The 132,969-nt window shown below is 33.0% G+C and overlaps 9 protein-coding genes and 2 long non-coding RNA genes across 17 annotated transcripts; 6 read left to right on the forward strand and 5 right to left on the reverse strand.

Annotated features, from left to right (window-relative positions):
- Nucleotides 1–5,355: 5,355 nt before the first annotated feature.
- On the reverse strand, nt 5,356–11,971 carry LOC130641032 (uncharacterized). Its single transcript, XM_057447666.1, has 6 exons — nt 10,017–11,971; nt 9,573–9,799; nt 8,990–9,206; nt 7,385–7,497; nt 6,068–6,159; nt 5,356–5,599 (listed from the first exon to the last, which is right to left on the reverse strand). The coding sequence occupies exons 1-5, from the start codon at nt 10,564–10,566 to the stop codon at nt 6,127–6,129; spliced, it is 1,140 nt and encodes a 379-aa protein (XP_057303649.1). The 5' UTR covers nt 10,567–11,971; the 3' UTR covers nt 5,356–5,599; nt 6,068–6,126.
- A 1,758-nt stretch (nt 11,972–13,729) lies between these two features.
- LOC130641041 (uncharacterized) lies at nt 13,730–18,857 on the forward strand. The gene is made up of 2 exons (XM_057447678.1): nt 13,730–13,994; nt 18,039–18,857. The coding sequence occupies exons 1-2, from the start codon at nt 13,835–13,837 to the stop codon at nt 18,701–18,703; spliced, it is 825 nt and encodes a 274-aa protein (XP_057303661.1). The 5' UTR covers nt 13,730–13,834; the 3' UTR covers nt 18,704–18,857.
- A 2,267-nt stretch (nt 18,858–21,124) lies between these two features.
- LOC130641077 (slit homolog 1 protein-like) lies at nt 21,125–26,643 on the forward strand. Its single transcript, XM_057447730.1, has 4 exons — nt 21,125–21,278; nt 22,023–23,108; nt 24,336–24,437; nt 25,402–26,643. Exons 2-4 carry the CDS (start codon nt 22,026–22,028, stop codon nt 25,420–25,422), a joined length of 1,206 nt encoding a protein of 401 aa, XP_057303713.1. The 5' UTR covers nt 21,125–21,278; nt 22,023–22,025; the 3' UTR covers nt 25,423–26,643.
- Nucleotides 26,644–26,795: 152 nt separating this feature from the next.
- On the reverse strand, nt 26,796–32,955 carry LOC130641048 (insulin-like growth factor-binding protein complex acid labile subunit). 3 transcript variants are annotated; one of them, XM_057447692.1, is made up of 5 exons: nt 32,886–32,955; nt 29,634–32,027; nt 29,098–29,211; nt 28,572–28,640; nt 26,796–28,014 (listed from the first exon to the last, which is right to left on the reverse strand). In XM_057447692.1, exons 2-5 carry the CDS (start codon nt 31,980–31,982, stop codon nt 27,955–27,957), a joined length of 2,592 nt encoding a protein of 863 aa, XP_057303675.1. In that variant the 5' UTR covers nt 31,983–32,027; nt 32,886–32,955; the 3' UTR covers nt 26,796–27,954. The 3 variants fall into 3 exon arrangements, with proteins under 3 accessions (XP_057303675.1, XP_057303680.1, XP_057303689.1); XM_057447697.1 differs by lacking the exon at nt 32,886–32,955 and having other exon boundaries at nt 29,634–32,042; XM_057447706.1 differs by lacking the exon at nt 26,796–28,014 and having other exon boundaries at nt 28,127–28,640.
- Nucleotides 32,956–36,677: 3,722 nt separating this feature from the next.
- Nucleotides 36,678–51,705, forward strand: LOC130641069 (dynein intermediate chain 2, ciliary-like). The gene is made up of 25 exons (XM_057447719.1): nt 36,678–36,756; nt 38,752–38,826; nt 38,941–38,994; nt 39,555–39,683; nt 40,031–40,092; nt 40,495–40,565; nt 41,423–41,481; nt 42,100–42,213; nt 42,306–42,365; nt 42,832–42,873; nt 43,377–43,460; nt 43,790–43,874; nt 44,066–44,183; nt 44,865–44,908; nt 45,051–45,117; nt 45,583–45,668; nt 46,429–46,523; nt 46,817–46,906; nt 47,465–47,674; nt 48,244–48,350; nt 48,564–48,663; nt 49,002–49,056; nt 50,104–50,182; nt 51,031–51,088; nt 51,371–51,705. The coding sequence occupies exons 1-25, from the start codon at nt 36,712–36,714 to the stop codon at nt 51,455–51,457; spliced, it is 2,076 nt and encodes a 691-aa protein (XP_057303702.1). The 5' UTR covers nt 36,678–36,711; the 3' UTR covers nt 51,458–51,705.
- Nucleotides 51,706–54,716: 3,011 nt separating this feature from the next.
- LOC130641085 (methyltransferase-like protein 25B) lies at nt 54,717–68,948 on the forward strand. 2 transcript variants are annotated; one of them, XM_057447742.1, is made up of 13 exons: nt 54,717–54,928; nt 55,017–55,516; nt 60,248–60,369; nt 60,873–61,053; nt 61,285–61,329; nt 61,863–61,978; nt 62,223–62,259; nt 62,386–62,433; nt 62,631–63,288; nt 63,894–64,029; nt 65,413–65,471; nt 68,104–68,232; nt 68,831–68,948. In XM_057447742.1, exons 2-13 carry the CDS (start codon nt 55,385–55,387, stop codon nt 68,911–68,913), a joined length of 1,746 nt encoding a protein of 581 aa, XP_057303725.1. In that variant the 5' UTR covers nt 54,717–54,928; nt 55,017–55,384; the 3' UTR covers nt 68,914–68,948. The 2 variants fall into 2 exon arrangements, with proteins under 2 accessions (XP_057303725.1, XP_057303733.1); XM_057447750.1 differs by lacking the exon at nt 61,285–61,329 and having other exon boundaries at nt 54,717–55,516.
- Nucleotides 57,060–58,502, reverse strand: LOC130641114 (uncharacterized). Its single transcript, XR_008982429.1, has 2 exons — nt 57,461–58,502; nt 57,060–57,235 (listed from the first exon to the last, which is right to left on the reverse strand). It is a non-coding gene; the product is annotated as an uncharacterized LOC130641114 (long non-coding RNA).
- Nucleotides 68,949–69,394: 446 nt separating the features above from the next.
- On the reverse strand, nt 69,395–86,847 carry LOC130641100 (uncharacterized). Of its 2 annotated transcripts, XM_057447763.1 has the most exons (12): nt 86,470–86,847; nt 86,257–86,382; nt 81,430–81,505; nt 81,102–81,164; nt 80,830–80,866; nt 79,855–79,979; nt 79,698–79,784; nt 76,867–76,956; nt 76,035–76,083; nt 74,320–74,355; nt 72,895–72,942; nt 69,395–70,319 (listed from the first exon to the last, which is right to left on the reverse strand). In XM_057447763.1, exons 3-12 carry the CDS (start codon nt 81,460–81,462, stop codon nt 69,916–69,918), a joined length of 972 nt encoding a protein of 323 aa, XP_057303746.1. In that variant the 5' UTR covers nt 81,463–81,505; nt 86,257–86,382; nt 86,470–86,847; the 3' UTR covers nt 69,395–69,915. The 2 variants fall into 2 exon arrangements, with proteins under 2 accessions (XP_057303746.1, XP_057303754.1); XM_057447771.1 differs by lacking the exons at nt 86,257–86,382; nt 86,470–86,847 and having other exon boundaries at nt 81,430–82,317.
- A 5,257-nt stretch (nt 86,848–92,104) lies between these two features.
- Nucleotides 92,105–112,443, forward strand: LOC130641120 (arf-GAP with coiled-coil, ANK repeat and PH domain-containing protein 2-like). Its single transcript, XM_057447789.1, has 30 exons — nt 92,105–92,233; nt 93,503–93,560; nt 94,524–94,582; nt 95,449–95,563; nt 96,035–96,093; nt 96,177–96,239; nt 96,672–96,729; nt 96,984–97,049; nt 97,471–97,515; nt 97,680–97,775; nt 98,233–98,307; nt 98,818–98,867; nt 98,942–99,004; nt 99,568–99,622; nt 99,811–99,908; nt 100,011–100,071; nt 100,836–100,874; nt 100,967–101,013; nt 101,594–101,655; nt 101,783–101,846; nt 102,158–102,227; nt 103,444–103,535; nt 104,225–104,555; nt 105,253–105,313; nt 106,024–106,091; nt 108,498–108,607; nt 109,876–109,936; nt 110,147–110,196; nt 110,932–110,987; nt 112,103–112,443. The coding sequence occupies exons 1-30, from the start codon at nt 92,181–92,183 to the stop codon at nt 112,195–112,197; spliced, it is 2,280 nt and encodes a 759-aa protein (XP_057303772.1). The 5' UTR covers nt 92,105–92,180; the 3' UTR covers nt 112,198–112,443.
- Nucleotides 112,444–127,116: 14,673 nt separating this feature from the next.
- On the reverse strand, nt 127,117–128,540 carry LOC130641157 (uncharacterized). The gene is made up of 2 exons (XR_008982435.1): nt 128,398–128,540; nt 127,117–127,448 (listed from the first exon to the last, which is right to left on the reverse strand). It is a non-coding gene; the product is annotated as an uncharacterized LOC130641157 (long non-coding RNA).
- LOC130641129 (cytochrome P450 4V2-like) lies at nt 128,505–131,697 on the forward strand. Of its 3 annotated transcripts, none has more exons than XM_057447800.1 (2): nt 128,505–128,640; nt 129,752–131,697. In XM_057447800.1, the coding sequence occupies exons 1-2, from the start codon at nt 128,568–128,570 to the stop codon at nt 131,290–131,292; spliced, it is 1,614 nt and encodes a 537-aa protein (XP_057303783.1). In that variant the 5' UTR covers nt 128,505–128,567; the 3' UTR covers nt 131,293–131,697. The 3 variants fall into 3 exon arrangements, with proteins under 3 accessions (XP_057303783.1, XP_057303799.1, XP_057303791.1); XM_057447816.1 differs by lacking the exon at nt 128,505–128,640 and adding an exon at nt 128,662–128,765; XM_057447808.1 differs by lacking the exon at nt 128,505–128,640 and adding an exon at nt 128,986–129,133.
- Nucleotides 131,698–132,969: the final 1,272 nt, after the last annotated feature.

A 132,969-nucleotide genomic window follows, 5' to 3' on the forward strand; every position in this document is an offset into this window, starting at 1 on the left:
GATCGTGTTCATCTTCGTTTTCTGTTACATATTCATGAAGAATTTTAAGAAAACAATCAGGGTAGAAGTTTCACCTTTGCAGAATACATATGAGAATAAGTTAAATTCGTACAGGCGTTGTTTAAAACTTTGTAAAAATTAATAATGTAGATGCACACGTCCATGTTTTCCAAATCCCTTTCCATCCCTCCCCTTTCATTAATCAAATTTTACGCATTCTTTACACATCTATTTTTAAGTTTTTCATATTTATTTTTGATTTTCACTTCACTCAGTCTTATTTTTGCACACCTATACGTAAAAAAGCCCTACGAAAATAATAGCAATGTCCAACATAAAGTAAATCTTGGTGTTGGTATGAAAGAAAAATGAATATTGACACACGAATTTATGATTGCTTTAAAATTGTCGTTCTCTTGAACAAAAACACGTTTTATGTTTCATTTAACTCATCTTGGGGTCGCTGTTATGCCGTTTAACTTATTTTTTAAAAAATTTTGTGCACAGGAGCACAAAAGGGCAGAAAAAAATAAGACAAAAATGAGATTGCAGACATTAGCTGGAACAGTAATCATATTAAACACAGATCACAGACCGAGAGTTCAGTTGGACGGAAATAGTATATATGAAAATACTCACAATAACCATGCATTAACAAAATGTCTTATCAACTTCCAGAAATATGGCTATTGGCACTTTAGAAGAGAATATTTAGAAAAAGTGCAAAATGGTTCCGGAAACAAGATAGCGGAAAACGAACTTTTAGAAAAAAAAGGAAAGTTTTTATCCAATCTATTGCTTTCATCCAGTCCTGTAAAGAAAAGTTAATTTACTTTAATTGCTGTGATAAATGGTTAATTCGATCTTATAATTATCTCCTCAACTAATCAATAGCAAAAAACGATTTCGATCATTGCCCGTAAAATATATTTATATTTAATTCTGTTTTTACTTTGTCTTCTTGCGGTGAATATAACACTTCAATCTTCTATTTCGTTTTTGTTTAAATTTGGATCCACAAACTTTTAGGATTTTTAGTCTCTCCAGTTTCCATTTTTTACGGATGTCTTTCCATCCCTCTCTTTCGATGTTATTCATACTCCTCCTCCTCCCTATCTTTTCTTATTACTGTGTATCCTTTTATTGTGATGTTCTCTTGTTCAAGTGTGTTTTAGATATTTCGATTATATCTTTTATCTTCTATTATTTCCTTTAAACTTCCTACTTTTGACTTTACTCTTTTTGTTTTTAAATCCCATCTCTTTTGTTCATGCTTCTGTCAATCTGAGTTTTTTGTTCCCTAGCTTGTATTCTTCAGTTCTTTTTCATTTCAGTGCTTCCGTAATCTTAAGTGCTTTTTTATAGTTCTCTTCCATCTGTATTTTATATCTTTCTAATCTCTTTTTTCTTTTATCGTAGCTTAATATTTCACTATCTCCTTTAATATTTTCTTCAGTCCTTTTTTATGTTCTTCTTTGCCTCCTTTTATGTCAAGCTCAACATCTTTGTCTTTGTTCTCTATCAGCTCCTTCATCTCATCCTTCTTTTCCCTCAACTTTTTTACATCTGTTTTCCATCTTTTTTTAATATTGTAATCTCGTTTTTCATCTTCATTTTGTTGGTTTTTTATTTGTTATTTTCTCCCCTATTTCTGCGCTCTTTCCTCTGTGTTCTCTGTATACTCCTTTTAAGAAGTAGTATTTGTGTTCTTTATCACTCTCTTCTATTTCTGTCATCCATTTATATATTTTTTCGATTTCTGCTCCACATCATTCATGCAAATGAGACCAACTATGGCATGCGTCACACTCTCACTGCTTTCGAATTTTGTCTAACTTCTTTGTTTCGTTTTTTCTACCTGTCTTCTGCTCTCTCCTTTGTTGTTCTTACGACAGGACTCAGAATGAAGTCTCCTTCTTCTTCCTCTTTTCTCTTCCTACTATTACTTTTTCTTTCCATTGCTGTTTTTTACTTGTGTTCTTTCTTCTTCTCTACTTTCTACTTTTTACTTTTCACTGCTCCACTTTCTTCTCCTTCTAAGTCACTCTCTCCGTTTTTACCTTTTCTTGTTCTTAAAATTCTTCTCCTTTCTTTCTCGTCCTAAACTTAAAACTAAATTCTTCTTTTTTTATATTAGTTACTTGCTTCTCATAGTTTTTCCATTCACCATATATTCCTGATTTCTTCTCTTCCTTTACTGCATAAAAAATTTAATTTTTTTTTATTTTATTACATAGCTACTTCTTTTTTGCATCCTTTTCTTCATAAACTTTTATTTTGCTGCACTAAACGTTAATATTAATACAGGTAGCTAGTAGGGGCAAGCTAATGCAGTTACCAAATGCAGTATACTAATTAATAAATTTCAAGTCTTTTTTACCAATCTTTAAATTTCCTTTAGTTCTTCGCTTCTTGGCAGTATGTTAGTGATGAACGAAGTAGTTCTTCTTCAATATGACTTACACGCCTTATACTCGCCCGTCATGATCAGAGGTCTGATCGGGGTGAAGCATTGTCTGTTGAGAATGAAATACGGATGTGCCATGATAAATATTAACCTATATGTAACTATCGTAGTATTATTACTGTACTAGAAGAAATACAGGACACAATGGAAATTAATAGGATTAAAATGGGGAAAGAAAAGATCAACAAAAGACAACTGGCTATTTAATAATGACAATAATGGACAAAAACAGATCGATTAAAAGTAACACATATTGTTTGCGGATGCAGAAAATGGCTTTGATAAACTTGGACTAGAGGACTGTATCGCAGACCTAACAAAGATGGAATGAGAGAAAGGGAGGTAGCATTAATGTATAAACAAAAAAGCGATGATGAAAGTTATACACCACTTGGAGACGCATGCAAAATAAAAAGTATAAACTTGGTGAAGCAAGAAACAATATTTGGAACACAGCTATGCTGCAGCAGTACCTTAAAGTGAAAGAAGTAGAAGAAAAGTCACCAAAATCAATCATATAACCGAACATGGAATTGGGAACACTAGTTTTTTGTAGATGATATAGAAGCAGTTATGACGAAAAAGACAATAAATGAAGTGGGAAAAACCTTACCTTAGAAGTTAAAATAAATAAAAAATTTACTTGCAACATAGAAAAGACAAAATACATGGTAATAAGAACTGGTAGATAAGAAAAAAAAAGCAGTAATATAGACATACTGACGAAAAAGGGGTAGACAAAACATAAATACCGGAGGAATTGGATTGGACAGGATGAAACGATCGAGGCACAGACAGATGAATTGGAAAAGCAAATTGAAGCAACTATAAATAAAGCTAGCAAGATTAGAAAGGAAGAACTAGTTGGGAAAATGACCACAGAAACCAGACTGCTATTGTATAAAAAAATTTGTAATAGGCTCGACAATATAGAATGTTAGACGGAAATAACAAAAAGGCAAAGAAAGAGGCTGAAAGCAATGAAGGAAAAAATAGTGGAAAAAACTACTAAAACTTCCAATAACAAGACCATACACGGAACTAGTGAATGAAATGGGCTTATTAGCCACGGGGAGAAGAATTACCAATCAAAGATTGATGCTGTATCAAAATATGATTAAGTCTGAAGATAAAGGGCTTGAAAAGCAGATAATAGAAGACCAAAAGAAAAGTGGACAGAGTGGATGATGTAAGGAGAATTAGAATGTAACTTGGCAATGTTAAAGCTATGACGAAATCAGAATGAAAGAAGCATATCAAGGAAAAGATTGAGGAAGAACTACAAAGGACATGGAAGAAACAATTAGACATAGAAGAAGCCTGGTAGAATGGATATTTTTCTCGATTTTCTAATTTTGTAGACAAATATCTTGGCCAATTCTTGTTGTTAAAAGCTTAGAATACACATTAAGCGATGTCTAAATTCGTTTTTCAAATGATTGGTAATCTGTTTTAAGCTAGCTAATACATTCGTAATTTTGCGTACCTTTGGAATACAGCTTCAAAGCTTTGCACTCACTGCAAGCGCTTTTGTTGATACTTGAGCATATACTATGTGAAATGTTCAGAGACTCCGTTAAATTTCATATGTATTGTTTAACGACAGTGTTAATTTACCAGATTTTAGTCAAATAATAATACAAGTAATTTCGTTGTCGAATCATGCTGTATTGATTTCCCCTTTGGCCACTCTTTAAATCTTTTTTACAGAACAACTAACATGACTTTTAATATGAGGACCGCCATATTGGATTGATTTTGACTCAATAAAAAGTACTGGTCGTAGAAATTCTACACTGTCGAACACCATAATACATAAGTTGTGAAAAACAGTCCTCGCAATATACCTCGTCAATAGGCTGCCGATTAAATCTTGTTTGCCTCAGTAGTTTATGGCAGAGGTAGCAACACTCGTAGGCTTTTAAAACACATTGAACAAAACACAGCAAATCAGCAAAATATTATTTTTTTTTACTAAACATTTCAACATATTTTTAGTTTCATCAGGCGAGAGATATTTACAACGTTATTATAAGAAGCTATTTAACTTTATTCATAATGTGTCACTGACTGTAAATAATTGCACAGGAACATTTATAGTTTCTGTTAATGTAAGACATAACGATACAATTAAATGAAAGAAAAGTGTAACACTGAATCAATCCAACGACGCCGTGAGACACCGATTTCAATGATATATCAGATGATGAATGGACCTCCTTATCAGATCTTTTTGCTCAAAAGCTTGTTCACAATATGTTGGAAATCTTAAAAGGAAAAAAATGTTGTTGTTTTTTTATTTTAATAATGCTCTTAGCATCCTCTCGGCTATCAGAGACGCCTCGTTGACTGTTTTTTAACATAGAATAAACCAGCCAGGATAAAAAAACTACGCAACGACACGCGAAGATATTGTTACAAATAGTTCTGGCATGAAAATATTCCCTCATGATAAAGCCTTTGTTTGATTGGCAACAAAAAGACTAGAAAATGAGTCAGTAAGAAAAACTATTTGACAACAGCTACAGAGACAATATCGATTTGTTTTATTTTTTTTTTTGACGATACTCACGACGAAGGTGAATCTAAAATCACACAAATTTGGATGTGTTACAAAACTTATTCATAACATGCCTTAAAGTCTTCCTGGTGATCAAACAGGACGAGATTTTAGATACAATTTGCCTAGATTTTTGCCTTTGATATACAGTAAGTATAAATGTAGTTTACTGAACAATCTCTTCTTTACGGCAGCCGCCATATCACCTAAAAAATTAAAGCACTACTGATTTTTGCACAAAAGCACAGCAGAGAATCCAGTCATACGGAAACTAGCTTTCAAGGAAATAACAGCCACACTGAGCCATTACACAGAAGAAATTAAAAACTTTCTTTGTTGTAGTTAAGGCGTTTTATTATTTACCATACTTTATACATACAAAAAGTTTGAAACATATAAAAAACAGTGAAAAGGTATTAATAACGAAGTGTACCAATCGGAACAGAACTTCTTTGTAACCTACTAACATCCAGTTGGACGTCTACCCGTTGCTTCGGTCTGTATGTATCACTATGGGTGCTTTTAAATTCGCGGATGTTTGAGATTGGTTCACTGATATGCGATTTGATCAACTATAAAATCAAAATATTTGTGTGCATTAAGTTTGAACCGCTTTCGCTAGCTTTTTCTTCACAAAGAAGTATTTTCGCGAGTTTACTTTTTTCCTATTTCTAACGCCTTTTTTTTAGATCACGTAGCAGCCTTTAAATTTCGTTTTATCAATTTTTGACAATTACTCTTATTAGCCAAAAAAACAAATTAGTCAATTATCAAAAGCTATAGAACTCGGTTCATAATTTTTATTTTAAAAGTAAAAACACAACAAAAAGAAGCAATGTTTTGTCTCCTTAACACACGTTTTATTCTTAAAAGACGGTCAGTTTACACGTTATGACTTTAAAACACAGTTAGTCCACACGTTTTATCCTTAAAACACGGTCACTTTACAAGCTATCGTCTTTTCAGCAAGTTTACACTAGCTTGTAAAGACAGACAGTCTACACAACCTGTCTTTGCAAATTACAACAGTCAACACTTACATTTTCTAAGCCGGCAGCACTTGGAACAAGTTTCTTTACACCTTTTTTTGGAAGATATTCTAATCTATATGACGAAGATGCAGGTGCATTATCTAAAAAAAAAGAATAGTTTAAATAAGGTGTGTCAATATAATCATGGTGAACGCACCATCAAGAAATTGATTTTCTGCTTTATACATTCAAAACATTCTTGACTAGTAACAAGATGGTGATTTACAAAGTGGCGAACTCGACCTGTCAAGTCAAGATTAGCCTTAGCTACATGTTTGCTTTCTCCACATCAATAACTTGAAGTGTTATTATGGAACAAAAATTGCGATCGTTGTGAAAAGCAACATGGATAATCACAACTGGTCTAGAGCCCATTCACCCATAAACAAATATATCAATTTTTTACATTAATTAAACAAAAGATTTACAGACAAAAAAAATTTAAATATGTAAGCTTTCAAACTACAAAAATACTATATATACTAACTGAAAATTACACACCATAAAATTTGAGAGGAATACTGCTATGGCTTCTATCTGCACAAACTTTTTTGTATTTACTAACTTTGAAAGGAAAACTTGTGTCCATAGTTGTTTTGTAAGAAGGTTTTAAAGAGTTGCCAAATGATATATCTGAAATAGTGTGAAGATTCGAGCCATCGACAATATGGCAGCGATAGTCACGAGGAGGCTAAAATATCAAATATTTAATTGCATGCTGACCTGAAATATACTAATACCCTATATGCTTTTAAATAAAATTCTTGTCTAGATAACTTAAGATAAAGCAAAATGTTTAGCACAGAGTCAGAAATATGATGAACAGGATCAAACACTTAATTTCTCCCTTACACTCGAGGGTGGAGTAATTGTCTTGAAAAAATGTTTCACTGTTGAAGAAAACTGGTCCTCTTCATTAGGCTGAAAACACTACGCAAAACATACACAAAAACCATTAAAGGGGCGTTTAGACATCTCAGTAATCCATATCGTAAATAAGGCTAAGTATTTGTTTCAAAGTTATATTGCTTAAAGAATTCAAAACAACACAAAACTAGCTGTCCATATTACTGCCTGATTACTAATTTTTTGATTTACTTTCTCACTACTTGTGCAGAGTTCAAAGTTTCAAATCAGCAGACAACGCTTTGCAAACACTGTGTCCAAAGTGGGAATCGAAACAGCCTCTATACCACATACAACTTTATAAATACCAAAAACAAAAAGACTAAAAGCAAATTCTTGAGTAGAAGTGTACTTGTTTGCAAACATTTAGCTCCTTTTGCAGGAAGTGCAATGTTCTAACAAATATAATTGAATACATACTGCGGTATAATCAGTACGGTTAATGCTTGACATAGCTGCAAGCGAATCTGTACATACTTCAGGAACATTACTTTTTGATATAGTCGACTTTCTCATGGTTGAAGCATCACCTCCTTATAAAAAAAATTGAAATATAATGCTCTCGCGCAGTCCACAGTCTCTCTCTCTCTTTCTTTCGCTGTGAGTAGTACCAGGCAAATTCATGTGGATCGTTTTCCTGCCTAGCTAATAACACAAAGGCTTACTACAATAGCGAATTTGAGAAAAACCTTTTAGTTTGTGCACGTATCACTTCAGAAACACTGAAGTCTTAAACAGAATGAAGTACGCACTAAGAGACTTATATCTTATAATTTTGTTACTTACTTTAAATGTGACTTAACCCATCTTTGAAGTAGTCATTAAAATATGAATATACAGTAAAATATTAGTAACAAACGTGAAGATGAAGTGCAATAAAGATAGGGGAGGATAAGGAAAGGATCCGTACTACATTTGGGACTGCCATTTATTTTTAGGCTGTCATTAATTTCTAGTCAGAAAACATTTTTTGGAGAAACTCTAAAGCACATTTCATTTTAAAATCTCCAGATTTGCTTGCTGTTGAAAAAATGCAACTTCTGTTATATCAACTTTGGAATTTAATAACTGGAGTTACATACAGTTATATTAAAAAGGGAAGTTACCCCCAAAATATTTTTTTATAATATCAATAGAACAAAAGTAAATAGCTTCAAAATTTTAGTTTTGTTTTATACTTCAAACAAGAAAAATTTTACCTCCTTTTAAAGTAAAATATAAAAAAGCTGAATCAAGTGCGGTTTATGATATAATGTGTTTGAAAAGTTGTTCCTATAAAGAGAACGTTCAGTCAGAATGAACACAAATTCAAAACTTCTTTCTGCAAACTTCTTCTGATGATTCTTCTAGGTGCTTTTTTTACCTTCTCTGTTTTTTTTTTTAATTTAAAAAAAAATACTTTATAAAGTGAGTTAGTTAATTCTTTATGTGTTGTGCATGTTGAATTTTTCCTCCCTGCAATCTTTTTGCGTTTGACTGACATTTTTAATATATGGCCAAATAATCTTCCCTTATTTTGTTTTCCAATGTATATACCACAGCCTGCTTACAAATATTTCTAGGTATGTATTCTGAAAGTGGGCTTCATAGTACGCTGAGACACAATACACAATACACAAACAAGTTTGTCTTGTTGTGGTAATAATACTAATATTTTTTCTCAAAAGTTCTAACAGAAATAATAAACATGACAGCTGAAGGCTTAATTCAGCCCTTAAGCCTTTCACCTATACACAATCTTTAAAATTTTAGCTAGTTTATAATGAGAAGTTAATTTTTTTGGTGATTTCGTGATATGGACTTGCTGAATTATTATAAAAAGAACATTTTTTGGTTAAATTTCCCTTTAAAACAAAAAAAGCTTTTACATTTCTTAAATACAAAACAAAAACAAAAAAAATCACACTGTATTATTTTTAGACATAGTGAATTGTCAATGAGTTGATCATCAACATAAAAAAGTTTAAGGCTATTCTGTAACAGCAGACATAAGATTTTCTATTACAAACAGGCAGTACAACAAACCATTATGTCTTTTTTTAAAGGTGTAACAATCATCTGTAGTTGTTTGAAAACAATCAAGTCTGTTATCACCAATTTTAAAAGTTGTTCTCTGTAGATTAGATAAGGCTTTGTCTCGATCAAAAATTGCTGCAGAGACTTCAAACTTGTCTTTAAATGCTTCTTGGTGTGTAGACACAAGTGGAAGTTTATCACCGCATGGAAGCATAGTCTGAGGATACTAAAGAGAAAGGAAAATGCAGGTTATGGTTTATTATCTATGTAGTGTGAATCCATTTCCTTTTCTCCTCCACCCCCAATTATTTTCTATCTGACACAAATTTGGTACTTGCAACATCGTGATAAACAATGAAAAAATCAGAAGCAGGTAGGTAGGATTTTCTAATAGTAAACAAAAAGAAACACCATGACAAAAATACATATAAATACAACTTGTATAATAATTCAATGACATATCAAAACAATTTTCACATCTATTTAACACTAAGTAAAAAATATTTAATTTGTTAAAAGAACATCATTAACATCAACATTAATATTCTGTAACAGTATCATTTGTTTAACTTTAAAATATCAAAAAATAAACCTTTGTGCTGTTTGGAACAATAATCTTTTCCTTTCTACTATGCACAGGAAAAAACAGCCGACTCGATGTATTAAACATCTCTTCACACCCATGACTTCTAGGATCCCCTTGGATTGGTTTTGCGTCAGCAAATGTGTTGTTGAAGGTCTCTAGTCTTCTTGACAAAGGTTTGCTTTGAAAGTCCTGACAATAACTGCTTTCAGGCCATTTTTCTTTCCATATATCACCTTTAAACAAGGTTAAACAATTATCCATAACAATATTTATGCTCCATATGTACATGTAATGTCAACTTCTCAATTACTGACTTCAACAGAAATGTACCCCTCCTTATAAAACATCTTATTTAAACTCTTGCAGACAAAGCTAACTGTTCTCAGTAATGCCAGAAAGAAAAATACAAACTCCAAAAAATACTTCTTGAGTTTCTTTTTGTTGGCTTACCATGGCATATATGGCTTTCCATCAAATTAAATAGTTCATCATTCTTTGACAGTGGTTTTGCAGGATAATACACACCATGTGTCGTTCGAAAAGCTTCAATTCGATCATCTCTATCCATTTTAAAATTTGTTTTTGTCAATGAATTTTTAAAGTAATTATCATCTGGCACAACTTTTGGAACAAATTGCTGTCGCGTAACAGAGCATTGATCTAATATCCTGTTATCCTTATGCATGATTTCAGATGGTGGAGGAATTTTAACTGGTTCATGCTTACGTATATCTTGAGTAGTGTAGTCATTTTTAAACGTACTTTTATAAGCTAGGGGGTCTTTCTTTAACCATCGATTCTCATTACCAATATGGAAATGAGAAGACGCTAAAAACTCAATTCCAGTTTTAATTGGTGGAATTTTTACAGATGTCATTATCCTTAACTCTAAAAAAGTATATATACAGTAAACATAGGCAGATATCTCCAAGGATTTTAATTTAAAGGGTGGGGAGGAGGCACATTTAAAAACAGAACCTTGAAACCCTAATGATAACATAAGTATATTTATATATTAAGAAAATATATCTCTTTCCACCTGATTCACGTGTTAAGGCTCGTTTCCATTTTTCCCAATTTTTGCTCAATAGCTTTTCTGTTTGCGTGTGCGCATACAGACAATGTCTCTAATTTTGTCAAAGTGAGCAAGCGTTTATCAAAACACGTCATCTTTTTGTGCTGATGAAAACAGTCAAATAACTTTAATAAGAGGCTTAAGATTTAATACACAAGGTTAAACAATCAACTACGCAAATATATTCTTAAACAAGAAGTTGTGCTCAAAGCAGCAAACATCAAAGCAATTTTGATGTCATATATTTTCTTGTCGGAAAAGGCAGGAAATTCCATGATAAAAACTCGTTTTTAAAATATGAAGAAAAAAAATTAAAGGCCTCATAACACTCAAAATTTAACATAACTAAATTTAATTTAAAAAAGTTATATATTTCTTTCCATGAGTGAGATAAGCCCCATAAAAATATCTTTGTTTAGTGCATGTTTCTTTATGCATTATCTCGTTTAAAATTAAGTTACTGAAAACATAAATAAGATGTTTAATAGCGTCATAATTAATACTACGTTTACACTGATGCTACTTTCCCGCTTTCAACCAAGAATTCCGCTTTGATACAAAAACGCAAATATTAGAGATCAAAGATTACTGACTTATAGAAAATGTTTCGTTGTATCATGAGAAGCTTTTCCTTAAGAAGGAAGAAAAGTGAAAACATGCCTTAAGAAAAGAAAAAAAAAAGTGGACAAGAAAAAAAAAAACTCTGAAAACCTTGTTTGGACAGACGATGAGGTTCAACTATACTTCTTGAAACCGTGCTAGACTCTAAAAACATAAAAATATATACAATGGAATTGATTGGGAGATAATCAAGGAAAAGTATGACATCATGAAGAACAACTTTGTTTACTCTAATCCAGAGGAAGAAAAAAAAGAGGAGTTACCTCATGACAAAAGCGAATTTACAAAGGACAGAATGAGCATAAAAATAAAAGAATCTGTGTGATATACAGCAAAGCCCTCGATGGAGGCAGAAAAGTGACAAAGGGTGGTTGGGACATTTTTCGATATTATATGTCTTCAGCTACTGAGTCAATGGAGTCAGGGGTAGAAACTGTTGTTTCAAATCAAAGCGAGGAATCAATAGTTTGAGAAAGCTTATCTTTAATCAATTATAGATAGATTTGATGGACACAGGATTTTTGACTGATGAAGGAAGCAATGCTGATGAAAGTGAACCAACATCATCAACACCAGCAGTGGGCGTGGTTGCATCATCTCGTGAAAAAATGGAAGCAATGCTTAATGATAGGAGGAACAAAAAAATTACCAAGAAAATTCCACTCCAACAACAACTAACGATCGATATCTCAGGAAGAGCTTAACATAAAAGTTTGTCACATTCTTAATTTCCCTTTCCAATCAGAAGTTAGAACAGAACCGTTTATGAAATTTTCCCACTAAGCTGCTATTCGCCCTGCGTTTACCCAGCATCTACGTTGTTTACTTTTTTTAACCATTGACATGACTCGTTTATTCTCCATCAAAGACAACAATCGTTTATTGGTTTTCATTTGTAGTTGTCTGTTCCTCATAATCAGACTCATTAACATAAATTTCAACAGGGCAGACGCACAAGCAGAAACAAAAATGTAAGAAAAATATTGTAATAATTTTCTAAACGAATTTATATATACTATTCCTAAGTTTTTTTTTACTGATAAATGTTCATTTTTTGCTTATAAACACCATTCATACGTAGTGATTTCTTAAAAATCCAGTTTTCATGTGTTTACACAATGTAAAAATAGTTAAAAATGAGAAACTGAATGCAAACGAAAAAAAAGTTTTCAGATTAGATTGCTTTTGCAAATTTATCTGCTTTCATTAAAATTGTACCTCAAAGCCATTACAATGCATTTAAAATTTAAGACCAGATAACTTGGAAATGAGGTGGTGATGATGTCAGTCATTTTCAAGGTGTGGGTAACACTAGAGGCCACCTTAAATTAGAAGGTGGGGAATGTTAATTCATCAAAGCAGTTTCAACCTGCCGAAAACCTGTAATATAGTTTGGTACTGTTCTCTAGGATTTAGTTTTAAAGAACACTACCGTAGTGTTTCTTAAACATTCTTTGAAGACAGCCATCATATACCATCATATAGTTAGCACTAGCCTAGTTAACTAAGCTTTCGTCTTCGAGTTGATAAAATGAGTTTCTGATTTCCCGGTGGTAAGAAAAATTACGCTGGGTCTCCTGGCTAAGTTGGCACTAGCTTTGTTGTGCTTTACTAAAAGCTAGCTTCGCGCTACTAGCTAAATAGGGCATCAAAAACTTAATTAGCTTACTATTAGAAGAGTTACTTATTCATTAACTTAAATAAATATAAAAAATTAATTGTTTTATGTCGGAAAAGACTGTCTAGAAGGCAACAAGAGGAGAGGAGATAAGCGAAACACAACTTTTCATTATTGAAGATATTATTTCAGTTTGTCTGTTTAGTATTCATATTACTGTGGAAAGTTTATCATTTCTTGAACATGATAGTTTAGTAGACGACGTTTCGACGTTCCTACTAAACTATCATGTTCAAGAAATGATAAACTTTCCACAGTAATGGATGGGAGAAGGATCTCCCGAAACGTCGCCTACTAAACTATCATGTTCAAGAAATGATAAACTTTCCACAGTAACAACTTTTCATAGTTTGCAATTGTTCTGCCATCTTTTCTTACTTCGGCGTTGCCGTGACGACACACGGGGATGTTCCATTCATAGCCGGGCAAAAAACGTATAACAAAGAGCTCATATGCCCCAAGTGAGAAAAAAATACCCAAGGAGAGGCGTCGTGTTTTCAACACGATATAATAATGGTGGCTTCATGGTTTCTTTTCTTGTGATATAACTTAGAAAATATATTAATGTTTCATTCGCGTTACTTCACAATTAAATATAAAACATACTTTTAATAACATAACATCAAATAATAATGTCTTAACTTAGAAATAACGTGGCATAAGAGATCATTGTAAAAAAATATTTTATGTATTTGAAGTAAGTAGCAGATGGAAACCGGGCACTAGAATTTTAACGTGGCTGACTCACTTTATTTCATGAAATAAGAGAACATCAGAGGGCGCCGACTTTCTTTTGCATGTGATTAAATTGTTTTTTCAAAACATAAGCGCTATAGTAGTTGTTGTGTATAATTGAAGAAATAAAAGTTTTAAAAATTAAGTTTAATAAAAAGAATGACTGCTCCTTTAAGTTTAAACGAAGAACAAATGCTGGCCGAGATTGTGAAAATGTATCCCGTCTTGTACGATAAACAAGTAAAAGGATACAAGGAAAAAGATGTTGTTACAAACGTATGGGAAGACGTTGCGAAAGCTTTGAATTTCGTAGAAAATGGTAAACACGTTTCTATGTTTTCTTGTCAGAATGTCTGATATTTTTTAAGGCTAGAGATGGGCTTATTTTGTTGCGGATTTGAGGCTGAATTTCTTCTTGTTCATATTCTTAACGGAGAATTCGCTTTGTAGTTTTTGTTTACCATTTCAATCAGTCAGAATGTCACGTGGTATCACTTTTTTGGTGGAGGGAAAACACAGACGTAGTGAATTTTAAAGTAAAATTAGCAATCAATATAGAAAGAGTTGCGGAGAGGTTGCCAAGGCAAAGGCATTAAGCACGGCAAGGAAAGGGCAAAGGCAGGCAAGGAAACAGGAAGAGGAATCAGGAAGGCAGGGTGGGTAAGGCATGGGAGGCACAGGCAAGGACATAGTAGGCAGGCACCAGAAAAGGCATAGGAAGGGTAGGCAAAGAAAGGCACGGTCAGTGCTGGCAAGGAAATGGAACGGCAAGGCAGGGGTGCATGACTTTAATAGAAAATATCCACCTTACAACTCAAAGATTGTGTATACTCAATATATCTAAGATAAGTATCATATTAGTCCAGGAGTATAGAAAGTATTGAGGTGCAAATATTTCAAATTCAATATCTCAAAAAAAGTCTCAAATTTATCTCAGGTCAATATACAGTGAATCATGTTAGCAGAATTATGTGCCATTACAAGTATTTAAACAATCGGTCATAACGCCATATGATTTTTTGATAAATCTGAGATTATCTTGATTCCAATGACAACAACATTAAAAAGTCAAGATATGGAAATAATCAGAGAAGTCCACGAGAAAGGCAAAAAAAATTTAAAAAACGTCTTTTTTAGTTTCTTGTGCCTACCAGGTATGTCAACACAAAACTTTTTACCATAAAGTGATAGATCTATTACAAAAAACAAAGCACTTTTGGGCTCTATAAATGAAAGTGACAAATCTACAACTCAAAGATTACCTATTATATGAAAGCCTGGTTGTTGTAGGTGCAAGATAATTATGTTTTTCCTAGCCCTGTCCAGGATTCGAACCTGGATTTCTCATTTGCATGAGTGTCATAGCCATTAGACCAGCAGGGCATAAATATATATATATACAAAACTTTACAGGTGAACATTATATACACTTAGGAATTTACAGCACACTGCCTAGTTAATTAACCTTTTGAGAAATGCTGGTTAAGCCACAAGTAACTGTGTTACCTGGCGTAAAACGCTTGGTGGAACAGTTAATACAAATTGAAAACTGTACCACACATTCAGGTGGAGCGCCTTAGTACAGATGTGCAGTATATCGTAAATCGAGTGAAACACACAACATTTAAGGTGTTTCGGGTGTAATTATATTTATCCTATAGCTTGAATAAAAACACAATTTACATATTGTGCCATGTCATAACGAAAACAGTCAGCAAACCTTTTTTATTTTTCACAAAATGTTCCCGGTAAAACTTAAAATATATATATGTACTTTAATCTGTGGTGCGCCATTAGTATAGGTAAAAAAACCCTTTCAAAAAAACTTTAGCACAACTTCTGCTAAATAGAAACACAGGTAATAGCTTGTCGTTAACACTAGGCTGAGTGATTAGTACAGATATACTGTGGCGCACATATACGTTTCGACATAACATCCCTTTCTGAAAAATATCCTAACTTTGGTTCAAATAAACAGACAGTAAACACCCTGTTGTTATCCTACACAGCTAAAACAGTCATTCAGCAATTTTATTTTGCGGAAAAGTTTTTGTAACATTTAAAAATAAAAACACAGTTTAAAACCTGTTATTACACTCCTAAAGCAAAAAGAATCCTGCAATAGTTTATGGGAAAAGTTCTTGTGCAAGATCAAACATTAATCGTGAAATCGGATAGCCGTAATACATTTTTCCAAAAAACTTTACTGCAACTTCGGTTACCCTGCATGACAATAAAAAATTCTTATTTCCAACTGAGCAGAAACTTTAAAATAATAGCAATTAATTAGACTATTGAGAAATTAAATAAGAAATACATGTTTCAATACATGTTGATGATTGCACGAGAACAGCTTGTCAGAATTTAAAAAGCCTCTTAACAGAAAACGTTGATGTTAAAGTTAGAATTTAAAACGCCTGGGTAATAACAAATGCAGATGTTGAAAAATTAAATAATAAAACAGGTATGTTGCACATCCATATAGGTTTAATACCATTTCAAACCAGACATAATCAACATTCAATGTGGCACAGTTTACAAAACGTATAAATCGCGCCAGGTGTTATAGTTACTTGTGACTAAACCAGATTAGCTTAAACTTCTGTTAAATAGAAACACAGGTAACAGCTTGTTGTTAACACAGGGCTGAGTGATTTGTACAGGTAGCTATACTGTTTCGCACATACGTTTCGGCACAATACCCATTTCTAAAAAACTATCCTAACTTCAGTTCAAACAGACAGTTAACAACCTGTTCTTATCCTACGCAGCTAAAACAATTTTATATACTTTGTGGAAAATTTTGTAACATTTAAAAATAAAAATACAGTTTATAACCTGTTTTTACCTTCTCTAAGCAAAAAAACCCCGCAATATTTAATGGAAAAAGTTTCTGTTAAAGATTAAAAATTAAACACGGCACTATGATTGAGTGTATTATCTCAGTCACTGTGTATTATATGTAGAGCTATAGCTAGCTATAGCCAGAAAATCTATTTCTTTGTAGCTAGCTAGTTTTATACTAGCCATTATGATATTGCTTGATCTTTTTATGCTATTAGCTAGCTAGCTGTTCAATTCAAGTAGCTCTAGCTAGCTATTTAAGTTCTATTATTATTCCAGCTCAGTCAGTAGTTTTATGCTAGCTAGCCTTAGGTGTAAGTGAGAATAAGAAAGGGTTCGTTACATGTAAAAAATAGTTAGCCTTTCTTCCTTTTCTTGAACAATACGATATAGCTTTAGATTAACGAAAGTTTGAGTTTTAACAAACAACAAACACTCCTTCGCCGTGCTATAAACAAGTTGTCTCGCTTACTAAAAAATGTACTAGAGAATGACCATATTAAATTGCTGGGTTACTGTGATCCTTTGGACGAAATTTTAATATTTCCATAGTAACCATGATAATTTGGATGTATAGGGACGAAATCCTATATACTCTCCACCGTACTTACTTTTCCTTTATATTTGGCTTATATAATGAGGAAATAGGCTCCGCTACGCTCCGTGCGCTGACGCGCACTCCGCTTCTCTCCGCAAAAAAAACCTACACACACAATGCGTCCACTTTAAAGTTAGAAAATAAAGAGTTTTTGAAAAATTTACTCCATATTTATAAAGAGCTTTTCATTTAAACGGCGTGTTTATCCACAAACCATAATGGATACCCTAAAAATGCGGAACTTTAATTGGTTAAAAAGTATCACGTGTTATTTGCTGACCTGGAGAATTTTTATAAGGGAATAGTATACAATGCGATTAGCCATAACCCGCCAAAAAACAGTTTTATAAGTTCAATCTGGCATAAGTTTGGCTGTTTTTTATTGTTTTTTAGCGTGTTTTTTTTTTCTTTTTTTTTTTTTTAACAAGCCACATAAACACAGATTTTGTGTATGAACCTCACAAAAAATGGAAAACCTGCAGCTAATGTGCGAAAATCTAAGGGTCAGATTTTTAAACTCGGGCCAAGTGTAGAGAAGAAGTGGCGAGAAGGAGTTTTTGAATCATCAAATAGAGAAATTCTTTTTAAAAAATAAGTGACCGATAGGGAGCAGCGTATTTTTCACTTTGTTCATTTTATGCGTTGTGCCCTCGATATAAAGAAAGCAAAAGGGGCCCTGATGACAACAAGGTTGGATAAGTTCCTTATCTCAAAAAACTACGAGCCTGAAATCAACGTCGGATCGTATTTAAGAATGTCTTGGTCAATGTTTACTTTGACTAAGACATCCTTAAAAATGCTTCGTTACGCCCGCAAAGAGATCTGAGGGAATTCGCCTGCCCTATTTGTCGCTTGGCTCACAAAAGTCGGCTACCTATAATCTAGGAGCTATAGTATAGATTTTATCTGTTATTCTTTTAGGTACTAAGGCACAATCACTCTTCATAAATCTGAAAAAAAAGTATCAGAGAAAAAAGCGAGAACTAAAGGAAAGCCAGTCAGGCCCGTCCGAAGCTGTCGCCAGGGCTGAAAAAGCTTTGCGCCCCTACGAATTTTTAAATTGGCTCGACGATTTTTTTCTCACACGGCAAGGTAGAAGAACTATGGATGCTGAAGAAAGTGACGGAGAAAGTTATGCATGCTGGGAGAATTGCAATGCAGCGTATATGCCACGTGAAATACACAAACAGGAACCAGACGATGTTTCATCCAGCGATGATTCTCACAAAATTAGCAAAACCTTTAAAAAAGTTCAAAAGAGAAAAAGAGCAGAAGTATTTCATACAGATGGCAATGAGGTTTTGATAATGAATGACTTTCATAAAAAGCGCGCGAAAAATTTTTTGGAAGAAAACAAGGAAGATTTATTTTGCAGGTCCTTAGCGGCTGATTTAAAAGATCTGCCGCCTTATGAAAGGTGTATTGCAAAGAACGAAATAAGCAATGTCGTTTTCAAATACCAAATGGCATTTATGAGCACACAACACTCGACGCGTAACGCGCGCTTTGAAGTTTCACATTTAAACACTAATCGATCAAGAAGCATGGTCTCATCTCCATTCAATTCCGATTCCGTGAACAATTGATATGTTCAGCCGTTCTTCGTCTTTCGGACAGTTCCATAAACTGTGGTTTACCAGTTCGTATGTTTTTAAAAAGGTATTATTTACAGTAACGCGACATCCTTTTTACCAGTAATTGTCTTTACAGCTAGTCTTCCGAAAGAAGGGTGCTTTAAAACCATATAAAGTTTTGATATTTCACAACTCTTCTGACCGACATAAAAGCGCTAGATTGCAATCACTTCTATTGATCAGATCTCATGCATAACAAGATCCTTGTCCCAGACGATTGCGAAACCCCAGTCCCAGACACTTGCGAGACCCTTGTCCCAAGTCCTGGCGAGAAAAGATGGCGAGAAAAATTTCTGTTACTGATGCACAAGTTTTGCATTCTGTTTGGCTACTACACGCTTAACAGTTTTTTCTCTCAAGGAGTCCGTTGTAAGTTTGAAAATGGCGCCAAAAGAGGTGTGCTAAATGGCACACATTTTTCTAAGAAGTTTAAATTGAAAATTCCTAAAACCTGGTCTCTGTTATTAGCCCTGCCAATTCATATCTAATTTTTGATAGATTTTTAATTTTTTTTTCGAGTTAGCAGTTGAATGAAAGTATCCATAATCACTGCCTCCACTTTCTTAAAAGTGTGTTTTGTATAAAAAAAGACGTGTGTACAACAACGTCCATCTACATATTTTCAGATTGGAACTCTTGATTTTATACAACACTTTTTACAAATTATAGGACAGGATAACAACAAAGTTTAAATTGTTTTGTGGATGACACATTTAATCGTGAATACATTCGAAATGGTATTTTTACAGATGGATTTTTTTACAGATTCCGTAAAAATTAATTATCAATACGGAATTTAAGACAATGAACACATGAAATGTATTGTCCATTTCTACCAGTATGCGACGTTATGCAACCTCTTGTTCAATTTCAGTTGTACTCAAAAACACGTAGAATGTATAAGAAAAGACGCAAAACATTTTACAGAATATGGGTTTTGCATCTTTTATGTTGACTGCGAGTATACTTGGTATATTTTCAACTAAGCGCATAGAGTTATTGTGGGCCATCGTTTTTGTTCCCGGAGAAAATAGACTTTTAATTATTCTAATAGAGGCGATTTTTGTGAAATTTTACATTTTTTTGCCCCGATTAGTTTTGCAAGAACAGACAGTTATTGCTTTTTTAAAAAGATTGGGGTTTTGTAACTTTCACGCATTTTTAAATTAATTGCTGCGTGACTGTATTACATGGACAGGGTAACGACAGGCTATTGTTGCCTGTGCATTTTATTTGAAACAAAACTGCGAAAATATATCTTTTATAAAGGACATTGCGCAGTCAAGAGAGTGCTCTTGTAAGCGCAAAACAGGATTTGCGACATGGTTCACCAATACTAACCGCTCCATCTGGTGTCGTTCACGGTAAATTTTTAGATTTTTACTCGAACTTATTGCGCGAAATAAAAAACGCCTTGCGAATGTGTGGTATGACGGGGTAATGACAGGATGTGGATAATATATTCATTATGAAAGAAATTCCGAAATTTCAAATCGTTATAGATGCTGCAATGAATGTTTGTCACGTCATACACCAGTACTAAAACAATTCGTTGTAGTTCGACGCAGGTTACCTGTAATTAGCGCTTAACACACCGTACGAATTTCCTTATCTCAGCTGGTCTGTTTATATTCTTCAATACGTATTTCAATACTAAAAAACTATGGATATTAAACATTTTATTTCCGAAGAGCACGATACCGTTTAATTAAAATCATGCCTTTTGTTTACGACCTTCATAACGCGAATTTGTAAAATAACGGTGGATGCTATGGATCCAAAATGTAATCCACAAGGTATTCCCTACCATGTTGCCTGTCTAATGCCATGCGCATTCTCGTGGAAGTTTCTGAGAGGTGTTGATTTTTCCACGGACTTACTACTAGTGGAAAGAAAGGTGACGGGGGTTTGCTGTTATTGTAGTTGTGAAGAAACAAACGCAACCAGTTGATTCACACAGAATTGTAGGAGAATTTACACCCTGTACTTTTTTTGTTATATGACATAATTCAGTGTCAGGTTGTTCTCACTATAAAAAACGATAATTTGAGTCTTAGGCTACGACGACATTATTTTCTTATAAAGCTAACTAATATGAACAAAGATATGTTGGTCACTTTATACGTCGAAATAAAAAAATGACGGAACAAATATCTTTCTTGGATATAATAAGCATTTGTTTTCCCTCAACTTTCGGCAAAACCCGAAGCTTGTGTTCTTATCAAATCAAAGTCGTGCAATTAGTTGGTGTGACCATTCGTACATGGTATAATATTCTTTTTTGGTTCGGTCTATTTTGTGATGTAAAAAAAAGGAAACCCGGGCTTGAAATTGTATAGATGCTGGAGTTAATTTAAAACATATAATAGAGAAAATCTTTATATTAAAACAGAACTGACATGTTGCTAATGACTACTTTTACGAATTAAGATAGAAATCTTATGAAACAAAAATCTGGTTATATTTCCTACTTTTGTAAACATAAAACGTTAGCAATAAGACAAGTTTGGATTCTGAGTTATTCTTCGTAAGTTGATTATTTTCTTTTTAAAGGGGTTTTTAGTGCAATTTTTCTCTCTGAAAGTAAAACGAGCCCCATGTCTTGGATAATGGATTTTTATACGTCATACCGCGTTTTTGCAACATAAAAAATAAATAAAATAAATAAGTAAATGTAGCAAAGAAGGGAATGATTATGCATTCTCACGCCCTTAAAACTTAATTTTCTCTATATAAAATTCTGTGCATGTGAGAGAGCCCTCCCTTCTTGTAACACTTTAAGGACAGAACGGTTTTTAAGACCTCTTTTTACAATCAACAAATATTCATTCCAAATTTGAGCTATGATTTAAACCTGAACACAAAATGGTTCACTTTGAGTAATGTTTTGGCGGTTCAACTATGGCACTGTTCTTTCTTGACTTTGCCCGGATATCCCCTAACCTCTTTTCGAACTAGCTCCTAAATTTCCTACACTAGGCTTATTATATTTGGGAAGAATATCGCTAGCCAGAAACTTTCCACGGATCGTGCGATTGTGGAACGTTTACGCTAAAGTTATTTTTTGAAAGTGCAGATAATTCTTGACTCGCAAAAAAAAGTTCCACTAATTTTTTTCTATTCTTTTTTTGTTGTGATCAAAAGGTTTCCCAAAAGACTCGTTTAGCTGCATTTGGATTTCCTTAATAAAAAATGCAAGCATGAGAACATAGAAATCATGGTCTCTCGCGATAGTTCATACCTTAATTTCGAAATGACGTTATGTTTTTAGAAAATGTGGGCGATATTGTTACTCATTGCTTCTCCAGAAGTATTGGCAAATTGCCCACAAAATTGTGTGTGTAATAACACAGAAGTTGTGTGTGAAAACTTGCAGAAACTTCCAGTAAGCCTACCAAAGAACATTAAAAGTTTTACGAGCCGTTCAAATCTTTTTACAACTGTTCCTGCTGGTTACTTTACGAGATCACAATACCCCGATCTACGAAGTATTTCATTCATCCAAGGTAAAATTAAGAAGATCGAAAAAAATGCATTTAAATCCTTGGTAACCAACATCACCATCAAACAAAATAATTTAACATCAATCGATTCTGAAGTATTTAACGCACTTTCTTTGTCGTACCTCGATTTAAGTTTTAACAGTATTTCAAGCATCGCGAAAGATGCATTCGTACGTTCAAGACAACTGAAGGAGTTAAATTTACAAGGTAATCAAATCAAATCAATTGATGCTCCCATATTCGCAAATGGAATCATACATCGCGTTGACTTAACAGACAATTTCCTTCCTTGCTCCTGTGTAGTATCCAGACAATTGCGGACAACATTTCAGAGCGTAAACAGTATCCTTGGAAACTGCAAACAGTATAATAACGAAGAGACATTGTCTCTTGAAGTAATTAGAAAGGAAACTGGACCGTGCCAAAACGGTACATGCTCCAACTTAGATCTATGTGATTGTAAGGATCGCTATATTGGCAGACTTTGCGAGAACGTGAAGCCCATTTGCTACGAAAACGGTCTGTGTGGTAATAATGGCCTATGCATGGAATTAGGACCGAATGATAAAGTATGCAAATGCTTTAATGGTTATTCTGGAAAGTTCTGTACTATAAAACCAACCAACTGTTCTTCAAAACTTTGCAATGACCATGGTGCGTGTGTATGGAACGGGGATGGAAATTTTAGTTGCAGTTGTTTTGAGAACTATTCTGGCGACACGTGTCTTTATAAAAATGTAGTGACAGAAGAGAAGAACGGTGCTGTAACTAGTGTCCTGATTGCTGGCGCTATTTTTTGTGTGATTTTACTTCTGTTGATTGGGATCTTTTTCGTGATGCAAAGGAAATATCAGGTAACAAAAGATTTTTAAAATTTTTTTCCCCGTCAGTTTTTATAAAAAAATTATCTCTTTAATAATAGCCGTATTCCATCTGTCTGTTTGTGCGCGAGAAGAATGTTGTCCTACGGAAACACGAAATATGCGATATACAAAGGACGGGTGGCTTCTCTTTAATAATAGCCGTATTCTTTTTGTTCAAAAGGGTTACCGCGTCCCGTAACGGAAACACGAAACGTAATATATAAAGGACGGGCGACCCCGTGGATTTTTCCATGGGTTATAGACTAGTCTCCTTAATAATAGCCGTATTCAGTCTGTCTGTTTGTGCGTCTGTTTGTCCTTCTGTTACAGAAACACGAAAAACGGTATATAAAAGACAGGCAACCGCGTGGATTTTTTCACGGGTTAACGTCTAATCTACATTTTAATACTCGTATACGTCTGTCTGTCACGCAAAATGGCAGCGAGACACGAAAGGCGGTAAATAAAGGAAAGGTGAACTCGTAAATTTATCTCCAGGCCACCGACTAGTTTCCGTAAAAAGCTAACTGTTATGAGTACAAATGTGTTGGTCAGTTTATATGTAAAAATAAAATGTTTAGTCACAATGGGCAGGTGTAACTAACAGTATCCTAAGACACAATGGCCATTAGTTTAATCAATGAGAAATTAAATTATTACCTTATAGCTACCCCAGCGTGACTTTGGTAGATTTTCTGAGGAGCTTATCTGATCCCATTAAATGTAGTCCCACTAATCTTCCCGTTTTGGCTCTTATATAAACAGACCCTAAGGTTCGTGAAATAAAAGATGTTTGTAACTGTTCAGCGTGAATTCGATATTAGATAAGTTGAATCGTGTGGATTAGGTACTAGTTTTAATTTTTGAGACGTTGAAAAAAGTAAATCTAATTTACAAAAATGACACTCACATTTCAAATTAGTTAAAATTTTTCTCTATTTATTTAACGAAATTAGAATAACTAACGAAAAAGTAACAATGCACCGTAATCACGTGATCATATAACTACCTTTAGCTCTAACTAATCGAAACTAACATATGAGTAAAATATACTGTTGTTATTAAAAATTCTTGTCGAGAAAATGAAAAATTATCAAACAAAAATCTTTAAAACTTTGACTCTTGTAACCATAAGGAAACATTGAGGATTAGATATAATCTTTTTCATTTTACTTTTTATGTTTTAATTTTTCACTTAAATCTTTGTTTTTATAATAGAGAAACAACCCAACCGCATCGAAAGATTTTGTCATGAAGAATAAAGAAGCTGAAGCAACAGAAGAATATAGCACAGCGCGAGATTTGGGTCCATCGTCCAAGGTAGAACAAGAACAGTGATGTTAAATGTGGCTGATAGACAGAAGCTACAAAATCTCTTAACTACAACTTTTTTTATTGTTCACAACACGCTAAGTAAACTTGTAGCAAACTATATGTTTGCCTCTCTGAGAAAGCCTTTTGGTCAATTTAATAAATTGATTTTTACCCCTTTTAATTTTACCCCTTCTTTTAAAACCTTAACCTGTCCTAGCCTAGTCCTGTTAACTTTTCTTTTAAAAGGACGTTCGTTTGATACATAATGCAAATTTTGAATTCCATGCAGATTTAAGGAAAAATTTTAAATAACGAATTCCATGTGAAATCTATGTGAAATACCATAAGACAATATTGTTGATGATTGATCAGATTTTGTATAATCAACGATGAAGATATTGATGATGTTTTGTGAAAAAAATATTCCATTAGAAAAAGAGAAACAAAAAGATCACCAACCGTTTGTTAAAACCCACTTAAATAGGCGCACCCTGAGAAAAACGAAAAATTTAATGGACACCCTGTTTATTTGAAGCAAGTACGGTAATAATACAAAAAAAAATTTCTTATTTTTTTTAAAAAAAATTTTTTGCTCTTAAGATATTAAGCCTCAAAGATTTCCAACTGGCTATTGCATGGAGAGTCAACATAAATTTATTTTTTACGTAGCTTGCAAAGCTAAAAAAAATTAAAACTTTTTGAAGTGTAGACTTTTACTCTTGAAGACATCTTCAAATAAGCAAGGCCCAGAGACGTTACAGCTTGCCGGATTTCAAATACCTAAAAACAAAAGTAGAATTTCAAAGAATCCAAGAAACATTATAAGCAACTATCCTCTAGTGGTTAGTTGTTCTTAGATTTCACTAAATTAGAAAGAAGAAAACAAAATAAAATAAAAGAAACGATTATGGGAAGTCTACAAAGAGATTTTAACACGAAAAAATTTTTAATTTGTTATTTTATTTTATAGATACGCGAATATGTATTATAAACAAGTAAATTCACCAGATGCACAACGAATTCGTTATCCTTTTGAATGCACAATGCTGGATATTGATGAAAATCAAGTCGACACAGTAAAACAAACCTAGTTAAATGTATTTTTTAGGTGAATGATTTTTGACAGTTCTTCTTCCGAATTATCAATTTTCTAACCATTAAGTAGCCAGCTAAATGAGATTTTCACAACGGCACAAGCGTAATACCTCAGAAAAAGGATTGCTGCACTTTGATTGGTGCTCCTGATAATTATTCTTTTGTTTTGATCGTCTGTAATTTAGTAATAAAAAATCTCTCTATATCAGAAGCGCGAACTTGATTGTACCAGTGGACTTTGTTTCAGATAAATATTGTATCTAACTAAAAATAACAATCGAGTTGTTTCTATCCGTTTTGCAGGGATCTTTGCGCGTACCTTATCGGTGAACAATCCGTCGACTAAAAGTGCCTTTTTGGTGGGTGACACAAAATTTTTACCGATGAAATAAATGATTGACAAATATTTTCGGCAGTCGATTATTTCTATCCGACCAATTTTATCCCCAAGGAGGATTTCTTGATAAATTAATATTTTTTGGCCTTAAATACGTTAAAAGAGATGATTCAAAATGAATTATAGAATCTTCTACTGAGAAACCACCCCTAATGACAGCGAGTCAAAGTGTCTTCTAGCAAACCAAGAAGTTTCCGGGTTGTACCATAATTGATGATAATTCTTAATAATTTATGATGATTAATGATAATTGATGATAATTGATAATAATTTATGAGGATTAATGATAATTGATGAAAATATAATGAAAGATAATATCAAAAAATTCTTTAATATACCCAGCCAAAATATTTCGTCGGTTAAAAATTAAGATCATTTAACGCCACAAAATGACCGACGGATTTTTCACCGATATAAGGTAGCTAAATTTATTTAAAATATGTAGTATAATGAATCATTTTTTACCTCTATTTTGAAACACATACATTGTTTTGTTCTCGTTTTCCCATTGAGTGTTTGATTGATTGATTAATTAGTTGATTGATTGATTGATTAATTGGTTAATTGATTGATTGATTGGAGTCCTAACTTTCTACCAAGAGGAGGGAGTGGGGGAGCGGGGTGGTGACTTCGACGCTTTTAATAAATTTTGGCTGTAGAAACATTTCTAGTCAATAGATCTTGCAAACAACTTTCCCGTCCTCCTTATGCCATAGCCGCTATCGCTTACCTAACGGCTAACAAACATTTGGCCTCGAACAGCAATAATATATTTGCCATGAAACTGCAAATTTAAAAGTACACGTGTCCCTGATGTTAAGCACAAGGTTTTATCTCTACGATTTTGCGCGTTAAAATTACTACAACAAGACTGTTGATATTAACTTATATATTCGTGTTTATACCCATAACTTAAAATACAAATATAAGCTTACATAATGCCGTTATAATACGAATTTGTAGTTTTCGCTCGTGTATTTGCTGATAAAATAAAAATCTAGCTTGAATAAACTTCAGATCACTAAAATATTGACAAGGGACCGTAGTATTGGTATTGACGAAACCAACAGAATCTAAAATATTGATACAAAATAGTTTATTTGTACAAATAATACTTTTTTTTTAACAACGTAGTCCTGTTCACAACATTGAACAACTAAATATTATCGTATCGCTATACTAGGTTGGCACCGTTCAGTACTTCACTAGTCTCGGTAAAAGGGCAGAACAAAAACGAAACTTGGGTAAATCTCTTAAACAGCGGGGCGTTTTTTTATTTTTTGATTCAAAGAAAAAGTTGGATATAAGAGTGGTTATAACAACACTTCTAACAAGTTTATATTTAAAATAGATTTTGGTTACTTATAAAAGACATAATTCTGTCGATTACACCCTAATAAAACCATAATATGTCTTTTTTTAATTATAAGAGAGACTTTTGTTAATCAGAAGTTACGCTAATCAAGAAATAAATCTTTGATAAAGAAGCGTTCCTATATTTATATCACAAAGTTGTAGGATTCTAGCGAATCCCTTTGCCTCAGCAGCCCAGGGACTCCAACCCGGAATAATCGCATCAGATGTACTCCGGGCTCTCATCCACTGGATCACACCGACGCCAAAGGGGTTCCGGAAAATTCAGACAACCTTAGCATTTCGACCTACAAGACTTTCGTTAGCGGATACCAGTATTGAGCACTGCAGGGACTTTGAGGCAAATCCAGCTCTCTCTATATGAGTGTTCCACTTTGGCTATTGTTATTCTTTAAATTCCTTATTTAGTTCTTCTGACATATCTGTGTTTAGAACAGATTAACCATTGACGTCTGATATCGTACAAAAACTAAAGTATTTAATAAAAAAAATTAGATAAAATTATTTAAAATATATTCTTAGAATGTTAAACCTCGCTTTCGTGAAATTGTGCAATTCTTTTAAAATTAACTGCTTTTCCAATTGTCCGCATCTTTCAAAATGGCTCTTCAATTGGAATAACTTCTTGCGGTTGCAATATTTTATCATACCATACTCTCATGTTCTCGTTGCTACATTGTAGTAGGAATCTTTCGTTTCATCGTCATTATTCATTTCCTGAGGAAAGCATACAATTGTATTCCTACTTTGGAGAAATTGATACTTGCTTTCTGCCTCTACTCGTTTGCAGACATTTACATGACTGGAAACAGTTAAACATGATAAAGGCAATACTTGATTTAAAGGGCGTGACAAAAACATATAAACATTATAACGTTCATGGCACTCCGCTTTTTCTGCAAAAAATTGTTGTTTACCTACTGCGTATTTGTTTATTTAGCGTCACCGTAGTTGAGAATTTTCTTAAGAACTTGTTGACTGAGAGAAATGAATGAAAAGCTTTTTAAAAAATTATTTTACCAAAAATGTTTTTAACTCTTGTTACTTGCCAAGCAACACTTAGTGTAAATTGTTAATAAAATTCTATAAGAAAAGAACTTTAGCACCTTCCCTAAGTAAGAAAGTATTATAAAAATAATAAAAGAATCTCATAGACTTGTTGCTAAAGACACTTTTAAATAAAACAAAATAAACAACCATTTTGAGTTTTTTGGGTGCAAACGTTAGACAAAAAGTATAAAAAATACAGAAATTTGCTTTACTGTTATACCAACCTCTTTCCCAGATTCTCCCTGCATTTCTAGATTCAACTCGTATTCATTAGCATCGGGGGATTCCGCTGTCTAAATTACACAAAATATTTATGTACATTTCAATTTTGTATATATTGTAATTATTTCGTTGGTAGATATCATGGATACATTTTTTGTATGGAGCATGCAAAAAATGTTTTGACTAAAGATTAATCTATTTAACACTTAATTATATTTTATAACACTGGATGATCGAGCCCTTCCCCTCTCTCTTTTCTCCTACATTTATCCCCCTCTCCCCTCTCCCCATCGGCACCAGCAAAGTATGTAATTAATTTGTCTGTTAAATTTTGTCTTCAACTAAAAGTGTATATTTGAATGCAATTATGAAAGGATCAGAAATAATCCTACATTGCAGAAACACTTCACTTAAATGAACCAAAAAACCAAAAAAGCTGTCCCTTTAGTTGCGTTTTTCAAGTTATGTCCATACTCTTTTGATTTAATGTCAACTAGCGAACAATAATTAACACCCTGAAATGCTTACTGTACTCTCCATTTTACTCAACGGTTGATAGGTAGGGAAAGATTCAGGGAGGTACAGTGTATCAATCGAAGCATACTGATTTTCATCTGCAGGACTGGGCTTCTTGCTCAATGTCTAGAAGATACAAGTGAATCTAGTATTTGTTTAAGCAACCGCCTTATAGGCAAATGTTCTAAGATCTAAATGGAATAAAAAATACTGGGTATATCAACAAATTGTATTTAGGCTGTGATTTTAAAATCGCATTACGGGGGCTAAATTTGATTTTTAAATTACGTAACTTGCTTAACGCATGCGTAATACTTATGTTATGTAACAACTTCTTTTCTGCTGATTTTGAACTGGATATTTATTTTGCCTGATAAGAATACCTGTCATTTTTTGGCGGGGATTGTGATAGTTCTGAAACTGTAAAGCGTTGAGAAACCATTGAGTTTTAGACATTTCTTTCACAACTTGAATTCAAAGGGGAAACTTTTACTGCTTATGTATGTTGCGCTTTCAATTTTTTGCAAAAAAAATAATTTTCAACTCACCCGGTATGTCTTTACTCTCTGAAACAAAAACACAACGGCAATAACGAACACGATGCAGACAATCGCTTCAATGACCAGCCCAGATATCATAATTGAAGTTATTTCCACGTTTGTCAAAGTTTTAACTGCGCAATTCTTTCCAGAAAATCCAGTATTACATAAACATGTATATTCCGTTGCCTTTTTTCCAATGCGTTGGCAAGTCCCATTATTATTACATAACTTTGGGTTACACTCTGAGCTTTTGAGTTGACACGTGCGACCATGGTAACCTCCGTTACATTTACAAATGTAAGAGTTTTCATTAAGTGCTATACATTCTGCATTATTTTTACATTTATGGTCCTCGCATATCCTTTTCTTTGTGTTGCATTTACCTGAATCACTGGTGCCACATTGACACCCATTTTTCTCCACTAAATCAGTAAGGCTCATAGACGGACAACTACCACGAATGATAATAATAGAGATGGGACTCAACACACTCCAAATTTTGCAGTTGCATGGCAGCAAATTATTTTCAAAATTAATCAAGGAGTACTCGCAAAGAAGTTGACGACAAAATGTGTTTTCTTCCAGCGTGTCAATTCTGTTATGTTGTAAATAAAGGCTCCTCAAGCTGAACACATTTTGAAAAGTCGACTTCTTCAATGCACTGATGTTATTGTAACTTGCATCTAGAATCTCAATGTTTCGGCTGAACATTTCAGACGATAGATAATCCAGCTGATTATGTGAAATGTTGATTTTGACTGAATCAGGAAGAGATTCGACGAAACTTATTCTATTTCTCTGCAGATTTAAAAGTTCTAGTTTTGTATTTTGAAACATCGTTGCCTTGACACTGGTCATTCTGTTGTCAGATAGATAAAGCTTTTTCAAGTTTCTGATATCTTGAAAAGCTTTTGTTTTGATGTCTAAGTGATTGTAACTCAAGTAAAGCTCTTTGAAAGTTGCATGCGCAAAATCGTCTTCATCTATCTTGGTCAACTTATTATGTCGAAGATAAAGCTTTTCCAGTGATGGTAGTTTTATGAACGCCCCTCCGTATATATCACTGATGGTATTGTTATCCAAGTTAAGATACTTTAATTTCTCCAAGCCCTCGAACAATGTTTTGGTTATATGTTCAATTCTATTATCATTTAAATTTAATTGAACAAGACTCTTTGAATGCTGGAAAACTTTATTCATATTTTTCAGCAGATTGGATGTTAGATAAATGTGTTTAATTTGCTTTAATCCCCTAAAGCCATCAATATCTATTGATGTTAACTGGTTTCTTCTCAAATGTAACCATTCTAACTTCGATAAATGCAGAAAGGCATCTGTAGGGATTTCCTTCAATCTATTGTCATCCAAATACAGTGTTGTTAAATTTTGTAGACCAAAAAATGTGAAGTTCGTAATTTGGGTTATATTGTTACCTGACAGATACAATTCTCTTACATTTGATTGGTCAATGAAAAACGCCTTTGATTTTATTACCAAGGGTAGACGATTTTCACGCAGGAAGATACTTTGAAGATCGCCCATATGTAAAAAATTATTTGCCTCAACAGAAGAGAATTGATTCCTTGATAAACCTAGTTTTTGGACATTTTTAAGCTTTTTTAAAGCTTCCCAAAATGCATTGTCCAGTTTATTGTCGGTTATATAAAGTTCTGTAAGATATCGTAGGCTCAAAAATATGTCTGAAGATAGGTTGGATAACTGGTTATTTGATACATATAATTTTTTTAGACTGACCAGATTTCTAAACAAGTTGGAAGGTAACGACGTTAGCTTGTTGTTGTTTAACTTGAGCATTTCAAGGTTGCGTAATTTCGAAAACACGTCTTTCCCTATGGAACTTATTTTGTTGCCAGAAAGATCAAGATGTGTTAAATTCTCCATTTGAAGTTGGATTGGAAATGATATGAAGTCGTTGTTTTGTAATTCTAATGATGTTAACTGTGACAGATAATAAAAGGTGTTTTGGGTGATATATCTAAGATTTGTTTCTGATATTTTTAAATGCATCACAGTTCTACTAATTCCATTAAAGTATTGTTGATATAGATCAGGAAACACTCCGCCTGTAATTTGAATACTTTTTAACCTGATGTAGGATTGAAAATATGAAGGAGGAATATTTTGCAATGATTTTGATTCAAAAATGAATGTCTCCACATTCAATGGCAATTTTGTTGGGAAAAACAGCATGCTGTTATTTCGACAGGTAACGATAGTTTCATCCGCAGAACAAGAACAGAACTCAAGGCCACCTTTAGGATTTGAACATTTTTCTGTGACAATCACAGTTGTAAAATATAAAATACAAACGCTGTAAATAATCAACGATGCCATCTTTGTATTCTGCTTGATGCTGAAGTCACCAACTTACGTTTCCTCCTAAAAAACAAAAACATAGAATATGAATATTATAAAAGACATTTTCAATTACATCAGTGATCGCATTACATTTTGTACTGTAGGCTAGTTCAATTATTAATAAACAATAAATTATTATTATATTTAAATTATATATATATTAAATTCCGTTTTTTTTTTTGTAAGGCAACATTTTTAGATAAAAAGAAAATTTGGATAAACATCCAAAAACTCCAAACATAGGGTTATCATTATTTTAAGATCAACTGATTTTAATTTATTTGCCGTCTTTATAAAACTCGCTGTCTGCCTGTCCGTGAGCCAATTTTAAAAATGGGGGGTTTTGTAATCAAGGACGTTATTAGAGTTGCACCTAAAATTATAGTCATAAACCCCCGTTTAAGCAAATTGTTTTGGTTCATGTTAGCAGGAGGCAATGATGCTCAAAATAACGATGGGAGAAATATGTACGACAGGCGATTTACCGTGGAATTTTCCACGGGCGATCGACTAGTTATATTTTCATACAACGTTAATTTGTAATTTAGAGTTGAAGAAACACCATTTGAATGTACAGTTGCAGTATTATCTATAAGTCTTTAGACAAAAATATCGACGCCCATAAGTAAAATTATTCGTTAACCAAACTACTTTTGATCATAGCTATCTTCCTTGAACATTCAACATACATGTCCTTGTGTTAAATTATAGTTAAGACTGGCTTCGTAGTTGCGAATAATAACAATTCAGTTTTATACACTTCATTATAATTACTACACCCCTTACAACTTTTTCCCATCAAGCAATTAAATATGACATACAAAGCCAAAAAATATAAAAGCTGTTATTATAATTTGTAACATGGTTGTACCGACAGACCTTTTATAACTAGCGAATAATACCAAGTTAGCTTCTCATAACATTTGAAAGTTTCTGGACTCAATTCGTAATCATATAACTATGCAAAGAGCTTTCAGCAAGCAATAAATGAACAAAAGAAGGCAGGATTAAGATTCTATGGAATTTTAATATTAAACTGGTTTACCTGTTGTTCTTTTTTCTTTCATTAGTTTCTATATTTATCAGATAAGTTAATAACATATTATTAAAATTCTTTTAAATGTTATATATGTGTAATAAACTTTCAGATTTTGATTAGCGTTGATAAACTGTTGACATTTAATGCCAACCTTTCCATTTTTTATTGCAAAGACTGTTTTTGCCCAAAAATACACACTACGTCTTTCTTATTATCCATTTCACCCATGTTCGATTTGTTGTCGCTTTTGTCACCTAACGACCTGACATGATGTAACTTAAATTTTCTTGATTTTCTAGTAACATGTAGTTGCGCCATTACTGCAAACGAAAAGTAGGTAATGAATAACCGCACAGCTAACCGATTAATATTTGCATATCATCTTCTAAGATATCTAAAAGCCTAAATGTAAAAATAGATACATCACTGGTATAGAGATAAAAGAATAAGTGTAAGGGCTGTATCTTTAAGGCCCCCATATTAATGTAATTTCCGAGTTAAGCACACTAACTAAGTTCATTGAAAGACAGGATTGTATAAAATACCCAGCTCTAAAGGGATCTAGTGCGTTAAGTCATGGTTTCCACAATAAAAAGAGTTGACAGATGAAGGCTGAGCCGATATTCTATTATTTTTGTGTGTTCACTGAGTCATTTTGGCAGCCAAGCCTGCTGCGTATTTATTTGTGTTGTGAATTGTTAATCACGAATGGACATATAGTACACGTCCTGAATAGAGGTATACCATGTTCTTGTTTCAGGAACCAGGCCGCATGTACATTCTTTACTTAAATCGAAAAGTGAAAATATTTTAGATACTGAATTTTTTACCCTCTTGTTAGTGAATCGTCATAACTTGAAGAAAAGCTTTTTTAGTGGAATTTTATAATAAAAGGTTGTGGGTTAGGTTGTGGGTTTAATTTTCTGCTTTCTGTATGTATGGCTTTAGCGCGCGCAAGATAGAAAGAAACTTTGGCTGACATATGGGGAGAGAATAGTCGTATATTTATTCCGGATGCCGTCGTTTTAGGATCGCTTTCCTAGAAACATAATGGCGTCTGAAACAGTCAAATGATCATGAAAATTCTTTTGATTATTTTGCACGCAAAGAGAATGCAAATGCAATAATGCAATAACCCAAAAAACATATTTTTTCTTTAACAAATTGGCTATAGAGTGTCCTGAGATATGTTGTTTTTAAAGTGGCATTTAATGTGTTTTAAAGTGACATTATTCAATAATGTTGCATATTGTTGAGATTTTTAACAAAGTAGCTGCTAACATCAGCCATACAATATTGTATACCTTGCCACGATACTACTTCTTTTTTTCCTTAAGAAAAGTAATTTACAGGATGAAATAATTATGGAACTTACACTAAAAGCATATGTTGGCTTGCTATATAACTATATAGAAAGCGACAAAATTCGTAAAAATTGGTTCCCTTTCGAATATATGGCACTATCTTATCGTTTAATAATCATATCATATGAGAATGAAAAGGAGCAACTACAGAATATGTATAGCTATACCGAAAATTATATGTTTTAAATAAAATATGAAATACAGATATAGCTTCCATATATATAGCTAATAAAGAAAGCAGATATTCTCCCAGTCGGCAAGTAAATGTGACACATTTTAAGGGTAGCCATTATGATTTGGGGGAAAACGCGCCGTTCATGCGGTAAGCTCTTTATAAATTAGGTGTAAATTTCTTAAAAAATCTTTGTTTACTAACTTTAAACCTGTCATATTGTGTAATTTTGGGTGTGTTATGGCTAATTTAACTTTACATGGATTCAGATACTTGCAGTTTTTCTTTAAATAGTTTCCTTATTCATTTAATATTTGTAGTTATTAAAAAACATTTATATAATGTTATACAATGTTTTTTTAAACTGATTTAATTCTAAAAACGAAGATTTTGCTCAGATCCCTCTTAACTATCTAAAACCATTTTCAACTATTTTTCTGAGTAGCTGCGTTGCTGCGTAGCTGAGTATCTATGTTGCTGTATTAATCCGTTGCTGAGTAGCTGCGTTGCTGAGTAGCTGCGTGGCTGAGCATCTACGTTGCTGTATTGCCGAGTAGCTGCGTTGCTGCGTGGCTGATTATCTATGTTGCTGTATTGCTGAGTAGCTGCGTTGCTGAGTTACGCAGTTTTAATTTTTTAACGGGGTATTCTAGTTGCTCCAAAGCTTCTTTTGTGAGAATTTGACAGTGAAAAGTGCGTGTTTTCCCTCAACTGAAACCAGTACCACGTGAATGACATTCCGAACAGGAGAATACACAGATGAAAAGTAGGCACATACATCTGTGTTGTAATTTTATTTTAAACTATGTATAGCTAGATTTATCTGTGCGTTTTTTAAACTTTAGCTGATGAGCGATCATACATTTTTGTCACTCACGTATATATTTTTAATTCTGGTATGATAGTATTTCTTAACTGTTGTTTATGCTGCTAGCATATATACCGTCTGTCCATATTACATGATTTCACTTTTCTATCCATCTTTCTCTGTTCACTGGCACCACTGCATGGCTATGGCACAATATTCTTAGCCTTAATCTAGAATCTACCATATCACCAATTTCACCAGTACCGAAACTTGTATTAATTTACAGAACTGACAGTCCAAACATTAGTGGGCTCACTGATAAAAAAAATTTGTGCGCAGCAAGTTTGACTTTTTAATCTACTGTTATATTTGTAATCATTTGTTGAAAAGAAAACAAACTTATATATAAATTATTATAAAACTAAACAGGCTGAAAAATATTTTTAAGAAAAAAATCATTGCCACATGTGCTCTCCTCCACAGATCCTCTTTGGTGATTTGATTTACCAAGTTTTCTTAATGTCGTGCCTGATTTTTTGATTAATAGAGAAAGATACATGGTGATGTTTGAAGCAGCCACTATAGCTGCATCTGAGAAAAGCCATTAAGTATTCCAATAATTTTAAGCATATAATATACTTTGTTCACTGGCATTTTCGCAAAGTTGTATGGGATGATCTATAGACAGAAGCATAAGTTATTAGCTAGCAAGGTTGCCAGATCGTTGCTGTAGCGGTTTGTTTACATAATCACGTAATACGAACAGTGTGACATCGGCAATGACTCATTGATGCACAAAGAAATTTTTTCCCAATTTTTTTAGCTGTTTTCTGTAAAATATTGCTGACATCAGCTAAGTCCTACCAATGCACCATTTTTTTAAAAATTTGTATAGGATGATGTTCATTAACCTGTCTGTTGCGAAACGGGTGGTTTGATCAAGCTTTATGAAATTGGTCTTAGTTATGGTCCCAGTTAGTCCCCAGTTACTCACGCTGGAGAAGACTTTAGTTATTTCCATCTATTTCAAAGTTATTTAGCCTAAAACTTAGACCAATATTATTTAACCATTGACATCACCGCCTATATGCATTGAGGTCACACCATAATGTCAGAAAATTTAACATTTAAGACATAACGTTTTCAGCTACATCATTTGGCGGTCACAGATGGAGACAACTTTTGTATTATTATATCGATATAAAATCAATAAAAAGGCATTTTTTCTCTTCTTTTAATATGCCTAAAGAGTTAAATTTCACAAGACTATATATTTCTTTACAGTGTGTATATATATATATTACATAGAATATATTAAAATCATGAGGAAACCTTCAAAGACGCCAACAAAAGGAAAAGCTGCAGTGGTAAGCAGTTATAATAATATATACTTCTTTTATCTTATCTATACTATGTAATAGTACTTCTTGTCTGTGTTTCTGCTATGGCAAAGAGTTGTTTTTACCTAAGCTGAAAATTTGATGTTTGATGTTTCAGGCCAATAGGAAAAAATATATACCGTGTAAGCGATCTTCGCGTAAATAAAAAAGCTTGTTCAAATTTACTTCTGTGAGTGGTCGAAAGTCAAAAATGTGCATTTTGATTTGTCACATCATTTAAATTATCTTCATTTCACAAGGCAACACAAAACAGGCCTGCTATATGTTATAAACCTTGTGGAGAAAATTTCAAGTTAGGAAAGCCAAACACAAGGGACCGTGCAACAGAAAGTGCATTATCTGCTTTTATTTACTTTCAACTTCCAATAAAAAAATGTTCTTTCAATAAACCTATTTTACATAATATGTTCTTGATGCAAAAACACTTGAGGATATGTTGTGTGTAAACTAAATTATAGAAAGTTATAAATGGCGGCTAAGAATGGCAACACTTCTGTTATTTTATTTTTCTCTAAAATATGACTATACCAGTGTTTAAAAAAAATGCTTTCAAACCGGACAAACAAAAAATTGTTATTTTTAAATTCATGTCAATCATAATTACAATCACACAATCATAATTTAGAAGTTAAATTTTTTCTTCTGTAACAAACTTGATCCTGTGTTTATTGTGCTTACTAATACAAAATCATTGGTATTTGTAACTGAGAGGTCTAGTAACAAAGTTGTTACCTAGAATGGATAAATTAGAAACCATGGCTTACTGTTTTTTTATAGCATGGTGTAATAAGTACTGTGCATAGTAAAAAAAATTTTTATCAACATTGGCTCATAGAGGCCTAAGTTATCAATCCTATTTTCTTGCTGACGGTTGAGGAAAGAGGATCTATATATGTTTGGAATGAATTGATTATGAATGAACCCACAATCTTCTGCACTGTAGGTGAACGCTCTACCACAAGGCCACCAGTCAGTAGACAATGTAATCCTCTTTGCCAGTCACAGATATACATATTCTAAATTTCTATATCTCTTTAATAATAGCCGTATTTCGTCTGCCTGTCTCTGTGCGGACCCCCTACTGAGTTAGAAAATGATGTTACAGATACACAAATATCAAATGCGATATATTTTTATTCACTTTGTTGCGACGGGTAAATTGAAAGGACGGCGAATCCTTGGATTTTTCCACTGGCTAACGACTAGTCTATATTATAATGCCCATATACGTCTGTCTGTCACGCTAAATGGTAGCTTAGCTGTGATGGGCAAACCCGTGGATTTTTTCAGGGGCTAACGACTAGTACTATAGATATTACTATATCAACGCATAAGCCAATGCAAATAATGTGTATAGAATATAAATTAGATAAAAAACACATTTATTAAAACAATATATATTTCGGCTAACAAGCCTTCATCGGTTGTAAAATAATAATGATAACATGTTATATACATCTTCTATGTAAAATTGGGCAAGTAATAATATACGCTTGAGCGATTAGAAGCAAAAGCATTGCTATAGAAATACGTATAGAATAAGAAAAAAAGGTTTTTAATCCTGTGGGTATAAACAGCTATAAAAGAGAAGTATATGCATATGTATATACATAGTTAAAATTACCGGTATTTTAACATATAAACAATTAAAAATGTACAGAATTTTGACAATAAAAAACCTATTGACATTATTAAAACTATGATTAACTAGCGAAAAACAATTAAACCGGTCAGTGCTCACAATGAAGGCACTGCGACGTAGCTTGAAGAAAGAAAATAAATAAATAAATAAGAAATAGACATTTAAGACACAGTTACAAATACATAGAACAGTCCCTACACATTCCAGCTGGACAGAATGTGCAGAGTACACGTTGAAGTTTTAAAGTACAGCTGATATCCCAGAAATGGATGAGTGGGATATACTATATTACTATATATTTTCTGTTTTTGTGACACTAGAAAGTTACTCATCCATCAAACACCAATTTAAAGTCGTCATCTAAAGCTGATGTTGCAAAAGGCAAAAAGAAAAAAGTAAGTGCAAGTTTCTGCGTGCTTTTTCAATTTAAAATTCAAGCTGAATCTCAGTTATTGCTCTTTTATTTAAACCATCCCAGAAGTTTTTTATTAGAAACATTTTATCCCTAGGAAGATGACGATACTACTCAACCCGGTATAGATGAGCTGGATGACTGGATGCAGGTAATTTAGTGTCATTAAAAACGCTTATACTTGTAATACTAAAAAAATATATATGGCATAACAGGTAGCAGGTGTATACACGGTTATTCTGATTCAAACTACTTTGTCATCATAATGATTTAAAATGATAAAAGAAACTTTCCCTCTGTAAAAAGCTGATAAAGATAGAACACATTTGTACAAGCCAAAAACATTGAGAGGGAATTTAAGCAACTTTAAGTTGAGATTTTTATTTTTTTCGGTTAATTTGTAACAAAAAGACAAACTTCTCCATGTTTTGTTAGCATATGGTGCATTGATAATGTGTCATCTGGAAGCACTGTATGAAAGCTTTTAAAAGCATTATATATTATAGAAACTACAGTGCATACTGAAATTTGAAAAACAGCTTGAAAATATACATATACCAAACTTATATAAACTTCAGTACTAATAACACTGAAATTTAATATAAAATTTAATCAATCAGTCAATCATCACTTATCCTTAATTAATCAATAATCAACATTATTAAATAAAAATTGCTATATGGAACCTTTTTTCTTTTGTTTTTCCTACAGCCAAAACAGTTAGTCAAACCAGAAGACCAGCTTCAATTAACAGAGGAGGAATTAAAAGAAGAATTTACAAGAATACTCACTGCTAATAATCCACATGCACCCAGCAACATTGTTCGCTTCAACTTCAAGGTTTGCGTGACTACCAGATTATTCTATAAAACTTGTAAACAAAAATCCTTTATCTAGTCTTTTTTTCTCCTTATTTTTGTTACAAGTTTTTTAATTACATTTCTTTCTTGTCAGAACGATATTGTCAACATGTTGGTACTGTATTAGTAAACATTTGCATTGATAATTTTAAGTACTGACATGAATTGATAAGATTCTGATCTGTGTATAGTAATTGATTCGGTAATTTCTTAGTACTGTTTATTTCCAACTGTGTAATTTTAGTTTTAAAGTTTGTTTGTTTTATGGCAAAAAATGTAGATTTTTACTGATAGATTATATAGATAAAATTGTTTTTAAATTCATAGGAGGGGCAGTTTAAACAAATTCCTACAGTTGATCAACTGGCAATACATTTCTCCTTAGAAGGGTGAGTTGTTTTACCATTTTATCTCTTAAAACAAGTTTTTTTGCATACAGTAATTTTTTTTTTTTTTTTCACTGTTGTTTGTTTACAGCTCCAACAAGTTAACATTCCAGTAATTTATCAAACAGAATTTTCTCTTTGAAAAGAAAAATTTACAGAATTTATATAATGAGTAATTTAAAGCGTACTTGTTATTATTTTGTAGAATTTATGTGATCATACCCCATCTTAATCCTGCCTATACATTGTAATGACGAATTTATAGCAAAAATATAGAATTCATATCAGTCAGTTATTTTTATAATTATATTTTTTTAATCACTCTGAACTAAATTACATGAAAAGTAAGGAAATATTGAACAACCCTAATCACCCCAACATTTTAAACGTATGTTTACATTTCAGTAATCTTCTTCATAAAGAATCTGACGAGGCGCGCAGACAACTTGCTAGCACAGAGGAAGAAGAAGAAAAAGGTAAAACATTGTTAAATTGGTAAAAGTAGCAGTTTTTTAATTAAATAAATAACTGCTACTACAAAGACATACATTAGTGCATTTAATTTGACTAAGTTGTGCTTTAGTGATGGAAATAACGTCTACACATCAGATATGTTTGACCATTTTTAAGAAGTCGGGCAAAAATTTTTAGCAAACTTAAAAATTGTCTGAACATTTTTTCAAAAACTTTGACCTTATTTTTTTATTTTTTGTTTTCAAATTATAAAATAATGTGAAAGAAGTCAAAGTGTTGTTATCATTCAGATATTTAAGAAAAGTAAACTAGTATTTAGTCCCGTAGAAAAATCCACTAGAGATACCGAATAAAAAAACAGCGGTAATAAATAAAACCAATATGTTTTTCGTATAACAGTAGACGATAGACACGTACTTAAGGGAATAATAAAAATGAATTACTCGTGACTTGTGTGTAATAAAGTTTACATTATTACACAAAGTATGAGAACAATAAAATAAATTAACCGTGACTTTTTAAAGCAAAAATTTTAAATAAATCTGAAAATGCACACAAAAGACAAAATAAAAACAAAAGTTTAGCAAAAGTGACATGTTACCGTGGCTGTTTCTTTAAAAAAACAACACACCCACTTTGTCTGTTACAGACACACGTAACTGGCATATTATTATATAGATATTTTCAACATAAAATGAGTGCACTGGAGAACTTGTGTTTTTTTCTGAAATCTTTTATGACAATAATTGATGTAGTTATTTGTTTTTCTCTCAGCACCACCTATAGTGGGGCCTGGTAGAGACTCTGATTTGATACATTTTTCCAACCAGGCTATATTTCTTTATTTCCATTTTTGCAGATGATGAGGAAGAGGATGATGATGAAGAAAATGATGAGGAGCGACCTTCAACAAAAAAGGTTTTTATTTCATTTTTGCCTTACTCTGTTAGCTCTAAAGGACATCAAAAAACTATTTTAAATCAAGTATGTTGTGATACGTTATTTATAGCCAATTTAATCTCTAAAATTGATTAAAACCCTTCAGAAGTCTAACACTAGTCTTGTTATTTTTTTCTCCCTTGTGGTCAAAATTTGTATTTATAAACGAAAGTAATCACCACTTGGCAAACAAAAATTCCAAAATTAACACTGTGTTGAGATGTTAATATAGTTTTAATTATGCGGCTAGTGCTTTGTGAAGGGTATAAGCTCATTAATACTTGCTGTAATAAAGTTTTATGTACTGAAGTTGAATGACAGGAAGAGTACAATTTACACATTAAAGTGGTGGCTATTTGTCATGTGATAATAGTAATAATCCCATTCAAACAAATTTCATTACTTCATATAAATATACGATCAACCATGAAATTTTCAACAGATTATTTTAGAAAAGAAGTTTTAATATCACTGTGTTTTAATAAATACAAAACAAAACTGTATATTTTATGTATAAAACCACTTTGCTTTTCTTTCTAGAATGTAATAATGAGAGCTACAAATTATGACATTTTGTATTTCTATTCCTAAATTTAGTCTGAAAGAGATGATACCACTCCTTCTCCAGGTCTGAAAGCTCCAGCTCAAAAGTTAACTAATCAATTTAACTTTTGTGAACGAGCATCGCAGAGCTATAACAACCCACACAGGGTACGTATAATGGCAATGCGCTTTTTGTTTCTTGTATTCATGTGGAAAATGCCAAAAAGTATGAAAATGGTTTAATTTGGATTGTTATTTAGGAAAGAGGTACAATGACCGAACCACCACCCAGAGTTAGTTTTTCAGCCACAGCCAATCAAGTAACAATTTTATGAAATTAGCTGACCATTTTAAATCTTCGTTATTACACAATTTTTTAAACAACCAATCTGCTGAGATTAGGGTCAGGACCTAAACAACTGCTAAGCAACTTTTCTGACTGAAAATTCATGTAAAGTTAAACAAATGAATTTTAATTTGAATAACCTAACAAGAAACCTACAAAAATGTTTTTCAAAAGACCCAAAAGCATTTTTTAAGTTAAATTATGAAAATTCAAAAACATAGAACGTTGAACATAAGTGCTGTTAAGTACACCAAAGCCTTACAAAGTTTGAGATTACGCTTCACTATTTCTTTTATTAGCAAAGAAACAAGTTTGTCTTATCAGAAAAATAGAAATGAGTTTTAGAAAAACTGACCTTGTATCAGATTCATGTTAAAGGTAACATCGAGATAGCATAGCCTTGTTGCATTTATTACTGTTGTACACGAATTTTTATTTAGTGGGAAATTTATGATGCTTATGTGGAAGACTTGCAAAGACAGGTAAGAATGTTTGTGTGTGTACAGGGTGTATAGGGTTCTGGCTACGTAATGAAATTGTTATTTCAAACTTTTGCGTCGATATATTTAAAATCTCTGAATACACTGAAAATCTCTTTTTGATAAACTGATTGGCCATTAGTACCGTCATCATAGTTGTATCAATGATACACTTTTCTCGGGAGAGTTGAACAAAGGATTGTTAAGCTTCTTATTTAAACTAGTTAGTATCACATTTTTCAATAGAGTTATTAGTGATTGACGTGTGAAAGTCAGCCTGTACTGATGAATGCAGATGTGATTTAGTGGTATCATAGTAACTGAAGAAGAAAAACATTAATAACATTCAGATTTGAATTAATTTTGAATTTGGTGTTAATTAAAACATTGTAAATTGTCTTTGAAACTATTTGATTTTCATGAGTTTTTGTAATCACCATCACCATAGTAGTTGGAAAGATTAACATTCACTTTTTTCCCCATTAAATCTTTTATTTAAAATTTAGGAAAGAGAGAAAGAAAAGGAAACTAAAAAGTCATCTAAAAAAGATGAAGACAAGAAGAAAAAGAATAATGCTGTTGAAATTCTGGTGTGTGTCTCTTTTGTTGATTTTGGCACACCCTTCTTTCTGTCGGAAATGTAATTCCTGCTTTGTTTTACTTGGCTATAGTTCAGTCTATATCCATTTCCCAACACGCTAAGCCATTTTGGCACCATTCTTCAGTTTTTTTTGGATACACCCTTGATTCTAGTCTTATGTTCTATTTCTGCATGTTCAACTTGCACCTGTTTTAGTAAAGTTTAGAAGCAAATGTTTTTGACAAACATGAACATCGCCACAATCAGGTTTTGTTGATCAACAGTCCTGATAAATTATTAAATTAGATTATTTTGTAACTAATTATTTGTTTTTTTTAGAGTGATGACATAAATCGCGTCGGGAGAGCATCAAAGATTGTTGAGCGCATGGTGAATCAAAATACATTTGATGCGATCGCATATGGTATGATTGAAAGTTACTTCACATTTATAAGCACAAACAAAAACTAAAAAAAAAAACTTTGATTTTTCTTAATTCGTCCTTCTATGATTTCGTTGGGTGGATTTCTCTTTTAAGAATATTCATACTAGCTTTTGTTTTCTTTTCAATGATTCATAGGTGGGTTTTGAAAATAAAATCTTACTTTTTCTTAGACTTTAAATATTGGGAAGATGCATCTGATGAGTTCAGAGACAATGAAGGAACTGTCTTGCCATTATGGAAATTTTCATATGAGCGTTCCAAACGGATGACAGTTACGGCTTTAAGTTGGTATGCTGTTTTCATTGTTTTCCTGTTTAATTAATACTTAATTAAAATAATTAAAATAAGTTAGTAAGAAGCTGAGTAACGGGTGGCTCTTCCTCCCCTCCAGCTGTATGTTGCAGAGATACGTATGGCATTTTTCTAACTTACTTGCCTGTTCGCGTCAGTAGGGAACCTAGTACATTTATAGTGTGCCTGCTGAATGAGGGCTCGAACCTGAAGCCTTATAATGTCAAGCTCAGTGTACTACCGCTATACCATCTGTAATAAACGAGGAACTATATTTCCATTTTTCACATTGTCAGCAATGAATACATTTTGGATAAATTTTATTTTTTTAAAGGAATAAGAAAAGCTGTCAAAGCATTTGCATTAATTTTGAACACTCTGCTATCAATTTTGTGTATTCTAAAGTTCCGTTAACTAAAATTTTGGCCAAGCATAAGGGATTTTAGTCAACAAATTTGACGAAAATGTCGTGATAAAAGGAGTTAAAGTTTACCGTAACCATTTACAAGGATTTTCTAGAAGGTTTTTTTTAGAGGAATACTAAGATCTCTAGTGCTTTAGTTATTCAACTTGTTTTGGTTAAAAAATAACTGATAGATCTTAAACACTCAAAGTCAGGTTTAAATTACTGACATATTAAGTAACAAATGAAATGAGATTGCCCTTACCTCTCTTTAGGTCTCCGCAATATCAAGATTTATTTGCAGTAGGCCATGGATCTTGTAAGTAATCTCAGTCAATTTGCTATGTTATGCATCGCAGTACTGTAAATGGAAACTACCACGAAATGTATTTAAAGTTTAGTATAAAAACATTTTTGTAGAAATAGCTGTTATTACTGTTATTGTTAATTTTTTATTTCAGATGATTTTTTAAAACAGTCTAGTGGAATGATATGCTTCTACTCCTTGAAAAATCCTTCTTTTCCAGAGTAAGTATCTATTTTTGTACTTGTGCATGAAGTATACCTTAAATGAAAAATTAAACACGATATAGTGTGATATCGACTTTGCTAAACTTCTTGCACGTGTTCACTATATACCTATAGGGTAGCCTGGAGAGATCTAGATAGCTGATATAAGAAGTCGTTATCTTTTTTGAAGAATATGTAAAAAAATTTACCAGTTCTAAATTGATTGTTAATTGCCTCCCAAACTGCTCTTGCGAGCATAGCTGGGCCAATCCACGACCAGTCCCTTCCAAGTCTATGCATTATTTAAACTGCTAAATAAGCGTTTGTTAAACTCATCTATTGATTATCTTTATAAAAGGAAATTACCAGTCAGATAACCACTCAATATCGTTGGAAATTCAATATATGGATTTTGTTAGAAAAATAACTGATACTATTTCTTATTTACATAATTTTTAACGATTTGTTGTGTCAAACTTTTAGACACGTGTATACGACAGAGAGAGGCGTGATGTGTTTAGACATTCACCCAGAACATGCTTATCTTATTGTGGTTGGGTTTTATGATGGTGAGATATTCATCTTTGTGTGTCTTTCTCTAGCACTGCAAACAGAAAAATAGTACAGTCTCCTAAATTTGCTCATTCCGTGGTTTGCTATATAAACAGTGACTTGCTATATTGTTTTGCTTTTTCTAAATATTATCAATAAGTAATATTGATTTTCGAGTTGCATTGCATCAGCGTTTCTAATAGTGTCCCACCTAGAATCTTGGACCAAATATGTTTAGTCTTTAGTAATTTTTTCCTCCCACCCCTTCACTCCCCTAAACCTTTCCTGTCCCTCCTTGCAGTATCCACTAACTTGTGTCCCATATTTTAGCAAGGGCTTGTTGTAAAAGGGCCCAAATCTGAAAGCCTTTAAGCCAGACCTTGTTTCTGTTTTTAAAATTAGTCATTTTATTAAAGACCTGTGTTTATCGCATTGATTGGAATTGAAATTTATTTGCCTGAAATGTATTTCAGGGAAATCAATTAACATGGCTATTCTCCCTATAAGAAGCAGTAAAATTCGAAATTCTAAAAAGGAATATTAAAGAAAATTAAAAATATTTAAAAAAAGATGTAAATACGAATAAAAACAGACACATATATAAAACTCTTCTTTGATTAAAAACTAACGTAGTTGAAACAAGAAAAAGTACTGCGAAATAATCAAACTTTACCTCACTTAAGCAGCTAAAGAAACACCTAGTAAATAAATATGTAAAGTTATCTTTTAATAGCTATAATTTTCTGACAAGATTAACCGTTTCATTTTTTTTTTCAGGTTGTGTCAAAGTGTATAACTTGGAAGACAAGTCGACAAAACCAATACACATCTCTACCGCTTTATGTGGAAAACATACTGACCCTGTGTGGGAGGTTTAGTGCTTAAGTTGTTGTTTTCATGTTGTTTCTGTTCAATGTGATTTGAATCCTAGAAATTAGTATTGCTTCCTGTCATTGTTGTTTCTTCTTCGTCTTTTTGTTGTTATTGTGTGTGAGGAAAACACTTTTTTTTTGAGGTTTTGTAGCATTAATCCTGTGGAAATGTCTTTTTTTTAATTTTTTTGCTTCCCATCCAAAATTAAAAGAGGAACAACAAAATACAAACTTTTATAATAACCTGAAATGCGCCATTATTGTTCTGTTGTTCTGATTGGTTTATATTATAGGTGCGATGGCAACCAGACAATCTTGATGGCAATTTGAATTTTTATTCTGTTTCGTCAGACGGAAGAGTTGTGTTATGGACGATTATAAAGGTAGTTTTCGTTACCGGTAATAAAGACAATATTTTTGATAATGGTGTATTTCCATTAAAAAATACCCACCCACCTGCTTGCCAGCACATATTTTTAAAGCTATTTGCCAGATTTGTCATCTCAACTAATATACAGTCTAAAAATTTCAAATTCATTTGTCATCTGTGCAATAAAATACATTTTGAACCAATTAAAATACTCCATTTTCATGGATGATTAAAGGTCAACCAAGTTGATTTAATAGAAATTTGCGTGATTACTTCCATTTATGTACTACAACGTTTTTTTTACAAGAAGAAATTATAAAAACAAATCTTCGACAGTAAAATTAAGAAGAACTTAAAACCTTTTAAGAATTTAAACTTCAACATCCCGAATTCCTGCAGCAAACATTTTATTTTTTATTTTTGTGGTAAAGCAAGATCATAAATTTATGATGAACTTTGAGGTGTTCAACGAAACAGGTGCTATTGTTTCTAATGACATTGGATAGTCTGCACCTACAGAGAAGAAACACCTGGGTTTTTACTATCAAAATTACTCTTTTGTAAATTTTAGAGCGAGCTTCATTATACCGATGTTATTCAACTACGTATCACCGACATCCAACCTGATGGGCCAGAGGGTACACAACTGTCTGCGTTGGCGTGTGGAACAGCCATAGATTTCCATAAAACCATCGACTATCTGTTTATTGTTGGTACAGAAGAAGGAAAAATCCAAAAATGTTCAAAGGCGTATTCGAGCAAATATTTGTGTTCTTATGATGTTAGTAAAATTGATCTTTTTAAGTTGTTTAATCTTTGACCTTGCTGCTACAATCCTTGTCAAAAGTAGTTGGGAAAAATGTCAAAACTGACCGTAAAGTTCAGAGAAAACGATAAAAACAGAATTACATGATTTTAACCCCTTCCCCCGATTACACAATGTTAAAGGGTCATAGCAGCATACTTTTATCGTCAGAAATCAAATTATACTGGGGGTGTAGGCGTGGAGATCTGTGTTATTGTTATTTTGAATAGGGTCTCAACACTTTTGGCAAAGATTGTAGCTTTTCTTTTTAATCTTCAACCGTCACTAGGTAAGAAAAATTTAGAAAAGTAGGCAAAGTTAGTAAAAGTCATGAATAGTTGTGTATATCATATCACTCCCTGTAGTATGAGAAATTGTATTGGTATTTAATATAGAAGCAGACCGCCGACTTTCTTTGAATGAAAATGTTTTAAACGAAAATATATATATGTGTAAATGTATGTACTGTCAATGTATTTTTTTATTTAAAAGACCTCTTTACCTCTGACCTGTTGGTTAATGTTAGTGTTTCTTTTTCTCTTCAGGCACATCACATGGCTGTCTATGCTGTGCGATGGAACCATTTCCATTCGAAAATATTTATATCATGCAGTGCTGATTGGACTGTCAAGATATGGGACCATACATGTCCGTATGTAGTTGACGTTGTAATAATGAATGCGTAGAGTTGCTGTTAATACCTTTCATCTTTCAGCTTTATGAATTTAACTTCTTAACATTTATTTTTGTTGTATAGAATTCTGTTTCTGTAGAATTCGAATAAATGAATTAAATAACAAAGTGAAAAATACATTTTTTTATCAATTTTCTATTTGTATGTTTATACTTGTTTCTATTTTAACAGAGATGCTATTTTCACGTTTGATTTGGGAAGTGCTGTTAGTGATGTGGCGTGGGCGCCATTTTCATCTACTGTATTTGCAGCCGTTACAACTGAAGGGAAGGTAAAAAAAGATTTTTATTTCATTATTTCTGTTACGAAGAAACGAAAATACTTAAATATTAGTCTTAACGAAAATGATTTGATATCTGTATTTCCAAGCTATTTTTCTAGTCAATTGTGTTTTCACAATGGGTACATGCATCTTGATTCTAAAACCTAATACTGGACCGGGGAAAAAAGATGGAAGAAATTTGCGTCTAGCATGTTTGTCAATGTATAAGTTGCGAGAATGCATAGCGTACTATTGCTAGAAGTCTTATGAAAGAAAATAAGAAATACTGATTGTAATTTTTTAAAGGAAATTTGGCAATTTATTATCAAATATTCTCTGTGTTTTAGATTGTGGTATATGATTTGAACGTAAACAAATACGAACCGATATGTGATCAAATGAGTAGGGAATTCTTTTTTGTATTTTTTTGTTTTTATAGTTTGTAATTTTCTCGATTCTTAGTTTTATCTAGTACACGTTTCCCGAATTACATGTTTTTTAAGATTTTGGAATTTTGATGTTTTGACCTTAACATCATTTTCAGCATCAATAAATTGGTGTGTGTATCAATTTTCAACTTAATCCGACATTGGAAAGTGCTGTTTTGGTGGCATCATTGTTACGATCAAAGCCTTCTTAATTTTCGACTTGTACTAATAAGCCTCATATTCGAGTAAAGGTTAATTAGTACAAAATTAAAGAAACTGTTGTAGCGGGTAGTGAAATGAAAATTTCACGATTGATCAATTTTCATGTGAAGATTTCGAAAATTACATTCATTTTCTTTAAAAAAAGTTGAGAAAGAGCTGCGGCACATTAAAGAAAATAAATTCGGGAAAGGTGTATTCTCATTTTATAAAACTCTGACCATTCAATTTAGGCATTCCCTTTTTTTCTCCACACAAGAAAGTATCATAGGCGCAAACTTGTACTTTGTCTAAAACCTAGAATTTTACTTTTTACCCTTGGTGTTTATGTTTATATAAACTTGCGCAAAAATTAATACGCGCGAAAATTAGTAAAATTAAGGTATTTCAAACGTAAATTTAATTTTAAGTGAGATTTGTAAATCTGTTTTTATTCCTTTACAGTTTTATATGGTACACTTTTAATAATGCTTCCCAAACAGGCTATATATGACTCCATACCATAAATCAATCCTGATTTCTTGTATAGGAAGGAAATGAAAGTCGGAACTATCTGTCGAATTGATCTCGCGGAATTTCACCTTCCGAGGGAGTGATATTTACGGATTGTTACGAGATTAGCTTGCAAGACAAAAACAGAACTTAGAATAATTTCATGCACTTTTCATCATCTTGGGAGCGGCTCAAACAGCCATGGTTTATTTTCTCAGTTCATTCTGTACCCAGGAATTAAAATAACAATAGCGGTTAGGAATGTTTTGGTAGAAACAGGCTTTTAAATGAACTGTTCTTTTTCTTATAGTTGTACAGAAAGGCAAGACAAAACTCACACACATTTCTTTCAACCCGGTGCATCCCATCGCCATTTTAGGTGACGACAGGTGAGAGGATAATCTTGTTTAATATACTCGAATTTATTTATTTATTTATTCTTTAAGTTAAGGAACGAATCAGGAGTTTGTTTAAGAAAGTTGGGTAGCAATTTATTAGTTCTTTTTGCGCTGAAAATTATTTTTTTCAGTAACCAAATTTAGCGTAAATATGTTCATAACCGTGCTTTACGCCTCTTAAGCGACAAGGAAAGAATATTCCTCTCTTTTTAAAAGCTGTTAAAATCGACATTCTCAGTCATCCAATGCGCAGTTTTAATCGCACGATGCGTACAGTAATAAAACGGAAGACTCACCGAATAATGCATAAATTTTGTTGTATTTTTAACCTTGTTTTGTGAAACCTTTCGCAGATCATTTTTCACTAAAGGTCCAGAATACGTTATGTTTATTATGCGTTTTTTTCCTGATTTTTGAGCCCAAAACAAGATTCACCTAAAAACTCCTGAAGTTTTTTAATTTTAAATCTGGGGCCACCCTGATTTAGACAAGTTGGTTAGTTTACAAAAATTATTAAGCTTAAACTATGTTACACATCCTTAGCTATTCAATGCGTAATCAACATAGTCTCATTACGGGAGTCATTGCATTGGTAGAACGGATTGACTCACCAAATAATACATCAATTCGTCTTTTAATTCAATCCTCACTTCATATGAAACTTCAACAGAGGTTTTTTCACGGTTGTGTTAGTTTCTACCTGATGATATATGTTCGATGCATTGTTGTTACACATATTCTTGTTGTTGTTGTGTCCAAGAAATTCTTTATTATCCAGCTTACCTTAAAATTACCCATCCTGATTTCTATGTTTCATGTTTCCCTTGTCCCATTTTTAGAGGCTACGTCACATCAGTGAAATTGTCGCCAAATCTAAGAAAAGCTTTACATCCGAAAGTGAGTATTTTTTTTCTTCAAAAAAGCCACGCCTTATCAGTAAAAGAATGCCGAAAAAGTGATGAAATTTTTAAAAGAATAACAAAAATTTTGTCTTACGAAGATTTTGTACGACATTTTTTGTACAAACGTGGCTTTTTGAGATCTATGTTTAAGCATTTCTAAGCAAAAAAATATTTCTTCTGTAACCATTTATGGCAATGGTAGCTCAATAATTTTAGTTTTCAGATATTTAAGGATTACAGAGGTTTAGTTCATAATTCTACTTCTTATAATTTTAAGGAACGAGCGAAAGGTCCGGAGAACGAGATAGCGAAATTTGACAAGCTACTGAGTTTGGTACGTGAACCTACAGAGACAGAAAACTAAGATTTTATTTTTTTCACCATATCTTAACTTCGTCGAATTTTTACTTGCAAATTTGCTTGGACATCTGTGTCGTCATATTTTCGGTTCTCTGCAATTAATCAAATAAGCTATACGTCTACATTTGAAATCCTTTTCAGCACGACTTCAAATTCGATGTGTGTGATCTATTTTGTTTTAAACCTATATCATATTTAATAATGTTGTATATAAAATGGAAGACAGTTAATATATTCTTATACTTATTTTTATTTACGCGAGTTTTTATTCCCTTCTTCCCGTGATTTTGTGTTTGACTGTCAAATCTTGATTTCAGACAAGAATGAATGTATGTTAAGGTGGATTTACACGAGTTGACAAAAAAAGACTTAGATTTACAAATGAAGATTGTGAACACCTTTTTCGGAGACTTTATTTGAACTCATTTCATTGAGATTTCCACAAGAAAAGCGCGTTCTAATTGACTGACTTTTACGAACAAATATTTTGTTACATAAAGGGTAAGAACTAAACTGTAACTGGAATCGAAACAACCAAAATTGCGCATGCACTGCCCGCCGAATTTCCCTCGTGGAAATCTACCTTTAGAAGGGAATGTCCTTTTGATATGTTTTCTGGTCAGCTAATTACCTTTTTCCAGGAATCGCAGTCAACAATGAATAATTATAATAAAGAAATTTTGAATCTTTTTCAAAAATCTTCGTAAACTAACTTACAAATTATGCGATTATGCAGCCTCATTGAGTGAAAAATTTGCAGCTTATCTTTAAAAAAAAAACAAAAAACATAAAGGTTATAAACTCGCAAGCGTCCATGTTCTTCGTTAAGGCGTGCACGTGTTAACAGAAGAAGTCCATTGGCAGAAAAGCATATTCGCACGAATTACCACGCACTAAAGAAAATCTCTGCACAATTTCAAACGATAAAAAGTGTTGCTTATAATTCACTAAGAAACAATGTTTATTTATAATAAAAAGTCAGATATAAAAACAGTTCATCATAATAATTCAGTACAGTCAGTTATTTGACTCGTTTAACTTAAAGATGGGCTGAATGAAGGGCCTTGTTGATAATACGGATCATTTAATCGAGGCAAATAGTTGCTGTCGTCATAACGGCCGTAGGGATCTACACCACGACCGTAGGGATTTCCACCATAATGATTACCATAGTATCCGTTATCGTATGGGTAGTCACCGTATGGGCCAACAGCGTTTAGGTCGTAGATATCTGCGTTAGCATCAAGATTGGTAGCTCTACGGCTCAGTGGCTTCTTAACCTTTGTCCCATCTTCAGAGCCCTTTGTTCTGCTATCCACACTGGAGTTCTCATAAGACCTAATAGCTCGTCGGTCATATAGACTGCCACCAGGGTAACCTTGATGCCTGCGGTAACGATCGTTCATATCCCACATACCATTATTGAGTTCGTTGTATCGGCTTAATCGCGTGCGCTCTGAGTTAATGGGATCGTAGTACTCGGAGCCTCTCATTGTAATTCCTCGTTGTGCTCTCGGATTGTTTTTTCGTTTTTCGTCAAACAAAACGACGTCGACTCCGCATCGAAAAGCAGGGTACGACAACTGCATAACATCTCGACTTATCTCGACGTAAACGTCATTATTGTTTGAGCGATTGCTTGCGCGACTTGATGTCCCTGATCTTTGTGTGTGTCTCCCCGTTTCCACCAACTTGGGCAAGTATCTCGCAGATAATCGTGGGTTACGAAGCATTTCTCAGGATTTTCTTGTCGATATATTTATAACGTACTTTTATATTCAGAGAGAAAATTAAAATGAAGTTTTTTTTTCTAAAAAAAGCTCCTTGAATTGTGAAACTGTTGCTTTTATCACCCACTGGGAAAGAAGCACTCCATCTTTTCAACACTTTTTGTATACATCTTCATATTTCATTAAATTATGTATATAAAAAGGAAGGAGAGTGGCTGATCTGTTGCTAGATACGAAAACAGCACTTGGTTTAATAAAATCGGGAGCTTGATTCATTGTATTAATTTTTTATGTCTAATTATCAGTGACTCTTAATTAACGATTTTATTTCATTTTTTATGAGTTTTATATAAAAATATTAGTTTTATTGTTACCTTGACAATCATCGTTTTACATAAACTAAATAAAAAACTGCACAAAAAACCATAAATCGCGAAGAGAAGATTATACCTGATGTAAACGAGGCATCTTGTATCTTTTCTGAATTCGTGACGCCGATATGTTTGTCTCGCCGTCCTGGTTATAGAAAAGAGACAACAGGCGCTGGGAACGAAGATAAACTAGGCGTAAACATTTAAATTAAGAGGATTATATAAGGACGTAAAAGTGACCAAAAGGGATCTTTTAGGTTTTTTACATCATGGCGGAAAAAGCTCCGGGAATAAGATTAAATAAAATCTCCATTATTCACAGATTATATTTCGAAAACTGCAATTATGTTATATGAACATCGATCGTGTAAAAAAAAATGAAGTTGGAAATAGCTAAAAAATAAAAAATAAAATATAAAAAAAACAATTTCAAGCAGAAATTTCACTGATATTTTTTTTTCTGGGAAAACAAAACAAAAACTCTTATATTTAATATAAAATATGTTTCCCGAATTAATTAGTTTGAGTTTGCGAAATATAGAAAGTTTACGCAAGCTAACCAGCACTTCCGTCGCAGTTGTAGACGGCCTAATTATTTAAAGCAGTCATATTTTGTATTTTACAATAGTTTTTTCCAAAATTCCTCTCTGTTGGAAGAAGGAAGGAAGGAAGGTAAGACAACATACTCGTCCCCCAGCGCCTTTTGTTCCTTTTTTTAATAGACGGAAAAAAGAGACAAAAGGCGCTGGAAACGAGTTTGAGATAAGAAAAAATAAATTTTTTTGAACGTCAATCAAAAGTGCAAAAATAGAAATAGAAAAAAAAAACTTGCCTCTCGTATGAACTCCCAACCTCGTTCGCACGGCATTTTGCCTTTTTAATTAATTTGATTGTTGTTGGCCACTCCACCCAGGACTAAGGACGAGGTTAGTAAAGTCCTGGATAAGATTTTATACGAGAGTACACTTGGCTAATTAAAATTAACGATATAAATGTTAGGAATATAAAGTATATAAAAATGTGTTCACGCATTCTCGACCCAGAGCTCTTTGAGATAAACTCGACTTTCGAGGTTTTAATCTGAAAGAGTTCTAGAGACGAGAATGATCTTCACGTACAATGATGGAATTTATAGTGGGCATTCTGATATTCCTTTTTAGCCCGAAGAGTAACTTCGTCCCCACTTAATTTTGCCTTTTTGACATATCGAGGCCGTCAAGTAAGCACTATCGGCTTTGACATAGGCAACAAACCCTGGGGACGAGGATGCCCGAGAAGAAAATGAGCTTACTTTTGGCTTTCCTAATATCAATAATGAGAAGCGTATTTCACAAATTTGGTCGAATGCTGTCCGTACACTATATCCGGTGTGGTGTGAGTAGTTTTACGTTCCAATTCACATGATACTCCTGACATTTTTCATGTAAGAAGGGTTAAGACCTTGTTTTGTCTTCTTCTTCAGAAAGAATCTCACAGTTTCTCTGATGAATACAAACATAAGGAAACTCACAACATGTCTAGTCAATTTTGAAGCCACTGTAGCATCTATAGGCTTTGTGTATTGGCAAACAACGAAACGAGAGGAAAGGGACAACTCAGAAGACACAAAAGAATTTACCACAACCTCACTCGGAAAAAGACATAAATAAGGAGAGATCCATCAAGGGTCGCAAAAAAGTTTTCGTCTGGCGCAGTTACTTAAAAATTGGATTGTACTTGGATCAGAAAACATACACATCGATAAATCGATCTAAAAAAAAGCCATTGCTTGAGTAGCAAATCTTGACTACTTTCGGTGGCCGTAAAAATTCGCATCGGATAAACACAAAGATGGCGGAACAGAGCAGTGAAAACCGAAAGCAACGTGCCCGTTCAGATTGTACTAGTGAATTTTCAATATATTTGACTGAAGCTTTTATGCTTATGAAAGAATTCAAATGGCTATCCAATTCTTATGTAGCAGTAAGTGTTTTATTTTTTAACAGTGTTTGTAGTTTTGTTTTAATAAATCTTAGCTATAGCTCGCAATTATCCTAAGAACCAAGAAGGACCAAGCCTTTTTTGAGATCTTTGATTCCAAGATCCAGAACTTGCTTAATCTTAATGCACCTAGTGTTAGAGTCACTAAACGACAACTTGAAACAGGCCTTAAACCTTGGATATCTAAGGGCATTGTGAAATCGATATCCAAGCGTAACTTCACAAGGGTGTCGATAAGAAGCTGCATACACCTTCAGTACGGGATCTTTCCCTGATCGCGTGACTGTCCCCCGATCAGGGTAAATCACCCAAACAAGTGAGTGCGCAACCACCTGATCGGGAGAGACTTATCTGACTTGGGGGAGTATTTTTCTTGCTTAAAATTGCTTTTTAAAAGGGCAAGCTGCTGGCCAAAAGTGCAATATAAATAATTTTTGTTTACATTAAATCATAAACTTATTTGGCGCCGATTCACTGATTAAAAAAAATTCACTGTGCCGTTTCGATGCTATTGATGAATTCTTGGATTGACTACATGGTGCATATTTTCAGTCTAGGTTGCACATGTTGAGGCTCTGAAGCTCATTTTAGTTGTCTTATAAACATGTGCTTGAAGTTAGTTTAGTAAGAAGCCAATATAGCAAGCTATATAGAGAAAAATGTGCATATTTTTATCACATCTGACACAAAGTATAGTAGAGAAATATTGACATCTTGAACACAGCTGTTTCGAAGCGGACAAAAATGTTACGAAAAAATAATTCGAATTACCCTCTCAGTTAAAACAGGATATCTCAAGAACGAAATAAAATTTTTATATTCTGTAAAAAGAATAATAATCTCGGATAAATTGTCCATATTATTAAAAGAAAAATTTTTTTGGACACCTGTCCGAAATTGGTATATTTAAGCCAAAATGTCTAAAAATGACTTAAAAATTATCATTTAGATGAATGTCTTCCACAATATCTCTAGAATAAAGTTAAGGAAACATGTTTTTTATGGTCCAAAGGTTAGGTTAAATATCTGGAATAAAAATTAATTTATTTTATTACTGTCCGAAATTGTCCAAAGGGTTATTTTTGGGCCAAATGGGAGACCTATGTGAAAAACGGCCTTTAGAGCCTCAATGTATGCTTAAAGTTTGTTTATTAACTGAATAAAAAACATTACTTTAGATTCTAAGGCCATTAAATATGATGTAGATGACAGATTAGTCTGTCCGAAATTGTCCAAAGGGTTATTTTTGGGCCAAATGTGAGAAATTATTTGAAAAACGACCTTTAGAGCCTGAATGTATGCTTAAAATTCGTTTATTAACTGAATAAAAAACATTACTTTGGATTCTGAGGCCATTAAAGATGATGTAGATGTAATATTTATCTGTCCGAAATTGTCCAAAGGGTCACTTTTGGTCCTAAGGGTTTTCGGGCCAAATATGTGACATCATACATTAAATAAAACGTCATTCAGAGTCAACAGTTTCAACATTCTAGTTTATCATGCTAGTAGAAAATATCTCAAGTTGTGCATAAATAGTTTATTATATACATTAAATATATACAAAGCAATCATGTTGTGTTTCTTTATAAATTGTATAAAATAGCACCCAATCTTGTGATAAAGCCAAGATTAGCTAGCTAGCCATAAACATCTTTGATTTCAACAATTTTATCTTGAAAAAGCCCACCAAAGTCTTAACTAAATATAAAAAAGAAGTATTAAGTGACTTAGCTACAAAACACGATGCAAAATGCAAAACTGTAGGACCAAAAAATAGCTACTCTTTACAGAAAAATACAAAACAGAAGAAAAAAGAAGTTTTACAAGCTATAAAACAATTTCTTAAAACCAAGGGTGATCTTATAGCAAAAAAATAATATTAAAATCCCTGCAAAATAAAGTAGTTTACTGTTTTTCCCTTACCTCGTGCTCTGCCAAACTTTAGCTAGCTTCAAAATTGCTAAGACACCGTTGTCTCGCTTATTCCAACATTTTCAAAAAATCCCGGTTTCGGATTAGGATTCCCGGGTCGAGCAATCAAGTCAAAAGTAAACACCGGCTTGCCGTAATTTTGCTGGGAAAAACCATACCTACCAAAACATTAAACGCCATCACTGTGACTTGCTTAGAAGTTTAGAGAATTATTTAATTAGACAGAAAAGGGATCACACTACATCAAATCGCCGTGCACCACTTTGGCAACTTTTTCTCCTCTTTTTTAGCGCCTAAAGAAGACTTTAACTTAAAATTTATGTAGTTTATAGTTTGCGAGACGAACGGTGCACGGTACCGGCCAATAGAACCATGTTTCCAGGCCCCCCATACCAATTTTCAAGTCCGTAGCTAGTAGCGCGACGTTGGCACAAGGTTGGAAAGATGGTATACTTTCGCCAAAAATAATGTTTTTTTTTAGTTTTGTGTGTTTTGTTTGACGAAATAACTCGAAATTTATAACACACATATATAACATATTTATATATTTAAAAAGGGGAAAAGTAGATCGTTTTAATACTTTTTAATTCAGTAAAATTAAAACAACACAAAAAAAGTTTCAATAATTTAAAAAATGATAAAAATACAAAATTTCCAAAAAAATTGTGGAAGCCATCTTAATTTTGTCCGCGGTTTGACCGTAGCGAAACAGCCGTGTGAACATAATTAGCTCGCTGTCTCTAGAGCTCAAGCTGACAAGGTGCTAAGCAAGAAAGTCTCTCCCAAGCACCTTTGGTTTGTTTATGTATTTAGCTAGCTAAAAATTTACTGCCAGTTATGACTCACTTAATCGGGTGGTTGTAAAAAATTGCTGCTGGTGCCGAATCACTCGATCGAGTGGTTTACTCAATCTGGGGACACTCACTCGATTGGGGAAAGATCCCGTACTGACCTTAAAAAGTGGGGACGTTTTCGGGCGAGTTCAGCGTTTTGAAAAATATTTCAAGTATATATTAGCCCGAATAAACCCTCATAGACCGAAAATGCCCAAAAAATAAAAGAATAACAGACACTAATGATTCAAACAACTATAAAAATTAAAATAAACTAGCTATGACGGTAGCGAAGTTCATAAATAACTGTTTTTGATAGTTTGTAATAAGATTTATATACTTGATAAATAACTTATATCCATATAAACTTATTAACTCCTTTATCTTCAAGCTCCTTTCTTTACCTATCGTCTGCATGGTATGTTACACAAGGAATTGCATTTCGGAAAAGTTCAGGGCAAGCCCGGGAAAGTGCGAGCGGTTTTGGACGACAACCACCAATTCAATTCTTAAAGTTGCCTGGTGTTTGCGACTTAGTGGCACCCTCTTATAACTTCTTTTTAAGGAAGTTTTTTAATGCCAAAAACACAAGGGTGCTGGCTAGCCAAAATTGCTGTATATGTGAGGGCAGCAATAGGCGTTTTTTTTCAGGGTTTTTTTCAAAGTTTTCGTCTGTCTGAAACCGCCAGAATTACACCCGAAATGTAATGCACACAAGCTCATTGCTATTTTGTCCTTGTATTTCAGTTTATTATTTGTGGGATTTTAGTACAGCGTATCTATGGAATTAATGATATAAAAAATGTTTGAAAAATGTTATTTCTAGCTGATTCAGGTTTCTCCGGACGAAATTTTGGATTTTTTTTAAAAGCCGGAGGTCGCCCCACAGCCCCTGTGGTTTTTGCGGTGTTTCCGGTGAGTCGGCACCCTCCTCCAAAAAAGCTGGTCCAATAGGCTCAATACCATCAATCTTTTAAGCGTATAGGAATTCAATTGTTAACCTGATTCGTAAAAGTAAAGCGAGCTACGGGGTGGGTCAACAAGCAACTTTTATTCTATTTGACCTGGTTTAACCTCATTAAATGTTAAAAGAAGAAACAATTCTTTTCTAAGGAAAATGAGTGGCATATTTGGTTTTATCAGCAAAATTTAAAAATAAGTATAAAATATAAAAATATATATATATAAATATATATATAAGTTTTTAAATTTTATTTTGACCGTAATATACAACTGTAGTAAAACATTTTTACTGTGTCATCATTTCTAATGTAAAAATGCTTTAGGCCAATAACGCTCTAACCCCCTTGGAAAACAAAAACAAACTCTTACCTGCTAAAATCGTCTTGGTACTAAGGATCAACACATATTTGAAGATTACATCTGACCATCTGACTTGACAATTTAAATTGCCAATTCCACAAGCAAAAACAAGTGTTGCAACTTTTTGCTGAAAACATTTTTATAATTACTACCACAGTCAGAATACATCATAGCTGATAAAATGGAATGATGCTATTTGGTACTAGTATTTTTATTCTTTAATCTTTACATGATGTTCTGTAACTTGCTTTTAAAGGACATCAAGGTTGTGTCTATTTAAATAGCTGTCTAAGACCTAAAATTTAGTGGCCAGTTATAAGTGTGGATGGTAAGGTCTAAAAATTTAATACTTCTGTCGTGAATAATGCAGAACCTAATATAAACTAACTAAACAGTGTAGAGCCCTATATGAAAGAGAATTATATTCCCAATCCAGCAGTGCCCAAGTTCACCATCGATATGGTAGCAGGTGACAAAAAATCGGGTTTAAATTCAAAAATTTGTCAACAAAAAAAATTAAATTTCTGAATTTTTTTAAAGGCTAAAGAAATATATATATATTACATCTGCTCTTAAATTGTTTTTGGCAAATTGAGTGCTCTCACGTGCTGTTTTTTTCCAGGAATTCTTCACTCAAGGTTTATGGCAAAAGCTACCACACAGTTGGAGAGAATGCTTGAAAAAAGTGACTTTAGAAGAAGTTGCAGACAATATTTTGCATGACAACAACAATGCAGTGTTTAGGTATACTTTGTTTTTCAATTAGTAAAAATGTAATAATAATATTCTTTTAAAATATAGGCACAACTGTAAAAAAATAATAGCAAAAAAATGTTTATTTGTCAAGTTCTATATGTAGATTTTGTTCTAAATGGTTCTAAATGTTTGATGATTTTTATTAGAGTGGTACATTCTGATGCCTTATTGTGCCATCCAATATTTTGTGAGAATAACAGTTTGTGTATGTCTATGTTGCATATCCCTTCTGATTTGTTGTAGATTTAGAACAAGTATCAGAAATAATTTTATTGCTTTTCATGATTACCTTCACTCTCATCATTGAGATTCTGATTGTTATTGTTAGGTTTCTGCTTGGTTCATCTGTTATTGGCTTGCCCTTAACTTGCAAATAATTAGAATTAAAAGCTGGAAGTTTCTTACCTTCTGAAGCCTACAACAGAAAATACTCTGCCCCAGCATTATTCATGCTGCCTGTGAAATAATATTTTTTTAAATGTTTTTTTTAGATTTGTCTGGCCTCTTTCGTTACTCTCTTTTATTGCTGCCTGTCATGCTCTGGCACTGAATAGAAATCAAAAAAAGTTTATTGGTAAAAGCGGTGACTACAAACAAGACGAAGATCTTTCCATGATGTTTAAAAAACATATCAAACTAAAAAAGAGGCATGAATTGTCTGTTTTACCTCAGGTATTAGTTTAAATTAAGATTATAATATATATGCCATTCTAATAAGAGAAAGAGTATGAGTAGATGCTTGCTGCAAATCAGTAACTAAATAAAATATAAAGACGGTGCAGCTTGTATGATCAAAGTAAAGGTGTTATGAATTCTCAATGTTATATTTCCAAAGCGAAGTATTTATATACTTCATGTTTTGTCTATATCCTTTCCTACAATATACTCTTTTTAACTGTTTAGGTTATAAATACTGTTTGCAAAGAAACAAAAACAACCAATGTTGTGGTAGGAATCTCTGTATTAGTAGCGGTTGTCTATCTTGTGCGAAATGGTGCAATTTCATTACTGCATGCTAACTTATTAACAAGGATGTTGAATTGCTATTGTAGGAAGTATTTAGAGCAAATTTTATGTGAATTTTTCCAGGGGCTAATAAATAGTGATTTTCACATAATCCTTGGGTTTTTTTATTTATTTTGATTTTTGTCATTACTGTGCTAGATGAGCATACCCTACTGGACTTGAGCAAACAATAACTTTTAGCATGTAAAAATGCAAGCAGATTTTCAAGGGAAGTGCTACAAACAATTTTTTTTACACAACATTTAAAAAATAGTTATTCTAGAAAATGACTGTGCTTGACATTTAAGAAATTGTATTTTTTTATTTAAAATAAACACTTTTATGCATATCTTATGCTTCGTATAGCGTGAAAACGAAGAATTGTTTTAATTTATAAAGAATAGTATTTTACTATACTTTTACTTTGCTTTATATTTGTGGAAAATTTATCTCCTTGTTTTGCTTTACGTGAACAGGATGTTGGTTCAGGTTTAGGTCATTTATCACGAATGCTGGCTTACAAATATGGCTTGAACGTCGTTGCTGTAGAGATGGCTGGTCAAAGACTACCGGTTGCTGAAAAATTTGACAAGTAGGTTTATCTAAAATATAAAAGTCTCACTTGCTTTTTTTTCATTAGCTTCCTCCTACTTGCTTACGCAAGGTCTTCCCGGATAGTTTAAATTTGGCATTGTTTTTTAGAGAAAGTGTAATTTAATATCAGCTTCGTTTTTAGCGTCTCATTACTTTCACCTTGACTTTTTATTGAAACTGTTTTTTTTTCTCTAATTACTTAAGAAATATTTTTAGCGGACCATACACGTTTTTATATTTAGAGAAATTGAAGAAGAGTTAAAAAGACTGAATAAAAAGGTATAGAATGGCTAGTTAAACAATGTGCATTTTTATGATAAAAAGAAATCCTTCTAGTGAAAAAAGTTCTAGTGTCCTTGACCAAGACCAATAATAAATTTCCTCTTACAATTTTTTTTGACTCAGGATGGAGTGACAAATGGATATGGTGATGTCACACACATTGCAAGATGGGTAAGATAGCTTCTCTGTACATTTTGTAATGGTAATGTTCACAGTCAAACGTTTTTAAATATTATTTGTCACAAACTCAATCCTTTAATTATTTGTATTGTCAAAAAATATTTACTGTTAAATTTAAGCAAAAAAATAAAATAAATTGGAATCGTGTTCACGTCTATAGTTTATTTACAAATGTTAATTTTGTATAGATAGAACCAGACATATCAACAGAGGAGTTTGTTAAACTAGTCTATGGTAATAATGGTGGTGCACAAACTAGTCTTAATAACTTCACAGATACGAAAGAAGACACTCGGGCTCATCTCGAAAACATGGATGGAAGTAGACACTGCGTTCTAGTTGGCCTCCACACTTGTGGTGATTTAGCCTCCACCATGTTAAAAGTGTTTAAAAACACTCCAATGATACGTGGGATTGTATCTGTGTCATGTTGTTACTTTCGAATGTCTTTAAAGGAGGATTCGAATAATTCAACCTGTGGTTGTAGGGCTTCGTTTACATTGAGCTCTTTTTATCAGAATATTAAAAATGTACAAAATAGGAATGATGAGGAGACTAATTCAGTATTCAGTATTGTCAATCCCACTATATCAGAAAATGTATTGAATTCACATTTCAAGAACAATCTTTCATCAAATTACTTAAAAAATTATTTTAACAAAGATGGCGTCACTCAAGGCTGTAATCAATGTAATTGCCATTTCAAATGTGGCAGGACAGAAGGTGAAACAGATTGTGGATTTCCATTGTCAAAATTCCTAAAGAGATTGCCATACCAACCATTGCAATACAAAAGTTTTGAAACTGCTTGTCATTTTGTGGAGGATTATGCGAAGAAACTTCTTAGTAAGAACACTTTTGCAGAAGATTTTATCGGAAATTAGTTTTTTTTTTTTCTTATTATTGTTGTTAAATTGTTCTGTTTCTGTGTGGGTTAAGTTATTTTAGAAGATTATTCCAAACACTGCAAAGGTAATTTTGAATTAAAACATCTGGAAAGTATCTATTTTTACATTACTGTTAAAAAGTGTTTAAAAATTTTAATGATGATCGATAACACCATGTCTGTTATGTATGGTTAATGTTGGTGTCATTTCCTAGTTTTTTTCTCTTCCCAAACATTAATTTTAAGAAAGTAAGGAACCTTCCTTGTTTAAAATTATCGTTTGGGCCTCGCCTGATTCCTTCGTTTGAGTGAAGAGTCGAGATAACTTTAAGAATAGAAAAAAATTTAAACTGTTAGAAAACAATTTGTTTTTACATTATTCCTGCTCGATTTATTTTAATTTTATATTTCAACAGAATAAACTAATATATTTTTTACTTATTTTACTAACAAAATCACTACTTTGCAAAAAAAAATATGTTTGCAGTAGATCTTTCCAATGATTTTTAAGCATTACTATTTTTCTGGTATGTTTGTTAATTAATTTTAATCACTATATATTTAGATCACAGTCCCAACTTGAAATTACACTGTTATCGAGCAGTCATGGAAGTTTTTATCCGCCATGTTGATCCTAGTCTAGTACTGGCACCTGTACGATGTAAAAAGATAAAAAATGCAGCATCCATGACTTTTGTTGAGTATGTGTCATATAATTTTATTCTTTACAGCATCTTGATCTGTTATACATCTATTGTACATGTAGAATTTAACATGATAGTCAATTCTAATATTCTGCATTAAGTTCTTGTGATTTCCTAAAGAAAATAGATTGTTCACTTTTAGGCAGTATGTACACGAATCTTCAATATTTCGGGGCGAAATAAAAGTTTCATTTCAGTCTCTATCCGTTATATTTGTTTATAAACGGCCAAAATCAAACTCAATTCGTTGTTGATTTTATTTCGCCCTTCAAATACTCATGCGAACATGGTTAATGGCGAAATTCCACTTCATTCTTTCAGCACGTCAGTTTAAGATTCACGCATTAAAGTACTTAATATTGCGCAATATTTAAGAGCGCTTTTGCACGTGCTGATCGTTTTAAAGTCAACATTATTCGTTGCAGTGTATAATGATGTAATTTCATGATTTCAACCAATGAATTTGCTTAAATCGCCGCCATTTCAAGTTTATGCTTTTGTGTTCTTAGTGGACGCACCGGGTGGTTTGTGCTTTCCGATCTATCAAAGTGCAATTTCGGCTTTAGCCGAAGTGAAACTATTGCGCATGTGTAAAAAGCTTTGGGGAACATTCAAAAAGTTATCGCGCATGTGTACAAAGTTTTAGCACGTGCAGTTCACACAACCCTACCACGAAAAACTACAAACACACGAAACTTCATATAGGTGAATATTTATCATAGCACATCCGTATTTCACCCCGATCAGACCTCTGATCATCACGGGCGAGTAGAATGCGTGTAAGTCATATTGAAGAAAAACTACTTTGTTCATCACTAACATATTGCCGCACGTAGTATAGTGGGTTCGTCTGCGGCTCCCAGTTCCTGGGACCGCGGATCGAATCCCGCTCACTGCTATGCAGTATGTTAGTGATGAACAAAGTAGTTCTTATTCAAAATGACACGAAACTTCATTTGAATTTAAAATCTTATTTTGGTATAAAGGCTCCTTTGGAATTATAGTTATCGCATTAGAGAGTTAAATTCAATATTTTTATAATAAACCTCTATCAATATTTTTCTTTGCAATTTTGTAGTTTCTTTAACTTCTACTTACCCAATGAGAATTTCCTGGTGAGATAGTTTCAAATTATCCTGTCATTTAAGCCCTTAGTAGGTATGTTAAGCAAAGAATTAAAAAATGTTTATTTTAAAATAATTTTTAGTGTGGTTGGAGGTGTGGTTAAAAATAATTTTTTTACTTGATTGTTATAAGAGTATATTATTTGATTGTTAATTGATGCGCTTGTTGGATGCAACTGCCTCACTTTTCACCTTGATGCTTGACAAGAGTTGTTAAAAAATTCAGGTCTACCGTGATTCTTCTTATTAAATTTAGATATGCAGAGAAAGTGTTCGAACGATTGGATAAAGTTTTTGATCCTGTTTTACTGAAAGGTATATTTTTGTTCTGTCTGATATTTCTGGACTTCCTCAGAGAAAACTTTAAAGGAACCTCTAATATTGTAATAAAACCTTTTTTTGTTACAAAATTTGCCACCTGTCATTTCGGTCGCCATCTTGGTTTAAATGAGAATAAACGAATGACTGGACATTTATTTAGGTAAAGATTAAGCTTGTTGGATAATATGCGCAAACGGTGAATCGGTTTGCGCCTACATTTAAGGTTAAACAAAATACATTTTGTCATGATTAATTTACACGAATTCGTCATGGTGAGATATTTTGCCAAGATTTCTTATCAAAAATAAATCATTTAAGGTTTGCTGCGAATAATATTTTAGGAATCTGGTAATTTTTTTTCTTTGCAATTTTAATTTATTTCAGGCCTTTTTATTGAGATAGGGTAACCTTTCATTAATGCTCATACAACAGAGGCTGGCGATTGTGTTTATAACAACAACAACAACAACAACAACAATAACAAAATAATTTGTAGAGGAAAAGTAGAGAAGAAAAAAAAATCCTTTCTTGATTTTTAAAAGTTACGCGAAGTTAATTTTAGCCAATAAGTCATTTCTAATAATTTTGACGTTTTTGGGGATTTTCGCAAATATTTATAAAATTCGCTGAATTTGCGAAAATAAATCTACGCGAAAATTTTTGCAACGCATTCAAGGTTGATCACTCTGTTTGGCACAGAAGTGTATATTGTTATTTATTTATGACAGCGTCAATCAAAAATTGGTCAGCCTGATTATTGGACGCGTCATTTACGCCATGTAAAACATACTTGATTTTTTTTTTACCTTGCGTTCTCTATATTTTTAGTAGGTTTTAACTTTAAGAATTTGAGTTCATACCTTCATGAAGTGTGCCTAATAACAATTTGGTAAAAACCACATTAAAACTAGACTGGGGAACGCGGTTTACCTTCTGAGTTTGAAAAAATAGTATCATATTGCATGGCTATGTTATTTGCAATGAACTATTATCTTTGAGATAAGAAGTTTGTTAATATCCGCAAATTTAATTTAAAAAATTTCAAAACCGTGCACCCGTTAAATAAAAATAGCAGTGTTGTTTTTGTTTGTTTGTTTGTTTGTTTATTTTATCAATTTTGTAAGGAGCACAGCAAACACGGCCTATGAAAACTTCTAGATGTGGTGCAGAAAGGTGTGAAATTACTCATTTCTGCAACATTACGTTTAACTGGCGAAAGCTTTTTGCAAAAGAAATATTTCACTTCATCTAAATTAACAATCCACTGAAAATAGAGAAACATGAGAGGCACGACCGAGCATTTTCCCCACGATATAAGTGTCGCTGCCCATTGTGTGTCTTTATGAGAGGGAGTATGACAGACCTCTCCCACTCCATCGTTTTTAGTGAGAATCAGTATTTTAATGGCCAGATCATCTAAGAGATGATATTTAGAAAATATAAGCTGTGTTTATGTAGATTAGTATTTCAGGTCATTTTTAGCATATGACATCATCAAACCCAATTGTAGGAGGTGATCTACTTCCCACAATCTTTGTCAGTTTAAATTTATCGTCTACTTATTAAAAGAAACACATGAGGAAAAATCAAGTATGTCCTCCATGTGACAATGACACGTGGGAGTTCGTGGGACGTTTTGACACAAGTTCCTCAAAGGGTGATCAGGCTGGCTTTTTCAATTGTTTTGGTAACATTATATACAGCCCAAGTTTAAAGTGCTCATATCCGTGAGGTCATATCCGTGCAGTATGATTAAATTAGAAAATCTTTAAATGCAATTATCTTGAGAAGAGAAAATTTTTTTAAAAAATTTAAAGAGGCTTGTTGACCAAACATGACGTTATTTTTGACATTAAGATTGACTTTAAAAAGGCTACAAAACAGACTGTTAATATTTATGCTGCTTGCACGAAAGTCAAGCGAAAAAAGGTGGCAAAAATTATGAAAACACAAGAAGCACATCTTAAACTATGTTAAATGTTGTAATTCTGGATCTATGTGTAAATAATCCTTTATATTCGTAATCTTTTGGTATAAGCACTCACACTTGCTTTTAAATTAACCACGAAAATAATTTAGTAACACTTAAGTATAGGTAGCTATACAGTAGAGCCTCATTACTTTATATCTCAAACTCTCTATGAACCGGACAAAAGGTTCGAGATTGTTGAGAAAGTGCGAGTTCGAAAATGTAGGGAAAATGTACGATAGGTGAAAATGAGAAGAACTCTTAATCATGATTTTTCCATATTAAGCCAGTCGAGGCAACAACAATGACTTTTGAAATATATTTTTGGGTATTAATCATCTCAAAGCTAGTAAATATAGGATTTTGTATTTGTATTATTAAAAAATAGCAATAAAAAGTTGCGAAAAAAGTAAAATATTCATAAAAAGGGATATCTGTACAAATTTAAAGTGCGTATATTTGTGGTACCTTTTGATTTGTCTGTTGATTACACATTAGCGTTGTGCATCGATTATGCGCCCTGCAGCTTCTTGAATATTTGACGTTTTTGTAATCTAATGACGTTCACTGTATATGGTATATGCGAAAGTTAAAACTATTAACAAGCATGAATTGCTGGAATGCTCACATGTACTTGTTATGACGTTCTCATTACAGATATCAACTATGAAGCGTTGTTGTCACAGCGGAAAAACGTCACCATTTATCATTCTCTTGTTCTTTTGCTTGGTCCAGTGATTGAAAGTATAGCGCTGGTTGACAAAGTCATGTATCTGCTTGAAGAAGGTACTTATTTTTTGTGAAGGATTGTTAGCAAAGCTAAACTTTAAAAAGGGAAATTTTAGGAGATCTACAATATTAAGAGGGAAAATTGAGGGGAAAAATTTTGTTTTGTGATAGGGATTACAATCTTATACCATAACCAGAGTTGCTCCTGTAATATTTAGTGTTTTTACTTTTTTGTCACTATATTTACTATTATTTCTTTCACTGTTTATGTTTACCAAATCAAATAGATTTAATTTAAGAATCAGTTTAAGATAATCAGCCGCAATACACGTTTTTTTCTCTTCTTAAGCAATCTATAGTTAGTTCGGAAGGTGCTCGGCCTTACATTGAACCAAATGTTAAGTAACTGATGTAGAAACCTTTAGCATCACATCCTTTACCCTGAACACTATTTCTGCGCTTAGCAATCTTCCCAGTTTGACTGTGGCAATATCACTGGCTAATCCGAACCCTGATGTGCTTTAACTGACGAACACCATTTAAAGTCTCACACTCTGTAATTACGTGTTAGGCAACCTGCTCTCTGTCGTACGATTCCGAGGATTTTTGTCGGATGCAGACATGGATGTGGACATGCTTATCTGTTCTTTGTTAGGTATGGATGCAACTCTCACTCCAGTTTTCGACCCGGATATATCTCCAAGAAATTTCGCTTTGGTAGCTACACGTGAAACATAATGCTGAAATATATTTTTAGTCGCATGGAATTTTAATTTATGTCGTTTTTCTGTGGTGGTTGAAACAGTAAGAATATTCATGTTCCCCATGTTTAGAAGAAGTTAGTTTACAGGTACGTTAAGACTGCGATTATGACAAAAAATATATTCTGTATATCTTCAAATATCTTCAAACATTACCAAGAACAAAACAATTTTGAAGTCTTGCTAGATCTTCTAAATGTTTCTTTAAACTAATAAGGTTTTTTAAATAATATCTATATTATAATACCCGTGTACGTCTGTCTGGCGGAGACGAACAGGTAAAACACTGGAGAGTTTAGAGAAGCAAATTTCATATAAACTGGTATTTCCTGATGTGTTATTTTAGTCCCTGTTTTGTTGAGAAACCTGAACTAAATAATTACCGAGTAAGAAAGGTCGGCAAAAATTAACCCTATTCGGTCCGGGGGGGGCGGATTCCGCCCCCCCCCCCCCCCCCCCTTACGAATTGCTTTTTAAAGTGCAATCATACAGAACATATATTTGCTAATAGATTCCAACATCACAAATATAAATTTTGCGCAAGAAATTTCCGTAAAAGTTTCTTCCCTTTAGGTATTGATGTGAAAGGTTAATTATTAAACTGGTGTTTTTACTGCTCTTTTAGTACTTTAGTAGATTTTTCCATTTTTGGGGAAAATACTGCCGCTGTTTCGCAAAATTAAAAAATTTTTCCGGGGAAAATCAGTTGCATCTTGCAGAATTTCTGTTAGCTAATCCTGATTAGTTTTACGAATTTTGTGTTGTCCAGTGAAATTCTCAGCGACAATTTCTAATTTGAAAATTTTGCGGAAATGAAACAACTTGAAATTGACTATACTTTTTGCGGGAACAAAACTTTTACGAATTTACCCGAAAACCACAAACATTTTCTTCTCGTAAAGACACTCTTTTCATCATGTGAATTTACTGCATGCATGGATCAACTTTTACATTTTACTTGTACGTATATTTAGCCTTTTTACGAATTAATGGAGGTGCTGTATTGGGGCTGTAATATTCTTTGTATTTCTTCTCTATCCGCATGGCTTCCCATAACTCTGCAGATTACATCACATGGTAAACATCCATTATGATCAGAAATCGTTTGATCTGCATCAAAACTCACCAAGATTCGCACTGTTTCAGTATGCCCCATTTCCGAAGCCCAGTGTAAAGCTGTTTTGCCCCAAGTGTCCACATTGTTCACTGTTAAGTCTGTGTCCAATAGCAACAAATATCGAAGTAGGTCATTTTTTTCTCTTCTTGCAGTGTAGTGGAAGAGTGTTTGATCATGTTTGTCTCTTTCTTTGAGCTTCTCTCTTGACTGCCTCACTGTTTTTTGTATCAAATCGGTATTTCCACGATAAGTGACATCGAACGAATCTACAAACAGAAAATTGTGTAACATAACATTTTCGCGAGATTTTTGTACAGTAAGTTTAGTTTTCGTGCTTTTAAATTTCACGCATACATTGAATTTACTACCTTTGTTGCACCTTATTTGCGACAAAGAAAATGTAAGATTATTGTAAATAGAAAACTGTGTTATTAAAGTCTCATTCTAATCGCGATATTATCGCACAATACAAGCACAAAGGACAAGCTGGTGAGTTTTTTACTTAATGAAAAGCAAGGTGACAGGACAGCTGTTTTTGCCGGTGAGAAAAAGTTATCCAATTTATTTAAAATTAAATGATATTGAACATAAAACTTCGAAGTTGTTTTCATATCAGTTCTTTGTATAAACGATTTCTCACGTCAACTTTTCTGTGTATAATTATTCTTCTACAATAAATATATCAATCTAAATTTTTAAAAAGAGTAAAAAATACACTTTTCCAAACGACAAGGTGAAAAGTCCCAATACAAATCACAATTGAGTAAAATTTATACTCGATTATCCTCTTTTTGGGTTGGAATATTAACAGTCAGCTCACCAGGGGAATAACCGTACCAATTTTAGTAAGGGTTGTCTAGTGGCGCCGTAGTTTAGTGGTTATAGCTCTCGCACCTTGTGCAGGAGACCGGAGTTCGACTCCCTTTGACGGCGATTCAATATGTTACCATAGCTCCGGGTTAACCCAAGCCATGTAAGGGAAATTGGGGAGATGGCACACTGTGTGGGCCGTTTAATGTTGCAGGGAGTTGTCTGGTAGAACGTGCACCGTAACTTTCCTGAACCAGTGTATATTTTGAGGAAGGACAAACTCAAGAGTAACAAAATATTTTCAGTGAGATATGGGATCGAAACACTGTCTAATGTTGGGTTAAAGCTTTGGAACTCTTTGCCTAACGAATATCGGAACGCTGGTACTTTAATTGAGTTTAGAAGCAAAATAAGAAACTGGATTCCAAACCATTGTCCTTGCAGAATATGCAAAACTTTTATACCTGAATTAGGTTTTCTTTAGTTTCCCCGTTGTCTTCCTTTGTCAGTTGTGGAGCGGGAACTCAGTTAAACATGTCTTGCGGTGCGACGGTTTAAGTGGGGTGCTATCATATAAGGATATTCTAGCCTTGTTATCTGGTTGCATATTATTTTCTCGCGGTCCCCTGCCTGGGAGGATTGACTGAGTTCCTGGAACCACCACTACATAGTCTACCCTTTGACATATTATTTAAAATATTTAAAAAAATTGTATATACGGTATTCTTTATAGATTTTTTATATTTAGTTATTTATTGTTTTTAATGTTTTTAAAGTTGACTTTCATTAGCCTCAGAGCTACATTTTCTTGTAAACTTGTCAACTATAAATGAATTAATAATTAATAATAATAATAATAATAATAACAGTAATAATAATAATAAATAATGACTACCTTAAGTGGATTAATTTTCGCAAGGATTAATTTTCGCGAATTTCGGCGAAATAAACCTTTCCCGAGTTTCCTAATTATGTCCAACTTAATTAAAGAGGTCGATACTAAAAATAATTCTTATCCCTAAGTTCCTTAGCAAATGGTAGAACAAATGACCTAATTTCGTAAATATTTCTTTTCGTTAAGTGACTTAATTGCAAGCTAAAAGTTACGGTCAAACCCTTCATATAACTAAGCTTTCTAATTAGCCTGTGTTCAAAATAATTATTTTCTTCAAATCTAAATAAAATCCAACCAGATTATTATATTGCTCTTAAAACTTCAGTTTCGTCATGATACTTTGATATTCTATCTGAATATCCTAATTTAAAGAGCATAGAACAGTTATAAAATTCTGGATGACGTCACAATTATTATAATTTATGAAATTTGAGAAAGGTGTATTCGCAAAAATAAGTACTCGCAAAAGTTTGAGAAAGCCCAATTAGCAAAAATTAATCCTCGTGAAAATTTTGAAAAGAGCTTATTCGACAAAATAAAGCCTCGCAAAAATTTGAGAACAACATTTTTTGATGATGTTGTTGATGTTGGTAAAGGGTTGTGATGCATCGACCATTGATTCTTCTAAGATTCGTATTTAAAGAGTATAGAACAATTACAAAATAATTATAATTTTCTACAATATGGCTTACACGCATTATACTCGCCCGTCATGTTCAGAGGTTTGATCGGGGTGAAGCATTCTCTGTTGAGAATGAAATAGGGATGTGCATGATAAATATTCACCTATGTATACACACCATCCGGATAAACTATCTGTTCATCACTTACGTATTGCCGCACGTAGTGTAGTGGGTTCGTCTGCGGCTCCAAGTTCTGGGGACCGCGGATCGAATCACACTCACTGCCAAGCAATATGTTAGTGAAAAACATAGTAGTTCTTCTACAATATGACAAAATGACTAGTTAACTAAGTAGGACAAAATGATAAGTAGATATAAAGGCACCCGGAAAAGAAGCTGGGATTCTTTAAACGAGTTACACGAGCAGGGGAAGCAGAGGTTGTTATTAAATATAACAAGATAAGTAGAAAGCATCATGAATGCTTTCTAATAAAATGCAAATTTTTCACTTACCTGCTATTGGTTTTCTCATATTGATGTAGCTCTGCTGACTTGGCGTTACTAGGAATTAAGTAATCAAGAACAATGAAAGTTGTAAGGTTACTGTGAGATAAAAAAAGCATTGAAAGTTGTATTGTTACTGTGAGATAAAAAAAACATTGAAAGTTGTATTGTTACTGTGAGATAAAAAAAGCATTGAAAGTTGTATTGTTACTGTGAGATAAAAAAAGCATTGAAAGTTGTATTGTTACTGTGAGATAAAAAAAACAATGAAAGTTGTATTGTTACTGTGAGATAAAAAAACAATGAAAGTTGTATTGTTACTGTGAGATAAAAAAACAATGAAAGTTGTATTGTTACTGTGAGATAAAAAAAACAATGAAAGTTGTATTGTTACTGTGAGATAAAAAAAGCATTGAAAGTTGTATTGTTACTGTGAGATAAAAAAAACATTGAAAGTTGTATTGTTACTGTGAGATAAAAAAAGCATTGAAAGTTGTATTGTTACTGTGAGATAAAAAAAGCATTGAAAGTTGTATTGTTACTGTGAGATAAAAAAAACATTGAAAGTTGTATTGTTACTGTGAGATAAAAAAAAACAATGAAAGTTGTATTGTTACTGTGAGATAAAAAAACAATGAAAGTTGTATTGTTACTGTGAGATAAAAAAACAATGAAAGTTGTAATGTTACTGTGAGATAAAAAAAACAATAAAAGTTGTAATGTTACTGTGAGATAAAAAAAACAATGAAAGTTGTAATGTTACTGTGAGATAAAAAAAACAATGAAAGTTGTATTGTTACTGTGAGATAAAAAAAACAATGAAAGTTGTATTGTTACTGTGAGATAAAAAAACAATGAAAGTTGTATTGTTACTGTGAGATAAAAAAACAATGAAAGTTGTAATGTTACTGTGAGATTAAAAAAACAATGAAAGTTGTAATGTTACTGTGAGATAAAAAAAACAATGAAAGTTGTAATGTTACTGTGAGATAAAAAAAACAATGAAAGTTGTAATGTTACTGTGAGATGAAAAACAATGATAATTGTCATGATATTATGAGGGTAAAAACAATAAAAGTTGCAATCTATGAGATTAAAACAACGAAAGTTATGTTCCTACGAGGTTAAAAACAATGAAAGTTGTAATGTTACTATGCTTTCCAGTGCTTCTTTTTTCATTTCCAGCATGTGACTAAAAAGCTAATTTAAAATCTAGAGACGACATTGGCTTTGCACCTCCACCCAGTAAAAATTTAGTCAGCGTTCATAACGATTCTGTTCTTAAAAAAATTACATTGTTTGACAAAATTTTGCTAGTGTGAAATCGGAGTAATAAGGAATAGTTCCCAATCAAAACAGTTGGCCTCGTAAACGAAAACAGAAGCAGCTGACTTATAGAATGTTAAAAAAAATTGTTAAAGATATACTACTTACGTGAGGGCTCCGGTAGGAATCTTCGATGAACAGGATCTGTGCAATGATAAGAAAATAACAAAACAATAATAACAAAAACCAGGGAGGTTAACCCTATTCGGTCCGGGGGGGGGGCGGAATCCGCCCCCCCCTGACGGTTTTGTTTTAATAACTCCTGATTGCTTTCTTATATGGCTATGATACTTACTGAGTTTTAACATTTATCTATTAGACACCTGCATGCTAAATTTTTAGGTCCCATACCATTCAGCGGCTTTGATATTGGCCATTACTCGAAACTACCCCTAAAATCTCTATGAAATCCTTATAATAGGGAAAATATAATAACTCCTGTTAGGATTATCCTTAGAACTTGAAACTTGCAACACAACTTTGTTTCGTCAAGAAGATTCATTTTGAATAATTTTGACAAGTGACTAATCCGATTTCCCGATTTTGTCGGATTTTACCCAAAAATCGGGAAAAAACGGATTTTCGGTCAATTTTTGGCAATTTTTTATTCGATCCATGTAAAAACCGGAAGATATGACGCAAGCAAAAGTTTATTGCCGCCATTTTGTTCCTTTTATGACGTACTATAAGTGTGCCAAGTTTGATTCAATTTGAACAATCCTATGAAAAGTTATTGGGGGGGGGGGCGAAATCCGCCCCCCCCCCCCGGTCAAAGTATGTTCGAAAAACCCCGGACCGAATAGGGTTAAAGGAATTTTTAAGCCTCTTTGCAAACACATAGCAAATCAGATTCATTAAATTAAAATAGTTAGTCTCTGTGTTCGTAACGTAAAGTGGTGTTAATGGCGCACGAAATACGACCCACTAGCACAGGGACAAACAACCCAAACAAAGGATATTTTCAGGTACAAGAACGATTGGATTTCATTGTCACATTTTTTTGACTCTTCTGCTGAAGACAAGGCAACGCGAACGAAGGTCATTTTGGTTTGGAAGTGGTCTAGTGGTTTTGCGCTAAGGTTTGTGGGTCCCTCTTTCATTTTTTTATTTATTTTTTTTTTTTTTTATAAAGGCTTTTTTTGTAATATTTCCATTGCAATGTTAAAATAAATATTCTTTCACGTTTTCTTGTCATATATAAATTTTAAACAAACTGATTTTGGTGGAAGATTATATAAAGCCAGCTAGGTAGCTAGCTAGCCTTATTGATTAATGTTTTTAATCATTTTAGTATAAGGGTTTTTTTCATCATAGCTAACATTATTTTTTCTTGTGCTGGGGTTATAGCTAAAAAGTGAAAGCAGCCAAATGCATTTTAAAAATATTATCACTTATCTGTTCAGTTTATGTCATTGAATAATATAAATATTATCATGTCATGAACTAGCGAGTTTATTTGAGGCTATGACATGATAATATCTATATTATATCATAGCTAATAATTCCGTTCAATAATTTCTGTTTATTGATGTAATTAGACAACAGGGTTTATTTTTTTGCCTACGAATAATTTTGTAAAGATAATTTTACAAAACTTTTTCCGCAAAATAAAATTAGTAAGTGATTGTTTTAGCTGAACTGGGTAATGAAGGACTTTTAACTGTGTTTTTGTTTACACCGACGTCGCAACAAATTGTGTTTTGGTTGACCTGTACTAAACACTCACCCTGGTGTCAGTTACTATTGTTTTTTGAACTTTTATCAGAGCTTTAGCACCAGTGAAGACGCATATGGAGTTATAAAACATTTACGTAAACACGTACCTGAGTTTGGCACAGGTATGGCACAACTCCTGCTACCTAAGTGTGGCACCTATAAAGAAGGATATCTACACGTTGAAAGTAATATTATGTTGTAATTTGTTAATGAAAGCAGCGTAACACGATATCTTAAAGGATTAAATTTGGTCGGAAATTAATTTTCGCGCATTTTCGTGAGTTTTTGCCAATTTTACGAAAATAATTTCCTGCGAAAATTATTTTAAAACTTGCTATTTGCCAAGTTTGCGAAAATTAATTTCCGCGAATGTTCATTTTTTTGCCAATTTCAAACGACAATTTTTTCTTCTGATTCATCTTCTAGAACAAAAATTTATATGAAAATTTCCGATTTGGCGATGTCTCCTGCATAAAAGGCTTTAGAAATCCGCATAAAATAACAAACAAAATGTCATCAAATTCTAAATAAAACGAGCGCTGGATTTGCGAACGTTTGTAATGTGTTAAAAAAAGTTGTACAAACAATCTTTTAAATTTTTCGCAACGTATAAGTATCCAAGTTTAGCGTTCTGTGTGCGCATGCAAATTATACATATTGGTCCGGCCTTTTCAAAGTAGATGCAAAGCACTTCTTGTTCTGTTTTCTTGAAGAGCATACAAACTAAATACGTACAAAGCATTTATCCTGTTCAAGTATTTCCAAAGAAGAAGCCAATTACATATCTTCGTCCGGTACTTCGGACGAAGATACAATAGAGATATCTTCCTCTGGTGTTTCTGGTGGACATAAACGCCTGAGCTCTTGAGCATTAACTAGTTACCTTTATTTTTGAGTTTAGTTTATTTTCTCTTACCATGGAGATAAAGTCGTACTTACCTCAATACCAATGCTTTTGGCATCAACCGAACCAAAATTTTCGCCTGTATATGGTAACAATGGGTTGTTATAACCATCCAATGCCAGCATCTGTGAAATAAGTAGACAGACATTAACCTTTAGCAACAGGTTTTAAGGTACTGTGAAATTTCATGTTCAAAAGGGAATTTTATTTAACAAAACTTTTGTTTGTTTGGATAATTCATATGTATGTTTAGCCTACAGAGTGTCATAGTGTATCAATTAAGCTCCAGCCATTTGAACGTAAACTTGTTTTTGCTAAGTTGGCGATTGAAGATATTCGTGCAAGGACACTATTCGCATAGTTTTCTCCTTTTAAACAAATAAAAATAGCGTTTTTTTACCATATAGGGTAATTTTTTTTTGCGAATGCCTGTAACAACTGCGCATTACATTCTCTAATTACATTCTCCTTTGCACGAGATGCTTGTTTTCATAAAATCTTTAAATTAAAAAATAAGCTCTTACTTGATTATAAATAAAATAACCAGAAGCTTAATCATTGTGGAAATCAGAGGGATTTAAGACGATTTTCTTAAAAAACTATAATTCGTCTACACATTCTAGTAGACATCATCAGAGTGTAATTTTTTACAAATTAAAAGTTAGTAAGCGTTTCTATGGATACATATATATTATATAAAAACAGTAATAAAAAATAACGACCTAATTCAACAATTTTAATGGCACTGATTGTTCTTGAACATTCATGGTTGGTTTAACGTGCTTAATATGTAATGTTTCCGCCAACTTTCTTTTGAATTTGTTGTTTCTATAGCCACCAGATAGAATTTCAAAATCGTCTATGGTGACACTTTCGTGGCCAGATTTCTGTACATGTTCAACCAAATATGACTTTTTATCACATCCATGGTGATCCGTGATGCGTTCTGCAAATCTTCTACCTACTTCTCCTATATACGTAGATTCACAATTTTGATCAGGACATGTGGCCCTACATATCATGTCATGTTTGTGTTTTTTTTCAATCTTATCTTTAACATTGAATTTCGAACTTAGTTTTGTTCCTGTGTAGATAATTTTACACGTATTGTTTGCAAATATAACATTTTTCAAAGTGTTACGTAATGACTTCATAGTCGTTTCTCCCAATTTTCCTTTATATGGTAACTTCAAAAAATGCTCTTCTATATCAGTATTTGATACTGTGTGTTGAGTTGGCTGTACTACTGTGTTCAAATGTTTAGCCTTTTCAAATGTTTGTTCAATAACCCATTTTGGATAGCCATTTATGTCTCTAAACACTTTCTTAAGGTGTAGAACTTCTTTTTGTAAATGCTCTTCGTTGGAACATACTTTGAATGCTATAGACACTAAGGTTTGTAATGTACCTCTTTTCCATGTGGTTGGTGCAAACGACTGCTAATGAAGATATATATTGTTATTAGTACTTTTACGATATACTGTGGTTTGGATTCCAAATTCTTTCCTTATTACAAGTACACCCAAGAAAGCAATAGTACCATTCTCTGTTTCATATGTGAATTTAATGTTGTTATGGAAATTGTTCAATTTCGACATAACAAAATCTATTGAACCTTCTTTTATGTACGCAATAGTGTCGTCAACATACCTTCTCCATGGGCTCATTTGATCTTTCAAGGATGGTAGAATTGTTCTTTCTAACTGAACCATGAATATACCTGCAAGGACTGGGCTTAACGGCGATCCCATTGCAACACCATCAGTTTGTATAAAAATTTCGTTATTATAGCTAAAATGAATATTTTTGTGGAAAGTATGAGAAGTTCTTTCATTTGTTGTTTAGGTATATTCGTCTTAATTTCCTTGTTAGTGTAAATTCGTTTAAGAATAATTTCAATTGTGAAGTCTAAAGAAACGTTAGTAAATAATGACGGACCACCATGGACGTGATAAAAAGTCACATTTGGTTGAACATGTACAGAAATCTGGCCATCAAAGTGTCACCATAGACGATTTTGAATTTCTGTCTGGTGGCTATAGAAACAACAAATTCAAAAGAAAGTTGGCAAAAGCATTACATATTAAGCACGTTAAACCAACCATGAATGTTCAAGAACAATCAGTGCCATTGAAATTGTTAAATTAGGTCGTTATTTTTTATTACTGTTTTTATATAATATTTATGTATCCATAGAAACGCTTACTAACTTTTAATTTGTAAAAAATTACACTCTGATGATGTCTACTGGAATGTGTAGACGAATATATAGTTTTTAAAGAAAATCGTTTTACATCCCTCTAATTTTCACAATGATTAAGCTTTTAGTTATTTTATTTATAATCAAGTTGTATGCCCGAAATGATATTTTCCAACCTCTTACTTATCTCAGGATGTCGCTTTTTAAAAAGAGATTTATTTTGGAATAGCGTTTACTTGTGAAGGACGCTTCTTAGCTGAGTAGTAGCCTTGTGCTAAAGAGTTCGCTCCTGATGCGGAAGGTCTTGGGTTCAATCCTCGGCCGAGTCATGCCAGGCACTATAAAATTGTAAATCTATCCTTTCTGCTTAACGCTCAGCGTGAGAATAGGTTTAATATCTTAGGCGGTTGTCTAGTTGACGATTGCTGTGCTTGCATTACTTTCGCAGCTCAAAGGGAAGCTTTAAATGCACTGGGACCCCCTTCGCAGCACCTTCGTTGATAGCAGTACCAATAGGGACTGAGAGGCTATCATGTGTAAATAATTTTAATAATAATAATGAAGTTGGGTTATTATTCAAGGAAAGTGTGTCTTTTAAAGGTGAATAATTGATTTATCAAACTGTTGCTAACTTAAAGTCGTTATTTTACAGATAGGGAACTTTACCTCTTGGTCTCGATAAAATCGTGGTCTAGGCAGCTGCTGTGGAAATCGGGATGGAGAATCTTCACTACAAAATAGCAGTTCGTCGACCTTTAGGAAAACAATATGTTTTAACAATTAATCAATATAATTTGGGTTACAACAGTTTTGTTTTCTTTACCTCCTCAATCTGGGACACGACTGCCCGTTGCATAACTCGGATCTCGTCAAAACTACGTGATGGCCGCATTTTTCGTCCGGGAAACCTTGAAGCAGTAGCTTTTTTCTGTTTGATATCATTTTCTCCTAAATTCAATTTTTATGAAGTATGTTAGAGTTCGAGTTAATTTAGGTTTAAAGTTTTAACTTAAATGTGTTGATTAAAAAATTTGGATTTTGAGCGTTGGATTAAATTCGGCGAATTTAATTTAAGACTTCGCTAAATTAGCATGATGTTTAAGCTAGGGCGACACAAGGGGCTTTTTTCATGCGCATGTAACGGGAAGTGTTTCATTCAATGCGCCTGAAAATGTTACGTGTGTAGCCACTACAAAAACCAGCAAAAAAGATGAATCTGGAAACGTGATAGAAGGCCCCTGGCGGAAGAATGTACCATCAAAAGTTGGTATCATCAAATAAGGGCAAACGCTCAACTTTTTTTGAGTCTCTTTACAACGAATGAAAGAATCGCATACTGAAGGTAAAGATTTTATGGGTAATTTTATTTGGTTAATAGAAAATATGTTGAAACAAACTTCAAAGGCGGGCGACACAATGAAACATTTCAAAAAATTGTCGGCAGCACAAAACTTCTCTCTGCAACAAAATTGTCCCTGCAACAAATGAAAATAAATCTATTTTGTCCCTGTGTTGCTCAGCAACAATATTTGTGTCCACAGGGACTATTTTTATGTGTTGTTAAAATTTATTTTTGTAATGGGACACGATGGGACTTTTACATGCGCGATAAAAAGATTTATAAGCTAAACATATTAAAAAAGTCTCTATATTAAATACACAATCCAAAAAAGAGCAAATGCGATATATTTTTATCCACTTTGTTGTGACGAACGATTTTAAATTCCGGATGAGCACGTGGAGATTTCCACAGTTGGACGACTCGTAAAACAAGTATTAAAGAAATTTGTTTACTTACTGACTTGTGCAATTAAATTTTCCATTTGTTTTTGTTTCTACAAATAGAATTGGCAAATTACACAGAAACATATATGCCAAAAACTTTAAACACCAGGAATTATGTTTTATGCAGAAATTAAGCTTGAAACAACTAGCGAAGCATTGAATGCCACATTGTAAAGAATACGTATATTCATCTTTTTTACATAAAGCTTATAATGTGGTTTTAACCATAGTTATGTGGAAAGGTAAAAGCGCTGAAGAAAAATACATCAATGTGATATACAATACCTTTTTGGCTTCATTAAGCTTATTCTTTAATTTTTGATTCTCTTCCCTAAGTTTGGCATTGTCCTAAAAAACATTAGATACGATCAATTTTTTTTAATAAACATTCTAACCGCCTGTTTTTATGTCCCCTTTTTTACCGATACAATACTTTAAAATCCCTCGAATTTTCGTATTTCAAGGAGCACTGTTGTATGTTGTGAGGAATTCGCGGAAATTAGATCTTTTAGGGGTAGCAGTATGTGGATACAAAGCCCAGCTAGTTAAATCACTGGAATTTGTCAAAGCCGTTAATCAGTTTTGAGTATAACAGAGTGAAAAATAGTATTACCTTCTTTAGTCTCCTCCCAAAAAAGTTTCCCATACTTGTAATTGTAGTGGTAAATCCTCTGTTTACTTATTTAAACCTATGATAAATCAAGACATTTTCTTTATAAGAAACCTAGAATACCCAGAATACCCTAGTCCAATTAACTAAGCTTTCTTCGAGGATATCAACATTTGGTTTCTCTTAAACGAAAGCTTAGAGGCAAATGTGTCAAAGCAATTCCCTAAAATTCTAAATTCTAGGAGCAAACCCCAAATTAAATAAACACAAACCAGCACCGTTTTATAATGTACTAGTATATTTGCTCGGGTTAGTGATCCGTTCGTGCTCAAACAAAGGATTTTCTGATAATGATCACGTGAGTAAAGGACAAAAAAATTAACCAATCAAAACTCTCGGTCATATTCTGACTGCAGAAAATTCATTTACGACCCATAGTAACTCTTGAGTAACTATTCCGGTTTCTTAGCGGTAAAACAAATTATGCTGTGTGTCTCAACTAATAATGCTCAGAATACCTATTATACCTTAGACCATCAACTACTAATCTCTTATTTTATAAATCACATTAGCATGTAAAAGGGGGTTGTGATACTAACCATATAGCGTGTAGTGGTTTTAATGATTCCTGACTAAACACAAACTGAAAAGTTGAAATATTGCAAAGATACAGAGTATGACCTAAACTGGATAAAAATAGTGCACAAAATTTTGGGTGGCGTGAAGTATGACTACAATGTTAAGGGTAATATGCGGTTATATATGGGCTAAGCAAAGAATTACACTGCTGTTTTTCCAAGGAATATTCACAAGGTTTATTGTAAGACAATACGTGTTACCACAACAACAACAATCACACAGAAGTTATTGGGAATTCCCCTTTAGAAAAAACAAAGTGATAGTAGGCACGAATGGGCTACTAAGTGGCAAGTTAGCCTTGTTTACTTATAAGTAATATAAGTAAGCAAAGGCTGCTCAGAGGCTGCTTAAATTTCTGTATCAATAGGTAACTTATCGTGTCATTTAACGCTTGCAAGCATGTGTATACAACCATCTGACTACCTAAAAAGATATTTCCAAACTTTAAAGATAGCAAATATATTCTATATGCAAAGTTATAACTACATTAAAAATGCGATAAAACTCTGTGTCGATAATCCTCTCCGTTCTGATTTGTTGTTTGTTTACCACATGCTGCCATTTTTAAATTTTGGAACTCTCGCCATCAAATTATATTAGTTTGTAAAGTTATAAATTTAAAATCTACAACAACAATAATGTCAAATAATTTTGAATATAATAAGTTGCGTAGCCAACATTCATAACAAAAGTTTACATACATCTACACGTCGAGCACGTCTTTTTTCCAAAATGAATATTGTTGTAAAAGTGTCACTATTTTGTAATCATTATTAAATAAATATTACAACCTCGTTCCCAGGGCTTATTGTCTCTCATCGGCGCTGCGCTTATTGATAGGTCTGACGAAAATAGGTCTCGCCGTCCGATATGCAAAAAGAGACAACGTGTCCTGGGATCGAGGTTGTAAATATTAGTATAAATTAAAATAATTATGTCAATCAAAAGAGAAAGGGAAATTCCAGTTTTTTTCACGTGGCCTCTCTTGGTAAAAGAACATCAATTGCCGCGTGGTCTACATTGCTCCACCGCCGACTACAAGGCACCTTTTCGACTTTTAAAATCGGGGACAAAAATAAGCGATAAAAGGTCCTAGGGCCGGGGCTAATTCCGCTCTTTGTCTGTTGATAACCTCGAATAGCGCAAATGCCCTAAGAGCAAATTACGAATATTCTTAAGGATACTATGCGATGATATTTAGCGATGGAAGTCTCAGTATGCTAATGTCAGCAGCGGGAGATCACTCAATAAAACAAAAAATACAGTCACGTGATCAGAGGCGAACATTATAAATTTGAAAATATCAGCATAAGAAAAAAATTAATTACATAGCTTTATTTAATTAGCAATAACTTAAACTTAATATAACTTGTCATATGAAATACATATATAATAAACGAAGTTTAAATATTTTAGCTTTTTATTATTCTGAATATTTATACAGGTTAAAGCCACTTCAGTGTTGGAAACACTGCTAATAATGTCGGCTCTGTGTTCTGAATGTTTACATCAGGTATACACCGACTAGCCTACTCAATTTCCTTCACATGGCATGGGTTGACCCGTAGCGGTGGTAAAGGCACTTGCTAAACATGACCGCGCTGTGGACCGAACCACGGACCTTGTGATTACGAAGCAAACACCATAACCACAAGGCCACCTATTGACACGTATTTAGCAGCTAATAAGGTTATGGTGAATCAACTTTGTCCTCACGGTTTTTCTAGGGCTATATTAGTATTTGTCATAACTGGTCTCCTAAGTGCTTTCGATTGAGCATGAATTATTAAAGATGTAGTTAGCTATAGCTAGTCACAAAACCTGTAGCACAAACAAGTTTAAGGACAAGTTGAGGACACTATCTCGCAGATATACCAAGGGAGAACAATTTTTAAAAAAATTTGATAAACCTTGTAAAGGAAAACTATATGCAAGACCGTATGACTGAACAAGCTCCATTTTATGATAAGCATCATCTGAGAATATATTCCATTCCAATAAATAAGCCCCCAGTCTCACATAATCTGTTTATAAGTTAATTATACGTTTTAAATTTGGAATTAGAATGCCTCTAATTAATTTCGATTAAAGTTTTTTTTGTTACCTTGGATCAATGTATATTTCATTTTATTGTATTATCTTCAAATCAAAGTATGTCTTATGACTCGAATAAATAAGCCCTCACTCTTAAATTAGACTCTGTGTCTTCCCTAATATTTTTATTGGCACCACGTTGTTAAGGTGTTACTGAAATTGAAAGTTTGCAGATGTAAAATAACTATGATTTATCGTCTTAGAACAATCGGTAATCCCGGTGGCCATTTTAGTTTTGGCGGTCTAAAACTCGCACTTTTCGTAATAGTTAAAAGCCTGCAATCCTGGAGCCTTAAATAATGACTTGAAACTTGGTATGGTATGTTTAAGACCGATTTGATAAAATGTAGATATGGTTTACTTATAATCATAGTTCCTGAGTTCCTAAATTTAGGCGCTCTCAGAGGCGCTGATAACCATTTTTGACAGCATGCCAATTTTAATAAATGTAATGTGCAGAAAACATCAAAAGCGAGGTTTTTGTTGAAACAAGCCAGATTTTGTCTAAATCAAACAACAACACCTTCAAATATGTGGGTGAAAATAGGATTAAGTACGCCTTAAATTTATTTAGTTATGTACAAAAAGTAAAAGAACTCAATTTTTTGGTTAAATTTTCGTTAATCGAAAAATTAGAAAGTCTGTACTTTTGTCAGTGGTCGTTTTTAAAATTTCGTTTTCTTCAAAATGGCCAAAAATCACAAAATTGTTTTCCCTTATAATTTTTCTGATTAAAGTATTGTATTCAGTCTTGAAAAAGTGATTGTGTTTTGTTTTGGATATTCTGACTCCCAGCTCTCAATTTCCATGTTTTTTGATTGGCTGTCCCTACTCTCCAGTGAAGGATTCGAAGTATCGCATGTAGAGAAAGGATGTTGTGTGGGTAAAGGGATGACCTAAGAAACGAGGGCTTCATCAGACACACAGGCCTTTCATATACCGCTTTCTGCTCGGGTGTGAGGGAGGACCATATGCTAGCTAGCTATACACTAAAAGAACTAATTTTTAGAAGAAGAATCTTTTGAAAATCTAAAAGTAAACCAAAACAAGTGAGTTATTTGTTATCCTATTTTCCCATGTCAATGTGCGGTTCTAAAATCTTTGTAAATATGTGGCGATGTTGATGCTGATTATAAATATAATTTTGCTACGAGTGGAATAAAAAGGGTATACAGACAGTGTATACATTTGTCTTATAAACAGAGCTAGCGTGCCTCGTGGTTTGTTCAGCTGTGTCTACCATTTTGCTTTTACATGAGGGAAATCGTTGTTGTTATGGGTAACGCGCGTACTCTTTGTTATAAAAAGCTGAGTCATTTTTTGCTTTGCTCGATGTAATCGCATATTACATTTAAACAGAAATTAATTAGCTATACAAAGTCCGCGTAATGTAACCTGATTTTAAGTTAGAATTCGCATTTTAGAATTTTGCTTTAAGCGAAAGGTTAGTAATCAAAGAATAAATAACAAGAGAGATCGATAAATAACGAACAAAGTAAACATGAACGAGAAATATCGTAAATGCGGTATTCACGAAACACCGGGCTTCCCACACCTGAGAAGCGGACGGGATGAAGATAAATTGTATATGGGGAAATTACTTCCTTATGTTATTAACTCTGGGAGGCATTACAATGGCTTTCGCAATTGGATAGATTTCGCAAGTCTGTAAGTGGCTTTCCAGCCTTCTATGCTTGGTTTTTGCCTAGTTCTTGGACAAAATTGGACTTTAAAGTAAGCAAAGAAGTGAAAAAGGCAATGTGCCCCTTTATTACCCCAATCTGGGAACCGAGGTGTGACATCTTTTAGTTTGTTTACAACCTTATTACTTTATTTCCATCTTAACACAGAGTCGCAGTTCCTTTAAAAGACGGGCGCAATTGAAAATCATGGGCGTAGAAAATCCTTGATAATGAAGCAGAGAAAAAATTCAGATCGGCTTAAGAGGATTTTACGCTTTTAACAGAGGAAAAAGTGGACTAGTGAATATCGTAATATACCGTGTTGCGCACAGCTCTTCGTTTCACCAAATATGGAACAGATTTTAGGAAAATTAATCGCTTGTTATCATTCCCAAAATGAATTCACACCACAAACCTTGTAAACTTTTAAGTCGTTCAATTTAACCACGCCGAAAAATCTTTTAATTAAATCCACGCCAAATTATCTTCAGAAATTTCATTTGACAAGCATGTAATAAATGTTACCAAGATTGATCATATGCTTTGAAATAAAAACAAAATATGTTACTCATCACTTAGGCTCACTATGCTTTTTCTTAAATCTTGTTTTTTCTTCAAATATGCATACCATTTGCAACTCACACTAACTAGATGTTTTCAGTACTGGTTGTCAATCCAAGGTTAAAAAGAAAACAAATGCAAGAGAAAAACCGTGTAAAACTTCTATTAAAAGTATTCTTGAAGTGTTGTTGTTGATGTTGTTGAGCAACAGCAAAGCGTTTTGTATTGTTATTGGTCTTTATTACTTTTGAATTTTCTGGATCATATTGCAAAACAAACACAGAAAACGTTCTGAGAAGGCTGCAAATCTTCGGAGAATGTTGTTGGGATTGGATATATATAACATAAACATAGTATCGCTCCTAGTTGCGTCTAAAAGTTACATTTAACTCTTATTACGTGCGGAACCTTCAGACAATACCAAGGACTAATTTGTTTAGCATCAAGCTGACTCGTCAGAAATCCAGGTTTAGCTATCACGTCAGGCAGGTCCTTCACTAAGCCGTGCCGTGACGCACGCTCCGACTAACAAAAAATCAATAGCCAACGAATCTTCTATGTTTACGATTGTTGCTTATCGGAAAGTTTGGTCATAGTCATGTGTTTATTAAAAGAATATTGAAAAATTCCTTACCGTATCGTCAAATTCGTTCCAAATGTCGATGTTTCTTTCCACAAGTAGTCACAAAGGTTACTTCTATACTAGATTCACCCAACTTGAACTTGTTAATGCTAACAGCAGACTTAATACTTAGGGTCTTAGGTTATTTGGTTACATATCGACTCTTAAATGCTAATTGTTATTACGGTCATTATGGTCATGTTTCTCAATTTTCAGGCACCTTATGGACCATAACATGGATTACTCCGTAACGCGGTTGTGTTAAAATGTGCGACTTGCTTCTTTTGAACGCTAATCACCTAACCTAGGCATCTTTAAAAGTAGCACTTACGCAGCCTACCGACTGCGGCGAATTGGCGGGTTGATGCTGTTTGCCAACCTGGCAGAAAATATGCCATTTTTTCCTGCAAGACATTCACTTCAGCGTCAGAAAATATTCTAATTTTTCACATGATCAACTAGACATTTTGGACCGTGTTTAGGTAATGAAAAAATCGCCTTTGTTTCATTAATTTTGTGCACGATTGTAGATCCCAGGCACAACTTGGCATCAACCAGGAACTGTTTTTCTTTATTTTTTGTGTTTGTCTTGCCACAAAGGAGAGGTAATCAGTTAAATTTCTTTTATAGAAATAGCGTATTGCTATGTGTAAAGGTAATTGAGAAATGCATGTTCACAAAAGTGGTAGCTAACACCAAAATTTGGGGAAACTATGTTTGAAAGAGGGAGTGATTTGGGGATGTTAGCATTTATAGAATGAGTAAAAACAATGTGTTTTGTTTATATTTCTAGATATAGGAAAAGTAAAAATAACGCCAAAATGTTTTTCAAGCCACAGATTATTGATGCTCCTATTGTTGTCAGCAACTGAAAAAGTTAGTGAAGGTTTCGGGCAAAATGTAAATAACTATTGAAAAATATTATGAGTCATTATACAGGAGCTTTCTCTTGTTAAAATGTACTAAGATGTGTTGTATTGAGCCAGTGTAACATTTCTATCACCGTACATTGAAGTATTTTTATTGAAGTACAGTTTAATCTGCCTGAGGATCACTTATCATTGGTAGCAAATAAATTCCTACGCACTGACCATTTCAGAAAATATAATGAAGAAGAACATTAGAGTGTTTTAAAAATTCATATTTTCATCCCTATTGTCAATTGTTGTTTAAATTTGTACATATATTTCTTAGCACTATTCGGCTCATTACTATCTATTTTGCGGTTAATTCAATCTACGCAACTCCTTTCCCAGAACCTCATTTCGCCTTTTTGATATCAGGGGTGACACGATAAAAAGGCCATATTCCGACCGCTTAGTACATCTAGAAATCTTAGTGTAGACCTCTGCGACATGTCGACAGTTTTTGTATATTTACTATCCATATAAAACTTCTAGTTTTACAAAATAAACTACAATATTGGTTACATATTTTAGCTAACTAAATTAGTTTCGTATAATCCACCTAGTAGCTATCTACAACTCTGCTCAAAACTGTTTTAGAGTCACTCTCCTTTCCTTACTAGTTGTTGCTTGAAAAACTTTTCACAGCCGGTTGGTGTGGGTTAAATATGTTCTTCCTTAATCCTTCCTCTATTACTGTACCGTAATATACACCATCTACGAGATGTACGAGATAGGTAAGTGTTTTCCATGGTGGGTAACTATTCATTTACTCTGAAGGGTATTTTGATAGTAAGGAAGTTTTTCTTTTCGGGATTTTGGCTAGGTTACCGCGCATGACTACTTGCACGGATGGTGTAGAAAGTTATTACATCGCGTTCTAAGTTGATATAGCTTTTCAGCACTAGAAATATTATCTGCATACGCAAAGTGTGCTTTCCATCGTTATTGTCTCATATGAAAGTCAGTAGTAACGTAATCCCGATTGAGTATGCGGACATAAGTGAGAGGGCCACCTTGTGTTTTTCCTCAGAAAAATAACTCTTATTTTTACCAAACTGCTAGAACTGAACCCGGGAATTTGAAGTGATGGGACATAACTTTTCTGTATAACAAATTAAAAGTGTTCGAGAAGTCAACACGTAACAGGGCGTTCTTATGAAAATGTTCACTGAATGATGTATATAACCTAAATGCTGAAAGATTAAAAGGGACTCGCCTATTTTAAAAAGTGGCAATAAAACAGTGTTGATTTCGGCAGCTCTTTTTCATGAAAACTGCAGCCGTCGATCTCTCCAGCCTCGTTTTCAAGGCTCTTCTACGTCTATATTGTTTTGACAGGAAGCCTCCCTCTCTTAGAATGTCAGAGGCGTGGAAAAGAGTTGGTGACAAGGTTCCGATGTCTCTGATGTTATTCTTATGAAACGTAACCAACAATTTTTTTTTGTACTATGCTCTTTGACTTTAAAGAAGTTTTTGATATTCTAAATCATAAAAATTTCTTTAAAAACTAAGGTTATGGCATTACAGCTGACACGTTTGACTTGCTCAAGTACTAAAGAGTTAAATATAGTTGAAACTTTAACGACACAGTATTATATCTGCTTCATGAAGATGCTTTCGTGCTACCACAGGGCTGTTTATTGTTCCCGCCTTCTTTTTTTTATATTAGCCGCTCGAAATTGTCATCAATTCAAATTATCAACACTTATTTGCAAAAATAAATAAATAAATATTTTAACTCAAATAAACTTGAATACCCTTGTCTCGCAGGTCGAGTCGGAAATTTTAGAATCCGGCATTTGGCTTAATAATAACAAAGTGATTGTTAATACGGACAAACTGAAACTTTCTTTTGGCCTGTAAAAACCGTTCATAACAAAAAACAGTAGTTTTTTGCATCCGTATTCCTCTGAAGAGGAAAGTAAAAGTTTAAAGTTTGATCAAATACACATTAGGAGGAGCACATAAGTGACATAAAACAGAAAAATCCTCATTAAATAGTCGAAGAATTTGTAGTGCACTACTACTGCATCTTGCCTAACACCTCACACCAAAAATCTATTAATTAATGCACTTGTCATGCTTTATTTTGACTCCTGCTTCGCGGCAAGGGCTTGTTCTACCCAATGTCGATTGGGAAAATATGTAAGATAATTAAATTGTGCCTGTTCCCTTTCTTAGGAAAGTGAAGGTATTATTTGAGCAGTTTACTAATTAAAAACGATTCTGTGTTAGTTTTTAAAGCCATAGTTTTTTAAAGCCAGGAATCACATTGCTTCTGTTTACATGCAGTCAAAATTTCTCTACCAACAAATTGCCACAGCCACCAAACTGGAGAGGCTCCTTAAAAAAGTAGGTTCACATTTCCCTTGGTCGCACAGAGTTTAGCAAAATATTTAGGGCTGCGAAGATGTAGAATATTAATCTTCAAGACCAAACGACCTATTGTGGAAGTCTGCTTCTTTTTTTTAAGACTTCCATCTCTAATTTATTTGACAAATTCTGAGGAAGATCCCTTTCTAACTTTTGTTTTTGAATTTTACAAATTTTAAAAAAAATTACTAAGTTTGATTAAGCTGAAGCAGTCTAAGATTTAACATTTTTTGTTCCTTTTTTGTTATAATATGTTACGCAGACTTTTAATTTCCCTAGAATAAAAATGCCTTACATTGTGTTTGAACTAAAACCTCAAAACGACAAGTACTAATGGTACTGATTTTAAATCCTGACTTTTTTTATAAAATGAACTAGACTACACTTTTCTACATTGTTAAATGTACCTAAAAGGTATATTTTTGAAAGTACGAGAATTTGATATTTTATAATTTAGAACCACCTTAATCAAAAAACTTCCCATGTGTTTCTGTTTATTTATCGTCACCGTAAATAATTTATTTATTTCTTAAAAGTAACGACCTTAAGAATGCCCCACTTTGTTTTAGACGGCGCGATGGTATTTATCTACCTACGCAGGACGCACGGCAAAAATTCTGGAACGGAATGGAATAACGGAAGCCGGACAATTTTGCTTGACTTTGTGTGAGACACTCTTCCCTACTTATTTCTAACTTTGTACGAAATAGCCCTACGTTGTATGTTTTAACCGAATAGATTTAGTTAACACGAGATAGTTTTCAACATCGCTTGGAGTAGGTCATGAGAGCGAAGCAATGTGATTTGATTTTCTCTCTTCCCACTTCCTGAAGCTGTTTGATTTACGATTGCCCTTTCCTTTTTTCCCTATAACCTTACCCTCCTTGTTGGAGCTTTTATTCGCCATCTTGTAATTTTGTAGTTTATCAGTCAACTAGCTACGCACTTTTTTATCGGAGCTGACAGCTGACACCTGAGTCACAAAACAAACATAAAGAGCGACAGACTGGCGTCTAAGTAATAAGGTTGAAATGCTGAAAGTTTGTTGTAGCTACACATTGAACAGTCCAACATTGAACAAAACCAGTAGGTACCTCAGTAGAGAGTTAGCTAGCTGGGTAGCTAGAACTGTTTTAATTCACTGTTCAGAGACATTTTTAGCTACATGTTTTTGTCTTTATTCCATTGAATAAGTTTTCGTACTAAAATATATATTACTAGTCAGTGGCCCTTGGAAAAGGGTTCGCCCGTTCTTTTTATACAACATTGTGCGCGTCTCGGCTACTCGCGGTACTATTTTGCATGGGTATTATAAAATAGATTATCTTCTACTTCACCAGCTATTATTAGCATTACTATGTGGTACAATATTTTGTCATCCTAGCTATAGTTTTACAATTTCACCTTACCTTTGATACATTTGATAATATTTCAGCTCATCTAAGTTTTGTCTTCTTTGAGGACGCAGTAAGGGTTCATCAGAAACATGAATTAAGAACTTGTCAAGATGATTTTGAAAACATAAACTGGTACTTCAGAGGGGTCCTGCTGTCTCGGGAAAGCACTGTATAACCTTGACCAATATGACTTAAACTCCCACACATTTTAGTTTTGAGGGATGTGGGTATATATGTTTGTTACGACTGAAGTTAACCCAACAAAAATAAGTCCCATTCACGTCATTATGCATGGGGGTGCTAAAATGATTAGGGCGAACTAAGGTGACGTTTTCAGTAAAATTCCCTTTTTCGTGCTGATAATTCCCAATTAATGTATGTACTTTGCCTGAATCTATTTAGCATGGTCTAAATTTTATTTCAGGCAATGATATATTAATGATATTTATGTTTGGGAAGATTTTAATTCGTCACAATAATGAAAATGTGGTTAGATTTTGCTGAGTGCCTGAAGGACTCTCCAAAATTCAGGTCAGTATATATTTAGGCTTTTTTGTAAAAGTTTGTCTTTATTAGAAATCCTTAAAGTATGTTCATTGTGCTTATATTAGAGCATGCCTAAATTTGCATGTACACAGTGTTTTAAAAAATTATATATTTCATAAAGGGTAACCTTTCTCGGGAAGAGACTTTTGTGGTAATTTCAGGCCATTTCGTGAGAGGCGTGCGATCGCACGCGCACGCCCCCACACACGTGCAGATTTGTTTAGGCGTGCGATTCATCGCACGCGCAAAACGTTGCTGTAATTAAAAATTATTGTATTTTTAACAAAGAAAATTTATTAAATAAACCTTAAAAATAAACGATCATTCTTTTACTGAACCCTAAAAATAAACGATCATTCTTTTACTGAACTCACAATAGATCGCATGTGAGCAGTCTTTACCAAATGTTGATAATGTGAATTTAATTGCTACCATTTACCAGCTACCAGGCTATATTAAGGCTTTGCGAGTTTCATTTTAATGATTTTATAAATGATTTTGTAAGGTCGCCTTTTGGAGAATTTAAAAGAAATTCAGCATTATTTAAGTTGAAATAACTAAAAGATAATATAATTAATAAGAAAAAAACTTCTTTAATAACGAAATATTCTTTTAGATAATAATTTTTATGATTCATCGAACATAAGGTTTATTAAATATTATTATTAGCGACTTTCCGTAATTTAATATAAATATCTGTTTGCCCCACAAGTAATAACAAAGTTTAATTAACGAGTCTGCTTACGACTTCTTCGTATTTGGGTTGAAATTCCTTGTCGTACATTGTTGGAACTTGCACTTTGTATGTTCCTTACTCCAAAACAGCAGCCCCTGTGCGGTGTACAGGGGTAAAGGAAATGTTTTTGTAAAAAAATCTTTTTTTGATCGCACGCGCAGAATTTTTGAGGCGTGTGATCTACCGCAGGCCTGCCTAAAATCTTACGAAATGGCTTGTAATTTAATCTTAATTTCTATATAATTATTTTGCAAAAATACTCAAGTTTCTCAACTGTGAAAATGCCTTCCTTTAAAGTAAGAAATAAGCATGTGAAAATTTAAAAGAAAAAATTACAACACATTGTAAACTTTTAGTCAAAATATTAGGCTAATAATTTACTATTAAACCTCGTCAAATCCACAAAAGTTTATTCTAAGGAAAATTTCTCAAAATTGATTTTGATGTCGAAAAGGTTTCTTTCTGCAAAAGTTTTAATGATTTTGGAATGATTCCTTTTGTGGTTGCTATGTTTTTAGAAGCACATTAGAAGACCATGAACACTCCATTACAGAACTGGAAAACCATCTTGAAAAGGTATATTATTTATTGAAATGTGAGATTATTACAACAGTCTTAAAAGCTGGTGGGCAATTCCATTGTGACGGACGTACAACTCAGAGAACTAAAAGGGCTGTAAGGATCAACTAACATAAACTTGCGATATGTTCTACCGTTTTCTAATAAGTACTAAGTGGATAGATGTTCAAGAGGAACATAGTTGTTTTTTAAAGCTCCCATGTGGTTTCAATTTTTGACTAAATTGCTCTGACAGACCTATTTAGAAAATCTAAAAAATATAAACCAGCCTTGATGGTCTATTTTTAAAGAATAGGAATTATTTTTGAGAATTATAGGATTGCATAGTCAAAAAAGAGTTAGGTTTACTTAAAGTGACAATTGCATGCTGAGGTTGACTTTTTCTTGGAATCACCCTTGTGTCGTTCTAGGGTAGCTAAACCTTGAAAATGCTTTTCAGGAATATTCACTAGTTTTACACCCTTGTTTATTTGTACGTATTTATTAATTCACCTCCCCCTCAAGTCAGCATTTTAGGCATTTAAGCATTAGAAACAAAGAAAAAGCCTTTTTAATTTTAAATAAAATACCAGAAGCTTAATCATTGTGAAAATCAGAGGGATGTAAAACGATTTTCTTTAAAAACTATATATTCATCTACACATTCCAGTAGACATCATCAGAATTTTTTAAAGAAAATCGTTTTGCATCCCTCTAATTTTCACAATGATTAAGCTTCTGGTTATTTTATTTATAATCAAGTTGTATGCCCGAAATGATATTTTCCTTTTTAATTATGTACCTCGTGCTTGGGAAAGGAATTTAATTTACATTTGGATTGGTCAACCCACTCACTATTTAAGTTCAAAATTGGAGAAGACATTAATGAAAAAAATACTTTGTAAAAAATAAGTTGATTTATTATATCACTTTTTATCAGCTAATTGTTTGCATGTCTTTCTATTTTTTTTCTACATTTAGCTTGTAAAGATCTCTACGCAAGTGGTGGATGCAGGAAAGCACTACAGTCATGCTATGGGGTAAATTTCCTGTATATATTATGTGTCATAAAGTCTATTATTTTCACTTTCACAAGGGAGCTTTCACTAGATAGAGGGAACATCAGGAAAGCAAGATTGTTTTTAAAACACACCAAAAAAAAGGATTTCCACCTAATGTATACACTTATTGTTCCATTCTTTATTTCCTTTACTTTTAAGATTTTTGTTTTGTATATATATACATAAATATCACATAGTTGAGACATTAAGGATGTCACACAGGATAATTTTATAATCAATAATTGGCCCTCTAAATGAGGATAATTATTAGTATCCCGTGACACCGCATTCTAGCATCTGTTTTATTATATTTCTTAGATTAGAATGCCTATACTGACTTTGTAACAACAGACTTTTATAGAGTTAAATAGTATTTTATTTTGTGTATTTTTGTGCAGGTTGAAACAGTTGCATTATTTTTGTGTTAAAATCATTAAATTGAATATTAACACATTAAGTATATATTTTGTTTTAATTTAAAAATTGCATGGATTTGTAAAAAGTACCTCATTGCTTTCATAATTTAGAATTCTGCAATAAAAAGCAATCCATTTTTTCATTGTTCATCTATCTAAGCATTATGATGTATTTATTGTCATTTGTTATCATGGAATGCAGAGATTATCCAAAAAGACGAAAAATGTTGCATGTTTTTATTTACTGATTGCAACACTTGATAATAAACTATTTTTATAATGACCATGATTACAAAAAATATATTGGTGATAGAAAACCATTGCAAAATTTTTATATAGAACAAGTTATCGTACATTTCTGCCTGTGTTGAGCTTTAATGTTTTTATATTCAACTTAATAATTTAAGCACTTCTGATCTTATTTTTTAGGTCACTTATTAACAGTTTTGATAGCTTGGCGACATTGTTTTACGAGGATACATTTGTGTCTACAGCTTTGAAAAAATTAAATACTGTACTTGGCGAATTGCAGACATTTTTAATAGTATGTGCTTGTTTATTTATACATGTGGCAAAAGAAAGTATGAGTAACTGAATTTTTTGTAAACAATTCTGTTATATATATGTAAAAAAAATTGCAATTACTTACTAGAGTTCTAAGGGCTTTATTTGCAGGTAATACCAAATTTCTAAATTAATTTTACCTATTTTCCATTGCATTCCTTTTATGCAGACAGTTTTGTTTTACTAAACTACAAGAGTTCAACGTCTGGTGCATTGTTTTTTTGTTTATAAATGCTAAGTGCTGACATGAATTACAAATCTTACATATATGTAGACCTGAGTGTTTTTGCCTTTGCAATTTCTGTCTCTGGTTATATTCCTGTGTATACTTTGAATATAAATTTGTTTTTAATCAATGTTTATTTGAACTAAAAAATCCACATAAAATTTGTAATTTTTGAAGGCCTGCACTATTATTATTTTATGTTTGTATGTTATAATTCTGTTTTAGGTCTTCTTGGAACAAACCCAAAAATCCATTACTATTAGTTTAAATCATTTTATTAAGGAGTAAGAACATTTATTTTTCATTGAACTGAACCGTGTGCTAATAGTCTAAATCTTATTAAAAACTTTTTATTTTATATTTTAAGGGATATAAAGAAAGTTCGAGAAACAAAAAAGGTTTTCGACAAAATTAGTGACGATTTGGATAGGTTAGTAAATATCAATTGAAATTCAGTTGTTTTTTAGAAACTACAATTTTTACATACAATTGCAATGAGATCTTGGTAACGTGTTTATGCTTATGTTGACAATCCAACAACTTGTGCTTCATGAAATTGGGACTCGGCAGCAAAAAATTTAAAAAATGTTTATACATCTATAATGAGAGTTGGGAACAAAGTTAGTAGTTGTAAAAAGAAGTTTGAAAACGAATACTAAAAACAACTGCTTTAAACAGTTAGGTAAAAATTGGAATTTTGCAGGCAAAATATTTATAATTTTGTAGGTTAACTAAATAACAGACTATATAGAAAACTATGTACTTATGACCAATATGTATTACTCAGTATTATTTTCATGTTTGATGACAATACCTTAACTGTAGTTGTCACCTGTAGTTTTTTGTCATTTTCTATTTTTAGTGCATGTATTCGAAACAGCCAGTTATTGAAGACATGCAAAGCATCTGATGCTGAAGAGGCAAGCCTTTTTTTCTCGTTAAACAAAAAATTGCAGTCTAAAATGATTGCTAGTATGTCTTCTTTGGTTTTGAAAAACTAGCTAGTAGTGCCAGGCTAAAATGATACTTAAAGAACAGAACCGTAAGGAACTTTGTAGTAAAATACTTGATTCTCCTTCTGCTCCCTTCATTTTCTGTGCTATTTTTATTTGTTTTTTTAGTTTTTTAACCCTTCTAATACATATGCATTTATTTTGTCTTATTGTCTTTATAGGCGGAAAATGTTTTGACGGCTACTCAGTCATGCTTTCATCATACAGCATTAGATTATACATATTTAGTAAGTTTCTTTCATGCTTTCACAATGTTTTTGTTTATGAAATATATATTTTTTTCGATTTAATAGGTTTTACCTGAACATTTAAAGGTTGTTTATTATATTATTATTGTATGTTTTGGTTGGTACACAAATTTGAATTTGGGTTTGACAAGCAAGTTGAGATTTATGTACTTTGTAGGACAACACAATAGGTTTTTCTTCCAGTGTAGTATTATATAAATCCCCCTTAAACGTTTAGCAACAAGCTTCCAAAGAAGATAATAATAAATAATGTTTCTATCTGGGAAACCAACATGCTTGTATTCCGGTGCAATATATTATTGTTTAAAAATGTTTACGTTATAACATTTGAACTATATTGACACCTGGGTGAACTTCACATGGAAAGTAGTAGTGTTTTATATTTTACTGTTTTATTCAGATAAATAGCTTACAGTCAAAGAGAAGATTTCACATATTAAGTCAGGTAAACAAAACTATATATTCACGTAATCAGCTGTTGCTCACTGTAAAAACAGACAGAGGAATAAACTTATTTAGAATAACGTATATGCTATGTAAAAATATGTATGTAGCCACTAATTTACCCATCTTATGTATGAAATAATTCTTTCTTTGGTTCTCTTTTAGACCGTCATGTTTGTAAATGGTCACTTTACGTACCATAAACAAGGATATGAGGCACTTACAAAATTTGAAACATACCAAAAACAACTTTCTACACAGGTGTGTAGCTTAGAAAAATTTTCATGTGTCTTGCGTTCATGGTTATTTAGGTGCAGGCATGGGCAGAATATATATAACAGACTGTCATCATCCAGGAAAACCAGTGAAACACGAAACGTACACTGTAATTCTTGCAACTTAATTTTGAATAGTGAAGAGATTTGCTGCAAAATATATTTTAATTCCTGTCATATTTTTTATTCCTGAAAAAAAACTAAAAATTAAGTTAATTGGCCAATAATTTCCTATATGTGGTGTTGTTTTTTTTTGTTGCCAAACAGGTCTTTTAAAATGCTATCTAGTTGACTGACTTTCATTTGAATTTGGCTGGAGACTTCTACTGAATTTACATCATTTAGAGCTGTTTGAAAAAGCTTACTTCTGCTATAACAATTGTCACCTTAATAACACCGATTGCTTAATGTAATGTTGTTGTTATTTTTTCTACTAACTTTAGTTAGAAGAATTGCAAGCTGAATATTTATCAGATCATAAAGAGATGGATGAAAGACACACGTTAGTCCATACAAAAGTAGGTTCTGTACCGTGTAAAGACACACGTTAGTCCATACAAAAGTAGGTTCTGTACCGTGTAAAGACACACATTAGTCCATACAAAAGTAGGTTCTGTACCGTGTAAAGACACACGTTAGTCCATACAAAGGAAGGTTCTGTACCGTGTATTTTGCGAAATCTAGAAAAGTCCATAAATTTATAAAGAGCAAACTTTAAAATCTGATGGAATGGATTTTTTTTTGTAAAAAATGGCTGTTACAAGTAAATCCAATAAATTTCTTCATGAAATGGTAATACTCTTGGCTAAAGAAAAATTGTTCACGCTATTTAAAAGTTAGGGTAAAGACGAGATAAATGACATTTGTTACCCCAAAATTTTGTGGCCTGTGTTAAAAGCTGCTTTCTTTCGGGTTGTCAGTTCTAAATTCAAAGAGCTTTTCTCATTTCATTGTTAGACTCAAGAAAGTAATGTGTAAATATTAATTTTCATTGCATAAAATTCAAGTAATAACTCTTTTTTTCTTAGAATTTAGAATTTGAAAATATTTTAAACCAAAGCCTTCCCACAAAAAGAAAGTAAGTTTAATTTTTGTTTGTTCCTTGTGTGATTTCTGCCTTGTTCTACCATTAAAAATCTTACCTTTTTCTAGCATTATAATTATGGAAGGATATTTATTCAAGCGAGCTAGTAACGCATTTAAAACATGGAACAGGTATGTATCAACCTGCAGATCATAAATCTTTCTGTTTAGAAAATGTTGGAGAACAAAATTTTACAGAACTTATTGTTTCAAATTTAAACGAAAATCCAAAAACACACTTGAGGCTAGCCATTCGCAAAATTAAATCCTGCAAAAGTAAAAGCTAGTTGCATTTTTTAAAATTATATCTATTCCAAATTCCAACTGGGGAAAAGATTAGTAAAAAAGGAAGAAGTAGGAGAATTCAAAGGGGAGCCATTAACATATCACGCTTTTGATATTTTTAATGATGATCTGTAACCTTTTGTATAAAGAATTACAAAATATTGTAATAGCAAAAATTAGTTCTGCAACTTTCCCCTATGAAGACTGATTCACAAAAATTAATTCTGGAATTTACAACTTTTTTGAGGCGTCAATGACAAAAAAAATTTTTGCATTATTTTCTTATCTGATTAAGTATGCAATGTGTTATGAAATTTATTTTACCTTTATTTTGTGTGTATCGTGCAAGTCGGTATGATAACCATGTTGTGTGAAAATGCCACAGCATGTACTGATACCTAAATTTTTAGGCGATGGTTTGTGATACAAAACAACAAATTATATTACACTAGAAGGTCAAAATCAGTAGGTCGATTATTTATTATTTGTTTTTACTGATTGCAACCAAAATGCTGGCATAATTGCTATGACTTGCGTATTTTTCACTTGTACTTGTGTATCATTGATCTATAATAACAGTGTAAAACTTGTTGTATTTTCCTGCAAATGCTTTGTTTTTATCAATATTGTAACATTTCTGAAATCAACTGTAGGAAGGTATAACAGAAATGGTTGATCTGAGATTATCTACTGTCAAACATGCCCAGGATATGGATAGACGATTTACATTTTCTGTGGTTTGTCCAACAAAGTACGTATTATTTTGATGCACCAGAAGCGTGAAGATTTTTCAGACATCTGTGTGTATCCAACACATTTTGTTTTTTGTGATGCAACCTATGACTTGATTTAGATGCTGGTATTTGCAAGCTGATAATGAACGTTTAAAAGAAAAATGGATGTCTGTCATGCAGGTTAGAATTATGTGATTTCTTTTTACAAAACGAATAAAAGTATTTTATACAGACATTGCAGTTAAAGTTAGGTATGAAAGCTTGTGTCACTAAATTTTGTGCGAATTCACTTTTTACACACCAAAAGGTGTGCTTTAAAAATTGTTTCACTTATTACACTTAAACCTGTGTGTATGGGTGAAATTTTTTTATTTTTGTAAGCCTTGTAGGTCAAATTGTGTGATGCTAATAAATTCTCATATTTTTTTCATGTTGAATAATAATACTTGGTACTTTCCATCTTGTGGCCCTTTCTTGAATTTTATTTAAGTGATTGTATCCCATATTAAACATTGCTTTTCCAAACCTTTTTGTGATGGCGAAATTAACTTTTTCGAAAAGTATTTGTGTGTAAAATCTTAATCAACAAGGACGTATGAAGATTAAAAAAAATGCAATGTGAATTCGAACATAAAAGTGTTACCAGTTCTTTTAAGCTATGTTGACAAACAACAATTACGTATATTAACAAAGCAGACAAACCAATAACATACCACATTGCAAATTTTTTGCCAATGTAATAAAATTTTTGAATTAGATGAAAAGGCTGCTTTAGCCTGATGATGTGATAGAGGGGAATGTTAGACGAACAATAATTATTAAAAAGTTTAACTTTTGTTTGTCCCACTACTGTTTTTCTGCTGTGTAATTTCTATAGCAGCGCCTTCTTTACTCTACACCATGACTCTGATGTACACTCTTCCTATTAACTTTTTTCTTTGTAGATGGCTATTGCAAGAGCTTTAAACGATCCCGATCAAGGTGTAAGTGAAATCTATTCCATATTATTTGTTATTACTATTGTTTTGCTTTTGCTCTAGTAATCAATTCACCATTTTTGTCATTTTTGTATTAGGGCGATTTTTCTTCAGAGGACACATTAGAAAAACTTCATCCACAATAGTAAGTATCTTAAACTTTCCTCTTTGGGATTGAAAATTAATTTTTTTTGTGGATTTATACCTTCTCTTTGCTGTTGCATAAAGCTTGCTTAGTATGACTTGGTATGCCACACCAGAGAAAGTAATGGAAATTAATGTAATTCACAATCTTAAAGAAAAAAAACAGGAAAAAGTCAGGAAAAGTTGCTAAATTTCCGAAAAATCGGGTAAAAGTTTACAATACTAATACAAAGAAAGTCATCTTTAAGTTGTTTAGTCATTTCTCGTTTCTTGCTGCAGGGTTAATTAAAAAAATTGATGAGCACCATGGTGCAGGTAAATACTTAGGAAATTCACTGCCAGATTCCCAGACGGTGAAGTTTGTCTTGCAGCTTCTGCCCCATCTTTATTAATTTGCTGTAATTTTTATCTGAAGCGTGCTTTTATCAATGTCTGTTGCTGCAAGCTACAATTTTTCTTTGAATCGCTCTCTCTTTCATTTAACTAAACTTGCAACTTTTTTTGAAGTGACTTCAGTGGTGTGCTTTCCACATCGAAGTAATTGCAAAATATGTTGTTGGTTTAACTATTCTTTTGTTTAGCCTTTTAACACAGATTCGTGATTTGTCAGGAAATGATACATGTGCTGATTGTTCTCTTCCAAGTAAGTACAGCTAATAGCTGGTTTTCGTATATGTGACAAATTAGACAATTATTTTGCAGTGTTAGGCTGACTTGCAAATCATGTTACAACATGTCATAGGCTTGTATTAATTTTATTTTTGCTTTAGATCCAAAATGGGCAAGCATCAATTTAGGGATAGTTGTCTGTATTGAATGTTCTGGAATTCATAGGTAAAAACGTCTTTATATTTTTCACAAGGGGGTAAGTGAAGGTAACGTACGCAATAGAAACTTGCTATTTTCTGCCACTTGTTAGTCACTCAATAACGGCAACAGTAAAAATTTAATTCTTAATATTTATTGTACATGTAAATGCCTTTTTAAGTTTGGCTGCTTTGGCTTGCATGAACAATTGCTTCACTGTGAACCCTCCATATTTCGGCTTGTCTGCTAAGTGTTTTCTCTAAAGTATGAGTACAAAAATAAGTATTAATGGGAAAGGTGTATTAATCCTTTTCTTCTTTTTGTTACACAATACATAGGTCTCTTGGTGTTCATATTTCAAAAGTGAGATCAATAACGCTTGATGATTGGGATCCAGAATCAATAAAAGTAAGAAATTTGTTACAGACATTTTTTTAATAATATGGCGAAAGGACTACAATTATGGATAAATATATTAAAAAAACAAGGCTAATTTTAAATTGAGCCGCCACCAGTGATCACATTGGCTGTTTCTATATCAATGTTCACAGTAAACTTAGGACTTTGGATCTTAGGTTATTTAGTTAAATCTATGCTCCTGAAACATGCTAATTGTTGCTAACGTTCGCACGAACGATTACCCCCAAATTTTGTAGGCCGCGACGTAGATTATTTCTTGGTCAGGGCGTGCTAACAAATGCTACTAGTAAATTTGACACGCTCTCTACTTAGCCTATGGGTGCGCAGAAGTAACGACTTTGCAGCCTACTATCTGCGAGTAGCAACTATTTCACGATTTTGTTTGTGTTTAAAAAACGAGGAAAATACGCCTGAAAAAACTTCAGAATGTCATTAAGTTTAGCCATGATTGTATTTCCGAAGTCATGTGACGTTCACAGCAATGTCAGTTCGAAATGTTTCGTAATGGGTGTCTTACCTAAATTAAGCTTGTTTAAGAAAAATAATCTGTCTAATTAGGTGTGTGTTTTAAATCCAGGATAAGTCTGCATGTTTTGCTAGCAATTTCCTTTACCTTAAATAGATATTATTGTCTGATAGTTATTAACAGCTAACAGTTATCATTAAACTCTGTAAGGTTTCCATTATATTCTATTCTGATAGATCTGATTTTTCACAGTCCAGTTCTTTATTTATCATTTTCTGCTGATGTCAATCCAAAAACATTATTTGGTCACTGCATGCGTGCACGTCTGCTTTTAATAATTTATGCAAGCGTATGCAAATTTCGAATAACTGATTTGGCCAAAGTTTTTGCTATGTTATGTCAATAAAGTAGATCTTTCCGTATTTTACATATGGAAATGAAGCAAACAAATGTGTTAAAAGCCTTTTAAATTCTTACTTTCTTTTATCTGCCTCGCTTTCAAAGAGAGGTTAAAAGCAACAATATTAACCAACGGTTGCAACAAGCTATTTAATCCTAGTTGCTTCCAATTTTTTTAGACATTATCATTTTCAAGTGAGGATTGTAAACATTCTATTCATTATGTCAAAATTAAGCAGTTACACTTGCAATCCTCATCAATTTGACAAAGCTTTAAAAATTACCCAAATTTATGCTATGCACTAAGATGCAAAAAAAAACATTCGAATTTTTTTTTAGCTTTTAGTTGAACTTGGAAATGATGTTGTTAATAATGTGTACGAAGCAGAAGTAGACGCATCTTTGAAAAAACCAACTCCTTCTAGTTCAAGGTTTGTGGCTTTGTAATTATAAGAAGTATATTCTCCTACAGTAGCGAAAATCAACTTTGAATTTAGAAACACTACGTAGTTTTATTTACGAAAATCAACCAAACATCAGTCCTATAAAAAAAGACACTTAGATAAATACTGTGTGCACCGAATTTTGGTATGTGAAGTCTGGACTTGTATATACTTAAAGAGAGCCCGAAATCCCAAGTTATAGAGTCGTCAGCAAAAAATTAAGAGGCCTAGGCCGAGCAAACAAATTTCATTTTAGCAAAAAAGTTTATGTTAATCGATTTAATTTTAAAATATCTATACATCTAAAATTACTGATGACAGGAAATGTTAAAATTTACTCTTACTTAAATATGAAATCATAATTTATGCGCCATAATTAAAAGTTGGTAGAGCAGTTTTTTTCTATATTAAGAAAGAAATCGACAAAACCTAAGATATATCGAAAATATATTCCTTTCCCAAATTTTTCCCTCGTAATGTTTTCCTGAAATCTGAAATTCTTTAAAATGTGAATATGTTAATATGCCTTTATGATTCTCCTGAAAACAATTGATTGGGTATATTGCTCGAAATTAGGCTAACATAAAATATGACTACTTCACTTCCGCCACTTTTATTTTGCAAGGTTAATAAATTACAGTTTCGCGTTTGTAAACGAAATGACGTGCTGTGTTTAGACAAGAAAAGGAGGCTTGGATTCAAGCAAAGTATGTTGACAAAAAATTTGTTACCAAAGTCAAATCAACCAATGGTAACCTGAAAAGTCGATTGAAACGAGGAAATATCATCAAACGCGGTAGCGATGGTCGATTAAGAGCGTACACGATCGATAAAATTAACGTGTTAGAAGGTAGTCCTAAAAACGAAAGGAGAGTGGATGATAGCCCTAAAGTGGACAGATCCGCATCTCTGAAAGAACTTCTGCATAATACATCCTCTGGTGATTCCTTTTGTACTGGGACAGATTCAGAAGATGATCATGACGTCACAAGTCTACATCCTAATATGGTAATAGATTTGTTTATCGCGCCTGCGTTTTAAGATAGTGCTGAGGTGCTGTGTTCCCATTATTTGTATGACTTGTTTTTTTGAGATTTATTGCAAAGAACATTCGTTGCAAAAAAGCCAATGACAACTTTAAAAATTGGACAATGACAACCAAGAATCCCTTGCATATCTCCTCAACGGGGAGGACTACAGGCATAAAATTTTGCATGCACATAGCCCTTGAATAAAATTAATGCTAAAAATTTTGATGATGTCATCATTGCCTTTTTTGTTTGTTCGTTTGTCCACCTATTCTAACCTCAACAATTTATAGGTCGTTTGAAGACAAAAATGTTAATAAAATAATAATCAACATAGAATTAATGCAAAAATCATAATATTTATATAAGAAAAAATTGAATTAAGAATCTTGATCTTTCTGGACCATTATAACCCCGAAAAATTCCCTGTTGCCATAACAACTATAAGAAAACCCTTTCAGAATTTTATTTTTTTGCAAGATATTCTGTGGTAGGTGTGTACAAAAAGTGACCAAGTTGCAAAACCACCTTTTTGTTTAAACTTAGTAGGTGTGGCTACATGGAAGGCATAAAATTTTAGTGGGTGCGGCTACATGGAAGGTGGTGTGGCTTCCAGAACTAATCTAGACAGCTTCTGTCTTTATGTTTGTGTAACCTGCGTTTTAAAATATTTTTAGTTACTGTATCAAGCATCAAGAAGTAAGAACATTTCCATGATGTTACTTGCAGTTGCCAATGGTAAGTGTCTACAATCGTAGCGAATATTAGCGAAACCAAGGACAGTTTTTTTTTTAAAAGGGTGAAATGGTCAAAATTTTGTCAGATCGTAGTTGCGTTCTGCAGCAATCTGCACGACGAAATAATCCACATCGGAGCCATAAAGGTCTCGAAATTCGCGGGAAAAATGGTTGTGCTGACGTCAGCAACAATTAGCACATTTCAAGTGTTGCAGATTTAACCAAGTAACGTAAGATGTGAAGTCCTAGGTCTGCTGTGAATATTGACCAGTGAACTTTTCGATTTCGAAATGCGCGACCTTAATAAAGAAACAATTAACGCAATCACTTGTGACGTCATTATATCTTGGCCATGATAGATTTTAGTACTTGCAGTTCCGAGTGGCTAGATTTTACTAGACTAACCGTATATATTATTGGCATATAATATATGACATATTCTGGCATCAGCAAAAAAGCTTTTAAGATAATTGCAAACGTGTTTTTTTATTTTTGAATTTATAGTAAATCGGACTTTTATTTCGGTACATAATCATCAAACTAAATCTTTCTGTTAGCTACGTTCTTATCTATATAGATAAAAACTAGTTCAATTTCTTTAGCTCTGAAATTTTATTTCCTAGCCCAAGGAGGAAGAAGGAATTCTATATTCTTGTTGAATAGCCACTAATTTTATTTTCTTGTTTCACAGTGGTTTGATATTTTTTTTAGGTGCTGATGTGAATTGGAGAAATTATGAGAGTGAGGAAAGAACTGCTCTCCACGAAACTGTCATTTCGGTGAGTATGAACTGACTGTTTAGTTTAATTTCGGTGAGTATAAACTGACCTTTAATGTAAATTCGGTGCGTATAAACTGAGCTTTGGTGTAATTTCGGTGCGTATAAACTGACCTTTAGTGTAATTTTGATGCGTATAAACTGACCTTTAGTGTAATTTCGGTGCGCATAAACTGACCTTTAGTGTAATTTCGGTGCGCATAAACTGACCTTTAATGTAATCTTGGTGCGTATAAACTGACCTTTAGTGTAATTTCGATGCGTATAAACTGACCTTCAGTGTAATTTCGATGCGTATAAACTGACCTTTAGTGTAATTTCGGTGCGCATAAACTGACCTTTAATGTAATCTTGGTGCGTATAAACTGACCTTTAGTGTAATTTCGATGCGTATAAACTGACCTTTAGTGTAATTTCGGTGCGTATAAACTGACCTTTAGTGTAATTTCGGTGCGTATAAACTGACCTTTAGTGTAATTTCGATGCGTATAAACTGACCTTTAGTGTAATTTCGATGCGTATAAACTGACCTTTAGTGTAATTTCGATGCGTATAAACTGACCTTTAGTGTAATTTCGATGCGTATAAACTGACCTTTAGTGTAATTTCGATGCGTATAAACTGACCTTTAGTGTAATTTCGATGCGTATAAACTGACCTTTAGTGTAATTTCGGTGCGTATAAACTGACCTTTAGTGTAATTTCGATGCGTATAAACTGACCTTTAGTGTAATTTCGATGCGTATAAACTGACCTTTAGTGTAATTTCGGTGCGTATAAACTGACCTTTAGTGTAATTTCGATGCGTATAAACTGACCTTTAGTGTAATTTCGATGCGTATAAACTGACCTTTAGTGTAATTTCGATGCGTATAAACTGACCTTTAGTGTAATTTCGATGCGTATAAACTGACCTTTAGTGTAATTTCGATGCGTATAAACTGGTCTTTAGTGTAATTTCGATGCGTATAAACTGACCTTTAGTGTAATTTCGGTGCGTATAAACTGACCTTTAGTGTAATTTCGATGCGTATAAACTGACCTTTAGTGTAATTTCGATGCGTATAAACTGACCTTTAGTGTAATTTCGATGCGTATAAACTGACCTTTAGTGTAATTTCGATGCGTTTAAACTGACCTTTAGTGTAATTTCGGTGCGTATAAACTGACCTTCAGTGTAATTTCGATGCGTATAAACTGACCTTTAGTGTAATTTCGATGCGTATAAACTGACCTTTAGTGTAATTTCGGTGCGTATAAACTGACCTTTAGTGTAATTTCGATGCGTATAAACTGACCTTTAGTGTAATTTCGATGCGTATAAACTGACCTTTAGTGTAATTTCGGTGCGTATAAACTGACCTTTAGTGTAATTTCGATGCGTATAAACTGACCTTTAGTGTAATTTCGGTGCGTATAAACTGACCTTTAGTGTAATTTCGATGCGTATAAACTGACCTTCAGTGTAATTTCGATGCGTATAAACTGACCTTTAGTGTAATTTCGATGCGTATAAACTGACCTTTAGTGTAATTTCGATGCGTATAAACTGACCTTTAGTGTAATTTCGATGCGTAAAACTGACCTTTAGTGTAATTTCGATGCGTATAAACTGACCTTTAGTGTAATTTCGGTGCGTATAAACTGACCTTTAGTGTAATTTCGGTGCGTATAAACTGACCTTTAGTGTAATTTCGATGCGTATAACTGACCTTTAGTGTAATTTCGATGCGTATAAACTGACCTTTAGTGTAATTTCGGTGCGTATAAACTGACCTTTAATGTAATTTCGGTGCGTATAAACTGACCTTTAGTGTAATTTCGGTGCGTATAAACTGACCTTTAGTGTAATTTCGATGCGTATAAACTGACCTTTAGTGTAATTTCGATGCGTATAAACTGACCTTTAGTGTAATTTCGGTGCGTATAAACTGACCTTTAGTGTAATTTCGGTGCGTATAAACTGACCTTTAGTGTAATTTCGGTGCGTATAAACTGACCTTTAGAGTAATTTCGATGCGCATAAACTGACCTTTAGTGTAATTTCGGCGCGTATAAACTGACCTTTAGTGTAATTTCGGTGCGCATAAACTGACCTTTAGCCCATTACATCTTCACGAATTTGCAATGATAATCTCACAAATTAGTATTAAAAGACACCAAAAGACCTTCAATACCGGATTTTTGCGAAATTAAGTATCTCAACTTTTGAGATGTTGACACTGTGTTGCTAGCTTCATCAGCCTTCGTTTGCTGATTAAAGTTGACCGCCGATTAAGTAACATCCGGTATACCAGGAAGTTCTTGGTGACTAATCACAGGTAAAGAACTGTATTAATCCATACTGTCAGATATTTTTCGTAACAATCTTGCCGTCGAAAGTTAAATCTGCAATTTATTGTCATAGGGTTCAGTGACGGCTAGCGAGTTTCTGTTGCAAAATGCTGCGCAGGTCAACATCACAGACAAGCAAGGTCGAAGTGGGCTGCATTACGCTGCCATGCATGGTAGCACTGGGTAAGACAGTTTCGACATAGTGTATTTAATTTATGGAGATAATATATTTTAATTTGCGGAGATAATGAATTCAACTTTATAGAGATAATATATTTGGCTCTTTCTCCCAAATTTTGTTTGCACAGTTATTTTAAATTTTGTTTGCTCTTTACTCAGCATTTATTACTCTCATGACATTTCCCAGAGTTTTATGTAGCAATTATTTAAGTCGAGAAGAGAGTAGAACAACTTTTTTCAAGGTTAGTAATTACAATAGTGATTAAACACTGTCCAGAGTGGGGAACAAGCTATCCTTGGCTCAGTTTTGTTAAAAATGATAAATTTTCAGCTAATTGTAAAATTTGTGTTAAAGCATTTAAAATTACCAACAGTGGGCTATCTCAAGTAAAATCAATTGAAAAGTGTCATGCATCTGGGTCAAGAAAAGATCATATCAACTAGTGGGGATTTACAAGTAGTTGATAAAAACCAGAAACAAATTTTAGAGGCAAACTCGTAGACTTGATTGATTTAGCCCATTGTTTGAACCTTGGTGGTAACAGTATAAACTGTCAAAGCAAATTCAAAGCACTTTTTATGTGTTTACCTAGTTTTCCAAGGGTTATCCAGTTTTTGTAGGAGATTCGTCAAATCTGTGAGAAATAAGAAGGACCATTGAACCATATGGTTATCAAAATTAGGCATTGGTATAAAATTGGCATGAAATCAGCTAAATTTTTATAACAAGCTAGTCGTTAGCTCGTGGAAAATCCACGGGTTCGCCCGTTCTTTTTATACCGCATTGCGTGCTTCTCGCTATTGCGCAGCTAAGCTACAATTTTGCGTGACAGACAGACAGACGTATACGGGTATTATAATATAGATGGCATGAAATTGAAGTAAAGGATAAAAGCATAAAAGTCGGGTGTAGATTGGCAATAAATCATAAATATAATCTGTGTTTTTGTCCTGGGACCTCTGTTAACTATTCAGAGATAATGTATTTAACTTCATGGAAAAATTTTATTTGACTTCGTAAAGGTGATACATTTGACATTGCAGATATAATGACTTTGACTTTGTATAGATAATAAGCTTAACTTGACGGAGATATGAATGTAACTTTGTAGAGATATAAGTTTAACCTTTTTGAGATGTATTTATCTTTGTAATCTTTGTAAGAGATAATGTATTAAATATTGCGGTGGAGATAATTTCTCATATCCTAACTTTCATTCATTTTCAGTGGTTGAAATGACTTTTTTTGATTTGTTTGTTGTTTTTTTTAGTCACACTTGCTTATTTTTAAAACGCGATGCCGATCAAAAGGCTTTAGACAAAAATGAACAAGTAAGAATATTTTAAGATTTAGAAAATTGTTAATAATATTTTCATGACTTTATGCTTTCATTTTTCTCTGTTTTGATCTACTTAAGACCCATGTTCATAATTCGCTTAACTCTGTGCGTTGTGTAATTTATGCTTATACTTTTATAATTAACCAAAAGTTGTTGATAAGTTGATTAGTTCAGGATAACTCGAGATCTTCTTCTGTTCTAGGACCCGCTGATGATTGCTTTAAAAAACGAGAACGCAGACATAGTAACATTGTAAGATTATGTTTTTACTTCGCCTTTTGTTTGTGGTAAAATTTTAAAAAATATTTAGAACAACATGAGTTACTTTATTTCTTCCTTCTCCTGTATACACTTTTTAAAGGTAATGGAGTTAGATAGAGCTGAGGCCTGAGATTTGGGTAAACTCTAAACAACTGGTCAGGCTAAAAATTGAAGGTAAAAGTAGATATATGAGAAAATCTAGAAAACAATGAAAAGTAGATGTTGGTGTGTACGCTTGATAAATGATCGTACTTTTCATTCGAATAAATAAGAACATTATTTATCAAGCTGGAATTTTATGAAATTTCACTTTTGCTTGCCAACTTTTTAGCAACTTGAGACTAAAATCAAAATTTTGCCATCACTAACTTATACCTTAGGAAATTAATTATTTAGGCTTAATTTTCGCGAGTCAAAAAATGTATTTTGCGGTAAATTTTTTTGACAAATTTCAGAAATTTTGACATTTCGGTTGCTGAACCTTAATGAAATTATTGCGAAGCATTAAATGCACTACGAGCATCACCCCTTGGAATCTCTAAATTTTCGCAAATTGTGACTGTCAAAGAGAAATTTCTGAAAGTTCTTTAATTGATTGCTTGGGCATTAAGTTTCGAAAAATAGACAAAAAAAAATGCTAAATTTGCGTAAAAGTTTAGCTTTTGATATATTTACACAACTTTTTCTTCAGACTACTGTTTTTTTAAGACTACTATTTTCCTTTAGACTTCGTTTGGCTCGTCTTCATGAGGAAATAAAAGAAACTGATATCACAATGGGAGGTGAGTTACAAATTTTAAGATAACATGAAAATATAGAGTTCGTTTAGATGTTTACAACACTCCGGGCTTTTGTACAACACTGCTATGCACCAAAGGAGATGTAATTCATAAATGTAGAGTGCATAGTAAAGTATTATTTGTTTATAAGGGTGGATTTTCACGAAGCAAATTGAACGGTAAATTCGACGGCGAATTGTATCTGAGCATGCGCAGTTTTGTTTATTTTGATTTTGCATCGAAATATTCGCTTCGCTGAAAAGTAGAAACAGTTCCTACTTTTTCGCGGTTAAATGTTTCGCTGCCAGTTTTTGACCAATCAGAACGCGGTTAACTAATGTAAACAATGACTTTGGCGCCTAATTTATTTTGTCGTGAAAATTAAAAAGCGAATTCGCCGTTCAATTCGCTTCGTGAAAATCCCCCTTAAGAATCTATTGACACTTTTTGTTAGTTTCTTTGTTTGTTAATTCGAAATGTTTTTTAAAAGCGGAATATTCTGTGTTTATCTACAACTTGTACGGTTTCACTGCGTTTTTAAGCTTAATTTAAAAATATGTCTTCATTGAATATTCTGTGTTTATCTACAATTCTGAACGTCATATATTGCAAAAGAGCGGCAAATTTCAATGTTCGTACCAATTGCAAAAGCTACTATAATCGACCCAAGTTCTGCTGTTGTTGTCAAACGGACTTAGGTTATTCGGCTAGATGCAATATCTTAACAAGCGATGCTCATTTTAGCCGACGTCAGCATACCTTGATTTCTAATTTTATTTCAGACATCAGGGTGCTGTCATGTAACTTGCACAAACTGGTACTAACGTATTTTCAGCGTTATTTAAACATTTTAAAAAATATAGCCATTTGAAAAATGTGTCCAGAATAATAAGGCATGTCCTTCAGGACTTCTGTTATTTAAGACTTGTCGTACACACTTTTTTTAACACGCAAGAAAACAAAAATCCACTTTTTATTTACACTAAATAAAGTCCACCCCTCCCCTTCACCACCCAAAAACTAAATCTTAAAATAGGTTTCTTATAAAATGTAGCTTACTGGAAAATCTTTTGCCGATGTATACGTTCTGTTTCATTTTCTGTGCGATTTATTTATAGGAGATGAAACTGTGACAAACGTGTTTCGTGACTTCTCTAACATGGCATCACAGCAACCAGAACGATTAACACGTGACCGGCATACGAACGTATAATAGTTTTTTTTAAAAAAAGAAATTTCTGAAAAAGGTTTAATTAGGAACTTTTTCTAACCTGCAGTTGATACTAACGTGTAGTATACTATAGTGGTTGATTTCGCCTTATACACAAAGGTTTGTTTACTGTTTTTTTTATTTACCATTGTTGATCCTCTTACCAAGGAAATCAATTCCCAAAATCTCTAAATCTATTTTTTTATTATTATTATACAGAATTGTCGGTCTTCTCAGCGAAAGTTTTTTGTTTTTTGATTAAAGAGATGCATCCATCCTTCAGTGCTACGTAACCTTTTATTTAGACGATACGTTCGTTCTTTGTCAAAATTTTTACTTAGACTAAGTACAAATGCTTAATGCTTTATTCTTCAAATTTTTATATACCATACTCAACACGCGTAGCCAACGGCAGGTTTATACAGCATTTGTATAATTTTGTCTTAATGTCGACGCTTGTTTTATATATTTCATTTTTACCTTGAAAATTTCCAAAAATATGATTTCCACAGTGATTTTTATTTTCTTTCATGGAAATCTGCTTTAACAACGAATTCTCCGTGATATATATCAGTAGCATATACCAAGCTCCATGATTATATACTAGTAGTATATATCAGTATCTCCGTGATATATATCAGTAGTATATAACAGTGTCTCCGTGATATATATCATTAGTATATACGACTAATATATAGCACTTTCCATTATATATACCAAAACCCATGATATATACCAGTAGTATATACAATTATATTTGTGAAATACAACAGTAGTATATACCAGTAGCTCCGTGATATATGCCCTTGTGTATACCAGTTTCCATAATATATACTAAAGACCCATGATATATGCCAGTAGTATATATCGGTATGTTTTGAAAATCATGTATATATTAAAAATGGAGAATTAACTTAGAAAAAAAAAGAGACAAACTTACTGATGTTCAGCTGAAGTATAAACAAAGACTTACATAAGTTTTTTTTAAAAAATATATCTTATAAAAGAGTAGTTATAATCGAAGGTTAATCATCTGAAACATGATAGTATGCGACATTACCTTGCACGATGATAGAGGAAGAATCTCGCAAAACGTCTCCTACGTTTTACTTGAACTATCATGTTCAAGTAATGATACACCTTGAACAATGTAATATGAAAACTGAACAGACAAACCAAAATAATATCTTTAATACGAAGTCTTTATCGATCTGTTAAAGGCTGGTAAAGTTAAAAAAGTCAAGATTTTTATATATCCATGGTAATTATGTATATTTGATATGATCAAGTAATCTGGGATTATGTCGAATTATACCGGTAGTGGTCATAAAACCGGACATCAAAATTGGGTGTTGTTGCGGAGACATTATTTGGAAGAAATTTTTTTAAAAAAAAGGGATTGAGTAATTTGTGGATTTTCTATTTTGTCAATAGACCAGTTTTAGTTGTTAACATAACATTGCAGCGGACGATAAATAAACATTTGCTGTTTTTATCAAAATTTTTATTATATACTTCTTTCGTTGATTGATATTTCTTCTTTTTTTATTTTTTATTTACGGAAAATAAGAACTATATTTTGGTGAATATTCTCTGTTAGAAGACTGATTTTGTACTAAGTAACATAAAAATTGTTTTTTTAAAACGTATATATTATAATATCGCATTGAAGTTTAATATGGAAAAAGTATAATTTGAAATACTTTGTTCATTTTATTAACTTGTCTTAACTTTGATAAAAACTACTCGACATATCCTGTGATAGCGAAGACCCTGTTGACGAAAAGTTTACTTTTCATGAAATATTCAATGACCGATCTCTACCTCGACTAAAGCTTCGCTTGAACATTTATTCACTCAGTCAGTTTTATTCAGCCTCCATAAAACTTGAGGTACTGACGTTAAAAAAATCGCAGAACTAGCATATTCAACAGTTCTTGAAATCACGAAGTGAGAGATTATTTTTATGAATAAAATCAACCTTTTAAGCAATGTTTAAGCAATGTCATCAGGCATCTTTAAATAAATAAAAAATAAAAAACTAGTGGTTATAAATACCGTCTGAGAAAAGTATTATATGCTAATTGTAATAATTATACAAAATTATAATGTTAAAGATGAAGAAAATAACGCACAAAAATTCGAACTTATAAAAATGCTCATTAAAGTAGGAAAATTTAAAGGAAAAATATTGGGTAGAAGCTGGGATTCTGAGAAAATCTTTGACTTAGGATTAGATTTTATGGACCATGTGGCAGATTGTACGACCCCTTTTGCTAGGCTCAGAGGTAATTAAAAAGTCATACAAGCCGGATGTGTCTAAGTAGCCTGGTTTACGTCAATCACATTCCGCTTGTCATTCTAACGTGCAAAAACCAACGGTAATGTAGAAATACAACTGCAAAAAATCGGCATTTCGCGGGCCTGAGTTCACCACGTCCGAGCGGTTAAAACAAAGTTGATAAACACAACTTATTTTCTAATTCTCAAACGAAAAAGCGCTCAAACGAAAATAATTTTTCTTTCTTCTAATTTTTGCGACAGGAAAGACTCGAAGAACTTTGACTAGTAGTAGTAGTTGTGGTGTCATCATAGTGAGAACCGTGTGCTATCCGTAGTCATAACACAATATGATTCATCTATATCTCCTACGAACTAAATTACAACCACTAATTTACATTCAAAACATTTCCGAAATCGTGACTTAGCTGGATGCGAAATATCCCATTCTATGGGGAAACATATCCTTAGACCCAAGTGCTACAGCCACTATCCCTCCAACGTTAGGGCATCGTTAAAAAAATACACCATCGATCTTAACAACAACATTATAAACTATTTATAATAAAACTGCTTATCTTATATGTAATCAAACAGTTTTAACGCGTGTGGTTCAAGAACTAATTGACATGTGAGCACTTTCGTGCCTTGTACGCCCTTTAAAAACTTAAAAACCACGTGACCTGCCTTGGGCATACATACGAAAAAAAATTGAAAGACATGCACGGACTAAAAATTCTCTTGAATGCCGATAAATGTTAAATTAAGTTTAGGAATATTAACCTTCGGGTTTTAATCATTGCAATCTAATGTGGATAGTTAAATTAATTGCGAATAAAAATGCGATCTATGATGTACTGGACTTGTCAACATATATATTAATATATCTAAAATACTTCACGTAGCTTGTGTACTTTGCCCTCCCACCCCTCTACGCCCGTGGACGTTGTTTTATGTTTAGACACGCCCGCTTTTTTATTTCCTCGCTAAAACTTTGATATTTCCGTTGCTTGTTACTTTTAGACATTTTTGGCACCTCATATTTTAATTGTTTGAACCCTCAACATTTACTAAGAGCTGGTAGATATACTAAGATTTACTAAGAGCTAGTAGATATGCGAGCGAAAAGTGAACATAAATCTATTATAAAATTATAAAAAAAACAAGTAATAAATTCAATAGTAATACGATTATAAACAAGAAGCCCGATGGCTTGAAGATTTATAGTGAAAAAAGTCTAAAAACAAACAAACACAAGAATAACGTAAACTCAGCGTAAATATCTTTCGTTCTGAGGACAAAATAGATTTGAAGTAGCCCTTCTAGAAGATTTCGAAAACATCATGTTAGAGAAAGTTTAAGCCTGACTGCGTCATGATCACTGAAATATACATTATTGACGAGCGTATCGACTTTAAAGGTGTTGGGGACACTCTCCTGGACATAAATATGGTCAATAAGTGAACCGGAAATATGAGTTGGAGAGGTTACAACTTGTTTATATTCAGTTAGAAAACCAACGAAATAGTTTTCATCACGAAATGCATTTACAATAAAAACTCTGAGTATAACATCAACAATTTCGTTTCCCAAAAAATGTTGAACGACTCATCTCGATTAAGAGAATTTTAACGATAGGAAAGTAAAAAACTAACAGCATTCTTTTGAAAGATTTTCTTCGTCATATTAAAAAATATTGCACCTGGAATTTTTACAATATCAGACAATGCTATAGTTTCATTATGACCAACTAAAAGACTAGAAAACCTACCCACATTGTTGTTTGGAATTAAAGTAAAGTAATCTAGTTTTGTGTCGGAGTATGTATTAAATGGCATCTGAGTTTCTGTTAGACATAATAAATCACTTTCCATGAAAACGCGGTCGGACCTAATATCATTTTTATGTTTGTTGTAGGATCTTGTATTAAGCAAAGTTACTATAATAGAATTTTGCCTAATTATGCCAGTATCTTTTGATGCCAATTTTGAGTGTTCTCGCATATTATTATATTGCTCGGTTGCTCGTGTGTCTGATTTAATAGCTGATCTGGAAAATGTCACCGTTAGGTATTAACCCTCTAAGCTTCTCACTCGACTTAATGCAACATACATTTGTCCTGAGTGAAAGGCCCGTTGCTTTATTAAATCAAAACAAACAACAATTTTATCAAACGTTTTTCCTTGAGCCTTGTGAACAGTACATGACAGCATTAGTGGGAATTGCATTCGTTTCATAGTAGGTGAAGTTAGATTATGTTTATTAAATTTGATTTCCTTTTCTATTCTGCTTATTGGAATAACATTTTCTTGCATAGCATATGGATCTGTTCTCATAGCTTTAACTCCTATGCTTAAGTCTTCCATTTTCAAATATATTTTTGTTTCTTCTCTTAATTCATCGGTTTTTATACGATGAACAGTACCAATCTGTCCGCTAATAAGTTTATCTGATATGTCGATATTTGATGTCAACATGAATCTCGCGTTAAGTTTTAAAAGAAGGTTTTGAGCTAGTCAACCTGTCTCTATTTGAGTGCGGCTTTGGATTTTTGTACCGTTGACACAGGAATATTTCTGGAATTTTGTCAATAGCGTCGATATTTATTTTATCCGATTCTATACTGTTTAGCATATTTTTGTTGTGTTCAGATGCAGGTTGGTTTTCAGCAAAGATATGAATCAAATCTTTGGGGTAGTTCGGGTCATTTTGAAAAATAAATTTAGATTTTAGTAAATCTTCGTGTTGCGTTTCTAAGTTTCCCGCTCTAATATTGTTTAATAGTTCAATCAAACATTGGTCACCACACGGCCTCATAACCTCTGTTAGTTCAGCAATCTTAAAATATTTCCAGCAATGCGAAAGATTTAACAGTACATCTTTATAGTCTGCATAAATTGGTTTTGCTTGAATTGGTGGGAGTTGGTAGAAATCTGCATGCTATAACAAATATTCCTGCAAATGGAATGTCATCTGAGCATCCAAATATTTCAATTACCTTAGGCTGAATATGTTGTACTTCCCTCTACATTTACGGCAGCAACACCAGTGGGCGCCAGAATTAGAATCTTATCTTTTTCTAAGTTCCCTGCGCGATAAGAAGGTGTTTTATTTAGCATGTCAGAGATTGTTTTTATCAAATGTGAGTTTCCACAACCTGCACGTCCTGTTAAAAATATGTGAATTGGATCAATTTTATGGTGTGTGTTACATGCCAAGTTCTTTATGTAAGTTCTAACCCAATTATTTACGATTTCAAAAACTTGGCTTTGAGTTTTGTTTAATGTTCGAATTTTTTCATGGAGTTTATCATCGGAAATTTCCGGTTTCCTAACGGATGAAAAAGTCTTTCCAATAACTGGGACGTTTTTGGTTTCATTCGGAACTTTGTCATTGGTATGGTAATTTATATTGCTCATTTCATCACAAACATCGTCATTTTCTTGTTCAGCGAAGGAATCAAGATTATTTATATTCGTGTGAAAATTTATCATCGCTTCTTCAACAAGTTCACCGAATGGTTCGCATCTTTTTTATTTGTATTAATAACTTCTAATACACCGTTTTGCAATAATTTCTCTGAGTATGTACCCGAGTTTTTGCTTGGCAATTCTGCTTCCTGGCGAAAGGGATAAAAAATGATGCGCATATTCTTCTGGATTTTTCTCTCGATGGTACCGTAAAACACACTTTTCCTTTCGTAAAAACAACCTTTCTTTTGAAGACATAAGAGGTAGATTTTTTGGATAAGGAGATTCCATGTGAGTATCAGCTATTATTTCTTTAAGTACTTCTGTTGGCTGTCATTTTTTTCTTCTGGTTTCGGTTTTATTTTCATAGAATATCTTGAAAAGAGCTCAGCATAACACATTTGTTCCAAAATAGGGTATCTCCTTTTTTTAAAACCTGCATTTGGTCTATCCATGTATATATCCAACATATTTCGTTTAAAAATGTCAGTACTGTCTGGCGGCAAACTTAAAATCTCTTCTTTGTTACGACAGACCCATATCTCTTCTCAGGAATGTTACTGCTTGCAAAAACTACAACAGGAAATAACTTTCGTAACCATATTTCTGGCATTATAATAGCAACTGCTTCTTGAACTGACATTACGAGATGATGTCAATACCCATTCGCAATTGATTTCATTTGTACAAATAACGGATCACCAGTTTCTAGTGCTTTTGATGCGGCTTTTTCATCGCTTCATTTCATCATTTCATCGCATAAGCACACATGTAAGAAACTGCTTTACAATAATCAAGAACGGATTGAATGTCTATTTTGGCTTCCCATGCCATCAAACCATCGGTGAAATAATTATTGATAAAACAGGAATCTGGAAGCCTTCGAAAGTGAATTTGAAATCCACTATCAGGGGATATACTCAGTGCGTTTTCATACCCTTCTTTTGTAATGGCTAAGCTTTGAAGAATTTCTTCAATTGTACCTGGTTGGGTATAATTAGGGTTCATCTGGATGCAGAATATTGTTTAATCTTGGATTCATATGTTAATCTATGTAAGTTTTTACTTTTTCTAGTGTAATCTTCCTTTTCTTTAATATGTGTGGGCTACCTCTTACCTTAAATTCAACTCTAATGGCGTAGTAGTTTACTTTACCTAACGGTCCGTTGACAACTATGGTTTTAAAAAAGGTCTCAACTTAACTCGACACAAAATATATAAACAACATAAAAAAATCAAGTTAAAAAAAATCAAGTTAAAAAGTACGACACTGAGATATGTTGAAACTTGCATTTTTACCTCCCACTCCCAAATAAGTTTTACCCTCAAAAATGTTTATAACATACTAGTTAGCCTGTTGAAGTCGACGAATTCGCCTGTCCGACAAATTCTGGTTTTCAGGTTAGCCTGTTGTATAAGTATATATATGGCTTAGTAATTACCCCTCCATATAATTTTTTTTTGTACTATATGATTATGTGCTTTTTACAAACTTTTAAGGAGATACAAGGGGTTTAAAACTTTTGCTGACATCAGCAAAAACCAAGCAATGTACACAAAACTTTATCCAAAAACTTGTTTACCCATTCCATCTGTGTATAGCGTGAAACTCTGATCAAGATCTTGGAGCATGTGCTTTTGACAAATGGTTAAGGAAATATACAGGTTTAAAAATTTTGATGACATCCGAAACAACAAAATTTTTTGTATAACCATTGCCTTAATCGTACACTGATCAAGAAAATGTATAGGATTTTTGATAACGCCATCAAAGTAGTAATTACAAAACAGATTCAGGGATCTTACCCAATTTAGTCCCAGGTTGTCATTAGTTACCAATACATTGAAAAATGACTGATGTCACCACCTCGTTTTCAAATTATTTGTTCTGAAGACTATGATTGTGTTGTAATAGCTTTAATAATTTAAAAACCCAATAAAAATGAGTTTTTTAAACGTATTAACCATAAGTTCAAAGCATTTTTGATTTCTCTTTCCCTTTTTGAAAAATTTTTTTTAAACTTTATTCAACATGGTATTACATCACAAAAAAATCGTTCGAAAGCTGTATTAAGGCACAGAACACCTAACCTCTTCCATGTTCTGGTTATATTTAACTTGCATGGGTGCGCACTCTTCTCGCAGTATTCTCTGTGACGATGAAGGTTGGACTGACTTGTGGCATGGTTCCAAATTGTCTTCTGTCTTTTGTTCGAGTCTCAGTGTAATGCACCAGCCGAGCATAAAAGCGTCAGCATGAAGGAAAAGGCCGACTTTAATGTTCTCTATACCTTACATTCTTCGTAATAACAGACTGTTTTTGATCGCAGGCTTCATAAGCTTTGTGTTTTCGTGGCTTTAATTGGTACATTCTTTCAAAATTTAAGAAAAATACATCGTAGATAGACTTTGAAAATAAATTAAAAAAAAAGTAAAATCCTGACCAACTGACCGGGTCAGTGCTAAAACCCTTAGCCAGGTGACGGCAAACATATATATTTTCAAGTCCAGCCTTAACATTTGAGACTTTAATAAAAATATTCACTTTACAAAGCACAGACAGGCACAACTTTTGTATTATTATATAGATTACATTGTCTTTAAAAACTTATTCGTTTGCCATTTTCTGAACAAATTTCTTGCAGACTACAAAAAGTTTGAGGCAATATTTTTCAACTTTTTATTTTTTCAGTATTTCACTGGTTTACGACCCAAAGAGCTAAACTGTACTGACTCAAATTATACCAGTCGCCCAAGGTTATTATTCTCATTGATCTAGAAATATTTCCCATTAAGGCTTGGTTTCCATCTCGCGCTTAGCGATTAGCTTGTGCGCCAATTGGAGCGAATTTTTTAACACCTAATAAAAACATCTAAATATCGGTTTATTTTGATGTTTTCATGTCAGCCAGCGCAATAGTCTCATTGCACATGCCTCAAAGCTACAAAAATTAGATCAACAAAAATGCAGTAAGTCAGGCTCATGAGAAGACGAGACTTGATGATACATTTATGTTGTTTTTTTCTGACGAAAAGGCAAAAAGAAAAGCTGCAATATATTTTGGGTCAGAAAACGGCAAACACTCGAAGATTGTACTTTTCTCCATTTGTGTCACTATTTCTATTTAAATTGTTTGTTAATCACTTAAAAATATTTCAAATTTAACCTGGTTTTGATATTATGACATTCCTCATGTCGTACCAAAGTACTGGGTAACAAGAGTCACAGCCATTGTGGTGTTTTTAGCAACTTTATTTCTGACTTCACCCACATTGACATGACAAGATGTCATTTGGATTTGCGTAGAAATAGCTTGTATAGCTTAACTCAGACAAATAACAGTAATGTTATACAAGTGATATTAAGCTAGCTAGTTGTTTTGAAGTGGGAGGAAAGCTTAAAAAGATAGTTAATAGTTACAGCAGTTAATAGGTCTTTTTCCATCCAAAATCAGTAAAGCTAGAAGCTAATTTGCCTTACAAATTCCATAACGGTGTAAACATTGTGTCCTATTGTGTTCTATTAAGTGCAAAAATACTGTAGCTAGCTACAGTAGCTAGCTACAGGGAAGCTTTAAGTTAAAATATTTATTACCTAAGCTAGTTCACCTCAATCAAATTTTCTATAAAGATGTATGACTATCCCTTGAGTCAGATAGCTCCAAGTCCAACTTTCGGTAAATAATTCTGGAACGTTTTTCAAAAAGCAACGCAATACCAATATATTTAAGTTTATCTTTATGCAGCTAGCTACAACAGCAATTTTTAGTCTTTTCAGGAGCTTATAGCATTCACAAGCAGGAAAACAGCATCCTTCAAAAATGTTTACTGAACACGAGGTAATATTTCTGTTAGCCTGCAAACTATGCACTGCGATAAACTAAAAGTACACAGTATCACCACTAACTCTGCAGCGTCCAGGCTCTGTGCTGTCTCTATCTATATATATCTATCTTCCATCTAGCGATTATAAAGATTCCGCCCCGCGTGGCGCTGGTGGAAATTAATAATATTTTTGTTATTTTGGCGCCTCTAAAGAGCTTGAATTAGGGAATAACAGTTAAAATGCTGTTTTAATTTGAAAGAAAATTAATTTTTCAATAATGCTTAAAAGAGAAGCAAAAATCTTTAAGCAAGCTAAACCAAGCGAAATATTCGAAATAACTCAGACGTCAGCAAAATTATTAGTTACTAGTCGTTAGCCCGTGGAACAATCCACGGGTTCGCCCTTTTTATACCGCATCACGTGCGTCTCGCTACTTGCGCAGCTAAGCTACCATTTTGCGTGATAGACAGAAATACGTATACAGGTATTATAATATAGACTAGCCGAAATCCCGTGAAAGAATCCACTGAATGTCTCCATGAAATGCATGTAGAGGATACCAAACAAAAACATACAGCATGGTAATGTGAATTTTTAAAACTTTGAATCCAATCTCAGTCCTTTGTCTCTTTTTTTATAACGGGACGAGAAAAAGAGAGAAAGAGTCCTGGGATCGAGATTGCTCGCAGCCTGCATTAACTTATATTTATACCCGTTGAAACCAAAACGTTGAAAATATAAGCAGGTGCAACAGAAAATAAAATAAAATAAGAATGCAAAATGTCTAACAAAATCAAAGGTGTCTAATGCAATCTGCTAAAATTTATACTTGCATTGCCTTGCCAGAAGTACACCAGGGAAACTAGTATATCAGACATTAGAAAAAATCTTTAAGTCACACAAAAAGGTTATTGCAAAATTTCCACAACGTACAGTTTCTAATGCATCATACCAAATGTGCCGTGCATGATAACAATGTAGTGTTTCCGAATTTAAGAATCGAATAATATTTTAAACCATCAAAACGTAACAGAGGTAAACATTGATTTAAATTTGTTTACATTAAGGTATATTATAACGACATCAACCACTTCGTAGCGTTAAAAACAGTAACAACGGAAAAATTACTTTTTACATTTTATATAAATTCTTTTCTACGACTAGCCGAAGTCCCGTGGAAGAATCCACTGAATCTCTCATCGAGTCCATGTGATTGGTGCCAAATAAAAACATAGAACACAGTAATTTGAATTTTTAAAAGTCACAATTTGCATTCTTCTATATCTATAACCGCTGAAACAAAACGTCCAAGAAAATTAGCATGTGCAGCAATAAAAAAAGTAAAAATAAAAGAGAAAAAAGCCCTGGGATTGAGGTTGCTCACAATCTGCATTATACAGAACGTTTAAAAATATAAGCAGGTCCAACAACAAGATAAAGATAAATTAAAATAAAAATGCAAAAGGTCTAACATAATCGAAGGTGTCTAACAACGGTTATGTAGAAAGCTAAATCTGCTAAAACTATATACTTGCTCTGTCATGCCAGAGATACACCAGGGAAACTAGTATACCAGACATTAGAAAAAATCGTTAAGTCACACAAAAAAGATTATTGCAAAATTTACAGTCTCTCCCAATGCGTAAACGTGCCGTGCACGATAACAATGCAGTATTTTCGAATTTAAGAATCGAATATATTTCAAACGGTAACGTAACAGATGTAAACATTGATTTAATTTTGTTAACATTAAGGTTTATTATAACGACATCAACCACTTCGTAGCGTTAAAAACAGTAACGATAAAAAAATTCCTTTTTACATTTTATATAAATTCTTCTCTACGATATACACGGTATATTTTATAAGAATAGTGTTTTTTTCGTTTCAGCCTTCATGTTCTTAACTTTCCCTGGTGTACTTGCCCATTGCGTTGGAGAGATAAAGATTCAGTTTGTGAGATATATACGCAATAAACAAGTAAACTTCTAATTAAATTTGTGCATCATACAAATTTTTATATTAAAACAAACAATCAAGCTTAGACATATTCTTAGGATATTCTGACCCATTGTTTAAAGTATATATAGTATAGTATATAGAGTATATTCTTACAAAAAAACGTTCTTAACTTTCTTGACAAATACTATCCTCGTGGCCTAAAAATATATAATGCCTCAATAAAATAAGGTTGCTATAAGTTGCTATAGCTATTGGCAAATTCTTTTTATATTTATTTAGAACAAACATATGTTTATTTAGAACAAAAATATGTTCAGGCTGAAGACAAAACATATTTAACTTCATATTTAAGGGAACGTTTTGCTCTGATTGTGTAAACGGCTTAAAAACGCTATTCACCTAAATTTATTTCTTTACCAGATAATCTAAAGAACACACCTGCTTTACTTTCGCTTTCTCAGTAGTAGCTAACGTTCTTTGGATAAAAGTCCAATCAGTTTTTTACTTCGATTACTAAACTTCGTTTCATCCCAAAGAAAACAAATTGAAAATGTATAGCTAGCTGCAATTTTCTGACACATTTCCAATCAGTTCTCTTTTTGGCGTTATATCATCGTACGTTCGTCTTCTTTATAACAAATATTTCTGACAACAACATAAACTTTTTATACTCGCTCGACAACAAAAGCCGCTCTACAACAACAGTTTTGTTTTTTACATTTTAGATTCGAATTTATCATTCGAATTCGATAGTTTTTTTGAAAAAGAAAGCGACACATAAAACACATTCGAAAGAGGGAATGAAGCTTTCTAAAGCCGTTTCTTACCTTATAATGTTTCTTTCCTAAATGTCCCTCTGATGTTCAAAATACTCAATTTAGGTGATTATATACAAGACCTTGTGTTAAAAAAAATCGTTAAAACGTTGAAAGACTATGACCACCTTTAAACTTTTTGGTTCGCTCATATACCTGTAATCATACCTTCTATATTGTTGAATATTCTGAAGCTGTACTCAGTAATAAAGATATGCTGAAGAAGTCCACTTTGTATTGGCATTTATTGGAGTGGCTAGCTTGGAACTGAACTGCTGTCAAGTAGGTTTATTTGCAAAATTTATGTTAGAATGTGACACTGGAAAAGCAATTGATATTCAACTTCCAATCAGTCCAGCTATATAAAATATTATCTGTGAAACTGCAATGAGTGTAAACACTCATGCTACCGTACGGAATACATGGGTTTGGCATAAGTTTATTTATCAGTATATCGTATGGAAAATCGAATATAGAAAATATAGTGAAAATCTAGAAAATATAGTGAACGATGATGTGATGCACAAAGTTTCTTCTCTGAAATTGGTACTCGACTTATACGACAAGGGAGGTAGTGGATACATTTATGTTTAGGATTGAGTTGGATAATCTATCTACTTGGAATGTGTCGCTGGGTTCAGGAAATGCTGCATCAGAAAATTGTCAAAATAGATAAAACTAATGGATGTTGGATAGATTAAATAAAGGAACGCAAGTATTTGGAGTATGTGATAAAAATAGATAGTGGCATTGTACCTAAAGGTACTGAAATTGAAGACTTTGTTAAAGCCTTGCATTTGAATCCAAAATATTGGAATGAGCCTGAAAATTTAACCCAGATCTATTTTACGATGACAGTTCTTTGAAAAGAAACCCGTACGTTTACGTTTTATTTTCAGCTGGATCTCGAAATTGCAAAGATTTGCTATGTTGGAAGAAAAAATATTTCTGTATCACATCATGTCTAAGTTTCGTGTGGAGTCTGTGCAAAACGAATGCGAAGTAGAAGAATCTTTCGAACTGACTCATAGATCTACAAATGGACTGTTTATAAAATTATATCCCAAATAAATACATTTGAAAGTTACGTATGCAAGTATATGTTGTTAGAGTTATAACTGTTGTTCTTTTGTAGACTTTTTAAGGATGTATGTTGTACTATCTACTTCCATCCACCAAAAGAATCGTATTACTAAAATTTGACCAAAATAGACTATTATAGAAATGTTTCAAGCGTGCCTTTTGTGGTTATTTTCTTTTTAGAATTAAGTCGGCAAAAAGGTAGATTAAATCAAAACTTAGTCGGCAAAAGGTGAATAATTTCAAATATTTGTAGGCAAAATTGGACCTATGTGGAAGTGATTAAATTTTTTGCAGACTTTTATGTTTTGCCGATTTTTGTTATTGCCGACATATTTTTTTACCCTTAAGTTTTTTGCTACTTTTTATTTCGTTTTATTTCTTTCAGAAATTTGGAAAATGCCGAAGTGTTGGCATGACAATCAATTTTCCAAATTTGTTTACAAAGCGATTATACAAATATTTTAAAAATCTTAAAATTCAAGCTAATTTTTAACGAATTGAACGAATTTAAGGATGACATTAGAAAGAATACCGAGATTAGCAAAAATGACCAACTTGTTTCTTAAGGTGGCAGTAACCCCTTCTTTTAGCTGTCCAAATAGCTAAATTATTTACTCACTGTTTTATGTATACCCTTCTTTCACTATTTTCTAAATATATAGACCTTTATACATAATAAAATGATTTGAACTTAACACCAAAATTGCTGAGTGAGCAGAAACTTTTATTTAAAACTGTTTTTTAAGTGAACCTTGGGTTAACCCTGTTAAAACGGTGTGCGGAGTTTTTTTGTTCATTCATATATTTTAACAATAGCCATTTTTTTTTTTAAAGTGCATCGAACTCTGTTACAAGAAAAATATTTCAAATAAGACATCCGCACATCATAATAATTCAGCCTGGGAATTTCTAAACTTTTAAGGAGGTTTCAAAAAAACTTATAGAGCATGGACCCTGTTTTATAATATTTCAGCAAGTGCCCTGGTAATTTATCAACTTACTATTTAAATTTTCTTTATAATTCGCGATTTAAAAATTGACAGTAAAACGCGTTTCCTGTAAAAAAAACATCTAGAACATATATGAATTTAACATATACTCCCGCCTTAAAAAACAGGTTATCAATTAAACCTATAATAAAAAAAACATAGAAAAAAAACAACAATAAAGCATACACAACAACCTAACAAGTAATCCCCAACAATACCGCCAAATGATAAATAAATTTTTAAATCAAGTTTGTTCAAACTTGTATATTTCAAATTCCCGCCAATTAAATTAAACTGGTATACGAAAAAAAGCACTGCTCTCCATCTTAGGTGATATAAAAGGTGCTTAAAAAAAATAACTTGCTTACCATGATATGATTGAACAGTGACTGTGACGGTCAGCGATTTCTTTAAACACTCTTACAAAGAAGAATTTTTCGAATAAATTTATTACCTATGCAATCTTCAAACTTGTGTTACAGGAATACCATTTGACAGCACAGAAAATATAGATATGTTTATTAAAACTACATTAGTGTTCATATAATTTACACGTAGTAAAAATTACAACAACTTCGGATTAAATTCCATAATCTAAAGTCTCTTTCGAGTTTATTAAATCTGCATCGCAGCGACGTCGACGCAATGTTGTGCTGCGGTATAAATCTGACGTCGGAAATTGCGACTTCTGCCGACGTCTGTTGAAAACCGAAATCTGACGGCAGAAATTGCGACGCCAGACAGACGTGGTTTAAGGGCAAAATGCGACGTCGAAACCACGACCATACACTGAAGTCTATGCAACGTCGTGTGCAAGCTGGGTTCCGTTCTACGAGACCAAAGAAGACTTTCATGTTTACCCAGTTCATATATTATTTACGTGCGGATCATGGAAACATCCATTTACGCAAAACAACAAAGGAAAGGTCAATAAGAAATAGTTATGGAAATATTACAGCTTTTATGATGACGTAATCTTACCTATCAAAGTGGGTTAGTTTTTATGAGACTTAAGAAAATTGAGCTTTTTTTTGTTCTGAGTGACTCTTAGCCTCCTAGTTACCCCTTGTGGACCCTGAGCCTTCGTTACGAAGTGGCTAATAATTTTGCTACTATTAACTTCATCAAAAAAGCAAAATGCACTGGGAACGAGGTTGACGTTTGACATTAATAATGTAATACAATATTAAGCTGTCTTTTTATGAGGCTATTTGTGGGATATTCGTGTATGCTCTTCGTCGCGTCGTAATTGTTTTCTTCGCGTCGTATTATTCTTCGTAGTAGTATGGTTTTTATTGCGTCTTTGTGCTTCTCGTCGTGTAGTGTTTTTCATCACAGCGTGTTCTTCAATGCGTGGTTTTACGTTTCGTCGTGTCGTATAACTGTTCGTATTGTGTTCGTTACAGGCGTACTTAACTTCATGCTCTTTTACATGAAATAACTAATTTAATGAACTAATTTCATATCACCACATGAGCCCCATAAGTGTGTGTCGTGCGTTTTGAGTTAGCTAGCTGGCTAAAATGTTAAAAACTGCAAACTTTAAAAGAAAAAAATTAAAGAAGGTTCAGAAATATTAGAAAGAATATTACTTAATGGGTTCAAAAGTTTTATTTAATGAAAACAATAAACAGAAAAAGCACATTGCCGAATTGGAAAAAAATAGCTTTTAAATGTGTTTCAAACATTATGTATTTTGCAAATAACTCAGCATAAAAAAATACAATTACTCTGAGCTACCTAGCTACCACAAACAATAAATAATAAAAATTATTTACTTTTGCTTTGCTCTGGTTTCTGATACTGCTCAGGTCAATATACAGTGAACAGCAGCCTGAAAGCTAACTAATCAATTTAAAGATTATGACTCTTCCAGTTTGCCTTCGTTTTATGAAACTTCATAAGGCAGCCAGCACGAATAGTGATTTCATATAAAATTTACACCATTATGATACACCATAACCTAAACTACGCAACAAAGAATGAAATACTACGAAGAAGAGTAAACTCCACGACGAAGAGTAAGTAAAATAACACGCCATAAAGAAATCTGCGCCGCGATGAAGGGTACCACGACGAAACGTAAAACCACACAACAAACAGCATTACGATACAACGAAAACTAAACATGGATTTTGTCCCACAAGTAACTTCATAGTTTTTTGCTTATATTCCATATAGGATGCGAGCAAAATTTCTAGATAAGCACATTTTTAGGATATTTTTAACTTGTTGTCAAATTTTGCTCTTATAGAGTATAAAAAAAGCGTTTAAGTTAAAAGAGAAGCGTTTTTACTTCTTTTAAAGATAATAGAAACCAGGTTAATTTTATTTACTTTAATTTATAACTAAGATTAAAAGTATGCTTCACGATTCATGTTTTGCTACGCATATTATTGTTCTCGCACGGGATCTTATTAACTGACAAAACTGATAACACAAGTTGGATAACAAGAATGTTGTCTGGCATACTTTAAAAACAAGAGAATCGTTTGTGGCTTAATTTTTTTATAGGTAAACACATCATAACTAAAGTATTATAATATTTCCACCCAGTCTATATTTGCAGTTCAAAGGTTAATGCAGACTATTTTTTGCTTAAGAAGTCCAAAGTACAAGTTGAAATATAATCCTGATTTTGCAATAATACCATTAGGATAGCTTTGAATTTTTTTAAAGGGGTTCATTGGAAACAAGAATTCTGTAGAGACATTAGAGACATGAATAAACTTGTTCATATTTGTCTGAGTGTATTATTATTTTTTTTTTGAGATTTTTGTCTTAAGGTTTAAATCTTATATTTATTATTGATAATTATTAAAAATATATAGTTATTAGAGCTGTTTATTTAGAAGTCGAGCCAGTCCAGTTGCAGGACCAGCCCATCTACTGTGGTCTCGCCTAAATGCAATTTTCAGAGGAAGTTAAAATTTCATTTATATGGAGAGACAAACTGGCCCGCTTGATGAGATCTCGCTTTTTTTACCTAAGATCTTGGCAAGCGGGCTGGATGAAACTCCATATAAACGGTAACAAAGCGGGCTAGCTCGCCTAGGCTAGTTGGTTTATCTCAAATAATTTAATTCTTTTGTTATAAAAATTATTTTCTGAGAAAATTTTATACTTCTTTAGGTAACGCTACAATTCATTTCAAGCAGCTTCAAGCATTTTTCAAAACACTGCCAATGTGGACATCAATTATGCTTCAACTTATAATCACATTCATTGTGATTATTTTCACCACATGTTTACTTCTTAATCTTTTTTGGAAATACCATATTTCAAAGTTATCCTTCATCCCAAGTGCACCCCATTTTCCATGGCTTGGAATAGCACCATACCTACATAAGAAGCCACATTTAATGTTTCAACAAATACTGCAGTATTCAAAAAAATATGGCAACCTCTATATCGTTTGGTTCGCTCATATACCAGCAATATTTTCTTCTACAGTTGAATATTCCGAAGCTGTACTCGGTAGCAAAGATATGCTAAAGAAGTCCACTTTGTATTGGCCTTTATTGGAGTGGCTTGGAACTGGATTGTTGACAAGTTATGGAAGCAAGTGGAAACAGAGAAGGAGAGCAATTACACCAACATTTCATTTCACCATACTGAATGATTTTGTGGAGATATTTACACGCCAGGCGGAATCGTTAGTTTCCAGATTTGACTTAAAATGTAACACTGGAAAAGCAATTGATATCCAGTTTCCTGTCAGTCTGGCTGTCCTAGACGTTATCTGTGAGACTGCAATGGGTGTTAAAACCAATGCCCAAGAAAGCTCCAATTCAGATTACGCCAAAGCAGTGTTCTCCCTAAATGGACATCTACAGAAGCGGCAATGGAATCCATGGCTTTGGCCCAAGTTTATTTATCAACTTACACAGTCTGGAAAGAACTATTACAAGGATTTAAAAATTCTGCATGACTATACCGTAAGCGTCATTAACAAACGCATCGAATCCAGAAAAGCAGCAGATGCTACAACTAGTGATGTGCCGCAAAAAAAGGCTTTCCTGGACATGCTACTCGACTTGTACGACAAGGGAGAGATTGATGTTGAAGGAATTCGAGAAGAAGTGGATACATTCATGTTTGAAGGACATGATACTACTGCTGCAGGATTGAGTTGGATTATCTATCTACTTGGAAGGTATCCCAAGGTTCAGGAAAAACTGCATCAGGAAATTGACAAAATAGAGGAAAGGAGTGGATGTTTTATTGATAAATTAAAAGAATGCAAGTATTTAGAGCATGTGATAAAGGAGGGATTGAGGTTGCATCCACCTGTTGCTCTTTTTGCCCGAGTGCTTGAGCAAGACACAAAGATCGACGGTCACATTGTACCTAAAGGCACTGAAATTGGAGTCTTTGTTAAAGCCTTGCATTTGAATCCAAAATATTGGAATGAGCCAGAAAAATTTAACCCAGATCGTTTTGGCGAGGATAGTTTCTCAAAAAGAAATCCGTACATTTACGTTCCATTTTCAGCTGGATCTCGAAATTGCATCGGTCAAAAATTTGCCATGTTGGAAGAAAAAATATTTCTGTATCACATCATGTCTAAGTTTCGTGTGGAGTCTGTGCAAAAGGAATGCGAAGTGGAAGAATCTTTTGAAATTATTCACAGATCTACAAATGGACTCTGGATAAAGTTTTTTTCTAGATAAACATGTCAAAACAGGCGAAAAAAAATATCTAACCTAATTTAGATGAATTGTAGGTGTTGATATTAGCGATACAAAGAAAATTTATTTTGTAATGGATTTAAAAACAGTTTAATTAGTTACATTAGACTGTTGACCCGATTTATATGAGTTCAATTCTTAGGGAAATTGTCGAAGGGCATGATTTAATTAAACAAAGGACAAAATTGTGATGCCTAGCAATCCTGTCACCACTTTTAGTTAGTGCTGGCATAAAATAAATAGGTCATGGCTACATATTTAGCATATTGTAAAACTCTTTTATATAATGTAATATGATAAAATTATACGAAAGGCTTAGACTTTATTACATAGTTAGCATATTGTAATACTTTTTAATATAATGTAATATGATAACAATGTACGAAAGGCTTGAACTTGATTACTTTATTTCACAGACCATACAACGATTTTATCCTAGAATTTCCTACAGGTACACGTTTTACGGTAATCAAGTGCAGTTGGAAAGGGGTAAGCTGACATTTCAGCCCCAATAATTCATTACATCATGGAACAAGTGTTTTTTTAATCGGTAAAAGGAATTTTAAAGTTTTTTTAAATATTCCATCAACTTGAATCGAATTAATATGATATTTTGATGTTGTATCTTACAGTCTCGATTTTATTACCTGACTCCATCTCATATGAGACTTTTATATGTTCTTGTTTACTATGAAAGTTATTTTGTTTCTTTTATGGTGCCATTTTAAAAATGGCTTCCCAAACCAATTAGTAAAGCTCCATATAAAGCCCTGTCAAAATAAGCTGTAAACCCCGGTTATTTTTCGTTACTAGTATCAGTCAGGTAATAATTTGTGATATTAAGTATTTTCTGGTTTTTTTTCACACGTGGTGTAAAATTTCTTTTATTCTTTAAAAAAAGACATTTAAAAGAATTATACATGCACCTTTCTTGTAAATTCTTATACAAGTTTTCACATTAGTGTGTTTTTCCTAACGTAGTGTGTGGTCACATGGTACGTCCACTACGTAAAACAAATTTTTCTCAATATTTTTATATGTGTCAAAAGCTAAAGACTTCACTTAAATTTAAGTTTTACCTAAAGTAAGGTCCTTGTTTGGCTGCATATAGGTACCACTCCCCTAGAGAAACTGTACTACTATGTATAAAAATACGTGCGCGCTGGAAATTAGAGGAAAGCCAATTACGCTAATTTAGCTGTCAAAAATGACCTATGTTGGTTAATTAGAGGATGATTAGGCACGTGCATTAAAACCGTTATTTCTATTCCCCTTTTGTTTTTTATTTACCTTTTCTTTCTACTGTTCCGATTCTATCATATGCAGTCATCTACCAACGACACCTAATGGCATTTTAAAAGAAGGAATTATTTTCAGAGTATTGCAATTAAACATAAAAGGATCTATTTAAACATTCCTTTGATCATATTTTATTGTTGCTTTCATTATGGCTATATAGTTTGTAATTATCAAGTACACGTTCATAGTTCTAGTACATCTCATTTGAGATACAAAAGCTGTGAAAGTAGATTAATTGACCAACTAGACAGCTGCTACAGATTCAAACTTTTATAGTCTCTGGCATGAGTCGGCTGGCATTTAATCCCAAAACTTTCCGCACTAGAAGTAAACGCTTTATACTTAAATGCTAATATTTTT

The sequence above is a fragment of the Hydractinia symbiolongicarpus genome, chromosome 1 (assembly GCF_029227915.1).
Source record: "Hydractinia symbiolongicarpus strain clone_291-10 chromosome 1, HSymV2.1, whole genome shotgun sequence".
Lineage (NCBI taxonomy): Eukaryota > Metazoa > Cnidaria > Hydrozoa > Anthoathecata > Hydractiniidae > Hydractinia > Hydractinia symbiolongicarpus.

Excerpts from the sequence above, each read along its gene's own strand:
- LOC130641032 (XM_057447666.1), bottom strand. The coding sequence starts at position 10,566 with ATGTTATCATTAGGGTTTCAAGGTTCTGTTTTTAAATGTGCCTCCTCC. Across the intron at positions 9,207-9,572 it reads TTGTTCCAAACAGCACAAAG|TATCCTCAGACTATGCTTCC; the intron begins GTTTATTTTTTG and ends CTTTCTCTTTAG. Across the intron at positions 7,498-8,989 it reads CTTTAAAAAAAGACATAATG|GAGGTGATGCTTCAACCATG; the intron begins GTTTGTTGTACT and ends TTTTTTTATAAG.
- LOC130641129 (XM_057447800.1), top strand. The coding sequence starts at position 128,568 with ATGATACACCATAACCTAAACTACGCAACAAAGAATGAAATACTACGA. Across the intron at positions 128,641-129,751 it reads AGTAAACTCCACGACGAAGA|GTAACGCTACAATTCATTTC; the intron begins GTAAGTAAAATA and ends ATACTTCTTTAG.
- LOC130641048 (XM_057447692.1), bottom strand. The coding sequence starts at position 31,982 with ATGGCATCGTTGATTATTTACAGCGTTTGTATTTTATATTTTACAACT. Across the intron at positions 28,641-29,097 it reads TGAGTAAAATGGAGAGTACA|ACAGCGGAATCCCCCGATGC; the intron begins GTAAGCATTTCA and ends TGTGTAATTTAG. Across the intron at positions 28,015-28,571 it reads AGGGAGAATCTGGGAAAGAG|GAAATGAATAATGACGATGA; the intron begins GTTGGTATAACA and ends TGCTTTCCTCAG.
- LOC130641085 (XM_057447742.1), top strand. The coding sequence starts at position 55,385 with ATGGCGGAACAGAGCAGTGAAAACCGAAAGCAACGTGCCCGTTCAGAT. Across the intron at positions 61,979-62,222 it reads GTTGCTGAAAAATTTGACAA|AGAAATTGAAGAAGAGTTAA; the intron begins GTAGGTTTATCT and ends TTTTATATTTAG. Across the intron at positions 62,434-62,630 it reads TCACACACATTGCAAGATGG|ATAGAACCAGACATATCAAC; the intron begins GTAAGATAGCTT and ends AATTTTGTATAG.
- LOC130641077 (XM_057447730.1), top strand. The coding sequence starts at position 22,026 with ATGTGGGCGATATTGTTACTCATTGCTTCTCCAGAAGTATTGGCAAAT. Across the intron at positions 23,109-24,335 it reads TGATGCAAAGGAAATATCAG|AGAAACAACCCAACCGCATC; the intron begins GTAACAAAAGAT and ends TTTTTATAATAG. Across the intron at positions 24,438-25,401 it reads ATTTGGGTCCATCGTCCAAG|ATACGCGAATATGTATTATA; the intron begins GTAGAACAAGAA and ends TTTATTTTATAG.
- LOC130641120 (XM_057447789.1), top strand. The coding sequence starts at position 92,181 with ATGAAAATGTGGTTAGATTTTGCTGAGTGCCTGAAGGACTCTCCAAAA. Across the intron at positions 104,556-105,252 it reads CAAGTCTACATCCTAATATG|TTACTGTATCAAGCATCAAG; the intron begins GTAATAGATTTG and ends AAATATTTTTAG. Across the intron at positions 110,197-110,931 it reads AACGCAGACATAGTAACATT|ACTTCGTTTGGCTCGTCTTC; the intron begins GTAAGATTATGT and ends ATTTTCCTTTAG.
- LOC130641069 (XM_057447719.1), top strand. The coding sequence starts at position 36,712 with ATGAGGAAACCTTCAAAGACGCCAACAAAAGGAAAAGCTGCAGTG. Across the intron at positions 42,366-42,831 it reads TTTCAGCCACAGCCAATCAA|TGGGAAATTTATGATGCTTA; the intron begins GTAACAATTTTA and ends ATTTTTATTTAG. Across the intron at positions 44,909-45,050 it reads TGCAGTAGGCCATGGATCTT|ATGATTTTTTAAAACAGTCT; the intron begins GTAAGTAATCTC and ends TTTTTATTTCAG.
- LOC130641041 (XM_057447678.1), top strand. The coding sequence starts at position 13,835 with ATGACTGCTCCTTTAAGTTTAAACGAAGAACAAATGCTGGCCGAGATT. Across the intron at positions 13,995-18,038 it reads TTTGAATTTCGTAGAAAATG|GTACTAAGGCACAATCACTC; the intron begins GTAAACACGTTT and ends TTATTCTTTTAG.
- LOC130641100 (XM_057447763.1), bottom strand. The coding sequence starts at position 81,462 with ATGGGAAACTTTTTTGGGAGGAGACTAAAGAAG. Across the intron at positions 79,980-80,829 it reads AAATTTAATTGCACAAGTCA|GAGAAAATGATATCAAACAG; the intron begins GTAAGTAAACAA and ends AATTGAATTTAG. Across the intron at positions 74,356-76,034 it reads CATACCTGTGCCAAACTCAG|ATCCTGTTCATCGAAGATTC; the intron begins GTACGTGTTTAC and ends ATCATTGCACAG.